Raw genomic sequence first — 106324 nt, 5'->3', positions numbered from 1 at the left:
CTGGAAAAGGTTGGCAACAGAGAGGATATGAAAGCTGATGTTCTCATGATCAATTTCACTGGCGTTCTGGATACATTCAGACTGTTGACTGCCACACACAATCACCACATCTTTAAGAAAGTGCATGTGGGCCAGATCCTCCCAAGACAGTTTGTTGACTGGAGGAAGAATAACAAGGGCATTGCACAGGTTGATATACTGCAACACATTAGGAGTGGGCTTTGCAAGGACTGTTCTCCAACCTGTCTCTTGTGCTGCTGCAGAAAGAACGTGGCACAAAACTGACGCTGGCTCTGCAGTAATAATACCCAATGTTCTGCCATGTTTCCCCTTGGGTAACCTCTGAGTGAAGATTTCCCATGCAATGATGAAGTATGACACACAAGGGACATTCTGGAGGAATGGGAATTTCCTTGCATTGAAACAAGCTGTTCCTGGGATCTGAACTCTGGATGATGCAGCAGTGGGATAACATGAAACCACATGATCTCCCACTTTCACTTTTTTCACATCAGTGCCTATTGCAGTGACTGTGCCACTGAAATCAAGACCTAGAAGCCTGTGTTTGTCTCCTGCCTGTGAGTTCCAATACAGTGTGTTACCAAAGTTGCAGCTAGAAACACTAATGGGAAAATAATCTTCTGAGTGCAGACAAATTTTATCCACTTGAATTTCAACACTCTGTTTGTCAAGCTGAGGAGCAGCACTGGTGCATAAATCCCCAGACAAGTCTTTTGCTGCATATGGATTAGAAGTGTACAAAGTGAATGATTGTGCTTTCTGGAGAGATCGTACAGGTTGGATGTAATCTTCATCTACATAGGGTGTGCGCCTGATTTCGGACACATAAATTCTTCCCTGGCTGATGCAAACTTCTGGATAGTCCCCACCTTTGTATTTGACAAGAACATCTGCTAACACTGAGATGTCCAGGGAAGTGGAGGAGCTGAGGTCAATCAACTGAAATGTGATTTCTGGAACTTCAACAACACAAGTTCTGGTCATGCCATACAATGCAAACCCACAGTTAACATGATCCACATATCTGTCTGTTGTTCTGTAGGTGATCACTCTGACGGAGCAGCGGGATGTCTTCTCTCTCAGTGCCACCACTACCTGGCGATAGGCTTCACAGCACTTTGCCAGCTGATCTACTGCTTTCCCTGGGAAATCTTCATTTAGCTTTTGAATTCCCCACAGGAAGAGGATTTCATCATAATCCTCAACCTCTGCTCTCATTTTACTCTGTGCATCGCCTTCCATGAGGCATTCCCAGCCTTCATACATAACATATCTCGAAGCAGGATGCAAATGTTTTCTGAGCTGCTCAGCTATCCCAAATTTGTCTGCAAACACAAGGACTCTCGGCTTAAACCCCAGATGTCCAGTTGTCTGTGAAAGAGAGACTTCTTTCCATTTGTTTTCAAACAGGAACTCATTGTCTCTGGAAGACGATTCCTTCATGAAAGTGATGGCAACACGCTTGAGCTCAGCCAAAACAGAGCCATGCTTGTCCACAAAGCATCCGCAGACCTCAAGGCAGTTCCCAGTGGATTTGCTCATTCTCATGTATATCATCATTTCCTCCTCCAGCGGGCGGAGCACCACCAGGCTGCCTATCCCTGAAGGAAAGCCTGCTCTGGACTGCAGTGTCCTTGAGCTCAAGACAGCCGTCATCTGCAGAAAACAGTCGAGCAGCACTGGGTGGATGCAGTAGCTGTACATGTGTCTGATGGTCTCCTCATTCACCTTTATGCTTGTTATAGCTTCCTTTAGCTCCTGGCAATAATGAACATCACCGAGCTGCCTGAAAATGGAGCCATACTGAAAGCCAACCTGAGAGAGTGCTTCATAAACCTCCTCTCTGCTAATCACTGACTTGCATCTTCGATAGATTGCTTGGAAGGAGATGCTGCTTTCTTCCACCACACCTTCAAGCCCCTTTGCCACTTGGCCAGCAGCATAAACTGCATTGGAGGAAGAGAGAACCTCAAAGGTTGTCATGGTTTTTTGTGGACTCAGCTTGATACTCAGCACTTGGGAACTCTGTGTGAGAACACACGGCGCAGAAAAGCTGATACTCAGCTGGCAAGTGCTCAGAGGCACTTTAGGTCTTGAGCTGCTCATCACACAGGCCAGACCAAGCTCCACATAGAAAGCACCAGGGACTAAAGCCACCCCATTGTTCTGGTGCTCATATAGGTATGGTGTTGTGTCCTGGGACACCAGGCAGCCAAACTCCACATTGTCACTGTTTATGCCATAAATCAAAGGATGACTGGCGTTGACACCTCTTTGGTTTGCTTGTTGATGGATATGCAGACAGCTCATGAGTTTTTGGCGATCAAACTGATATCGTGGAATGGCCACAGGAACACTTTGGTACCCGTTATAAAAGTGCTGCCAGTTGGGATTAAATCCCAGTTCAAAGAGATTTCCTACCAGGGTGAAGAGTGTCTGATATTCTGCATCTGTTTGCAAAGAGGACAACACCTTTGTGCCTTTTCCTAGTGTTTCTTTTATGCTTCGCTGCAATGCTCGGTGAGGACTTATTTCCACAAACACCACGTTCTCCCTGCCTCTGGCTGCAGTTTGGATGGCTTGTGTGAAAGCAACAGGCTCACGAGTATGCTGCGCCCAGAATTTGCCCTGAACAAAGTCATTTTCAGATGCAGCCACCCCAGTCAGTGTTGAAATCACTTCCATTTCCCCCCTTCTGCTTCCCTAAAGGCTCTATCTGCTCTTCAAGTTCCCTGAGTATCATATCCATGTTGGGGCTGTGGTACGCAAGTGGAATATTTAAAACATGAAGAAAGATGTTTCTCTGTCTGAAAGCTTCAGCTAACTCCCTCTGGACAGCTTCCACAGCGTCTACACTCCCAGACAAGGTGCAGGAAACGGGGCTGTTGAAAGCAGCAATGCACACCTTTCCAGAGTAGGGATGCAGGTGCTCAGCAATCTCTTCAACAGGGATGTTTCCAACAACCAGCATCCTGCCGCTGGCAGTCTTTGCCTGCAGCCTGCTCCGGTGATAAATCACTTTGACTGCATCTGCCAGGGAAAGGTACCCAGCAATATGTGCAGCAGCAACTTCCCCCACTGAGTGGCCAACAACAGCAACGGGCTTAATACCCCAGTGCTTCAGGAGGGAAGCTACAGCAACCTGCAGGGCAAACAGCAGGGGCTGGCAAAGCTCTGGATTCAACAAGTCCTTTGGGCTGTGATTTCTTGCTGGCAGGAGGCTGATGGCAGCATGCTGCTGAAAAAGGTCTTCTATTTCCTTACACTTGTCTCTGAACACGGGCTCTGAGCTCAGCAGTGCCTCGCTGAACTCCTTCAGTGTCACGCCATTGCCACAGAACACAAACACCAGCTGTGGTTCCAATTTGGACATGGCAGGTTCCATGCTCGCTGCCAACTTAAGCTCTTGCTGCAAGTGTCGGAGGGAATTTGTGACAAAGGCTTTTCGGTACCTGTAGTTGGCATGGCTTCTTCTGCAGGCAGATGTGTAGGCCAGGCTTGGGAGAGTTACAGAGTTCCTTGTGCTCAGCTGCTCAGCTGTATCTGCTAGTGTCATCTGAAGGGATTTAGGGGATGCTGCTGACAGCAGAACTAATTCCAGGGGCTTCCTAAAGGCAGGAAGAGGCTCTGGCTGCTTCACCTGCCTGACTACAACATGAGCATTGGTTCCTCCAAATCCAAAGCAGTTGATGCCAGCTACTCTCCCATACTCACTGGATTCTTCCCAGGGCTCTACAGCTGTGGCAACGGCAAGGTTTAATTTTTCTGTATCGATGCTGCTCATCTCCTTTGAGTAATGCAAGGATGGAACAATCTTTCCATGATGCATCATCAGAAGCACTTTGATTAACCCAGCTGCTCCAGCAGCTGATTCAGTGTGTCCAATATTTCCTTTCACTGAACCAATTTTCAGAATGGAAACTTGGGAAGACCTATTTTTGCTAATGACACTACCCAGGCTCTCAGCTTCAGTAGGATCTCCAGCAGGAGTTCCTGTGCCATGGGCTTCAATGTACTGCACGACTGAGGGGTCCACACGACTTCCATAAATGCTGCGCAGTAACTTCTCTTGCTCTATTTGAGACGGTCTGGTGATTGGAGTCATGGATCTGCCATTCTGATTGACTGCACTGACATTTATCACACCCCAGATTTTGCTGTAGTCTTCCTGTGCCTGTTCCATGAAAAGTTAAATTGTCTTTAATGAACTCATGCTTTCTCCGCAAAGAAGACAACAAAACACCACAGCAAGGCTAAGAACAACAAGAACACAATGCTAACTTTTAAATGTGGGAGCCTTTCCCTATGCAAGGGGAAGTGCACCAATTCTTAAGAAATCCTTCATTAATCTTAAACTTGAATTGGAAAAACTTCGCTGGAATAGTCATTATTAGAGCTGATGACACAAAATTCAGGCAAGCAACCAGTCTTATTTCAGGCTACTTCACAGGCAATCTTACCTTTTTCAGTGGTTTGAGGAAAACAACACCGCAGCCTTCTCCTCTTCCATAGCCATCTGCTTTTTTGGAGAAGGGTTTGCTTATGCCCTCTGGAGAGATCATTTTGGCTTTACTGAGAGATACAAAGGTGCGGGGGTCGATGATGCAGTTCACCCCACCACAGATTGCTGCCTCACAGTCTCCTGGAGTCAAACAGAAGCATACTCATGTTGAGATGGCCCAGGTGATAGAAACAGTAGCAATCCTGGTGTCATTGTCCAGCATCTCTTCAGTCCCATTACCTGATTTAATGGCTTGCAAGGCGTAGTGCAGAGCAAAAAGAAAAGATGAACACGCAGTATCGACAGTCAGAGACGGTCCAGTCAGATTAAATGTGAAAGAGACCCTGTTGGCAGCAATGCTCATTGCTGTTCCAGTACCATCATAATGATTTATTTCACTCACTGCTCTGCTGGTTATGATTTCGTAGTCTCGATTCATGAGACCTGGAAAATATCAGATACGTGTCAAGTTAAGCCAAGCCAACAATTGGCATGTACAGCTCAAAACCTGATGGTGTGGTTTGGTTTTCAGTGTTAATACAAAACCACGTGGCATCAGGGCTCCTGTCATGAAGCTTTGCTCCAATACAAGTCAAAGGCAAAGTCACAGCAATTTCCCCTGGACCCAACTTACACAAACATACCAAACATTTGAAAATCCTACCTGCCCAGGAAATGACAGGAAATTCCTACCTGGCCAGGAAATGGCCTTTCCTGATGGCTTAGCTCACTGTATGATGCAGCTAAGATCTCTGTAGTCTGCTTAGACCCCTGTACCTCAGTTTGAGACTGAGATAGTTTTGAGACTCAGGTTGTTTTAGTTTAGCTATGAGAACATTCATCAGTAAGTTACAAGGAGGGAAGTTCAGACATAAACGTACAGGACATTAGCTTCAGTTCCTCAGATGTATATCAACAAACTACATCAAATACTTTGTATTTATCATCAACTTTCACACTTGCAACCAGTAAGAAATAGTAAAAAAGAACATGGCCTGTGAGAGCAGTTGTGTCCTCTTTTTGGGAACACAACGCTTGAAATACTGTGGATCCCCAAATCCATGAGCAGTAGCTCTATTCAGAGAGCAAGGAGTAGTGCCCTCAGTGGAAGAAGAGCATCTCTCAGTCTAAAACATAATCTAAATCATTTCCCCTATAGGTATATCAGCCAAGCTCCCCCAGAAAACTCCTTTTTTAAAGGGGCACAGATTACACAGCAATAATGTGCTGTTATTCTAGTGTTGTCCTTTAAATGTCTTTCAACTGGTATCATCTCCTCCCTAACTTTCCTGGTACTGACAAAGGCAGTTGGACAAGTGCACCGTGGTACCATTCTAATGTCCACAGGAGGATTTCTGCTGCTTTAAAAGGATATTAGCCCCCAGAACACCTTAACCAAAGTAATACTGGAAAACAGAAACAGTATACTGGAGAAAAGGTGTATGCCTGTGTAGAAGCCTGGAAGATAAGGGGCTAATGTGTCCATGTCAAACACTGATGGCTGCATAGCCATGGAGCCAACCAAGGAGTGTCAGCAATAACCAAGAATTGTTGAAAGAACAAGAGGAGGAGGGGGCCATGCAGAGGTACAGTAGCACTTGCTAGTGGCCAGACCAACACTGGAACCAGGACTGGAGATTTCTTCTTCTCTCTTTCTTTCTTTCCCTCTTTATTGTCCCCTTCTTTAATTAATATTTTCCTTTCTCTCTTTTTTTCCATCCTGCCTCTTTATCCACAACCGATTGCCATGTGCTGATGCAGCAAGTCAGGGTCTAAAATTCCAATTTCCATGCCAAGAATGTAATTTGCTATTAAAACTTTGTGATTTTTTGCAGACCCAAGGGTATAGGTGTTCCCTTCCCCTTAAGGGTGGAACATCACAGCCCTGCTTGGCAGTATCTTTCCCAAGAAGGGTTGGGTTGAGGAAGCAGTTTTAACTGTTTCTTGATTCACTTCAGTGCCTGAACACAGGAATTAAAGCACCAAAAAGAGATACAGGAATTGTACCATGAACTTCTAGAGTAGCCTGGTAATTCTTACCAAAAGTAACCAGTAGTGCCATAGCACAGTAGCCCTACATCTCCAGGCAAGATCCAGCCTAGATCCCGTGCCAGATAACATATTGAAAGGTTATGAAGGATTGCTCTAATTTTAATGAGCTTCAAATGCACTTTCTTTGCCATGAAATTTTCATCTTACCAATAAAAACACCTGTTCTGGTGCCACTGACAGATTCTACAGGAACTCCTGCATCCTCCAGGGCTTTGTATGTGCATTCTATCAGTAATTTCTGTTGTGGATCCATGCGTTCTGCTTCCATATTATTAATCCCAAATAGGTGGTTGTCAAATGAATTAAATCTGAAATACACAGACCAGAATAGGATATGACATATGTATAAAAGATGCATTTCCTTCTAGACTCACAGTAAACATTTTTTGCAACTTCATGGAAAGCAGAGCAGTAACTGTGTTTAGGCCACGGCTCCTATTTATGAAATTCAGAAGAAAATATTTATAAGCCAAAGATGTTTCATGTCCCACCACAAAATGTTTTATCACTGAATCTGCATTTGAGAGATAAGAGCACACTCCAATTTATTTTTATTCTCATGGTTATTGCACTACTACTACTACTACTACTATTGCACTACTACTACTACTAATACAACTGTATTCCTAAAACTATGAAATGTGCAGGATGAGACTCCCTCTGCTGTAATGTGATCATAGCCAACAAGTAACAAACAAATATTGATTTCTACATGATTTTTAGCCAATACATACCAATGCTTTACAATTTAAAACCAAAAGGTAGAGGATCAGCTCAGGTGTATTTAACAGATACCCATGTTTCTCTAATAACACATTCATAAATACTCTGTGTGTGTGTGTGTGTGTGTGTGTATGTGTGTGTGTGTTTGTCTTAAAAAGCATCTTCAAAATAGGCCCATGCTTAGAAAAGACCAAGTCCAAGTTTAATCTGTATCCCAAGATCAGATTTATATGGCCTTCTATCATTTCTTGATTCCTGAGCAGGATTCAATATCTAACATGGGACTAAGCACTAAATTAATTCTGGGTCCTATGGTTCAGCCCTGCCAGGTACAAATTTCAGGAGACAACGAGATTTCTTCTGTGCATGTCAACTTCTTCTTTGAATGAAGCTCTCCAGCCTGAGGATCTAAGGTGAATGTGGAATTTCAATGTAAAACACTTAGGTTGACCCTACTGTAATTTGCTGTTCTTCACACTATCACAGTCCCTGAGCAGCAGTACCCATAGTCTAAGTAACTACAAAAATCAGTGGTGCAGCAAGGTAACAGACTCACTCATCAAGAAGAGCAGCTCGTGTTGTGCACATTTTTCCTGGCTTGTTATCACCTCCATCATACCACTCCTTGGCATCAAATCTCTCAGGGGGGATTTCTACGGTGCAGTTTTTGCCTTCTTCCAGGACTTTCCAGAAACTGTCAATTCCATCTCCTGTCATACATAGTTTATAAAACAGATTAAAGGATGAGTTCCACTCCCCATGCAGACTCAGAAATGCACAATCAGCTACAAGGACCTCCTGCATGGAAATCTAGGCTGCTTAAATAGACCTGCCACAGAAGTAAGTGATCCTTCTTTGGTGAGAGGAAAATGAAAAAGCATGACTGATCCCCTCAATGCTTGTCTAAAACCAAAGGACTCCCACAAAATCCTTAACTACCGTCTCTGCCCATTTCCCTTCCCTCTCAATGCATTACTCTAAGTACTGTAATAAAGCAGGAAACTTTATTTTAGATAAACCCAACCTGTTCATATTATAGCCATTGCTGATAACAATGTCCAGCCCTTCATCTGTCTCCTGTCCCTATGGCTGTAGAGTCCTGTAACAATGCACAATCACCCAGACAGTGAACATGCAGAAAGTTCAAATCATCCTACACCCATGCAGCTCATTTGTGAGAGTTTCATGTGCACCTCAATGCCCTGCCCACAGCCAGCACTGCAGTTTCTTTTGTCTGTCTGTCTGTCTGCAAACTAATTCAAGCCAAGTAGTTTCCAGCACAGCACCACCTTTCAGAAAGATCCCACAAGCAGAAAAGCAACAAATTCTACTAAGGGACAAACATGTTGTTTTCCTCCATTCCAACATTAATAAAAGACTCTGCTTTTCAATGTTCACTCACAGCCTGCTTTGCTTTTACCCTAAACTTACCTCCAGGAAAGTTGCATCCTATTCCAACAATAGCAATTTCATCTGCAGTATCAATCTCCATCTCCTGGGCTGAACAAGACAGGAGTAGTGTCAGCCCAGTAAAAAATTATTCATTTACCATTGAAGAAATATTAGGTTAAGAAGTGAACTTCTCACAAAGACACAAACTTGTTCAGAACTTAGTTAATCTGGAATGATCTGCTGTTGGTTGTGATGACAAATGACACTGCCCACAAGTGACCACAGCTGTTCTGTTTTTCCTCTTGTCTGTACTTTTGGAGAAAATTCCCCACTCAATTCCCCAAACTCTCTCATGCACAGGCACTTCCTTTTTACTTTTAACCTCTGCTAACTAAAGGTGAATCTTTTCAACAAATTAGATGACAAAGACAAGGATTCCCTGTGGGGTCATATTAAACACCCCTCAATAGAATTGACAGGTGATTTATTTTTCCTTGCGTCTGAGAAAGGAACTTGTCAGATGAAAATCAGTTCAATTGAACTAATTAGAACTCACTAGGATGCCCAGCTCTAAGATCTTCAGTCCTCCTGGATTTCCTTCAACCCAGAAATAGAAGAAGATTCCTCTAGAAAGGTTTTGTGGAGGATTCTTGGCAGTGGGGAGAGTTTCCCATTGCAGGGATAGCACAGCAGGTCCCAAAGAGCCCTTCTCAGTCACTGACTGACAGTGGTGAAGCAGAGATGAAGCTGTTTCACAACCACATACATCACTCAGTTATCATTTATTACAGGTTTGCTTTGAAAGATGAAATTAGGAATGACTGCTCAGATTCATACTTTGAAAACTTTACTTCTGTGCTCCATTAAGAAAACAAAAAGACAGAAAAAGTTAAAAGGCCACCTAGCAAAAATAAGGAGAGCAGAATCTTGTTTTCTAGGTGTAATTCTATTTTACTAATAATGTATATTTGATATTGACATGAGAATTGTTTCCTTTCAATTATTTCAGAATTATTTATGATTCCTCTGATTCTATTATTTCTTATTTTTATGTAGCTGGCAAACTAAAGCTGCAAAACCCAACAAAATATTTATATCATAAATGTACTTTTAAGCATTTTTCCTAAGTTAGCTCTTAAATAGCAAATAATAGAAAATTAAAGACCTTCCAATCATAGCATAAAACATATCTTTGGCATCTCTAGAGCTATATAACTCTTACCTTTTTCACCCAAATGAGGTGGAATAATAGCCTGAATCTGTGGAAGTCTTTTATATAGGATTCTGTGTGGTTTCTCTTTTAAATGGGCATGCTAAATTGTTAACGCCTTTCAAAGGAAAAATGAAAATGAGTCATATGATTAGTCAGTAAACCTGACTAAAGTTCAAAACTAATTCCCTGAAGTAGTAAAATCATGATGTCATAAGTTTTCACACCAAAGTAGTAGTAAAGCCTCTCTTATCTAACTTTTTACAGTTAGCAAAACAGATAATTTGAGATATCTTGCCATGAAATAGCCCATAAAATCTTTTATGATCCTTAGACTATGATTTAAAAGACTGTCTTTAAAATAACAACTCAATTTGGTTTGCTCTTAATATCAATAAATATGAACTGGTGTTAAAACCCAATTTGTTGGAGGCATCATTTGTGAAAATGAAGAACTCTCTATAAACTAAAACCCCAAGTCTTATGTTTGATTCCACAGCTGCTTTCTTTTACCAAGAATGACCATTTAAATGTGCAAGCACAAAAGCCTTCTCAAAAGATAAAAAATCCCAAAGTATTTCTGAGTCTCCCACAATATTAAAGGCAATATTGAGCTTTCCTTCTAAAAACTACCATCTGCTTAAAAGCCATACAACAGTGAAATATGCAGAAATAAACTCTGAAGGGATCAAGCCCAGTAGTCACTGCTAGATTCCTTTTTCAGTCTCCCTCATCTGATTTCACCCCAACCATCCAAATTAATTTTCTCCTCTTCAGACTTTGTAATGGAAACACAGGATTACATTCACTTATGGTTAAAGTTTTCCTTGATGGTGGGACCCAATTCTTTCCACAAAGACAGCAAAAAATCATTGTGCTGAGAATAAACAGTTTATTCTGCCACCAAGTAGCTTCATAACCTGGTCTGAAAACACAGTATGAACAAAATGAACACCAACTAGTGCAGGACTAAGAAAGAGCTGTTCATATCATTGGTTCTAAACATTTTTGTTTACAGTTTAGTTTTGTGTTTGTTGCCTGAGTGCTGATGACTTGTACTAGTCTCATAATAGTTGGAATATATTAATAAACCCAATTGCTTACCCAATCCTTTTGAGCAATGACAGAAGCAGAAATAGGAACTAAGTATGGAACTATATGTAGCAATAATGGATTGAGTCTGTTACTAACGTAGGTAGTCTATTTATAATTTAATTACATGCTGGTTTGTCATCAAGCTACATGTGATTTGTCATGAATTTCATCTAAATTTAAAAATAAAAATTTGGAAGGGAAGACAAAGACCTGTCGTATGGGAAACACTACATTTGTTTTGTCTCCCATGTTACTAGTGTTCACCAAAACCTTTGTTTTCTTCTATCCATACCTATGTCTGATAATTCCAAAAAGCAAAATAAAATACATTTGTATTTCCCCAAACAGTTATATCCAACTGAGACTCAAATATAGAAAAACATCTATTTATTTGTCTTGTCTTCATTATTTCAATCAAGTTTTTACTGTCTTCTGGTGGGAAAATATGCATGAGTGAAGTATCTGTGGGACTACATGTCTTTCAAAGACAAAAGAGACAAAAAATTTTTGAATACTTTTTAATTCCAAGACTAAAATACTTGTGGGTTCCCTGTTTCCATCAGGACACAAGAAGGATTACCACACAAATCACTAGATATTATTTCTTCACTGAAACAGTGCTCTGACAAGATAGGAGGTTGTGACACAAATATGTCATTTTGCATTATCATAAAATCCTAGTACGAAAAGGTACTGACTCTTGGGCAGAGCAATTTCCAATCAGTCAAATCTCAAAAATTATATCTGTAGATAATTATAATTAATAATAATTAATTCATGTGCCATTGATTAAGGGAGTAGTTTTTACCTTTTTCATTCTACAGCTATGAAGTTTTCCAGTACACTTATTATCACTGTTGTTGTTATTGTTATAGAAGTTTTAATAACACCAAGCACAGCAGGGTTCTGCCAGCAGCTGTACTAACCCATAGGGAGAACAAGGACCCCACCACCAAGAGTAATATGTGACAGCCCCTAGTTCTGTTAGCTCTGCACTATGGGACTACTCAGGAATAAAAGGAAGACCAACTTCTGGCCTCTACATTATTTTTCATGGATTTTTTTTTCCACTGTAATAGTCATCTTGTGCATGATTGCAAAAACAAGCTTTTTATATGACAGTAAATGATGCAAAGCTGTCTGCATGCATTTGCTGAAAGCCTGAAACAATATCCAGGCTCTGCCTCTTTCAGACCAACTGTGGACAGTGTGGTGCCATTGCTAATAGTTCAAGCATGGACAGAAGCAACTACTACTCTCCTGATGATCAACAAGTAGAAGAGAAGACATGACATCATAGTATAAAGATGTTTGCAAATTTTTCCAAAAACTTGAATGGTAAGGAAAGGATGGAGCACAAGATGATTTCTTTTAACTTCCTAGAGGTGGAATCTGAAAGCTGCATGCTTTGTGTAAACTCTGAACGTTGCTGGGACATGGATAGGGTTCACATCATTTAACCTGAGCTACACAAGTGTTATGCACAGTCTATGGTAACCATCCATCTTTCTTCTCTGAAGACAACAGAGAAAAACCTGCAATGAGAAAATCAGATCAACATAGTGAGTTAAAGTTACATAAAACCACTTTCACTGGCAAATGCAGTAGTACAATACCTTCCCTGTACCTATTCAATATTCCTTTACATGTATGCAGAGACAACATTAATTCTTTTCTCCATACACTTAATCCGAGATGGGAAGTAAGATTATTATCAAACAGGACTCTCAGTTTCCTTTTCAGAATTGCAGCTTCTCAGAAATACACATCCTGTGAAAGCCCCACTTTCTCTATTTCTGATACAGGGCATTGCATTCAGCTATCTCAAAAAGTTCCCCTGACAATTCCACTATTGAGTAACTGCATCTGTTATCAAGGCTTACATTTAGATGTTTAAGATGTTATTTTTTTTAAAAAAAGATGGAACATAACTGATCATAAATAGGCATACAAAAAAAAAAAAAAAAAAAAAAAAAAAAGTGGAACTACCCTGAGTCTGGTGTAGCCTTTATAGTACTTTATAGTAAATACAAACAAGCATTTTTGTAGTATCATAAAATACCAGGCTGGAAAGGACCTCAAGAATTATCTGATCAGCTGAGTCTTAACAGTGTCAGAGTTGGGGAATTCCACTTCCGTGGTGAGATTACTCCACTGACTGGTTGTCCTTGTTTTAAAAATGTTCATCTTCTGTCCAACTAGAATCTCAGTTGCTATAAAGTAGTTGACCTCTACATATTCTGGTTTTCCTTATCATACAGCATGACTCATTTTCCATTTCATCCCTGCCAGTCTTTACAAGACAGTCTACTGCCATCCATTGTAATTTTTCAGTCATGTGAGTTGTCCCACCATGGTTGTTATTCTTGTGAGATTGTAACTTTCTGACTGATGCATGAAGTTACAGTTCCTCCTGTTTGTTCCCAAACAGTGTGCATTGATCAACCCACACTTCAGGTGTCAGGTGGCTGCCTTCTGTTTCTATCAGACAAGGGAAATAAGGAAAATTCATCACTACTCTGGTGGCCTGACTTATTCCACAGTTGGTTGCAATGGCTAAGAGTTGCCACTTTGGACCTCACCCCCAGAGCCCTCCAGTTTAAAGCCAAGCTCACCAAGCTGTCCAGCCTGCTGCCAAAGATTGCCCTTCTGCTTCTAGAGAAGTGGATTCCATCCCTCCTGAATAGGCTACAGTCATTAAAGAATGTCCTGTTCTCAGGCTAGCAGATGGGTGCCTCAATACCCCTCAGCAGGGCATTACCCACTACAAACATTTGTCATTTCCTTCTGTGGCACCCACTGTGTGCTGCTGGTACAGTCTCCCCTTGCAGACCTTGTTCATGGATGTCTACACCAGTTATAGCTTCATATCTGGTTTTGGTTGCAGTGCTGGAGGGTGGGTAATGAAGCAGAGTCAGGATTTGTGGTCACAAGGGTCAAAGGTGTCACATTCTCTGTGCTGTCTGCTAGGGGTATAAAGTTCTGAAACCACTTATCTATCTCAATCTTAGCCAGTCTAGTACTGCACAGCCTTTTAACTGCTTCCTGCAACTCAGCCAGCTGATGCAACACCCTGTGCACATCTTTTGCAGACATTTACCTTTTCTCTAGGAGAAGAATGTGGTCACTCATTGCAACCTACTGCTTCTGCTGACATGTCCTTTCTTACCAGTCCCATCTCCATGGAAGCCTCAAACATCTCAGAGGCTTTCTCGGTAGAAACACTGGGTTTGATGTCTGAGGCATGTGCCCACTATTATGGCAGAGACCTAAAGCACTTCCCTAGGCTGTGGGCCCACAGGCAGGGTGCACAGCCCTTCTTATGTGCCCTTCATGAGTTTTGCCTGTGCAAACTGCAGTGCTTTCTCAATCCCTGTTTGCCCTCTCAATCCCCATCTGCCCACCCTGGTCACATTGCTCCCCAGGGCCATTTCAGCCTCCCACAGTTGTTCCTGGCAAGGCTTGAATTGCAGAAGCCTCTCTCACGAGAGCTGTTGGCTGCAGGCTGGAGCTCCCTGCCTGCCTTGGGTGTCCCTGGCACCACAAACCCCTTGTATCCTTTAATCCACACTCTGTCATGCACCCTACCATTGCCACCCCTGCATGCCTCACTGACTTCCCTTAATATTCAAGAGCAGATAATTTATACTTTTCTCCAGTATTAAATTATTGAATGATTAAGAATTTTAATGCAAAAGTAAATTATGTGCATTTTAATCTGGCCTGCAACCAAAACAATTATAAGTAAGGCAGAAGCTCTCTATTTAACAGCTGATAAATTGCAGCCTGAGGCCTCGAATAATAGCTCAATCAACTCAAAACTGTTCCTTTAAGAAAAGCTGGTTTTCTTCCTGGTCCCTATAAACCTGTTAGCAGCCCTCAACTTGAGAGCATTTATCAGCCTTTGCAGATTGGCAGGCTGTTACAGGATTACAGACAGCAAACATGTTTTCACAGAAATTGCATCTTCTGGCAATTCACAAGGGTCTTATGCAAGTGGTGAGACAACCATATAACTGTTTAAATAAGCATATTTATTTCTGAAGGGAGCCTCTAGCTGGACAAATGTACAGGTTGCTTTGTCAGTCTTGTAGGCAGCAATAACATATTTAACTATTTTAATAAACTTCACATACATGGACACACAAGACATGCACACCTCCCAAACATATACCAGGTCATGAAGTGCAAATGGCTAATGTTAGCCAAAAGAGAGATAAGAAAAGTCAAAGGAATTAAATAATCCTTGCTAAAAACAAAAAAAATTTTAGAAATTTAGAAATCCTTGCAGGTTCTCAAATATACAAATTACACACATTCATATACTCACAGTGGAAAAAAGCAGTCAACATACACCTGGTCATGCAGATAAGCACTGCACTGTATTCTCTACTCACTATAGAGAATAGGTGGCTATTACTTAAGCAGAAAACATCAGAGTGGGAACCACAATGTCACAGTGGTGTCCCACAAGAGGAAAGCAGAGGGGCAGAATCACTTTTATCAATCTACTGGCCACATAATTTTTGATGCAGCCCAGGATGCAGTTGTCTTTCTGGGCTGCAAATGCATTGCTGAATAGGTCCAGCTGCTCACCCACCAGTGTATTCCCAAGCTGTCTCAGCAGGGCTGCTCTCATTCCCTTCATCCCCCAGCCTGTATTGATACCAGAGATTGTCCCATCTGGGGTAGAGAACCTCGTACTTGGCCTTGCTGACCCTCATGAGGTTCCCATGGGACTACTCCTCAATCTTGTCCAGCTTCCTCTTGATGGCATCCTGTCCTTCAGGGCTGTTAACCACACCACCGAGCTTGGTGTCATCTACAAAATTGAGGATGCACTCAACCCCACTGTCTATGCCATTGATAAAGGTATAAATATTACTGATTCCAATTTGGATGACATCACTGGATTTGCTGACACCACTGATCGCTAATCTCCATTTGAATTCGGCACTAGTTTTTCATTGTGGAAATTTGGCTTTTCCTAAAAATTTGTTTTGGTAGCCCTGTGTCCTTAGAATGAGCTGGAAGAAACTGAAGAGCTGATCTTTTGCTTTACTGACAGAAAAGTTCTTTAGAAGACATTATTCCTCTACACAGACCTCATGGAAATGGCAGACAGGCACGTGAAATACAGATTTATGTACTAATCTGGCACACATAAATTGAAGCCTCTTTACCTAGAACTGCCCACCCACTCTAGATGGTGACAGTATAAGGATCTACTTACATGGGTGATGAGTGTCAAAGTAAGTGCCTTTAACAGTTTTGGAGATCTGGTATGGTAGGAATATTTACCTACCTTCACAGTGGCTAGCATGGGGTTATGTTATGGATTTGTGCTGAGCAGAGTTGATAATACAGAGATGTTTTTGTTATTGCTGAACAGGGCTTACACAGAGCCAAAGCCCTTTCTGCTTTTTGTACTGCCACTCTGGCAAGCAAGTTGGGAGACCATAGGAGGCTGGGAGAAGACACAGGCAGGACGGGTGACCCAAACTGACTGAAGGGATATTCCAAACCATATGATATCATGCTCAGTATATCAAGCTGGGGAGAAAAAGGAGGAAGGTGTGAGAGAGACACAACACATTTGGAGTGATGGCCTTGGTCTTCCCAGGTAATTATTGCACAGGATGGAGCCCTACTCTCCTGGAGACAGCTGAACACACCTATCTGCCAATGGCAAGCAGTGAATTAATTCCCTGGTTTGCTCTGCTTGCTTGCACAGCTTTTGCTTTCCCTATTAAACTGTCTTTCTCTCAGCCCATGAGTTTTCTACCTTTTACCCTTCTAATTCTCTTTCCTAGTCCTGCAGGTGAGGGAGTGAGTGAGCAGCTGCCTGGGGCTTGGCTGCTGAGCAGGGTTAGACCACAACAGTCCTTGTTTTGTGCCCCACATGAAGGGTTTGAGATAATGACAGATCTGATTGGGATGTGCTAGACTGAATTTATATCTGTTAGTGCTGTTTGGCTGGTAATGAGTGGGCACCTATGCTTGCCATGGTGCTTGCTTTCCTGGCTGTGTGTTAGAGCCTAGTGCTATTTAGTGACTGCTTTTTGCTTTTGCTGCTTGCTGTAGTGCTCTGCTACTTCTCCCCTTATTGAATTGTGCCTGGGAACATCTTGATAGCAGTGATGTGCTTGGGCTGGCAGATGGCCAGGGTGCTCCTGCTGTTTTTGTGCTGCTGCACTGGAAAGGCTGGAACATTGGTCTGAACCTGAGCTGAAGTTCAGAGGGAACAAGCAGCTGTGTGGTGCTTGGCTGCTGTCTGGGGTTAAATCACAACATCTGGTCAACTAAGGCAATGGAGCACTGAAGAGAGCTGGCTGTTGGACCAGTGCAAATGGTCACTGTCCTCCCATTCCAAGTGGATGCACTGAACATGAGGAATGGCTGGAAAGGAAGGGAAAAGACTCTTTCAGTTAGAGGATAATTCCTATCAGAGAAAATAAAGGGAAAGGAAGGCAGCCAGCATTACATTTGTGTTTTACAGTTTGTAATCTGAGAGCATTGCTGACTGAACGGGAGTGATTTCCCTGGACCATATTCCAGTAGCTGACCAGTGAGGAAAAAGAAAAAGGTGAAGAAAGATGAAGGAACCAGGGGAACACCAAGGAGGGATCAGGATACACTCTGGTCATTTATGAGAAGTAATATTTAATGTGGCTGTCAATACTCAGGGATCAAAAAGGTTTTTTTCTAAGCATATGAAGACTCCATGTGACAGGTCAGCATTCTAAGAAATACATTCCCAAGCTGACAGGAATTCAAGAAACTGAAATTCTCTATAGTGTTCTGATATATTGTATGTAAAGCAGGTACTGACATCTCTGCAAATATTCTGGCTCACAAAATGAAGTTTAAAACCATATGTTGATAAAAATAAATGGGCACAGATAGAGCTAGACAAGCAGACTTCCATGTTTGCACTAGCAACAGAAGAGGATATGACCCTGGCATGCACACCCATAATAAATAGATAGATAGATCCAGCCTGGAGAGACTGGATTAACCTGACAAGAAGACACCTTCTCTAATATCCTGTTGACACAGAAACACTGTGGAGCAGAAGGGCATTAGTTGTGGGTTTGGCAGAAAATTTCCATGTCAGGGAAGTATAAAATTTCCTTCCAGTAAATGAAATGGGGAGGGATTTGAAAAGTCATTCCCTCCAGAGATAACAGAATAAATGCTCACATTATCCCCTGCAATATCTTTGTTGTGTTTCTGAGCTCTAATAAATCAGAGTTCATGTTCAGTATCAGTATTCTCTGATATATAAATATACAAAATTATAAGGTAGTGTTTAAAATAAAATCTACCAAAAATTTTCAAGCAGACATTGACTGATCAAAGCAGGTGTAAAAGAGAGGCACTGTAGTTTTACTCTGTTTTTGACCAGAATAATGTGCACTCACAGTTCCTGGATGACTGACAATTTTATGAGGAAACTTATAGATGCCAAAAGAAGCAAACAACAAATATAACATACTCCCTAGTAATAACAACTAATCAAACCTTTTGCAGTTCTCATTCAAGTAAGTTGGGATATCATTCATGTACATTAAGGAAAGTGAAATGTTATGGACCCTTGATAAGGATATACAAGCAGAAAAGTTGATTAGCTTCTTCAGTAGAATGTTGTTCATGTTACATCATACTCTCATCTTCCAGGGTTTTATGCACTCTTCTTGGGAAACCTCATGATTATGAAATCGCTGTGGAGACAGGAATTTTTCTTGTAGTCATCTTGGAAAGAAATATTCTCCAGAATTAAAGTAATAAAATCTGGCAGCTCACCTTGCCTTTCTGGTATCCTACGCTGATAAGCTGCAATTCTGTTCACCACGATAATGTTCATTTGAAACAGACAATTTCTATCCACAGTATCACCCAGACAGTTAAAACACTTAGGCACCTTCATTCTTCCCAAAAGCAAAAATGAAAAATCAAATGAACACAGTCTCATCATGCAGCAGAGGAGCCACTCATCCTTGCCAGCTCCCAGCGCGTGGCAATTTCACAGTGTCACTCTGCACTCACAGAGGAAAGGAAAAACAGCTTCTCAACACAAATAAACATCTGTTAGTTCTGGGTCCTGGTGCCAGAATAACTTATGGAGTTTCTTTGGAATCTTATACTCTAGACAGACAAGCCACCTAGAGGAAATCAGGAATTCACCTCCCATTCTGCTGCCCCCATCACCCAGCCACCCCCATCATTCCTTTGTGGGCATTTTCCTGAAGGCCAAGGAAAATGTAATCCTTTATTGCACACTGGCTGGTGAAGGCACAGAGGGCACACATCTACCACTGGCAGCCCCCAACTTGGCAATTAAACTGCTCCCTTTGGACACAGGGCTTTGAGGCACTGCATTTCCCACATGCAGGGAAAGAATAACATAGCATAGCATAGTATAGTACAGCATAGCATATAATTTCTCTGTTAGGTGCTGTGGGGGGCACTGTAAAGATCAAGTCTGTCAAATTTTCTTAAGAAATGGCACTGGCATAATTATGCTGCATCATGGTGGAAGAAATGGGATACAAGACTTCTTGATGTTACTTTGTTTTACTCCAGTGTCCAGTGTGTCTCACATAATTTGCAAAGCACTTTCCAGGGGCAGACTGGATGCATTTGGAAATGCTCCTCTGTCCTGGCATTCCAAAGAGAGGGTCAGAAATAAGCCATCTATGCTCTGACTGAGAACTTGGAATTACAAATGTCCATTCCTGATGCAAGAACACAGCTCTGCGCTTTGAAATTAAAATATACTGTGCTTTCTGAGGCTTGGTTGTGTCACACTTCACCACAGTCTACCACTGAGCTCAAAGACTGTATGAAAATAGACAAGACTAATCCAGTCCTTAGCTTCTTGAGAGCTGCACTGGTGTTCAAAGCTGATTTTACAACTGCAGACTACCTCTATAGTAAGAATCAAAGCAAGACCTTTTTACAGTGAGAATTCTCAGGTACTAGAAGAGGTTTCCCAGACAAGTTGTAGAGGATCCACCACTGAACATGTTCAAAACTGGACTGGACAATGTCCTGAGCAACCTCCTCAGCAGGGCAGGGTGGACTAAATCTCTAGACAGCTCTCCAATAGGAAGCATTCTGTGAAATTTACTTTGATTCAAAATTAATTATGACATTTTGGTTTCTTATTTTTTCATGAAAGCAGACAACTAGGAAATGAAAAGTAGCTAAAGAACAGTATTAATATAACTTGAAATAAAGCATGGAAAAATTGTCATCTCTCCTGTGTAAACTAAACATTCCAAACAATAGAACACACAAGCTAGAATTTCTAATGAAGTTTTCAAGAATTTGGGAAAACTGACATGAAATGCTATCTCATGGCATTTTATTTCAAATAACATGATTGCAGAAGATCTTTGCAGTTATATAAGGAAATTACTTTAGGCTAAAGGGATTTATTGAAGTGACAGAAATCACAAAGATATTTTCTACTTATGAAACACAGAGCAGATAAGGATTTTCATTAATGCATGCTTGGAAATAAATACTCATGGAGCTGAGAAACTGAAAAGCACCAAGTTTGTTGACATCACTTCCTCCTTATTTCATAAGAATTTACACTTCACAGTTTTATTTTAAGACTACATCCACCACCCAGACAACTAAGCACAAGTTAGCAGTGTATGAACATGAGTCAACAACACAACCTTGTGGGGGCGACAGCCAAGTACATGGGAGCAAGAGCATTCCCAGCACTTCAAGGGAAGCAATGATCACCCTCCATGCAGCAGAAGACCTCATCATCACTATGGTGCTCAGGCAAGGCTCCCCAGCACGAGAGAGATATCAGCTCACTGGAGTGAGACCAGTGAGGGCACCATGATGGTGGGGTCCTGGAGCACCCAATGTACCAGAGCACAGGACCTAGACCTAGTCTGGAGATGAGAGGGAGCATCTTCTTGCTGTCTTCAGGCATGTGATGGGAAGGTACAGGGAAGACACAGCCAGGCTGCTCCCAGAGGTATCTTAGGAAAGAATAAGGACCAACTGTCACAAATTGTATCAGAGAGATTTCAGTTTGATATTGTTATGGGCAAAAATGTTTCCTCCTTCAGAGAATTTCCATAAACTCAATTTATTTTCCATTTAACAATCTATTAATTACAGATTCTGGGATCAAGGGAGACTGAAAAAACCAAACACCCTCAGGAAAAATCCTACTTTCCTTCATACACTTCTTTGTCCCCCCCAGAGCTTTTGCTCCTCAGTGCCCTCACCCCAGGCCATGCTCAGCTCCTTTGCTGAGGCAGTGGCCAGTGCAGGAGACTGGGACAGCGTGCATGGGGCTGGTTCCTTCACTGGCAGCAGCTTCTCCAGGCTGCACCTTTCAGCCCCTGCTCTGGCAAAACCTTGGAGCCAGCCCCTGCCCAGGTAGCCTCTTCTCTCTTCCCTCCCTTGTGGACTCCTTTCCTCCTTCTCCTCCCACCCTTGTTTGTCCTTCTGTTTAGTGTTTGCCACCATCACTTTCAGACACTTTAAGACCCAGAGGTGCCACAGACTCCCCTGAGGATGGCCCAGCCATGCCCTAGGCTGGGTCTCCTGGATCCTGCTGGCACTGACCGTGACCGGCTCAGGGCAGGCCTGGTCTCTCCTCACAGAGGCCAACCCTGCAGGCCCTCTACCAAAACCTTGACGTTTATGAGGGGAAACATCATGATGAAGTAGTCAAATACCGAAGCAGGTTGCCCAGAGGCTCTGGAATATGCACCCTTGGAGGTAACTCCAAACTCATCTGAGTGACCTGGCCCAGCACCCACGGCAGCCCTTCTCTGAGCAGGGCAGGTGTGAGAGCAGTGCCAAAGGATCCTTCCAAACCAAGCTACTCCATGATTCTACAAAACACTTGGAATCACTTCCAGCCTCCGTAAATGCTTGGAAGACAAAAATACAGAGACCAAGCAGAAAATGTTTGTCTGCATTACTGGGGACAGCTTTACCCTTCAAAATAAGTAAATATTACCATAGAGCTTGTGAGCAGAGACAACAGGCAGCTGTGGCCAGAACAGGAGACGAGCCCTGTTCCAAGTACAAGGAAATGGAGGCCAAAGGGACAAACTGAAGAAGAGTTTTCAGACAAAAAAGACTGTGAAGTGGGGAGTCTCACCAGCCAGGCACATGTAGGAGCTGGCTCAACCCTGGAGCCATTGTGACAATCAGATCACAACCAAAGTCATGTCTGCATTTGTCAGCCTGCCTGGGCTGTGCCTGAAAGACACCTGGGCTGAATTATTCTTCTTGCTCCTTGCTTCTGGCAGGGTAAAAATGCCCCAGAGACAGACAGACCCTGCTGTGGAAGAGAGAAGGTTCTGTCACTGCAGTTCCAGGGTAGGGTTGAGCCTGGGTCTCCTGATCTCCTGAGAAACAATCTGACCTTGTGTGTTGTACAACTGGGATGCAATTCAGCCACCTGAACAGGATCTTCTTGTTCTATTGCTTTTCAAGTTTTTTTCTGATAGCTGCTCTTGACTGGCTTATGTGAACTTCAAGTGGACAGTGTCAGGCATATTCTGATACTATCTAGAGATGAGGCCATTGGGGGGTATTAGAAATTAATTCATTGTATGGCTGGGTCCCCACAGATCTTGAAAAGAGGCAAATACAACCTGCTGAAATGTGGGGCACCAGCTATCCCTCTCAGCTTTCTTCTTAGGCATGTCAAGTATCTGTCTTGTTTGAACATCCAAATAAAATGTCCCTCCAAAGGAGCTCCCCATCCTTCTTCACATGCACCATCCCCCAGTATGATGATGAACAGCAAAGTCTTTTGTCCTTTTTCTTGTGCTTGCTTCAGTAGGAGCTTTCTCAACAAGGTGAGATTGATTCCAATCAGGCTGTAGATCTTATATATAATTAAATCATAACAATAGATAAGTGCATAATTAAATCATAACACTAGATAAGATATAACAGGAGCTGAATACTAAAATCACATAATGTCAACGAAGTTACACACACAAATATAATGGTGATTACTTGAATCTATCATACGGTTGTCTACAAGTACAAAGTCACAGCAGGTTCTCATACAGGCACATCTATTCCCTCAGGCCCATGCTCTGTTCTCCAGAACAGAGGGTAGGGTGCAGCTCTGTTATGATTTAATTCTGATACAATGATTTGGTATATAGTTTATACCATGGCACTGTGCATTATTAAAACAAAAACTGTGCCTTTACTGCTGGTTGGATTATAAGTGAAATTAACTAGTTAACACCAAGAGTGGAATTCCCTTTTAAATCTACTTGCATTATCTCAGGTTACCTTTTGAATTTCAGTGGGCAAATTGCTTTCATCTCCTTTATAATTTCTGCCACAGTAAATTGCACCCACAACTCAGCAGCATGTGTGGTGCAGAATGTACTAGAGTTGCCATATTGATTAGCACAAATGAAGAAGTGAGGGTGTTGCATTCCAGTGCGGGAAACTGCAAGGAGCTCTTTTAAAAACAGATGGTCAGGAATGAAATGAAGACAAACTAGGCAAACATTGTATCTGAGAACCATGTATGAGGGCAGGAGAGCCAAAAGGCTGGACTCCAAAAGCAAGTTCAGATAGCCCCCAAAGAGTGTCAAAAGGCAAAGGACAGAACAGCCCCCAAAGAGCCCCCAAGACTTCTGGTGCAGTTACTTTTTATACCTCCCAAAGTCCACCTGCTGACAGGAGACCACTGGCCCAGTCCAATGTCCCACTGCAGCCCATTGGTAGAGACCTTTTGCCATCTGACTGCAGAGTGTCTCTGGAGGATACAGCTCCTTCAGTGTTCCCCCTGTATGCCTGTCCCATGTGAAACCTGGCATGGTTGCCAGCCAAAGACTCCCCAGACAAGGCTTTGCTCCAGCTTCTTCTCACTGCCTTCTGCACATGGCTCACATGCACCCCTCCTTCATGTGGACCTCACAACCATTGTTGAGGCATAACAAAACTGAATTGGCTCCTCACAAAGGGTCTCCACCTTCTAGGTCAAGCTTGTTTATATGTGAGCCAAACAGAGTTAATGCTGGCAACGACTGGTTCTGCAAGGATAAACAGTCCTTCGATGGTTAGCTTGATCTTCAGTATGGGTGTATGGCATCATTCCCAGCATCATTCCTGGGAAGAGAAAGCAATATAAGTCCTGGAGGGGTTAGGCAAGTTTTGTCCACTCTGGATATCTCTGTTCTGTCTCTTTAAAATGCACCTGAGTTGAATAGCAAAGATCCCTTTGGTCTGTCAGGGACAGTTTGGCCTTGACATTCCTCTGGTAGAATCTCAACTTTCAATTCATGAAGTGCTTGCCACACTAATGTTGCTGCTTCCTCCACCTTTTTGGTAGATGGCTCCTGCAATTAGTTTCCCTCTGTGAGTTAGATGCTCTCTGAAAATTTAGCACGGCAGCAGTTAAAGGCACAGAATATCAAAACCCAGAAAGTTTTTGTAAAAAACGGATAGTGAGATGTTGGCTCTTGCAAATGTTAAATGTATGTTATAAGGTTGAAAGGAGTTCTGTTAAGATCTGGTGTGTTTTTATCTAAGTTTTGTAATGTTGAAAATCGATCTCCGACCACTGCGAAAGTGGAAGCACGAAGGACTGCCCAGACTCCGAGAGGCGGGACGAAGGAGGAGCTGGGTCAGAAGAGTGGCATCTGCACGAGTGTGGGGAGGTCGATAGCATCTATAAGGATTGTTGCGGGTGTGGACGCTGTGCCTCTGGCTGACGCAGCGCTGCCCCTTTTTCCTTATTCAGTCCCCTGTTGTGTTTCAATAAACCTTTCAAAATTTTAAAAAGTGAGGCGTCGTTTCTTATAGTTTTCAATATGAATTTTAATTACAGAGTAAGAAGCTGACATCCGCTTCTCAATACCTCCTCCTCTTTTCTTTTTCCCGACAGCGTTCCGCAAGCATTTCCTTTCCCGACCCTGCTGAGCTGCGAGCAGCCCCTGTGCCTGCAGCCTCTCGGAGCGCTCCAAGCATCCGCCGGCCGCCTCTTCCTGCTCCGGATGCGCTCAGCAGCGAGCAGCCTTTCACTATCGCACTCGGCAGCAGCCAGCACTTGCTACCAAAGCCTATTCCCTCTCTCATTTAACTGATCCTGCAGTCCTTTCTCCGAACCCTTCAGAAATCCAGTCATTTCTCCCCCTGCCTGTTTGTTGGCATACCTCTCCTTTTGGCAGATAAAACTGCTTTACTTTTCCCTTTCCATACATTCTGTTTGCTTAACAACACAATTATCCATTTAAGCCCTGCCTCGGGGCTATTCGAATTTCCATCTGCACATTCTGTGCCCGGGGGAGTTGGGCACACCTTAGCATCACTACCTGTCTGGAATTCGCAGGTGATATCCCAAACAGACCCCTTTAACCATGGCATCCTGTCTGTGATGCCAAACAGGAATGTCACACCCTTAAAGGGAAGGGAGCAACCAAGATACATAAATGCTTATGGTTGAAAGAAATTACAAAAGTTAGATGGCCTGCAAAATATCACAAAGTTTTATTACACAGTTGGCATGGAAATTGGAGTGTTAGTCCTTCGACCAAGGAAGGAAGGAAGGAAGGAAGGAAGGAAGGAAGGAAGGAAGGAAGGAAAGACCAAACAGTAATTCACTGGAATCTCATTTTGAAACTTCCAGCAAATGCAACAAAAAGAGAGAGATTGTGCCTTCACCCAAAAAAATACCAGAAACCCTGACTTAGTGGAAGCCCTATGACCAGTTCCTGTCCCTGCCCCAAGGAGCATATTTTATCTTATAAGAGCTTAATATAAAGTGCATGAATAGGCCAGGGAACAATGACAAGCACTCAGATTCTGGGAGAAGACTGACATGCACTATCTGCTTGAACACCACTCTGAACTGAGAGTTGGTGGACCCATCTTTCCATCTTTTTCCATCTTTTTCCAACTTTTTCCATCTTTTTCTGCTGAAAGGCAGATTCCCAAGATTCTCAGAGTCAACCTAAAGGCACTGGCCTGTGCCCAGTGGGAACCTGACTGGGTAGCTACTTCCACCTGGCCAGTTCCTGGGTTCCAACAAGTCAGGAGCCACAGGAAATAGCTTCTAAGTACCTGTCTGTCTCAGAACACTTGTGCACAGAAAAGAGAATCACCAGGATCCAACCTGCCCTGGGTGCTGAATGCAGCAGGAGATATATAACTTTGCTCAGAGCCTGGCTGGCTATTTTATACTCGCAGGTGCCAAGCCTGTCTTCCCTAGATGGGAGAGAAGAAATACCTACAACTTTTTCGCAAGTACTGGCAGGAGAGGAGAGAGTTGCTTCTCTCAAAGGCAAAGAGAATTGCCTGCCTGGGACATATTGTCTGGACACCTGTCCAGCACTGTCACATCTGAGCTTAATACTCTTCTCAGCCTGAAACTACTCAAATCGCTAACACCATTGTCAAGAACACCAGGCTGCAGGATAATTTTCGGACTTGGAAAGATCCTTTGTATCATTGCTACTGCTTAAAGCTCTGGCATATGACGCCAGTGATATTCCTGTGACTTGCCAACTGGAATCGCTAACCCTTGTTTCAAAGTCTTTTATTTCTTTCACTGTATACTGATAGAGCAAACACTGCACTGCACATCACCACTGTCTGTGTTTTGCTTTCCGATTGAAGAATAGGTGAAGTAGCTGCAACAGCACCTACAACAGCTTCGGGGAAAACACTAAAAAAGCCGATGACGTCCAGAGGAAGAAATGTAGGGGCGGGGCCGTGCCGGGAAGCGGCAGGGTCATCACGGAGCCAAAGCCGGGGTAGGGGCAGCGGCTCAGCACGGCGGGCGCTGCAAACGCGCGGGACCCCGCGGAGCCAGAGCTAGGGGGGAAACGGAGGGCAGGGGGGACACGAGCCCGGGGGGAAACGGAGGGCAGGGGGAACACGAGCCCGGGCGGGGCGCGGCGGGGGGAGCCTGGTCTGCCCCTCCCGGCCCCCAGTCCCAGGGAGACGGCGTACAACCCTCTGAGTCACGGCGGGGGCGGTTCCGCCCGCTGAAAATCGCGGTCCGAGGTGCTGACGGGCAGAGCGCTGCTCGGAAATCCTGTCACTCTTTCTCTCCTCTCTCTCTCTCCTCTCCTCCGGCGCCGGCACAGACCGCTCCGCGGGTCCCAGTGGGTCGCGCCCGCGGCGAGGAGCCGCCGCCGCAGCCCGTGCTCGCCCATGGCGGGGCCGCGGGACCCCGCGGAGCGCTGCTCCTGCCGCAACACCGACTGCCTGGAGCGGCCGCTGCGCCGGCTCTTCCAAGGGCTGGCGAGCGGCGTGGCCGCCTGCCCCTGGCCCTTCGTGCTGGTGCCGCTGCTGCTGTCGGGCGGGCTGGGTGCCGGCTTCATCTTCCTGCCGCAGCTGCAGGCGAATGACATCGAGGGGCAGTTCACGCCGACGTGGGGCCCCGCCAAGGCCGAGCGCGACTTCGTGCGGCAGCACTTTCCCCCCAACGACTCGGAACGCTTCTCCGCCCCGCGGCTGCCCACCGAGGGCGCCTACGCCGCCCTCATCGCCGTGGCGACCGACGGCACCTCGGTCCTGGAGCCGGCGGCGTGGGCAGAGGTGCTGCGGCTGAACGCGGCCGTGCACGACGCCGAGTACGAGCGGCTCTGCGCCCGCACCGCCGACGGCTGCGCCAGCCCCAACCCGCTGCTGCCGCGGCGGGGCGATGCGGGACCGCCCGCCCCGGGGAGCCTCCGCTTCCCCGTCAATGGCAGCGTCTTCCTGGGCACCGCGCTGGGCGGCGTGCAGACGGACGGCGGGCGGGTGCGCACGGCGCGGGCCCTGAAGCTGCTCTATTACCTGCGGGAGGACGGCCCCGAGGCGCAGGACAGCCGCCAGTGGCTGCGGAGCTTCCTGCGGAACATCTCCTCCAAGCTGGCGGAGTTGCGCCTCCGCTCCATCCAGGTAACGCAGGGACGGGTGCGGCCGAAACGTCCGGGCAGCGCCGTCGCGGAATGGAAAGGAAAGGAGACGGGGATGTGGGAGAAGGCGGGCGGGTTGCGAGGGCCAGGGCAATGCGCGGCTGCCAACGTGATGTTTGGGTTTGCCCGTGCGTGTGTGCAAAGAACAAGAAGAGGAAAAGTGCTTTATGGTTTCTTGTTGTTTAACGGCAGGTGACTTACTTTACCTCGCTGTCCAGACAACAAGAGTTTGAAGGAAATACCAAGAGTGTGATCCCGCTCTTTTCCATAACATATTTCCTGACAATCACCTTTGCAATCGTCTCTTGCCTAAGGTAAAATGTCTCTAAGCTATGGCTCAATGAGCAGTGATCTCTGCTCTTCTTTACTTTCCTCACTTGGTTTCTGCTCTTGCCGAGTGAAGGTGTTCTTGAAGCTGCATTTAATAGTGACATTTAAGAATAGGCAAAATGTATTTCTTTGCTTTTTCTTGTCTATCTATTCATATTTCCTAGCTGCCTAGATGGGGGGGGTTCATGGTAAGTACCACATAAACACCTGAACAAGTGTTCAGTGTAGACATGACCAACTTGGATGCTCACCTCCTAGAAAAATTAATCTTGTCCAGTGCTGACATCTCTCATAACATTCATCAGGTGCTCTTTTCAGACAGGGTATCGTCTGTGAAATATTTGACACATAACTAAGATATTCTGTGAATTATTTTCAGACTGAGCTGTATAAGAAATAATATCTGGCTTGCAAGCTGTGGAGTGCTTTCTTCTGGCTTAGCTGTATTAAGCAGCTTTGGATTGATGCTTTTCTGTGGAGTGCCATTTGTGGTCACTGTAGCAAATGCACCATTCCTGATTCTGGGTAAGTAGAAAAAGTGAGTTGTATTCAGATACAAAGATCAGAGTGAAGTTAAAGAAACCTAATGGTGTCAGTCTTTTATGATGTGAATGTCAGCTAATAAAACATTTTCTCCTGAAGTGAGTGGAGGAGATACACAGAAGTGCAGCCCCCTCAGAGCACCTACAGGCAGGCAAGCCCCTCAGCTCAGCTCAGTGTGCCCACAGCGGCACTGGAGATGGGTTCTGGTGCAAGGGCAGCTTTTCCCAGAAGAGAAGGTCTGATCTAGACCTATTGTTAGAGCAGGAAGATTGTAAATGAGAGAGTGGTAAGGCTAGCACTTCTGGCATTGTTCTAATGTCCCTGGAAATGGAGCCAGGATTATTAATCCTCTGCAATATAACATCTGTGTACTAACCAGTCTCATTCAGCTACACAACTGAAGTGATGCACCATTTGTGCAAGCAGCTTCCCCCAAAAACCCACAGAAGTTGGTATCACTGCATCCTTGTTACACAGACTGCTTAACAGCCAATACTGAACTCTCCAGATACTGTTAGATAATGTTGCTGCAAGCGAATTACTGCTTTTAAAATCCTTACTGGTCTCCTATATGATAAATGCATCTGATGATTTCATGGGCTTGGTTTCATGCTGAGGAAAACACATGGAGCTCCCAGGTTGACATCTTAAACTGTCCAATGCAAATGCTCCTTTGGGCAGGCATTGCTTCTTTCTTTCCTGCATAATTCCAGTGCATTTTTTATTTTCTTTTGTTTGCTCATCAATGGCTGCAGCCTTGACTATCCAAAAGACCCTTTTATATTCATGGGAAAGGGCTTAAGCCAATCTCTTCAGATCTTCAGAAATAACATGCAGACTTTTGTTTTCCTTGTGTTAAAGCAAACAAATTCTCAGTACATCAGATGATTTGCTTTGAAAGCTGCTTGCTTTCCAAAGCATCCAGGCTCACTGCCATCCAGTTGTACCTTTTGACATGCTGCTTAATTCATCTTTGCATGTTGACTGACAATTGCCTGTTCAGGTAGCAAGTAATGATTTCATCTCTTCTTCTATGCTTGGCTAAATCTCACTCCACTATTCACACAGCCTTGCTTTCCCTTTTGTGTGATTAATTTTCAGTGACTAGTAGAGCCCTTGACAACATGTAAAATACTGTGAGGTGATAATCTTGAGAATTAGCAGATGTTAGAGAAGCCCACAGGCACTTCATTTTTGAACTTCAGCTCACTTCCTCTGCCATTATAGCAAAAACCCAAGCCCAGGATCCAGTTTTCCTGGCAGGTTTTCCCAGGGACCTGGCAGGTAATATTTATGAGTGCATCAGTACAAATGTGAACAGAAATGAGTAATAAATTGTGAATAAGTGCTGGAAGATAAACTGGAGTGAAGTGGAGGGAACATATCATAAAAAAATGTGAGTCACTGGAAAACTGGAATCACTCTTCTCCCATGTGATAGAAGCTGCTCTTCCTGCCTTCTGAAGGCAGAACAAGAAATTATTGGTCTAAGTTGCTACAGTGCTGAAGAAGAGATTCCAGAGATAATGGAGGATGCTTCCAGTGATGAGAATAGTTGAGCATCAGAATATGTGATCCTTTGAAATCTGTGTCATCTGCATCCGAGGACACATGGACATCAGCTACAAGACACTTGTCAGAGATGCAGTAGGTGTGCTCAGTCCTTCAGTGGAGTAGGTGAGGGATCAACACCCCATCAGGTCACCAGGAAATGCTGAAAGATGATACATTCAGCTACACTCAAAGGATCTGTTTTCCAAACTCTCTTGTAACTTTCATCAGCGCTTGGGCAGTGTTAGTAGCCCAACTTCCTTTTTCAAAATTTTATGCAGAATGAAATGTGATTGATGTTGTAGTTTTGTTGGGTGTTGGTGGAAGCTGCCACTTGCAGTGCAACGTTAACAGTCTCTCCTCTTGCAGGGGTTGGTGTTGATGACATGTTCATCATGATTGCTTCCTGGGAACAAAGTTCAAGGAAAAAAGATAAATCCAATGTTAAATCTCTGCTGGCTGAGACTTATGCAGAGGCAGCACTTTCTGTGACCATCACCACTCTGACAGATGTTTTGGCCTTCTTCATTGGCACCTGGACTGCTTTTCCATCCGTGAGGTCTTTTTGCCTCTACACAGGCACAGCCTTTGTCTTCTGCTATGTATATACCCTGACCTTCTTTGGGGCAGTTCTGGTATTAAATCACAAAAGGGAGCAAGGGAACCGACACTGGCTGACTTGTATGCGTGTGGATGTAGGTAAAGATCCGGCTGAGAACTCCTGCTTGTACAATGCTTGCTGTATCGGCAGCGGTTCTGGGCAGCCATCTGAGCCAGAAGGCGAGCATCCAATGAGCATATTCTTTAAAAAGTATTATGGCCCTTTTGTTACAAATAGATGGATCAAGCTGCTCATGGTGTTGCTGTATGGAGCGTATTTGGGTGGCAGCATTTACGGGTGTACTCAGATCAGGGAAGGCATTGATCTCCGAAATCTGGCAAATGATGACTCCTACGTTATTCCATACTATGATGATGATGAGAAATACTTCTCCACATATGGACCCAGGGTCATGGTTGTCATTACTGAGAGTGTAGATTACTGGAATGAGTCCGTGCATCGTGGCATTGAGAGTTGTGTACAGAATTTAGAGAACATTTCCTATGTAGATAGGAAAGTCTCAGAGTCATGGCTGAGAGTGTACACAGAACTTGCCAAAGGAGGTTTGATAAATATAAACAATAAGACTGACTTTTTAAACAGATTAACTATATTGTTCAAGATTCTTCCCAGTTTTGAGTGGGACATAAACATGACTCAGGATGGAATAGAAGCTTCACGTTTCTTTATCCAGACGGTGAACGTGACATCAGCCGTGGATGAGAAGAATCTCCTCAATCAGTTAAGAGAGGCAGCCAAGCAGTGCAGCATTCCACTGCAGGTGTATCATCCAGCCTTCATCTACTACGACCAGTACCTGGTAATAGTGCAGAACACGGTTCAGAACATCGTCATTGCTGCCGGGGCGATGCTCGTTGTCTCCCTTCTGCTCATTCCCAACCCGCTGTGCTGCTTGTGGGTGACTTTTGCCATAGCCTCTGTTATAGTTGGCGTTGCTGGTTTCATGACATTCTGGAGCGTCAATCTCGATTCCATATCCATGATCAACCTGGTCATTTGCATTGGGTTTTCAGTAGATTTTTCTGCTCATATTTCCTATGCCTTTGTTACGAGTGGAGCGTCATCAGCCAATAAAAGGGCAACTGAAGCTCTGTCCCTGTTGGGTTACCCAGTACTACAGGGTGCAGTTTCTACGATACTAGGAGTAGTTGTCCTGGCTGCAGCAAATACCTACATCTTCAGGACATTCTTCAAGATCATGTTTCTTGTTATTTTGTTTGGGGCTCTTCATGGACTTGTTTTTATTCCAGTGTTTTTAACATTTTTTGGAAACTTTGGCAGATCACCCAGTACCAGAGCTAAAAAACTTGAGCTTGAGAAATTATAAAGGTTGTTTGTGACTAAGTTTAATGTTTTTTAATTTTTAATTTATAATTTAAATATTTTTTATTTATTATATGAAGATTCAATTGTAATGACTGTCAGGGAGTATAAGACATTAAGAAAATGAAAGAAAAATAATAAACACAACAGGGAAGTAAAGACTTCAGAAAAGCCAGGCAAGAAAAATAACAGAAGAAATTAAAACTTCGAGATTGCATTTTCATTTCTCATTTTTGTGTCAATATCTTAATGTTAAATGTTTGGGGTTTTTTGTGTTTACTGACTGTATTAAAGTTATTATAAACACTGACCACTGCATCAGGTTAATGGACTATGTTACACATTCGTCAGGACATGTTCATACCAGGAAGCGTAACTCCCACTGTATTTCCTCCCTGTAACTCATCCTAACACTGAGCTGAAAGACAATTTTTTGTCCAAGAGGCTCAAATCTGGATGTTTTACAGCAAAATTGCAAGAGGTCTGAAGTGTCTCAGACTGCGATAACTCATAAGCCTTCAGCAGACAAAATGTGCTTAGGTTCCTAAGGCAGCATGAGAAACCACTGGGGAAGACTCAACACAAGCTGACTCCCATTTTCTATTCAAAGCCTTTTCTTGGTGTCCTGTTTTCTAGCTAAGGTTGAACATCTGGTACCCTTAAGAAGTTTGTGTGTAACTTCTGTTGGCTGCAGTTTGCAAAGGGTTGTGCTGCAGGTTATTGAACTTGCATGACCTCCTGAGTAACCACCCTGGGAGATGCTGTGCCATGACATTAAATGGCAAGGATTCTCTAGAGAGAATCACAGCCTGATTTGGAAAAAAGTGAAAAAGAAACCCAGGTTTAAAATAGGTGAGTCCTAAAACGGTAAACTCACAAATACCATTCTGTTTGTCCTGTGATGTGTTCATAGAGCAGAAGAACTTTCCATGAATAAGAGCTAAGAATATACGAAGTGGCCTTCTAAGTTGTAGAGGCAAGACAGTAGGTAAAAGTCAATTAATAATTTGTAGCCAATATCATGAGCGACCCACTGGAAAAAAAGTGAAAGATGGTAACTGATGGAATTCTGGAAACATTGGTGTATGACTTAGTAATGACTTATTAAGCCATTCAGTCCAAATCTGCTACCATGGAGGGTTTCTTCTGACTGAGCAAGTGTGACAGGGTCTGCCTCTGCTTCCTGTGACTTCTGGCCTTTTTCATGAGACCCATTAGACAGAGCAGGATCCTTCTGTTTCCTCCAGGACAGTTCTTGAAAGAGTAGTGAAAGACTGAAAGCTCATATTAACCTTAGAAGAAATTTACTCCTGAACTCAAGATCAAAACTCCGTGCTGAATCTCAGAGTGTGTTTCTAACCACAAAGCTAGATTTGGGAAAAAACAAATGCAGTAAAGTGCACAACCCCATGCACTAGACACACTTCCCCCATTAAAAGTTTCACAGTCCATACTAATGCTCTAATGGCAAATGTTGCAGCCATTTATGCACTGATGATGCTGTGGAAGGAGCAGATGATGCTCTCACATTGGCCAACACCAGAGGAAGGCCTCTTAATAAACAGATGTGAGTCATGGGTTTGGAAAAAGGGAAATCTGCTTCTGAGGAAAGTAGAGAGAACAGCTGTCCTGGGGGGACTTTATGATGCTTAATTGTAAACCCATTCTTCTGTTTAGGCCAGAAATAAGTTTTGCACCTTTAAAACAAGATTTGAGAGTGGAGAGGGCGAGAAGGAGAAGCAGTGGAATGTCTGAGGCAGTTGTATTCAAAAATGCATAGATAAGAGCTCCAGCTTTCCTTCTCATGGACTGTTGTCTGCAGCAGGGACGTGGGAAAGGGCTCTCCCTTGCTTCTAGTTAATTTAGCTAGCAGAGGCAGAGGAGCTCCCTGGACTGTGGCTTTTCTTTTTCGTGGAACTGATCAGCCTTACTCTGGACTGAAAACCCAGAAAAACACCGGGAGCTCACACCTGTGCCCTACTGGGGCCTGGGATGAGGCATTTTGCAGCTCAGGAGGGACTGACAGAGACTGAGTGAGCTGAGCCACACCACATGAAAAGCATCTTCTGAATTTGCCATCTTTTTAGAACAGCAAGAGCTTTTATTGCTTAATATTACTCGTTTTTTATGCTTGTGAGTACTTTGCTTGTTAAATAAACAGGTTTTTTCCACTTATCTCGAAGGAAATCTTTTCCCAAACCAGTATGGTAGAGGGGCCACTCGAATCTGCTTTCTAGAAAGACCCCTTTGAAAGTTTCCTTCGAAATTTGCCCTAAACCAGGAGAGCAGCCTGTTTAAAGTGCTTACTCTCACCTCTCATCATGTTGTTTGGCCAAGTTTTAGAAGCAAAAATAGCTCTCTTTGCTTCTAGCCAAAGTTTCCAAGCAAACCAGTAGAGCAGAAAGTTAGGAATGGCTTGCTCTAATTTCATGGCAAATTTGAAGGATTAAGATTTGGAAAACTCTTCTGACATTTCAGCTGACTCAAGTCATCACAGAGTAGGAAGCAGCCAAAAGGAGCAGGCCACAACTTTCACTGGAAATTTGCATTTTCTTTGTATTAAGCTTGCTGGTAGAATTCTGGCATGCCAGCCTCAGGAATACACAAAATTCAGTATAATGTCCAAGTTTAAATTTCTTATTTTTATGGGCCACCCTCCTTGTGACCACTTTAGAAGTATTTAAAAAGCAAACAGTCCATCTAAGCACTTAGCTCTGCCCCATTTTCAACAGCAGGAGGCTGTTCCTACCTAAAGGAAACTGAGATTATCTCCCCTCTGACTGATTTCTGGAAGCTGCTTTTGTAGTTGTGTTGTGTTGACCGTGGCTGGACACCAAGAGCCCACCAAAGCCACTCTATCACTCCCTTCCTTCTGGCCAGGGAAGAGAAAGCATGACAAAAGGCCTGTGGGTTAAGATGAAGGCAGGGAGAGATCACTCACTACTTAGCGTCATGGGCAAAACAGTTTCAAGCCAGGAAACCTCTTCCCCTACGCCTCTTTCCTGTTTTCAACCTCACTTCCACTTTTCTTTACCTCCTCCCCCGCAAGTGGTAAGAGCAGGGTGGGGGTGGGACAGGAATTGGGGTTGCAGTCAGGTCATCACAGGCTGGCCCTGCTGCTCCTCCCTCCCCAGGGCAGGACTCACTCTAACGCTGCTACATCTCCTTCACTGACCTCCTTGGTGTCTGCAGAGCTGTTTCTCACATACTTCTCTCTCTCTGGCTGCACTTGCTCTTGGGCAGAGCTTCCTCCCCTTCATTAAGTGTGTTGTCCCAGAGGCTTTACTGCCGGGGCTGATGGCTCAGCCTTGCACAGGAGCACGTCCTCCTGGAGCTGTCTGGCAGTGCTCCATTGCACATAGGGAAGCTTCTGCCCTCTTCTCCCAGATGCACCCATGTAGCCTCCTCACTACAAAAGCCCTGCCACACAAACTCAACCCAGTGCTCGCCTGTCTCTGCCCAGTAAATACGAAAGGAGAAATTCCAGCTCCTAGGTGCTTCCAAGAGCACCAGCAATCAAATCCAACGCCTCAACAGACAAGTTACTTGGAAACCCTGCAGCTGTAACAGGCACAAAACCAACCAGGAATGACAGTGAACTCTTCAGTAACACTTGTGCTAAGTTGGCCAGAAAGCAAAGACAGCCTTTACACTTTATGGGTAATCTTGTAATCATCTTTCATGACCCAATCATACATCACTATTTTCCTTTTTGACACCATCCTATGCATATAGCAAGAAACTTTTAAATAAAAAATTAAGTTGGGCTTCAAGGACTTACACCCCCCCAAACAAGATAATTCAATACAGATTTTAGTAACTTGAAACAAGAAAAAGGTTTTTGCTTCTTTTTCTAAATGCAAATTCACATTATTTAGCCAGAAATCATCTCTTTCAAGTCCCACTACTGAAGCAGCAATTGAAAAAAGGTGTGAATGTCTAGGGAGAACATTCCCTAGAAATCTCATTTAGAGAGAGTGCTATTTTGCCATAATTCTTAAATTTATTTACAATTTTAAATGCTTTATACACCTCAATTCACACACTATGGAACTCGGTATTATTACAGTTTATAGCAATGAATACAGTGAATAAGAAGAAAACCAGTGTGCGTAATTAAAATTAACCTTTATTACTCCAAAAACAGATGCCAAATATGCAGTATATTTCTGTTTTTGTTGGCATATTTCTGAAATACATGTACAACTGTAACTAGTCAGCTTAGACATTTCCTTATACTGTTTTATAACATTTGGAAGTTCTCCCACACTGAGTGGGATGCCACTAGAGTAAGCTGACAAAAACAGGCAAAGAGAAAATTGATCTTGTTTTGAAAGGGAAAAAGAAAAGCATGTGCTCTTACTAAAAAAACTAGGTTATAATCAAGCATTACACTCAAAAATTCTAAAATACTATGTTACTTCTAGTTTTAGGTGTAGCTCCCTGTTTCCATTCACATTTATTGGCACCAGCCCATTTTAATGTCAAAGTATGGTAATTCTGAACATAAGATGCTAATACATGCCCTCTCTGCAACAGAAGCTTGTAATCCCACAACGCTACAACTGATTGTACAGAAGGATTATGATCAAGATGTGTTATTCCTAAAAACCAGTTCCATGAGATCAGAGGAATACTGGCATATAATTGCTACCCATCACTTCCACTTGATTGGAAACTGCTCGTTTTCAAAACCTTTTTTTGTATTTTCTTGGAATTTCCCGAGGTTTCTGTAAGGGTTGAAAGAAAAGGTTTTATTTCTCTATTTCTACCATAGAACAGAACTGGGAATGTTATTTGAAACAAAACATGCTTCAAACATTTTCTGAACTACTCTTCAGTGAGCAATGTTGTCCTCTTCAAAGAGATTATCTGTTGGATTATCAAATGCCCGTACAGGGTATTAATAGAAACTGGTTCTGTAGAATCTCCAGCAGTGTAAAATCACTGTCATCAGAACTGTCATCTGTCTACTGCAGTAATAAAAATTTTAAGAAACCTGTCAGCAGCACATCAGAGGTCACAGGTATTTCTCTTATCCCTGCTATGGTTCTACCCAAAGCATGGTCCAAAGAGGCTTAGACACATTTAGCCTGTTGTTTTTGCATTAAAATTTTTCTCCCAGCCATACATGTGTGTATTTTCCCCCAAGAGTAGCAGAAACGTGACCACTAACAGTTTTTGTCTAGCATGGTGCTCCCACAATGTAGCTTGTTCATTCTTTGAGATGTTTTGTGACATTTCTAAATAAGAAGTCTTTAACAGTGGTCTCTAACCTCAAACAGAGTATGAGCAATAGCTACATGACATATCACTGCTTTACACCTCAGTCTGTCACTCTCTGTAATACACCCCAGAGCACATATTGTGGGCTCTCACTTCAAACACACATGTAGCAGCACGGTCCAGGAAGCTGTGCCAACACATACCTGGATTTGCATGTTTTTCTTCTCAGCTTCAACACATTTGATTGAATCAAAATGCTGAATTAAACCCTGAGATTTACCCTTCTGAATAACTTCTTGTGCGAAGAGTATAAGGAGCAGAGGATGAGGAACTTGCTTTATTTTGTGTCTTATTCGGATGAGACACAACAGATAGATGAGTAACAGAAGCTCACAAGAGACAGACTAATATTAAAGTGACACTAAGGCCATACACACGTCAGGAAGAGAAAAAAAGGCTATGCTGCGAAGGACTACTGCATTGCTAGATGTACATTCTTCAAATTATGTATTATGTTATGTATTCCAGAAGTTATCATCTTACTTCTAGTTTTTTCCCCTCTAGAACAATTTGGATTTCTTTGGCATCCAAAGTCTCATATTTCAATAAAGCTTCTGCTAAATTCTTGTGTTCTTTTGCATGAGTCTTCAGGATGTTCTTTGCTCGCTCATAGGAGTCCTAATTTGAAGAACAGGTAGAAGGAGATTTTAAGACTTTACAAAAAAACAAAAAAACAAAAAAACAAAACAAAACAAAAAACCAAAAAAAAACCAACAGCAAGATTCTATTTCAAGAATTGTTTCCAGCTTGAGACAAACATTTAAAGTTGTGCCTTACATTTCTAAACTAGCACAGCTCCTGACTAACAAGGCTTTAAAATATAGCTGGCATAATTCATGAAAAACAACCAAACACTTTATGCCACCTGTGCATTTTGCACAAGTAGGGATAAAAATAAAATCAAACAAAATCCTGAGAACAAACCTTAGTATTGTTACATATGACTTAGAAAAGACTTACTAGATTTGAAACCATCCTGATTTTTCTAACAAATTTTTTTGCACTATGAGCAAAGCTACAGTATTCACAGATTGTTCCCCAAAGACTAGCATTTTTTTAATATTTACAAAACTCAAAGTACTATGTAGTTTTAGAAAGCTGAAAGCTACCAACTACTGAAAGTCACCAATTGCTTCAAGTAGACGCACACTACCAGCATTACCAGCTTCAACTTTTGGTTCTACCCTGGTAGCTCTCACAAGGCCAAGTCAGGTCAAAAACAACTACAGAAAAATATTATTCATTTAAATGTTACAATATAAGTAATACTCCTGGACCTGTAACTACCTATACCAAACTAAGTCAGATTACCAGAACAGTAATCAGTAAGTTCAGTGATTATCAAATGTTACAAATTTCCCTAAGCATCTGATCACCATGAGGAAGAGGATACTGAAGGAAACACTCTTATCTGATACAGCCATTCCTGTGATTTTATACAAAATTACTTATCTTGGGAGTTATGAAATGTAAAAGGAACATAAAACATCCACATCTATACTAAAACAATCTGTAGCCATACTTTTCCTGTGAATTGAACAGGAAAAATACAAATCCTGACCAAATATAAGAGAAGTGTTAAAGACTGTATTAAAGAGACCAAAGCCACCAACTTGATTTACACTACTTGTTCATGACAATCACCACCAAGTTTTGATATGCAGAGATTCAAAGTTGCAGGTACATTAAATACTGAACACTTCCATCCACTTGTGTATTTTCACCAGCATACATTACTTAAATGAATTAAGCAAGCAAGCAGGTGTTCAATTCATCTCAGACATAGGAGTGTGGAGGGGGAATGGCTCTTACCCGTAGGAGTGTCCTCACTTCCTGTTCAATTGCAGACTGGGTTTCAGGGCTGACTTTCCCCGTATCACTGTAGGTCATAACACCAAGCTAAACAACAACAAAAATATCTTTATCTTGCCACTGCTGCAGTCATACACATAAAACTCTCTAACAGTTTCAGCACCTATTGCTTCTGCATGCAAACAAAATCACGAGTCAAATACGTGCTGAAGTGCTTTAAGCAGAAACAAAACAAGAAGCCTATTCATCAACTATATAGTTACTGCAGAATTCTGTTTCAAGAGGTCACAGTAAAGATCCTAATTAGGCACTTAAAAACCAAAATGTCTAGACTACTAATATTTGATGGACAATCAACATGACTGAAGAAGCTTCTAAAGAAAGTCTAGAAAACTCACTGTTGTTACTACCTTTGCCCTCCCAGATGCAGAATTATCCTCAATTCCAAAGTGTCTGGCTTTATTATAACAATTTCTTGAAGATACTAGTAATTTTTAAGGCAATTTTGAAGTGAAAACCCTGTGAGGTATTTTTTTAAACTGTAAATTATACACATTTTCTAGCAGAGCTCTCTATAGCAGACCAGGTCATAAAGCTTACTCTTTGTGAAAACTACTTACCCTAATCTCAGAGATCACTGACAGACAACTAGCTTTAGCTATAGAATATAACTTGATTTTGCTCCATATAAATATTAAAGGATTGATGATACTACCTTCTCACTCATTCCAAATCGAGTCACCATCAGTTTTGCAATTTTAGTAGCATTGTCAAAATCACTGGAAGCACCTAGAGAGCAAACAGATCTAAGTTACATGCCAGCCCACAGCCTTGATCAAAAACTCTTTACCAATCAGCTGACCTGTTGTGATGTGATCACTTCCAAATATGAGCTCTTCTGCTACTCTTCCTCCCATACAGACATCCATCTGTGCGAGCAACTGGGATCTAGTTTCACTCCATCTGTCATTTTCTGGAAGCAAAGATACCTGTAACATACAGAACAGTGGTCAGGTAACAAAAACTGAAGTACTGAAGTAATCTCAAAAATATTCTTGCTTATATCTGAAGCAGATAAAGATTTTATGTAACACTTCACATGCTCTGGCCTGCCTCTAGTATATGCATTTATCAGGATTGCTTGGAGGTGCTCAGTCGAAGCACTGAAACACCCTGAGCACCCCATCAACGTGAGTAACTTATACCTACTGCCAGAAGAAACAGAACAACCCATTCTATCAGTTTCTCCTTATTTCTTACATTTGAACTGAGTACAAATCCCAGAGAATTCAGACCAATGGTTTTCATTAACTGAACACATTAACTTGAAAAAATTGAACAGGAAGAGACATAATAAAAATATTTTTCTGTTCAAATGCTTGGTAGATAAAGGAAAGATAGAAAAACTTATGGATATTTATGCAAAAAAAAAAGACAGGTAACCAATGAAGTTTATAAAAGATAAACCGGACAAAGAACATAGCATATTTGTGTTAAAAGTACAGTTGAGCTTCTACCTTCCAGTCTTTTATATGTTCTTCAAAATTTTGCTATTGGGTGCTATTTCAACAGCAGCAGAACCAAACTTATTTTTATTTCTCTTTCCTTGTACATGTGAGCTGTTATACCAGTGCACAGTAATTTATTACAAAATGACAAAAGAAAGCTTTTTATCACACAGCAAAGATGACCTTGGGTTTTCCAAGGGATTGCTCATAACTGAGTATTTCAACAGACTAAAATATTCATTAACATAATCACAGCAAATACAATTGTTACAAATTCCTATACACCACCAAACCAACATAAAAATAAAACTAAATAAAGAAACATTAATAAACTAAATAACACTTAAAAAATCCTAAAAAAGCTGGATGAAGAAACACTCACATGTCCCAGCATTGTTCCTCGTGTCATGATTGTGGCCTTGTTGATTGGCATTGCATCCTTGGTGTAATAGGCAATGATTGCATGTCCAGACTCATGGTAAGCTGTGATGGTTTTGTTCTTCTCATCAATTTCTACGCTTCTACGCTCAGGTCCTTAAACAGAGGAACATCAAATTAACCTTTTTGTACAGCTGGCCACCACAATCCACACATTACATACACTCAAAAAGAGAACAAAGCAGCTGAGAACAGCACGTGATCTAAGGGAACTAATGCTTAAGTGCAAAATGTTTATGAGTCAGATTTTAATGGCTAAAAGTGAACCCATAAGTGAAAACATATCCTACAGACAAGTGCTTTTAAAGTAATAGATTTAAAATGCAGTCTAAGTATCTGAGAAAATTCCATTTCTTCTCTCAAGCACAAACAGACCAGATTTACAGTGGTTATGTCGAAGATGTTTAAGATTTGTGCTACCACGTGAGAAGTTAAACAGAACTTCCAGGTTTCTGGTCATAGGTAGGGGAAGGATAAGAAATCAAGTCTGTGTCTCTCTCCAGGCTGAAGTATGACATGCAGCATTTTTAACTTTAAAAATGGTATGAAATTTTAAAGAATGTATTCCCCACCAGATTTTACATACTACTTTCTGGTCTGAAAAGGTTCTAATCAGAAAGAGCTAACAGGAAACTTTATTTGTTAAAAAAAAAATCCATACAAACAAACAATAAAAAAACCAACCCAAACTCCACATTAGAAAAAAAAAAATGAAAGAGAAACAAAAAAACAAACCAACAAACAAAACACCACAATGCAACAATCCAAAAAACAACACCATAAAAGCTTCCTCATTTCCATGTAAACATCTTCATCAAACAAGAAAAGCTCTGTATATTTAAGATGCATGTAAGTCTTTTGTATAAAATCCTACCCATCAGAATTTTGTCCTTGGAGAATTCTAGTTCTTTCATGGTTACCATATCTTTTCCATCAACAGCTGCCTTTAAGGCAGCTTGATTTACAAGATTTTCAAGCTCTGCTCCAGAAAATCCTACTGTGCCTCGTGCAATTATTTCTGGATCAACAGCTGCAGGGGAAGAAAAAGAACCACAACAAAACCATTTTGTTGTTAGAGTCCCTATTGCTCCTGAAATTTTAAGCAAGAATAATATTCTATTAAAAAATTCTATTAAACAAATCAAAACAAAAAAAAAACAACAAATAAACAAACAGCTTTAATAGAAATTAAACTTAATTCTCAAGACGCTCTGAACTCTTAGAGAGAAACATTACATATGAAAGAATTTTTGTGTTCTTTATTGACACAGTAAAGCCAAAACTGCCCATGGAATAAAGAACTAACATGAGGGGCTGATCCAGTATAAAAACTGTTACATAACATATACTACAATAAAATATTTACTTACATGGGTCATACTTGATTTTATTAAGGTACCACTTCAGAATTTCCGTGCGACCTCTTACATCAGGCTTGGGAACAGTAACTTGCATATCAAAGCGACCAGGGCGTATTAGAGCACTAAAGGAAATGACAATTTAGTACATTGATTCAAAAATACTGCAATAAACTTACTAGCATATATCCAAGAATAAAAATCCATATACAGATTGTCTCATGCACATATGCAAATAATATGTTTCTCTTATCTGATTGTAAAAAGACAAATGAAAGATATTTACTGGCAACTCATTTTAAAGGGTTTTGTGCATTTGAAAATTTTGCGCTGTGAACAAGGAATGCAGCTTATCAATTTATCTGAAAAACTTCCAGAAATTTGAAATGCTTAGAAACATTAATTATTTCTCTATATTTAACTCTGCTGCCTGTTAAATGCTAAAAACTGGTCAATACACATTCTTTCTAAGCTGGGAAACTCCAGCTATGCCACTGTAATACTTAAAGATTATCACAAACAACTTGGTTTTGTTGGAGGGTTTTTCACTGCATGGTCTGTAAAACAAGCAATGCATTATACTCACTTGTCTAATGCTTCAGGGAAGTTTGTTGCACCAATAATAACAACACCTTCATTTGGTTTAAAGCTGTGTGGAAAACAAGGTGTGAATTACTGTTTTTCTGGACACAGAATTTACCATTTTGCCAGTAACTACTGCTACTGACCTCATTGGCCAGTGAAAAACATGCTTTCACAGTACAACATGTGATCCAAGAATGACCACGTTTAACCCAGCAACTGGTTAAAAACCTGGCCTAATCTGTGTGGAGCTTCTTCCTTTAGATATATAACCAGGTTAAAAACTGAGCAACTCTTTAAAATAAACAGCAGCTATTGTGCAAATACAACTCAAAAGCTTCTATATTCTTCACAATAAGTCTATTAATGCTGCTGTTGGCAGTACTAGAAAAATAACCATAAAAGCATATTAAATATATATATATCCTTAAAAGCATTACAAAACATTACACAAAATTTCAAACCTGTCAAGAAGAAAAACTTCAATCACATATTCAAAATACCAGTCCATCAGGCACCTTCTGTGCCCTCAGAATCCATATATTTACCCATCCATTTCAGCAAGGAGTTGATTAATGGTCTGTCTTGAATAGGGGTGCATCGGAGATTCAATTCTCTTCCCACCAACAGAGTCCAGTTCATCAATGAAAATAACACAAGGTGCATTTGCTTTTGCTTCCCCTGACAAAAGGAAAAGAGCAGAAGGAGCCTTGAACCACACAAAGAAACACACAGTGCATCAGGCAGTTTAGGATTCTACAGTTTCTGTTGTTCTTGCATTATAAAGTGTTCTATTAGGCATCACCAAAACTGTCTTGCTTTTAGCCTAAAAAAAAAGAAATAGATTTTTGAAATGGCAAGATAGAATCTTGATTCTTTTTATCTCCTCATCAGCTTATTCTTACCATGCTACAAGAAATCACTAGTAAAATAAACTACCAAATTGTTGTATTTTGTATGAACATCCTACAAGAGTTTATTTTATAGCCTTGGTAGAGAATATTTGCCTATTAAATAAAAACAATATGAAATGTGATGGGTCTCAACACTAATTTACTTTAATAGAACTTGCTTGTTATGTTACAGTGGAGGGTTCACACTCGAGTTTGCAGGTATTAAAACACAAAATAAAAATGCAGTAATAAATGTGAAGATCATCAATTGGTACATGCATACCAACAAGACACAATTCATCTCACCCCTCCAGACATATCTGTAACATTAATGTACAAGTCAGGCATCTACATTTCTGTTGTCAACAGAAGGAAATGCATTTTAATACTATATGTATTTTATTTTGCATCCCATCCATGTGAAGTTCCATTTTTTCTACCAATGCAAACTACTTTGTACATTGTATATATTTGACCCTATCAATCTTTCATTTAAGAGGGAAGCTGGATTTTCTCCTCCCCAATATTTTCACACTGAAAATAGGAATTCTCTCCTGTGAAAGTTATAAAATTTAACATTAGTTTTGAAAGTTCTGTTATCATGTCCTTTTTATCCTGAGCTTGTTGATGGGTCTGAGAAAGGAAATCTCAGCTTATTTTCATGTCACGATGCCATAAAGCTTTAAATCACAGTAAAAAATATCTAAATATGAGGGCAGTAACTGAGAAGGTTAACACAAGTTTTTTATCATAAATTTACAATTCAAATTTACAACAATTTATGTATGACTAAGTAAGTTACAACATCAAATATTCAACTGAGTTTATAGAACATTACATTTCTAATTAAATTACTACTTCTCCCTGGGACCATTGTAAAATCCAATTATAAGTTTAGCTATAATTTCATGTGATGATTAGGAAGATTCTACAGTTAGTTAACTGATGCTCACAGAATTGTGACATTTACCTACACAATTCAAGCTTTGTTTATTAGCCTCATACACTACTACTTTCCAGTAACCAGAACTGCAACTAATCAAGCCATGTAAACAACACTGAATACTTAACCTTGCAAGTGAAAAGATTTGAGACCCAGGAACACTGAACTTACTGAACAGGCTCCGGATGCGACTGGCTCCCACTCCAACAAACATCTCATCGAACTCTGACCCGGACGCGTAATAAAACGGAACATCCGCTTCGCCAGCCACAGCCCGCGCAAGAAGCGTCTTGCCAGTACCAGGTGGTCCAACTAACAAAATGCCTAAAAGAAACCCCAACAAAACCAACACATCCATACAGTCTTCTTATATGACTAGTTTCTTCCATGCATTAGAAGAAGTAATGTACACTTGGCTCTAAAAAGCTGTTAAGATCCCATTTCAGGTACTGCTCACTACAGCCAGTCTGAAGGATTTTCCTTGCAACAAATCTAGATACAATTTGATCCATATTTAAACAACAACAAAGACTTGTAAGACCATCAAAACAGAAGCCTGAAGTATTCTGCAGATTTACTGCTGAGTTCAGCAGCTGAACCCCTACCAGTGATTGCTTCAAACTGACATTTTCCAGGATGTTTCTATAGAATCTTTTTTTTTAAATTTAACCCTTCCAAGTAACCATCTTTAAACAGTGTAGAGCACTAACACGTAACACATTTCTCCTATCTACACATTTCAGATTCACGTGAATTTCCATTATGATCTTAATCATCCTTTTACATGAAAACACTTGCTTCTGAACTACCTAAAGCAGTGCCACAAGGAAAAAATAAAATCCTTTTAAAAGTTCTGTTAATAAACCCCCCTGCATTACAGGACAAAGTACTATCGTTTATTAGTTCAATAACTGAAGAAGGCACACTAAATTTTGCCTAACCCTAAGACATTCATTTGCATAATACATGAAGAAATAATAAGAAACTAGGCTTTAAAGTAGTCACTCAGGACAGAACATGCCTCACAGCCATGGCTACACAGGTTTTTCACTCCTGCTGAGGAACAATTCTTACCTTTTGGAAGTTTACCTCCTAATACAGTAAATTTGTGAGGGTTTTTCAGAAATTCCACAACTTCTTGCAATTCCTGCTTAGCTTCTTCAACCTGTAAATGAAACCACGCCACAGATATAGCTAAGCATTTATAAATTACTGCACATTTTTTAAAGTTTTGCATTAGAGATTAAGTCCCTAATTGCGCATTGATCAAAAACACAATAAGATTAAAGTGTACCACAGAATTTGTGTGGATATTTAATTCAACCTATCCTAGAACTGTTTGCAGGTCTAAGCAAACGGTAAACTTAGTAACAGTGAAGGAACAACCAAACAGTTCAAGACCAGATCCAACCAAAGAAATAAATACAAAATGAAAACTTCTACATAAAAATATTAGTCTTATTAATTAAAAAGAGATTAATTCTATGTATTTGTCCAAGGGGAAGGAAAGGGGAGGTCCTTATTTTTGCCACTAACAGTCAAAGAATAATTGAACAGAAAAAAATAGAGGTATCCCATCAGCAGTGACACACCCACTTCTTTCTGGGAATCTCTGTATCTCCTGTCCTAAAAACACTATTTGCAAAATATGGTACTAAGGGGAAACAAATCAACTGGCATTATCATCTTGTACCAATTAACTTCTGCAAAAGGTAGGTTAATATTGATATTTATGGCCTGCCATTTGCTATTATAGTCTTTAAAAATGTTATTCAACAAGTGGAGAGTGCACATTTTATAAGATATTAAATGCCACAAAAACAAACTAGAAAAAGAGTGGTTAAAACCTTCCTTCATCTTGGAGTGGCCAATGCTGATAAAGCTTCAGTTCATACAAAGAAATTCTTGAACAGAGTAAGATATTCATGATGATTATTAAACATCAGACTAAAACAAGAACTTGCACACATTTTACTTTTGCTCTTACCCCTTTAACATGTTCGAAGGTGACGTTTTTCAACTGGATTGGATCAACTGCTGCATCAAAGATACTTGATGTTCGAAAGCGTACTAAGAGCAAACAGCAGATGACGAACAACAAATTTATACACAATGTCATTTCATTACAAGACTGAGTGCTGCACCTGACTGCAAGCCAGAAAGACACACTGACCTTACACCTGCCCTTTTAGCAGGGCATGTGTTCATTTACAAGCGTCCAGCAGGAATAAGATTTATGTTTAAAAAAAAATTTTTTAAATATTTGCAATTAATTTAGTGATATGCTTTTCAGTCATGTGTAGTACAGAAAGCTCTTCATCCACAAGCATACACACAAAGCCAGAACTTCTCCCTCAACGTTTCTATACATATCCTAACTTTACTGAGACTCAGTTGCTAACTTAGCATCAAGTTGACTATCTCCAGTTACAGTAGCTCAGCCTTTTGATTGTTCCATTATTTCCAATAGATTTCTTAAGATGGCAGTTTAGCAACAGAAGTCCCTAGTTGCTATAAACTAGTCTGCAATTACAGACTGAAAAGTCAAACCATCTTGCCTACAGCTAAGCTAGATAACACAACATTTAAATTGAAAGACAAATACATAACTGGTGACCTGTCTGACTTCTCTGGTTCCATGTAACTGCTTTACCAAAAGAAATAAAGTAATTATACCGACACAGAACATTTTTGTCTTCATAAATGTTTTGTCACATTGTCATCTGAAAGGCTGTAGCTAGAAGCAGTAAATATCTCTGAGGATAACTTTTCAGTGTACTAATAAAAAACAATCAATGTCAAAACATATTTAATTTATGCTAAACCTGCTGGAAAAAAACAACACAAGTGAAACAGTGTGGTAAAAAAAGTTAACTAACCAGCATCGGAAAAGGAACCTTTTCCAGGTAAAAATGACGAATATATAGCAAGATAAAAACAAAGAACAAAGAGAAAGAAAGAAAGCAAACGTGATCTTCTTAAGGAATCTGTAAAAGAAAATAAAAACATATTTAACACGGGCCTTAAATAAACTACCTTCTGATTGCAAAGACAAGATATGTAAATTAAAACAACTTACCAAGCGTTTTTTGTAGGAATACCTGTGCTTTCAAAAAGCCTTCTGCAAAACCAGTTTTAAAAGCATCCTGGTGTGCCTCTGGGATGTTTTTTGTTTTCATTAGTGTGTCTAAGTTTTCAACATCAATTCGTCGCTTTCTCAGGATAAAACCCTGCAATATTTTTCAAACCAGTGTTAGTATACATCAAGTTTTCATAAATAGTTAACTTACCACTTAGCTAACACAGGTGATAGGAGAAAAATAAAATTACAACAGCATGTAATTCACATGCTATTGGATTAGTTGAAGGGTACAGACCAGTAGCTTGAGTGTGAAATCCCGTGGTTTGAGCACAGGCATTCCCATTTTTGCTGAGCAAATCTGTTTTGGAACCCTCCTGGATTCCAGTTCCAAACTGAAAATGCAGCCTAAGATAGATCTATACATAACCAGCTTTGTTCACTAGATTCAGTGGGAATTATTAGCTTAAGCTTCTTGCTTTATTTCCAATCGCAAAATAACTTTGCAAGTATCGTTCTGATGGATCTTAAGCAAATACATCTCATATGTCCTGTCAAATTTCAGAGCAGCACTGTGTGGAGCTAGCCCTGGTTTATCTTCATCCACAGTACACCTAGCCCACAGATTAAATAAACCACATATGCCTAGAAGAAGGGAAGAGTTCAAAGATAATTTACACACACAGTAAAATAAAAAGCCTTAATTAGCCTGACTTCTGTACAACCAATTAGAAACAAGGAGCACCCAGGTTAAATTGTTTTCCTCAGTGCTTTGGATAATTATCTGCTGACTTGAAAACACACATTCTTGTACGTTAAAATAGCTCTATTTCTACTTAAAGAAATAAATCCTTTGACTTGAAGCTATTTTTAGTTTATATTATGTTTTGGAAACAGAATATAAAGAATTTTATTTCTAGAGTTAAAACCATAGTTATATGCTGATACTGCTCTTCTAAAAATTCAAATAATGTCATTATTGGTGATATATGAAACAAATATATGCATTAAAAAATAAGAAAAAATAAGAAAAAATAATACACTGCCATTAGCTCAAGTTTAAAATTAAGAATTTTTTCATACAAGTGAAAGAAAACACCCTTAGTAAATTTTGAAGGTTTATTCAAGAGAAAGAGATGGTCTGAGTAAGCCCAAAACAACTTCACGTTACTTGTATGTACCTTCAAAATTGAAGAAAGTGAACTTCTGGGTTCTGTTAATTGTTCAGATGTTGACTGCAGACGTCTTGCTCTTGATCTGAGAGTCTTAAAATTCCGTGTCTGTATGTAAACTTTACGTAATAAGAATAAACAAGTTAAAACATAATCATTACTATCATCACAAAAAAAGTCTTAAGAAATTTCAGAAACTATTATATGAAAAAATATGGAATTCCCAATATATCCACTCTACTGTAAATGGATAGTTATGTGATCACAAACCCTATTTGTAGTCTGACCTTGCAAGCAAACTTCCAACTGTTTCACATAAAATTTCATGTTAAAATAATCTGGGTTCATGTTGTAAATGATAGCTAATTGGCCAACTCAGGGAAGAGGAGACATTCAGACGATTAAATCCAGGCAGGCTGACAAACACGAAATATTCAGAAATCCAGAAGGATGGGAATAATGCTTTGTGAGCTCTGCTGATATGGTGCCCTGAGGAGATCTGGAATGGCTTCAGCGTGCTGTTAACTTCAGAAGTGACAAAAGAAATTACACCATTTAATCACAGTGAGCTTACGGCACTCTAAGTCATCTCCTACCACATCAGAAACCTTGTGATGGACATTTTACCACAAGCCAAGAACATTCTTCTTCTTTCACTGCTATGTTTTAAAATAAATACCAATGCCAGTCAATTAGATTGGTTTCACTAATCTTTTTGTTATTTTAGAATAGCACTGGATAAAAATAACTTCCACAGCTGACCCTTGAGCCTTGTTCAAAAAAGGTCTAACATTTGATCAGGTAGCTCTGGACCTTGTCCAGCTCAGTTTTGAAAATCTCCAAGGGTTAAGATAACCAAACTTCTCCAGACAATCTGTTTCAGAACTTAGCCGTTCTCCTTGTGAAAATTTTCAAACAGGTTGTATTTTATTTGCTTTTACTTGGAATTGTTGCCTCTTCTTTGAGGTGTACACGAGAAAGGTGACTGATATTGGATCACTCTTTGCCCTCTATTTGGCTAACTAAAACCTCAGATCCTTCAGCTTTCCCCCATATAAAATGCTTAAAATCTGCACCATTACTGGGCTATCTCCATGTTGTCAAATTTCTCTTTGCCACTTGATACAAACAGATATACCTAGAGGTAGCATCAAAGAACTGAGTTTAGGACAATACCTGAACTTCCTGAACTACTGACTATATTTTCACTAATGCTGCCAGTCACTAAATCCCTCAGAAAATTCAACTGGATGAGTACTGAATTCAACGTATTTATTGATTCAAAAATAGCCAGTTCACCTGTGGTCTTTCAAGAATATGATCCACAAATACTGACAACTTGGAACAACATGGTATTTACTAAATTTTGGAAACACACTACTCAAGTGAACATGATTTAAAGTGTTAATATCGACATAAGTTTCTCCTGGAAGCTTACTGGTATTTCTTGAGTGATGCCTCTACAACAAATGCAAAAATATTTTTCCAGAATAGACAGATAGAGACTAAAACCAGTGTAGTTTAATGCTTTATACCTGGCCAACACCGAACATCTGAACAGAAATTTTGGAGGGGATTAGGATGTTGTCCGTACAAACAAGATGAGCGTAAAGTACTGAAAACATCCACAAAACCTGCAAAAAAGATACAACAAAGTGTAAATACACCCTTTCTTAAATGACAACTCAACATTACTTCTTACACAGTTTTTTAGTTTTTTAAATACAGTACTCCAGGCATCTTTAATTAAACAAATTACCAGAACATCTATCAAAGCTTTGATGCATTTCCAACGATTTGTTTGTTTTCACACAATTGTCATTGACCTACTTTTTTGTATCTCACAACACAATGCAATTTAGTATTTTTTCTCTAATAGCAGCCCTGCAATATTATTCTTAACACTCCTTCTCTCTACTGCAGTACCATATAAGCAGTATCTCAAATGCCAGCTATATACTTATTTTTCTAATATATTCTTAAGCGTCTGCAATGGCTTTCTCCATTTTAGACTAATTCCAACAAAACATCTTCATCTGCAAGAAACTACTCTTGTTTATTTCAGCAATAAAACAATCTACCTGGAGTGTTAACAGATTGCCACCTTGAATTCCTTTCTAATTAATAACTTTGTGTAACATTGCTTCAAGCAACCAAATAAGTAAAATTATAAAAATGTAAACTGGAGATGTCTGTGACATAAGTAGATTAGCAAAATCTAATATCTTGGTAAAACAAAGTGGTGGAGAAATTCACAGGTCAGGTTCATCATTAAGAGAAATGCACTTGTACTATTGCTGGCTTCAGAAAAGTTTAACAGCAACCACCTTGAAATCCAAAGAAACAATTCACTGAATTTTCTAAATTTTCCAAGTTTACAGAGACAAGCCATATACAACAAAAAATGCATTCATACTCTTTTCATTAAATGTGTTTAACTACAAATTATCTACAGCACAAGAGATTAAAGAATAACTGTATTCACCTTTATAATTTAACTCTCATAAACACTTCACTCAAAACATACCATGCTTATTTTCAAAGAAGGACTGAGCAGAGACGTATGACGTGTGCCACTGTGAGGAGACTTTGTTTTCTGTATAGTAGCCAGGAAGTAGCCTGTTCACCAACTCTCTAAACTGGTTAGCTTTCAAATCAGACAATCCCAGATCTCTTAAATTTTTAAATGCAGACTGAAAAATAGAAATAAATGTTCAAAATTCACGTAAGATTACCCTAGGGAAAAGATTTCCCAGTAGCACCAGAAGCAAACACAGACTGAAAAAATCCAAACCAACCAAACCCCACAAGAAACCCAACAATGGAATCACAAAACAGTAGTGAGCAGTACAACCTATGCTAATTGCCATGGTTCTGCAGTTACTGAGAGATTCCATGGTTTTCCTCCCAAAAAAAATGCTTAGCTACAAAACTTGTAATAATGAGTTGAAAGAGAAGTGGCAATATCTAATACTACTTGGCACTGTGTTTAAATTTTCAATGTCAAAAGCAAGAAAACCCAATGATAATGAAAAATATTTTAACAGAAAAATAAAACAGAACATGAAAAAATGCCATTTAATCTCTTAAAAACCTTCAACACATCTGAAGTTACAGTCCCCATTTTCTCACAAGCAATAATGACACAAACTTTGCTAAAAATCAGAATAAAAAGATAATATAGCCTTTATTAACAGAAAACTTACTGCTACTTTGCAGAAAGAACCATTAAACTGGAAATGAAAAGAAATCCTATCTTCATTTGCAAAGAACTACTAAGACAAGTACCAGCTCTTTTTAAAATTAAATATTGTATTTTTGTAGAATCCTTACTGGCAAAACACTGACTGCCAAAAAGATACATTCTACACCGTGGTTTGTTTAGTCACATTACATTATTTTATAGACCAGTCAAATATTACATTCACTTAAAAATGTTATTATTCAGATCTAATATCCGTTAAACCATCACTTTTTCAAAAGGCTTTTTATACCTCACTCTTCTTCAGAGGATCATGCTCTGGGGAGGTGTCCCTCTGGACAGGCTGTATGGATGCTTTGCTGCCAGAAGTTGTGGAGCTCTTTGGTGAATGAAAGGCATTGATAAGGTGACTCAGAGGAACAGTAGCCTGGAAAAAAAATAGATAAAGACTTATAAGGCCTTGCTTAAACTATTTAAACATACTTCTGTTCCAAACTCCAACTTATAACTACATATCTTGTACACTGCCTTGTTTAACTGAAGACTTAATTATAAACCACATGATCTTCAACACCACAGTGTTAGCTGATAATTCATTTTAAAGAGAAAAAAAAAAAGAAAGCTTAAGCATGTATGACAGATTAAAGCTCATATTTTCATCTCTAAAGCAATACTTTTATAATTTGGATTAGCTATACTTTTTCCTGCATTATTATAAGCTATTCCCAAATGTTGCCTTTGTTTTCCTCCTTGGGATCACACTTTCAGCCTAAGGATCAATGAAACCCAGGTGCACCAGCTAGCAGAGCTCCTCCTCTTAAGACATGACTACATCTCTTGTGAACATATGGGACAAATAACCCCAGCAGTTCTGAACCTCCTGGGACTCAGTACACGTCACTAGGAAGGAGCTGGGACACAACCCCAACTGCACTACCTGATTGAAGCATAACTGGGTATGTCTACGAACATAGTCCTACTGCAAGGACTACCATCTTCATGCTGACTAGACAGATCAAAAGAGACAATGCTGTCAGACATGAAAACTGCCTTATAATTAATTGTCCAGAGTTTGTGGTAAAACCAAAAAGCCTCAAGAGGTCAAAGCCAACATCCCAACCACTAACCAAACTTTGCATCTGCATTTCTTACTCCGGTAAAATGACACATTCCTAGAAACATACAAATTCTTCCATTTCTTCAACGAAAGCTTTAAACACATTCTCCATGTGGAAAGAACAATCAAATCCCATTGTGGAATCAGACTATCACACACCAATATAAAACTCAAAAATAAAACCAAAACCACTAGTTCAGATCAAAGTCCGTAAAACACAGCAGTCCCATCAGACTCACTGCCTAATTAACGATGCCTTCCCGATTGCTTTCGGACTGTTCTGTGTGACAAATTAGCGATGGTTTTCCCTCACTAACTCTTCTAAATAGTTTCCTTTTGGCTTTCACAACAACCCGTTAAAATTAACGGCACAGTTTAACAGTATTAACACACGTCACCACACCTTGCTTCTGCTACAAAAACAGATACGAAAAAGCGCCATCTAAGGTTATTTCATCATTTCAGAATGCTTTTATTCGTCACAAGCTCTTACTGTCCCTTCCTCTCTCCTCCATTTGTCTGTATTTTTACTCGATGCGGACCCCGCACGGCCGCAGCCCCCACCCGCTCACCCGCTGCTCTCCCCGCTGCGGCCCCGCTGACGCCCCAAGCCCTGGGAACGTGGCAGGCAGGAACTCGGCTCCTCCCGCCGCAACCCGCGATCCCCGGGCCCTCCGAGCGCCTCCGCCCGGACACAGAGCGAGCCCCGCCGGACAGCGGGCCCGGAGACCGGAGCGCCCCGCCAGCCCCTCACCTGGGGCTGCACGGTGGAGAAGGAGAACATCCTCCCGGCGGGGCCGGCGGCGGCCGCAGGCGCCTCTTCCGCCTCCCAGCCCAGCCGCAGGAGCCCGCCCGCTGTGGCCGCCGGCGGCTGAGGAGGCCCCGCGGCTCCGCTCCGGGAAATGTCCGCCCCGCGGCCGCGCCGACCGGGCCGAGCCGCCCCGGAAGCGGCGGGAGCCCAAAGAGCTTCCGGGCCGCCGCCGCCGCCCCGCGCAGCCGCCGGCTCGAGGCGCAGGCGGAAGAGCGGAGCGGGCGCCGCCGGGGCCGGGGGGGCCCGGGCGGAGGGGCGGGCAGGGCCCCGCGGGGGAGCCGCTCTCAGCCGGCGGTGGTGCAGCTGCCAGAGGCACCTGCCCCTGCTCGGTGTCATCGCCCCCGGGTGTTGTCCGGAACGCGGGCTCGTTAACCGGCGCGCAGCGCCAATTCACATACCCAGGCGAGGTATTTCTAATTTTTTTTTCTAATTTGCACGAAGTAGGGACAGAGGTGGTGACCCACGAAAGGCTGGTTTACCAATCATAAAACTTGACACTATACATTTTAACAACGACATCAACATTCAGTGGTTACTAATTACATATGTCTTTCGTTAATTAGACTTCAACCCGGTATTTGCTAGCTATAGGTCTCGCTTCTCATGGTAATCAGTCTGCAGGTGCAGTTCTTCCTTCCACTTGAGTCTGGGGTCCGTTTTGAGTATGTGGTCAGTGAGTTGGTGGTCAGAGTCTCCCACTGCCAGAATTTCCCCAGTTACTGCTCAGTCCTGACTTTACTCCCATCTGTCGTCCAGACAGCCCATTTGTCTTGCGATTGTCTTTGCTTTTCCTCAAAACAAAAGATTACCCAAGTGTGTGGTATTTCTAAAGCAATGGAGGATAGGGAGGTGATTTGAGACAGCCAGCACAACTTCACTGAGGGAAAATCTTCTCCGACCAACCTAGTGGCTTTCTATGATGGATCAACTATACCAGTGGATAACAGAAAGGCTACAGATGTCGCTTACTGGACTTCCCATAAAGCCGATTTTTGAGGGATTTATAAGCATTTTCTTTCTTTCACCTGACCACTGCTCTTCACTGAAAGTGCTACCCCACACCAGCTTATGGAGCTGGATGAACACAGCCCCACTGCTGCCTCCCGCTGCCTTTGTGTACATCTCTTCTATTTTCCACTAGCACTCTCATGATCAAAGTCATGTAGCTCAGCTTGCTGATTTGGCAGAAACCTCACCTGACAACAGCAAAAAACCCTAAAAGGTCATGAACATTTACCTAGATCCAGTCCATGAAGCAGTTTTCCACGTAGCTGTACAATGGCTCATGGTGCCTTGAGGGAAGGGAGGGAAGGTGTTGCCCTCTCTCCAGTGAGCTCAGGCTGTAATGGAATGCACGTTCCTGATGCACTTTCATTGCTGGCATAACCTGAGGTGTGCTCAGGGTGCCAGCACAAGAAGCACCCTCCCCTTCTCTCAGCTGGATTTTTCCACTGGCATTGCATCCAGTGAGACACACCTAAACTAACGTTGCAGAGTTAAATGACAAACACAGACAAGGATAAATTGTATTTAATACCATTACAAAAAGCTAATTTAGAACATGTTTGCTTATTAAATTGCACATATTGCTGGGATCTGTGGGAGAGCAGCTCTTCACAGGTCTCAAGCAAGGCCTCTCTGAGCAGGGTCAGATTATAAGCGATGTATCTTGGAGCAAAACAAGGGCCTAATGACTACTCTGCAGTGAGAAAGGAGACCCACTGTTGTGCACTGACCTCTACAGCAATAGCTCTTCGCTGATGCACAGACTGCAATACAACAATTATGATCAGCGTGAATGAAACATGAACAGCAATGCATATGTGAAACCACCATAAAAGCAGTGAGGCAAGGGTTAAAAAAGTGACCAAAAACACAGCTGAGAGCAGTAAAACTGGTAAACACTGAGGGCTGTGCAGTGCAAACAGAGCAGAAGGGCTGTGCTCTGGGAACAGAAGGATGGCTTCTGAAGCTAGGTCAGAGTACACTGTAAATGCCATCCCTGCCCCTGCTGTCACAAGAAGGAGGCAGAATGTAGCCATGGAGATACGCAAAATAAGGAAACAAATTGTGGAACAGCCCTGCTTAAGATAAATGTCAGATGAAGTAATCAAGAATTGGTGGGAAGCAACCAATACATTAATCTAACTCCTGATCAGAAGAGATCCACCCAGGGAGCGCTTTGCCAGAGAATGCCAAGAGACAGTGAGGGATGAGCAGCAGTAGTGAGAACTGGACAGGGCATGTTCTCTGGCACACAAACCCTCCTGGCTGTGCCATTTGGACACAGGTCTTGGAGTTATCAAGTATGCAAGTGTGAGAAAATTATAGAACAAATAGAATATCCCTGAGTTGGAAGGGACCTATCAGGACCAGAGTCCAATTCCTGTCCCTGCAAAGGACACCACAACTATCACACCCTGTGCCCCAGGGTGTTATCCAAATGTACCTTGTACTTAGGTGTGAGCGAAACATATGAGAAAATGATAATGTGGGCCCAAAGTCATTATTTCTTTCTAAACAAATATTATTTTCCAGTTCTTTGATGCCTCACACCAAGCTCTGTTTAATTCCTACACCTTCAAGCCTCCCATGGGAATGGGGGGACAGTACTTGATCATAGCAAGTTACAACCTAGAGCCAAGCAGGAAAACCTCGCCTCGAGCAGCGAGCAGCCAGCCCGCAGGTCCGGTGGTTTGTGGCGGGCACGTTCTGAGGGCGGCACAGGACGGGAGCACCGCGACACCCCCCGCTCCGCCATGGCCGCGGCCGCGCGCGGGGTCTCGCGAGAGCTCGCGCTGCCGTTGGTGCCGGCGCGGGCGGGCGGGGCCGCTTTGAACCGCGGCGGGCCCGGGCCGGGCGCGTCATGGCACCCGAGCGGCCCGCGGGGGAGCGGGGCGATGCTGCCGGCCCCGGCGCCGCCTCAGCCGCCGGCCCGACGCGCGTCGAGGTCCCCCGGCCCCCCTCCATCGAGGAGTTCACCATCGTGAAGCCCATCAGCCGCGGCGCCTTCGGGAAGGTGTACCTGGGCCGCAAGGCGGGCCGGCTCTATGCCGTGAAGGTGAGGTGTCGCCGGGGTCGCCAGCGCCGTGCGGGGAAGGGGCGCCCTGAGGAGACGGGCAGGTGTGGCCCCGGTACGAGCCCTAGGCCTCGGGGAGCGCCGCTGCTCCTGCACACCCGGTGTCCTGTCCGCACGGCCGTGCCCCTCTCTCACCCCGCTGAAGTCCTGTGGGGTTTGGTCAGGGGATCTCTGATAACGACAGCTGCTTTTGTAAGTACTTTAAATAAGGGGAAATAAACAAAAACCTTGCCAAGCGCCAGAGCGCTGTTGGCTTCTTGGTTGTAAACAGTTGCCGTAGCTGAGCCCCCTCAGCTGCTGCGTCTGCCGGGGCTAAAGCACCGCCTCTGAGACAAGACGAGAATAAATTATGAAAAACGTTCATGCTGAGTAAGTATTTTTAAAAAAACCCAACAAAAACCTGTTTTTCTATGTTGGTATACAAAGGACTAAAATCTAGGCTTGTCGTTAGTGAGAGCTTTACCAATTGTGCAAACTTTGTGATTAAAAGGATTATAACAAGCTACATAGTGCACGAAGAATAGGAAGCATAAAAACAGTCATGCAAAATAGGCATTGCTCTGCGGAGCTGTTTGTCTCTATGTGGTTTTATTGTGGGCATTTTGAAGTTAAATAATTTGTGTGCTCTGTTTTGTTTTTCAGGTGATGAAAAAAGCAGACATGATCAACAAAAATATGGTTCACCAGGTGCAGGCAGAGAGGGATGCATTGGCTCTCAGTAAAAGTCCTTTCATTGTGCACTTATACTACTCACTTCAGTCAGCAAACAACATCTATTTAGTAAGTAAAAAAATTGGCTTCGGCATTTTGTGATAGTCTTGAAAATTGAGTGTGAACTGTAGTACTATTTTGAAACATTTTTGTGATGATATTCTTTAGTCACTTTTACATCTTTTTCAGAATGGTTGAACAAGTAAAATATTTCTCTTCCTCTGGTGTCTTTGGGCTCTTTCCACCAATGTTCCCCTCTGTTACAAGAGAAACTTTTCTAATAGCTACTCTGTCTTAGAAACATGTAGAAATCTTGGGGAAAACAAGAAATCATTCTATTCAAGCAGAAGTCAAGTGACTAGAGGATACTCCATGGCTCACTTAAAGGAAATATATTTTACTTATTGCCAGTGCTCAAATTTTGTTACCGTTGTTGGCCTACATGACAAGGTGATAACTGAGTGGCAAAACAAAATGCTGATCCTCACAGAGTGCTGTGGGGCACAGCAGGACTTGTGTATGGGTATATATCCTGCCTCCACATAAGGATTCAGACTGTCTGCAGAGGGTCTGGCACAATTTGTGTGGATTTCTGTAAGCACACTTAGGGAACAGCTTGATGAAATTCTGAGACAAGGTTGCTATGCTCTCCTACAATGCATTTTGAGTCTAAACAAAAGCTTCTTTTTCTGGAATCTCTTGAACTGCTGAATGGAGTAGGGGACTTCAGGGTGAAGGATGTGTAAAGAAGATGCTAGAATCATGTCTGTGTGTGTGTATATATGTATATATATATGTGTGTGTGTTTATATATTTGTGGAAGAACACTGTGTATTGGAATGTAAGTACTGGAAGATTTCCTGACCAAAACCTCCTAAATTCATTCTTGATATCAGAGTGTGCTTCAGAAGCCCTGCTGACTTCTGTTTTATTTTGAATATGACATGGACCATCATAATGTGTCTGCAAAATGGTTCACTGGGTGTGTGTATTTTTTCCCCACTCTTTTTCATGTGTCTTAAATTCACAGTAACTCCAACTATTTGCATTTTTCACAATTTTTACTTATTTCACAAAGATCAGGTCTGAATTTAATATTATGTATAAATGATTGCAAAATAAAGTATTGAGATACTTTTGATTTGTATAGAACAGTTTGTCTTTGGCTTCAGGCCTTGAGTTTCACAGGAATGCTTTGCACTTCATTTTCTGTACTATGGACATACACAATATTAAGCTAAATATAGAAATAAAAGTATAAATTAAAATATATAATATTCAATATAGAAATGTATAATATTTATAATATAGAAATTTTTCTGTAGTTAGCTCTCAAAAGCTGTAGGCAGCTTTTTAATTAGCTTCTAAATGTAATCTAAGCAAAGGTCTAGAGTAAGAAAAATGTTTAATGTATGCTGTTATATGAAACTTTAATTATTTTATCCAAGTGAGAAGTATTGTGTGGGAAATGAGGTTTGCACAAAGGTACTTCTATCTGCTTCTGCTCTTTGAAATGTGAAAGTTATTTTGTATTTTGCTTGCAATTTTGAAATGTGTTTTAAGTTTAAAATTTAAATGCTTGAATGACAGGTGATGGAGTACCTTATTGGTGGAGATGTCAAATCTCTTCTCCATATTTATGGATATTTTGATGAAGAAATGGCTGTTAAGTATATTTCTGAAGCAGCATTGGCTCTTGACTATCTTCATAGGCATGGAATAATCCACAGGTGAAATTTCTTTTTTTTACAAATAAGTATTTGGTAGTTTGGGTTTTTTATTTTTTCACTCTAACACATAACCATCACCATTTCATTGTGGCAGCTACCAGTTCATTAGCTGGAGCTCCTGGAAGCTCTTTTTTCATGTGTGCACTGCAGCAATGTCCTGAAACAATGGCTAAAATAGAATCTGTCCATGTGTGCTGAGCACACAAAGCCCCACTGCTTTCCCCTGCCAGCTCTTCCCCAGTCCAGTGCTGTATTAGCAGCTGTGAAGGTTTAGGAACCCTCTGGGTACTGCACACATGAGCCTGTAGGACAAAGGGACACTGGCTACCCTGATGCTCCCCTATAGTGAGAGTCCTTTTTGCATTCAGCAGTTCTACAGAGAGCTACATGAAAACTCCTTCTGGGAGGTTTGCTTGTCACCTCTAGGAGCTGCTCATTACTGAGTGTTGTGATGATGCTACTTGTGTAGGACGCTTGTTGAACCTGCTGAAGTACAAAATATGCAACTCTTGACATGCATGCTCATTTTTACAAAGCCTGAGATGTTTGTGCCATATTTATTGCAAAGTATATTTAATTCTTTTGGTGTGTTCCTCAAATTGGAATCTTCTGCTGGCTGAGAGATGTTACTGTTAAACAACAGTGTTTTGTTTTGAGTGTTTCTGGGCAGTTAGCTTTCTTTGTGTTGTTCAGTGCTCTTTTTGCTGACTTCGCCTGTATTCATATTTTCAGGGATTTGAAGCCAGACAATATGCTCATTTCTAATCAGGGACATATAAAGTTGACAGACTTTGGGCTTTCCAGAGTTACTCTGAATAGAGGTAAGGGTTGTTTCTATCCTTTTGTTCGTATTAAAATGTATTTTTGCATCACATTTCCATATTCTTGAATACTTTGCATCCCTGTAAAGGGCACCTTTCAATTAGATAAGTGCAAATGTTGCAGTAATACCTGATTTCTAATAGGTAAGTACTGATTAGCTATGTGCTAGTAAGAGGTCTGCTCTTTGCATTGCACTTCAGAAGATAAAATACTTATTCTTTGGGACAAGGGTGTATGAAATATAATCTAGACCCCTTTCTTTGGAGGGATATGTTTTCAAAGTTTTCTGAAGTCAGCTAGGAGATTTGAATGGGTGAATGAATATTTCTGGCTTGTTCCTGTTTCTCTGACTACTTCTGCCCTTCAGTTGGTGTCTCTCAGTCCTGTATAAATTAATTTCCAAAAAATTAATTGGGACATTCCAGTCATCAATTTGAGGAATAAGGGGAGGTGCTAAGTCCATAAAAGAAGATTAGATCAGTGCTTTGGCATGTGAATGTTCTCTTTTCATCAGAAAATACAGCTGAATAGTCATGACTGTCTGGCACAGGCTGCAGATCTGAAGGTGAATAGCCAATTTTTGAACTGGTTTGAACCTCCTTAGCCAGATCATCCAAACTCATGCTGCACAGCACCAGTTCAGTTTTTTTGAGACAGCTGCTGGAGGATACATCCTTTTTATATAGTTAAAGGAATGTAGAAATTCAGAGTTGTCTGTGGAATTCGATTCATGGTTTTAAGAATATAAAGGAAAATCTTAGGTATTCTGTATTTTTTATCAGATACTTCTTTAACTGATATTCTAATGGGGCAGGTTATTGTGTATAGTTGAACATTATATGGAAGCTTTAAAGCTACTTACTGCTAGTGAGCAAAGAAAAAGATATCTAAGGTTGAATTTTCACCTAGGAAAAATTCTTGTGTAGCTTTTTTGAGATGTCTTTTGGAGTGATGCAGGTTTGGAATCAAATTTAGTGTCCTATTCCACAAGCCATAAGCTACAACTGCTGCCTAAAAACCAAAGCTGATATCAAATTAGAAAATGTAGTGCTTTTAGCATAGTATACTGGAAAAGAAATTTGACTTCTATAACTTCTGTATCTATAAATGTACAGATATGTAAGAAAAAACACATTGTGTTAAATAAGAATGTACAGGTAAGTCTTCAACTGGTTTTGGTGGCTTCATTTGTATATTTGTTGAGTATGTGCCTAAATTTTTTCTTCTTCATGAAACTTAAGTAAGTGTCTGCAACTTTGCCTTTGTTTAAATATCAAAATGAAAACCTGACCTTGATTTTGGGGTTTTTTCTTCTGTAGAAATAAATATGATAGATATCCTTACTACCCCATCAATGGCAAAGCCAAAACAGGACTACTCACGTACTCCAGGACAATTGTTGTCTCTCATCAGTTCTCTGGGCTTTGTAAGTAATTTTCACTATCTTTGAAGTAATTCATCCTTATAGTTCATTTAGTTATTTAGTTTATTTAGTTGGCATGATAAGGGCTATTCTTGCATCCCTTCTGCCAGCTGGTAGAATGACTTATGATATGTTTAGAGTACTTCAAAATTCTGATGTGATTATCTTGGACTGCATTTTGAATTACTGACTTTTTAATGGGCATGGCCAAGCTCCAATGCAAACATGAAGAGTGGCTGAATTACACTCTCAATCCTGGATTGAGAGTTTTTTGGACTCCATTAACTTTTAACTATGCTTCTTTCTGCTTGTTAGTATACTCCTCCTGTAGGAATGAAAGTGCCAGGGCCCAAATCAAGTCAGTCATCTGACAGTCTGCATGGAGTGGTTTCTCCTGTACCTGTGGCCCAAAAGGAAAATACCCCTCGTTCAACTAAATTATTCAGAACACGTGAGTATACCAGGCCTTGTGCAGAGGAATACCCTGGCTATAAGGTTGTGGTCTCTTATTTTTATATGTGTAGTGTGGACCCACTTCATAAAAGGTGTGATTCTATTGGTGTCTTGCTCTCCACCATTCCTTCAGTGCTTTACATATGACATTTTTCACCTACACTTCTTATGTCGTCTTCTAAAGTGGTTTTGTTTGATTGGGTTTTTTCAAATCGTGACCCCTGAATTCAAAATCACTCTTTAACATTTTATAGTAATAGTGTCAGTTCTTGACATACTTTCACTGAAAATTATTAAATACACCATTGTATGTTTTTATTTAAATTGTCTTATCTTGCTGCTTTCTCATTTCTAACCTGAAACGAGTAAGAAGGCAACTATTCTGCTAATGTACTGCTTTTACATTCTTGGCAAGTTCCCAATTCAAAAAAATGTGTGAATTGACTATGCAGGGAAGGTGACAAGAGAAATTGTTGTCACACCTAGCTTTCCTTAGCTTCTTTTGATGTGAAAGCTTAACATAATATGAGGTCAGTCAGTATATGTTGCCTATTTGTATCAACATTTGAATTTTTTTTTCTCTTAAGATCTGGATAATTCTCAATTAACACCTGTGATGCCAGCGAGGAGTTTAACTCCTACTCTGCTTCAGTCAAGAAACAGGTTTGGTTCCTCCAGTGTCAGTAGTCAGTCTCACACACACATGTCCAGTGTGGAATCAGAAAAGTGGAGCAGCCCCAGGTGGGGGAAAGATGTAGAGGTCAGGACTGTTTCATCTTCCCGCTCTAAATTAAAATTAGTTTGTACTTGTGTGTGCAGTGTTGCAAATGTTTTCTACTTACTTACTTGCCTCAGTTATTTTTAAGTGTTGAGAAACTTTCCTACAGCAGAAGGAGCAGGGGTTGTAATTTGTGTTAAGTAGGATTTTGGATCAAAGAAATACTAGTCCTGTGCAATATAGCAGGAGAAGCAAATGCTATTGAGCCTGCAGCAAAGGAGTGAAAGAGAAGTCTTCACTAACTATCGCTGGTTTAGCCCTCTCCTGCACAAGGTGGGCACTGCTGGGAGCAGTGGCTTTTTGGAAGCCAACCTTATCCCTATAGCTTCATTTGCTCAGCATTGCGAGCAAAAGAATTTCTTTAAAAGACAGAACTTGGGAAGACAATAAAATCCACTTCAAACTTCTACTAGCTGTTAAACTGAAAAGTTTCAAGCTTTTATTACTGAAGAGTTTTATATCAACTAACTGAGCACCAATAATTATAGCTGATAATATTTTATCCTAAAATATTTTCTCCTATTTTAATGTGTTAATGAAATTCTGCACAAACACAAACCTAAAAGAAAATGCTGCTGTGCTATGTAGCTCCTTGTCATGATTCCTCTTCAGAGCATACAGAACATCTTACATTTAAAATAGTTTATTATTCTCTTCTATCTGTTTCTTAGGCCTTGGTTTTAATATTGTGTTATCAAAACATTAGTAAGATCAGATTTTCCTTTTGTCATCTCTGAAGTGCAATATACTACAGGGTACTATGAGTGGGTTCTTTCCTTTGGACTTTCTTGGAAACTAAAAACTTCTGTAGCTTAACTTATTAAAATAAAATCACAAATACAGCTTCCATTGCTCTATTTTGTCATCCTCTGGAATATAAAAATATGGCATTTTCTATTGTATTCTAGCAAGCTTATTTTATGTTCTTAAGTCAAATTATCAAGTTATCATTAATTTAGTAATGATTTTATTTTGTGTTTTGAAGTATGGTTTTTTACTGGTGGTAGTTAGAATGAGTTATAATGCTTGCAAATCTGCATTTTATTATGGAGGTCGTAATAAAGTATTTAAAGTTAAACATTTCTGCAATGCTGTAATCATATTTTTCTTGATAGTCAAAAACTTAATGTGCTTTTTTGCAGCAAAATGAAGATGAACCTCATTCTACAACACGCAAAACCAGTAACAGTGAGTCAGATGTCCTTTCAAATGTTTTGTTGCCAAATAGCAAAGGTATTGAAGTTTTAAAGAGAAAAGAACTTGAGTCTGCCATTTCTCCCATTGCCAGTGATGATTCTGGCAGTAGGCAGAAGATGGGAAGTGAACGTTTGGATATAACAGATACTCCCGTGAGCACTCTGGATGTGAAAGGCATAGTAAGAAAGTGTATTTCTGAAAATAAGATTTGGAAAGAAAAAGTCTTTGTAAATAAAAGAGACACTAGTTATGAAACAGCAGAGACTTCCAGGTTACAACAGTCACTTTCAAGGCAGAATGAGCCTGTCAAAGAGGAAGAAATGTTTGAAAAGCCAGGTGTAAAAAGAAGCTTTGAATCAGTTGACACAAGTCCTTGTCAGGAACTTAATTATGTTAAAAAAAGCAATGCGGAATATAAACGTGGCTGTCAGATCTCAGAATTTCCAGCAAACAAAGGGACAGGTTTGACAACAGAAATTCAATCCTTAATGCTTTGTAATGATGGATGCCTATGTGACAGCTGCAAAAGCAAGGAAGAAATTAAGAGTTTTGTTAGTAACCAGGAAACAGTAGAAAGATCACTTACTCCAACTGTAGCTAAAAATCTTATGTGTGATCTGGATGCAGACTGTGGAAAGGATGATGAAAAGGAGTACATGAGCTCAAGTTTTTTATGCACTGATGATGAAAAACCTTTAGATGTCTTCAGTGCAGATTCTGACATACTTCCTGAAGTGTCTGTTACAGAAAGCCATCTAGAAAAACAGCTTTTAGATTTGGACAGGAGTGTTAAAGACCTCTCCTTTGAGGAAGCAAAACCTGAAGGTGTGCTAATAACATCACCAGAGTCCCGAGATGCCGCACAGGATGGAGAGGAGGCACACACAGTCCAGGACTGCAAGCCATTACATCAGAAAAAGGATAATGACCAGAAGCACATGGATGAAACTTACCTTGACACAGTATCTTCTCCTTCAGAAAAGATGATGGAAGCACTGAGTCTCTTTAAAAAAAATGCTGTTGTTTTTCGGAGTTATAATAGTCCAATTAATGTATCCAATATATCTGAGCCTTGCAGCATGGCTTCCTTAGATATAATGGATCTTTCACCTGCTTGCAGTGGCTCTTACCCAACAGCTATCACTCCATTACAGAAAGGAAGACCATATCACATCTATCAGGTAAGTAAGGAGGCAGATAGAAACTTTGTTCATGCATTGGACCTTAAGGACCTGAAATTATTTCAGTGGTAAATTTAGGAAAAACTCAAGTAGTTTGAGGTAGTCTGTCAAAATTACCTTTGCTGAAAGTGTTTCACCCGCTGCACTTGTGTAAGCCAAAATTATAATTTCTGCAAGAATTTAGCAGTAGTGTTATGTTCACTGGTTTGCCTTTGGCTCAGCATGCATTAACTGTCCATCTCTGAGAAATCTTTGCTGTTACAGTGAATTGATTAAAATAAGCCTGTGCTGTTTTCTCTCGTTCTGCTCCTAGTGCAGTGTCGTATTTTCTGTGAGCAGTTATAGGTTTCCTAATGTAATGGGAAGTATTTGGTTTTTTGCTTTTTTGTTCTGCACTCTTCCCAACAGTCTGTGAATGCTGTTCAGCTGCAGGTAACTGCCATTGTACTTGCTACATTCTTTTTTTTTTTTATCCTGGTAAAAGTGATGGTGTATTGTATTCTGTCAAGTGCCAATTACAGGCCTATTACAAAGATTGGTATAAACGTGATAGCTGCTAGATGTGACACTGGAGGAAGAAAAAGTTTCTCAAAGAGTAGGCATCTTTATGCTTCAAGACTGTTGAGATAAAGCAATGCAGGCACATTTCACACATGCTTTTCAGGGAATGTTCTGTGACTCGTTCTTGACTTGAACTTAAGTATCAATTATTGGATCCATGGCTAAACCTAGAGATAGGAGTTTGTGAGCTGGTTTTGTTTGACATCTGAAATCCTTGTTCCATATTTTCAGACCCCTCTTCGAGGGGATGCAGGCACACCATACAGAACTCCAAAGAGTGTTCGAAGGGGAGCTGCCCCTGTAGAAGGTGAACGCATCCTGGGGACCCCAGACTACCTGGCACCTGAGCTGCTTTTGACACAGCCTCATGGTAAGCCTTCTGTCAGTACTTGAAAGGTGGCATCTTTACATTTCGAAGTGTCTGTTGAACTGTAAACCCTTCAAGCAATAAGATTTGGAATTCTTTAAAAATAGCCAGTGCCACCGTGGATGGCTGTGTTTGCTTCAGGTATTCCTTCCATTCATTTACTGCTTTCTCATAGCCAGAGGTTTTGGTTGTCCATCATAGTCTTGTTCACTGCCAATTAGCATTGGAAGCTGCTTTGGCAGCCTGAGACTTGTATGTGGCTTAGGAATAACAACTTGATCATCCTGAGTGCCCTTAAAGATTCTTTGGGATGGGTGAGGGGGAATTCAGTGAAATTTTAGAGTGAAAGGCTTAAACCTCTGATTATTTTTAGAATGTCTTCTGTGTTTATTGATATTAAAGTTATGTGAAGCCAGACAATTTTATGAAGTTGCCTTAAAATCAGTTATTGAGTTGAATGACCTCATGAAACACTTCAGAAACCTGACAGGATCTTCTGTACAAGGGTGCAGTAATAGCCATCAGATTTTTGGAGGTTGGTTTTTGGGGTTTATTTTTTGTTTGTTTGTTTTCAAAATACTGTACTAAAATAGCATAATTTTGAAGGGCATAAGTTTCTTAGTCTCACTTTCTGAGATCCACTGAGATTAACAAAAAGTCTGAGATAGTTTTCTGCTAACTTGCAAGAAGCATTGACAAAAATGAAATACAATGTATCTATCTTTAACAAAGTTGTAGAGCTGCAAGCCTTGGAAAGATTACATGAGAGACCTTAATTGAGAGGTAGTGATCACTATCCTGTGGAGCAATAAAATTCTGCTAATATAAATTAACTAAAACTCTCTGAAGAGATTTAACAATTTAATGGTAAAAACTGAAAATACTAAACATATGTAATTGCTGTTTTGCACTTCCATTTAGGATTTCTGGTTATCTGGCAGGTGTTAAAACTGGATAATATTTTGGAAGTGTAATCAGTGCTACTTAGACAATGTGAAACTTGGTCACAGGCTGATTTCTCAGTGGTTACTGGGTTTTCAGGACTTCAGTGAAAGCTTGCAGAGTCTGGAGTTTGTCAGGAAATTACAAATCTCCAATTACCTTCAGTGAAGCCAGGGATTTTGGAACTCCAGATTTTCCCTTAATAAATATTTTGCATGTTGAGCTGCTTGTAAACATAGTTTCAATCCTAAATTAATAATGCTACAAAACTATTTTAGTTTTGTTTCTAATTTAGATTTAACATTGCCATCTTTCTTTATTGTGGGATCCTACCTTATAAAAAAAAATAAATCTTCATTCTTATGCCTTCAGAGAATCATACTTGATGATGTTCAGTGTTTGTATTTCTTATGGGGTTTTTTAGCAATAATTGTAATATTTTAACTTCGTTGTCTTTTCATATGCAGGGACTCTGATCTCTGGTGAGTTTTCTATATCCTGTGCAGAACTGAAGTGTTCAGCATAACTGAACAGTCAAAGTATAACCAGATCACAGTTTCTGAGACCATTCTATATAGAAAGGCATGTCCAGTATGCCTTCACATAAAAATATGAGATGCTCACAGGGTCAGGAAACATCATATCAATGTGACTAAGCTATCAAAAATTACACATGTGAACATGTACTTTAGAAGGAAAGTCAGCATTCTTAAATTGTGTAATAGGAGGTAAAGCCAGAGACTTTCTGGCTTTTCTCATTGATGCCTTTCATTTTATTGCAGACAGTCTGATTTACTTTGCCTATGGGTGAAGAAGATTTAAGTGCTCAAAACTTGGTGTTGCTGCTTCTTGCTTCAAATCACAGAAGCGTAGAATATGCTGAGTTGGAAGGGACCCACAAGGATCATTGAGTCCAACTCCTGTCTCTGCCCAGGGCAGCCCCAAGAGTCACACCGTGTGCCTGAGAGCACTGTCAAAACACTTCCTTGAACCCTTGCCAGGCTTGGTGCTGTGACCACTGCCCTGGGGAGCCTGTTCCAGTGCCCAGCCACCCTCTGGGTGAAAAAGCTTTTCTTAATATCCCACCTAAACCTCCCCAGCACAGCTTCATGCTTTCCTTGGCTCCTGTTTAACAGGAATATGGTAGGAGTTAATCTAATTTTAGTTAGACTTTGTGTGGGAAAAATTGCTGCTAAAACCTGGTTATTACATTGTTGAGAGTTGTGATCTTATTAGACTTTGACTGGAGCTGGGAGTATTTTACTGAACATCCAGGTACTCTAACAACAGTGGATGTGAATGCACTGCTTTGATGTGCTTAGCTTGGTGGGGCTACTCTTACTGCTGTTAGGAGGTGCTAAAAGTGTGTTAGGTTACTGGTTAAACACTTTGGTTTTCCGCATTTCTAAACTTAACAGTAGTCTTTGTGAAATGGCTCAGTTTGTTTGCTTGGAGGTGTCTTAGATACTTTTATATGCCAAAAAGCCAAGAATAATTAGATTTATTATCTTTCAATTTTTTTTTTATTTTTTTTTTTAACAGCAGTTGTGGCATCTATTCTTTTAAACAGTAGAGTGGGCATGGCTTGAAGATACAGAAAGCATAAAATGCATGCAGTGGTGTCTGGGATTGCTTTGCCTGCTGGTTTCAATGTAGATTAACAGGAGAGATTGGCAGAAAGCCAAACACCTGGAATGTGGAAAACCAGAACAATTTAATAACAAAACAGAGATGGCTAATAGCTACATATTGCCCCAGTCAATTCAGTGTAATGGAAGGTAATGCCAGCTTCACTGTGTGCTGGCTCATTTCTGCAAGCTGTCTTCATGATGTTCACCATAATTTATACAAACAAAAATTAAGTTCAGTAGTTTGAAACTTCTTAAAGAACCAAGAGAAGGGCAGAGGTGGAACATGGAGCACTCATCCAGGCTGTAATCATGAGACATCTAATTCTAATCACAAAACAAACTCTTGGAGAATTCAGCTCCTGGATTCTCTGTGATGGGAGTTGATAATTAGATTGCTACTAAGAGCCCCCTTGGTTTTATCAGTAAATCCCAGTGTTACCTATAATAAACTAAGGAGCAGAGTGACTTTAACAAGCCTTTTAATATATTTTTAACCTGCATGAATATTACATACAACTTGTCTCTTCATGATTTTCAAGAAACTTGCAGAATTTAAATATCTTCAGTTTTTGCTAATCTTTAAGTCTTTGCAAGTATCATTTGTGTGTAAGTGTAACAATGTGGATTTCTTTTACCAGGTTCTGCTGTAGACTGGTGGGCCCTTGGAGTTTGTCTGTTTGAGTTTCTAACTGGAATTCCACCTTTTAATGATGAAACACCAACGCAAGTCTTCCAAAATATTTTGAAAAGAGGTAATCTGTTTCAGTATGTATTCCCAATATTTGTTTTATAGTTTGAGTTACCAACTCAATTGTATCTTTGTCTGTAGATATTCCCTGGCCTGAGGCTGAAGAAAAGCTGTCTGATAATGCCCAGAATGCAATAGATATTCTTCTAACAATTGACACTACTAAGAGGGCTGGACTGAAGGGTTAGTATTAAAACTGTTCTTTGCAACTAATTGCAGATTTTTAAATGGTGATCTCTTCCTCCTGAAACTTAGAGTAAACGTAGTTTACTTTATAAACTTCGATGCCTCACTAGGTTCCACAGCACTTAACAAGTTGTGGTATTTTCTGCATTTCTTGTGGGGTTTTTCCTTTCTCAACAAGGCAATTCTGGGGCTGGGTTGTTTTGTTAGTTTTTAAGTTTTTAATTGAACTTCTGTTTTGCTTTACTGCTGTTCTGCAATGCATTTTTAGCGTTTGACATGTGATGTACCGAAGTTCCCTCTTATCTAAAGGGGTATTTGAAATTTTTAACCTAAATGTCATTGGGAATCTTGATTAAAAGATGATAGTTTTGGAGAGAAACCTCCTACAACAAACAATTCATTTAGAGACAGCAGGTTTTTCTTAGGAATCATCCTGCCTTTGCTGAATGCATGGGAGAATACTAAGTTGGACAATATATACTGTACAAAGTCTACTTTTTTTCACTTGTAGAAGGGCTTAAACATTTGCTATTGTTAACAGTGACTATGTTCTATTTAAAGGAAGTTGATAATGGAAAGAAATTTAGAGTGAGGTATTTTGAAAACAGAGAAAGAAATCTGATGAGAACTACTCAAGAAATCAGTAGAGAAGGAAATTACTATGGAAAGACTTACACATAAAGAAACTAAATGCTAGAAGCTGGAGTCAAGCCAAATTAAAATAGAGAAGGCACAAGATTATGAATGAATATTCTGTCAGCAGAAAATCCTGTAGCTTTGATAGTTTCCCAGAAAACAATTTTAAGGTGTTTTAGTTAAATACAATTTCTTGTCTTTATTTCTTGATTTTAGAGTGAAATCTAATTGCCTGTCAAAGGCAGAATTTTACAATAAATGACATAATGGTTTCTTCCTGTCTGTGCTTCTTCAAAATCCATTCTTTGTCAAGACTTACAACTCTACCTGGCCTCTTTGTCCAATTTATAGTTCACTGAAGTGAAGTTGGATGGCTAGTTTTCAGGACAACCATTAAGTTTTTCCTGTTGTACCTAAGTTTCCATCACTGTCATCTTCTTTCCCCTCTCCAAAATTTGTGCTCTCCCTTTTATTGCAACAGCATGAAGCCTTTTGTACTGGGAAATCCCAGCTATGCTGTTGTAGTACTGTGCTTCTCTAAATTCAATCTTTCTGGTAAGAGTAGCTTTAAAGCTGCTTTTGGCTCAGTGGAACTGTGTGGAACAGGTTCCATGAATGGGGATGGCAGCTACTTGTCCTGCCAACAGTTTGATTCTACTACAGTTGGGGGCAATCAAAGCCCAATTGAAGTTTGCACTTTTATGGACTTCTAAAAAGGAATACAGAACAAATCTACTGACAGTTATAGATGAGGGAACAAAGTTACTATGGGGTTTGGACATGAGGAAGTTTATAATGCTTATGTGAATTTCTGTTTCAGAACTGAAGCATCATCCCCTCTTTCATGGGGTGGACTGGGATAATCTCCAGAATCAAACTATGCCATTTATACCTCAGCCGGATGATGAGACTGACACCTCTTATTTTGAAGCTAGAAACAATGCTCAGCACCTGACTGTGTCTGGATTTAGTTTGTAGCATCAAGATAAGTGACCATTCTCCATTTGCACACTTAGATGTTCTCTTGTAAACCCTAGTTTGGTCTTGACTGAGTTTCCTTGCTGAATTTAGTGTGTTTCAAGTTGCCAGTCTATTTTTATTATAGCCTCCTTTATTCTAAAGTGAAACTACTGTATGAAACTGGTATCAAGTGCCTTCATGCTACTTTTTATTTCACTGCACCTTACTAAGAGGCCAGAGCATTGTGTTTCTTGGAGCTAGTAACTCTGGGCAGTAAAAAGCTCCATGGCTTTTTAGCAATTAATTATTCCAGTTAGGAAGCGTGGCTTTATTTCCCAGCTAAACATAACAGGGAAAGGATATAAATTGTAATTGTATCTAATTAATAATTTACCTGTTAGTGGTTCAGTGTGGTGGCAAGCTGGTTTGGGAGCAGTCCTTTCTGACCAGTGTGAATATATGTCCACTGTGCAAAATTGGTCATTTCTATTCAAGTTGGAAAATTGAAATCTTAATGCAGCATTGAAATGTCTTGTCTTCTGTTTGTCTTATTCCCAAGAAGGGATGAGAAGATACAGTTGTGTCCCAGGTTAATTTGGCTAGAAGTAGCACGTGAGACTGGCAGGAGTTCCTCTGGTTATTATCCTGTTCTAGAGAAACGGGGCAGGGAGATGATACTTGGGGCAAGTCTGTTAAACAAATGCTCTGCTTGAGTTGTTGTATTGTAGCCATTTGGGATGTAGGAAGCTGGACTGGATATACATTTTATCAGTTACTGGTTTTATATAGAAAATGTCCAGTGTTTGTGTGTGCTCACTTGTGTCAGGTGACAGGTGATTTTTTGTTTTCCAGCAATAGTATTCATACTGAAACTGCCAAATATTGAAGACCATAATATATTGTAGGCTAACAGACTGTTCTGTAAACTCACAGCCAGAGCTTGGGATTTTGACTAGAATATAAGATAGAAGTGTATATTCTGTATAAGCCTGAATTAGGGATAAGTATATTTAAGTTTATCTTTAAATGCAATACAAAACTTGTGGCTGCTAGGTTTTAGAGGCTTATTTGTAGATAATCCTATTTAAATAATTGTCAGTATTTTTCTTACATAGGTGTGTCTAACTTAAAGGAGATTTTCATTTTTCAGGTTAATACATTTTAGATAAAGATCATTTGTCCTACATGGTGTTGCCAGCCAAGGGCCATGTACCAGAAACCAAACATTTTGCCAGAGATTTTTGCCAAGTGCCTTCTGGTTTCATTAACTGACTCTTTGTAGCGGTAGTGAGTTGTCCCTTCCTGGAAGACAAGAATTATTGATGGAATTCTGAGCAAATAGTGTCTGCCAGGCTTCCTGCTGTACCCTCAGGTTGCTGGGAAAGGAATGGGAATGATGAAGAAAAAAGTCTTTTTCCTAGAAAGACTTAAAAAGAGCTGATGCTTAATAGCTCAGAATGACCAATCCCAGCTCTTGGTGTGATAACTCAAATTTGGCAAGTTGCAAAACATGCAGTGAATCTCACTCCCTTTACTAAGGACTGCAGTTTCAGAAAACTTCTAAATTGTTCAGTCTCACTGCAATTGTTACATGACAGAAAAGGTGCAAACAAATTAATGCACTACTGAAGCAGTATGTGGTATGGACACTCTCTGAAAGTGACAAGTTCTTTAGTGATTTTCCTGTGTACAGTTAGAATGATAAACTGGGGTAGGAGGATACCTTAATTACTGGTATTTTATGCAACTTATTCTTCGATTTCTAGTAATCTAGTTTAAGAAAGCAAGTCTTACAAGAATTAACTATGATTATTTGTGGAGGAAATAATATAAAGTGAACACCACGACAGCTCTTTGTCTTCAGTGCTTTACAGTGGTTACACCTGTTCCCTTTTGGCAGTATAACACATTGCCATCAAGGTGGCACTGGTATCATCTTTTCTAACCCCTTGAAATAGTTCTGAATCATCTACAAGGGTCAAGTAAGCTTCTATTAAAAACTTATCCTAAAAGAAAATAATGGAGTTTCTACCAGTTGATTAATAAAATACAAAAACATAGAATCTATAGAACAGTAAATAGGCCAATTGACATATCTGAATGTTTAATATGAAGTTATCACTACACTGCTGTCCAAAATTTGAATTTTGCACAATTAGCCCTGAAAATATTGCAATACCTTGTTCTCTTTATTATCTTGCATTTATTCTATAACAAATATGGAGTTGAATGTCAGGTGTTGACTGAGATTTGTGATGTGGTTTTGTTAGCTGTGAAATGTTTTGGTTGGTGGGGCTTTTATCTTTCCTAAAAAGGTGAATCCTAGCTTTATTGTTCAGCATGAAATTCCTTATCAACTCAATCCCATTGGTTTTGCTCCACTTGTTGCTTGATTTGAAATACTACAGGTAAAAGTTTAAATCTATAATGTAGTAGCTGAAATATATTTAAAGTTTCTTCTCATTAGTAATGAGCTATAAATAATTGTGCAGGGTGGCAAAAGTTTCTGATCCTCAGAAACTGTGGAATACCACTTGGCAAGTACTCCAGCTATTACATGGTGCTCCCTGAAGGCCTAAACTTTATGTGTATAACCTACACAAACTCTGTAGCGTCCTGGTAATCTTGTGAGATAGTTTATCAGCCATTAGCATAGACCATCTGAAAACTACTGGAGAGATCAGCATTGTACTTTGTTACACAGAAGCAGCAGTCTTGGACAGTTATTCCCAGCCCTTACGTGCTGTTGGGCTCACATGCACGTGGGGCAGTGTGCAGGGCCCAAGGTGCTGAAGTGCTGCCATGTGTTGTTCAGCTCAGAGGTTCCAGTTTCAGCATGACTGGGTTTACCCATGGTTACTTTGGCAATAAAATGCACTTTTCCTCTCCATTCTCCAAAAGTTCACTTTGCACTTCAAAATTTACACTTCAAAAATTCACTTTACTTTTGTGTAAATATATAAAATAAAATAGGGCAGTTGTACTGTTGTTTCTGCATATTGTTTTTCTTTCACTGTGTTACTTTTGCCTCTGCCAGAGTGCGGCAGATGCATTTTTACACAAAGAAACCCTGAGTGCTTCCTACTACCTCAGCAAAGGCAGTGACTTTAAGTAAGGAAATACCTAATACTTCCAGTACAGGTGTGTATGTCCTTCAGTTAGTTCAGAACTTGCTAGCCCATGCCTGCAGGCTTTAGTACCAGCTGCATTTGTGCACTGAATGGCAGGAGAGCAAAGTCCTGAGTGGGCTTGTAATCTCCTGCAAGGTGTGAGTCTCCTCTGCATAACTAGAATGAGTCAAGAAAGGGTGGAGGCTCCATCTCCTCAGTTCTTGCTGTGCTGCCACAGCACCAGAACAGAAGAAACAGAGCCCTGAGGATGTAAAAGCTGCACCATGCACACACTTAGACCTGGCTCTGCTGCAGTGCTTCCAGCTGAGCGGCTCCGAGGGGGTGGAATGTCTCATCTCACTTGATACAGAGCAAGCTTCTGCCTTTCAGGTGAAGCTTGATTCACAGCAGGAAACCAGCTTGATGTTTGCTTCACAAGTGTAGTTTGGGGCTGGGTCTGGCCCTTTCCAGTGCTATGTAGAACTGATTTGGCTCCCACTCTCCTGCAGAGAGCCCAGACCGAAGCTATGTAGCCCAGGTCTGAGCTCCAGGCATCTGCTTATGCTGCTGCCTCCACATCAAAGCTGTGTCTCTTTGCACCTGGGCAAATTATAAGAAAACAAAACAACCAGTTTTCCTTACCTTTAAGCTGAAATATCTGCCAACTAGGAATCTGTTCAAATTATGATGAGTTAGAGATAGGCCAGATTCTGAGACACAAGTGAATTTTACTCAAGTGACGTTGTTTTGTATTACAACTTTCTGGTTGTGACTGATTCTTCATGATACAGCCAGCAGGCTCTTGTGTACACTCACAGCATCTGATGTACTCCATTTAGTAAATATTAAGTTCAAGATAAAATACAAAATATTAAGGGATTGATTTATTGAAATATGAATAAATAACAAGGATAGTACAAGCCTACATTTATTTCAGGGGGAGGTTAACAATGAAGTACCTTTGGGAATGTCTATCCCATCTCTAAGAGCTCAACCCCTGCAGGTGACACGGTTCTGAGCTGTGGGAGGCACTCCAGGGTGGTTTGTCCTGGCAGAAGACTGCTGCTTCAGGAGGCTGGGGATTCCATGTGACCTTCAAGCTCAAGTGTCCTTCCTCTATGATTTATATCCCTTATAATAAGAAATCAATCACTTTAGAGATTTTGAGCTGAGGCACAATGGCTTCAGGTCCCAGCAGAACTTCCCTTCCAGGATAAGCTTTGTTCAAACCTGAGTTTTCAGTACGTCTCATGCCAAAGCTCATCTCTGGCACATGAAACCATCTGCTTGTTACAGCAGCCTTCGAAGAGCTTACAGCTATTTTATTTTTTAATTCAGCTTTACAATAATAAAATCAGAAGAGGGAAAAAGTAACTAAAAAAATCTGCATGTAACTAAAAAACAAGATTAAAATTTCTCTGGTAAAACCAACATTAAATTCTGTGATTACATTTTTTACAGTATAGCTTATATGAAAAATGTTTTCCAAACTATAAAAGATTTTCAGGAAGGACCAAAAAAACTTTCCTTAAAAATTATTTGTAGAATGTAGTCCTGGTGGAAAATGAAAGCACATCAATAATGGTGAAATTTCTGAAGAGTCAGAGCTTAACCATGGATTATGTTGTGATCTAATTCTTCATAGCAAACTGTAAGTTTTCCATCAAATCTAATTTTAGTGCATTTGCATTTTCCAGAGATTTACACAGCTTATATATTAATTTATTTTAAAATTAAATGTAAATCATGCTTTTGTCAAGCAAACTTCTTGAGGTTGTACCTCTATCTGTTTATGGATTAATAAATATTCCGTGGGGAAAATATCAGCTCCAAAATTAGCTGAAAAGGTTTTTTCTGAGAGGAAGTAGAAGGATAAGGGAGACATACCAGAATTGATATGTTTCATGATGTGACCTGGGGAAAATCCACAACAAATTAAACCTTACTTTAATTTACCAATAACTGCCAACAGAAAACTTACAGTGCACTGAGCTTTTTAAAAGCCTAGAGCTAGACTAACTGAGCTAGTTTTCTTCTCATTTTAAAGCACCTTGTGCCTATACTATGCATTTCAGTCAAAATAAGCTGTTGTCAACAAGAATACAGTTATGAAAGTTAAAAAGATAAGGTGCAGCCTCTTTACTGGATCCCTTGTACCACACACTGTTTCCAAACTTGTATTTGACAGTCCCCCTGTTATTAATGGCTCTAAATTTCAGGATATATACAAATTCCCAAATCTTCTTTACAATTTTACAGAATAAGTGAAGAATTCAACTTCATTTCTGACCAATTTATATGGAAATTGCCCCACACTAGTTTAGCAGCAAAAATAACAAGTTTAATTCCTCAGAGCTATATTGTATTTTTCCAACAGTTTAAAATGTATTGAATTTATACTTTTTTAGAGATTTCACCTGGTATTACGTAATGCTGTGGAAAAACAGGCAGTAATCTTGAGATAGTAAAATTATTTCAATGTTAAAGTGACAGTTTTACAGATTTTTCACTTATTCTTTTACAGAGATGTTATTCTCTTCAGCAACCGACATCAGCAAGGTCAGTAATTACTGAAGGCCCATCCACAAGCACATTCCAAAATCATTATTGTTCATGTGGTTTTGGGGGTGGAATTATTAAATTTATTTGTACCCTAGGAGCTGTGAATCATTCAAGTTTCAATAATATTAGTCCTTAAACATTTAGCTCAAAGGTAGTACAAAATATTACTGTAACATAAGGAAGATCATCCCAAAATCTGAGATTCTTTGAGAATTCAGACTTCCTTTGCTTTCCAGGGCCATCTTCTCCTAGAAGTCCTTACGCATAGTTGTGAATTCTCAGTTCAGTTTTCTAGAAGAGGGAACAAATAAATTAGTTTAATGTACCTTCACATATGAGATGGTTTTTCATTTGTCTAAACAGACAAATCAATTACATGTGAAAGGTTTCCACTCCAGTAAAACACAACAGGGCTTCAAGATACCTGAAAATTTGCCCTCTTACACCAAGGAGTAGAAAATTCATTAAGAATTTGGAACTGCAGGTGGAATTCCTCAGAAAAATCCCTGATCCCATGTCAGTGGTGTGCTGGCTCAGCAAAGCAGCACTTAAGGGCTGCTTTCCCCATGACTCCATAAAACTTAAAATTAGAAGGTTCTAAAATCATGAGCTAAATCTAGACAACTTTTAATATTATGAAAATATATTTCTATCTGGGTTTAGGGGCCTTAAAATTCTGGTTTTTAAGCCTTCTTGGTAAAGACTTCAGTACAAGTACCCAGATTTTCAACATTAAGTTCCCTATAAAGGAACAGGGGACAGGTTAGGAAGTGCTGGGATGGAGCTGAGCTACCCCTGCCCAAGGACAAAAGCTAAACATAAAGTTATCTCTTGGTTACAAAAGGCTGTCCCTCCACCAGTTACATGGAATTTGCTACAGTGTGCAGAAGAGTTTAGAAGTCATGGCTCCACAGCTGCAGCATGAGAGAACTGTGCATGGCAGCAGAGACTCGTGGTTTCTGCTGCAGGGACAGTTGATGTAATTTAAAGCTGAAAGTACACAGACAGGGTCAATGCAGGCACTGTGAACAGGTATTGCCTAAGAGCTCACACACCTTAACAGAGCACAAGCTGAAACTGGCCATGGGACAGGAGAGAAGGACTTGTTTTGCAATTCCGTTTTCTCACTGAGTGTACTTGATCTGCTTCCTACACATTGTTAAAGGAGATAGAACTCCAGATAGAGTTGTGCTGCAGAAGCACATAGTCCTTAAATTCTGCCTATGAGTAGACTTCTTCAGAAACAGAGAGAAAAGCTCAAGAACACAGAAAATTCTTTAGTTGTTCCTGTTATTGAAGTGCATCTCAAAACAATACATGAATGAGTAAACTAAATATGGGCCTATGCTATCCATGTTTCACACTGACACTGATATTATCACTGGTACAAATCCCGGTGTCCAAAACAACAATCATTCTAAGACTGGAAAACAATTTAAAAATAAGATTTCAATTGCTCCACCTGTTTTATTTAAGCAAGAGATTATGAAGATGACCTGGTGATAGTAAAAAAGTAACCACAGGAAACACATCACAGGCTCTTTGTCAACTGCATAAAGATACAGGAAAATCCAATGGATGCAAACTGAAGCCAGACAAATCCAAATTAAAATTAATGTACCATGTGTTTATTCATCAAAGCACTGAATCACTAGGACAATATATTAGAAAAATTGTTGGAAAGGGTGTTTTTCTAGAAACTGATTTCTGTCTGAACCTGTGGCTGGATTGAGATTGCTACAGAGGTCAAATAGATGATCAAAAAAGATTTTCAAGAACAGCACACTGTTCAGAGAGAGGAAGAGAACACAGCCATGCAGGAGCAATTAGCAGAATGCTGAAGTTCATAGAAGCTTCAAGTAGAATACTAAAAAAAAGTTTTCATTTAAAACACCCCAACTTTGTCCTTGCTGACAAGGGGAAATTTCCATCTGCTAGTACAAAGAAGGAGCGAAATGTACATAACTGCCTGAAAGCCTCAGTAGTGCAATCTCTGGTTTCATCAGACAGTGCAGCAACACCAATGTTGCTGCTGACAGCTCTGAGCCAGGGGAGCTCCCTGGCAGATTTGCAGCCTTTGTGGGTGCTGGATTGTTTACAAAGCCGTGGGCTGGGCCCGAAGAGTGATGATCAGTGACAGGACTGTAGTTGGAGGCCAGTAATTAGTGGTGAATGCCAGGGGTCCCTATTGGGGCCAATCCTGTTTAACACCTTTAGCAATGGCCTGGATGATGGGGCAGAATGCACCCTCGGCAAAGCTGCAGATTACACAAAACTGGGAGTGGTTGATGTGCCAGAGGGTGGTGCTGCCATCCACAGGGACTACAGCTGGCTGGAAAAATGGGCTGACAGGAACCTTATGAAATACAACAAGGGGAAGTGCTTAGTCTGGTACTGTTTGGAGAAACGACTCCAGGCATCACTGTGTGCCAGCTGGGAGGCAGCATGGCAGAAAGGGGTCTGGGCATCCTCATGGACACCACGCTGAACATGAGCCAGACCACGCCCTTGCAACAAAGGCCAGTGGTGTTACAGGCTTTCCTTCCAACATTAATCCCAACAGGGTGAGCAAGCTGATCCTTCCTCTCTATTCAGCACTGGAGAGGCTACACCTGGAGTGCTCTGTTCACTTCTGGCTACATGAGAGACATGGACAAATTGGAGAGAATCCAACTAAGGGCCACAAAGGTGATTAAAGGACGAGCATTTCTGAGGAGAGAGAAACACTGGTACAGGTTGCCCAGGGAGGTGGTGGAGTTTCTCTCCTTGAAGACAATCAAAAGCTGCCTGAACAGAGTCCTGGGCACCTGGCTTCTGAGTGTCCCTGGCTGAGCAAGGATGTTAGACCAGATGACCTCCAGAGCCTTCCTTCAACCTCAACCACTCTGCGTCTGTGATTTACCACAGGAGAGAAAACTATACCATGAAAACTAGCAAACATTAAAAAGCTAGAGCAAATTCAGCTAATTCTCCTAAGATATACACACACGCAAACTCTTTGCAGTCTGACAGAGGAAAAAGAAGTAAAAGCCAAGTATAAGCTAACAAAATCAGGTGTGAGGCTGAGGTAAGTAGACAGTAACTAGAGAACAGTCACTTGATCTTCTGATGCTTAGAGAGCTGAGAAAAGGCAAGATCAGAGTACAACTGTCCTTCAACTGATGGAAGTAAAGGTAGATGGTACAAAAATACCATAATAAGGTGCTAGTAGATATTAAGTTATAGTTGACAGATGGCACTCTGCAAGGGATGCGATAGGGAAAAAAATTCCCATGGTACAACAGGACTAGGAAGTTAGAAGCACTGAAAAATACTCAAGAGAATATGAGGAATGAGAGGATCCAAGAATGTTATGGAGACAGTTCCAAGCTATCCAGCCTCACACAACTGTGTATGCTTGAAATTATTTATTCTTCATCACATTTCACAGATTTATCATAAATTGCCACATTTAAAGCATACTACATATAAAGTCAAATTAACCAATACTTTCTCATACTGACAAACTTTCAAGGCAGAGAATTTTCTGTCCTGTCTAAATAAAATGGTAATATTACCTATTGGTTTAAACAGGTGGCACACAGTGTATGTGTTCTATTGAATGCACATCTTTACCTTCGCTTTCTTTGGTGATACACATGTACCAACCACTGGGCAATGAACGGCCAAACAACAGCAAAAGCCAAAATACCAGGAGAAATTTCAAAGGGCCACCATGATGGTTTCTAAGGAAAACAGAAAAAAATTCCAGTCAGTAATCTGTGTGCACATATTGAATACCACCTGTATACTTCTCATCACTTCAAATGCTACAGTACCAAAGAAAATAATAGTAAGATCAGAAGAAAAGATTCATCTATCAAGTAATTTCCTCAGACAGATTGTTTTTTATCTCCTAGTCAAGAAAGAGACAATAGAAAAAGCACATACCAAGAGCAAGAGATAAAATATTCAATTTCATCTTTTTTCACAGTTCACACTTTTTACACATCATAAAAACAGTATTTTACCTTGACAGAGGAGGCGGGCTGGTAATTTGACTGCAGTGTTGCAGATTTTGCCTTTAAATACAAACAAAGGCTGGTAAGTATAAAAAAAGGAAACTGCAATTAAAATTTTTCTTCTTCACAAAACAAGAATATGAGGTTTTTCATCTTGTGATGGCTTTCCAATCTGCATATATCACAGTTCAATACACAGAACCACCCCCATGTGGCCCTGCATAGCTGCCAACTTGCCTCTCATGTTTCCACTACTCTTTATAGTAATTTTATCACTTCTCTGTGTCTTAGAAAATGAACCTGTGTCACTTACTGGACCTCTTTACAGTTTTTGAAGGCTCCCCTGCTCAACTTGTCATTGCAACTTTCTCAACTCTGGTCTAGTTCCAGTTCCAACCCAGAGCAGAAATCACAGCAGCTTCATTTGCCTGCCTGCATGTCTCAACACCAGTCTATACTAAGGTCAAAAATGCTGTTTTAGTTTGCCCTGAGCTACAGCTACAGGCATGTCTAACACCATAAAAGAAAGAGAATACTCTGTTCCATGTCTTCCAGACAATCCTGAAAATTGAAGTACCAAAATCTTTTCAAGACTATTCCCATATACTATTGTGGTGCTTCCACAAAAGCAAGACAGCTGGTTTTCTAGGTCTTTCTTAATTTATGTAAGCATGAAACAATATTCTGTTTCTCCTTAGATGAGGACAGCAAGCATAGCATGAACTGCTGGGGAAGAATCCTTTACTACTTCTTCTTATATTGCTCAGGCAAAGATAGAAAATCCATCTTATTTAACCAAACATTAGATTCTTAAATATCTGTGATGCAGCAGAATGATGGTTTTAATAAATCCTCTTCTATGGCTGCCTTAGATCTGGAGTATGTGCATCCCATAGGATACTGCTTGTACAGCTTGCTCATTCTCATGCAGATCAAAATATATCAGCAAGTCAAACAAAAGCAAACATTTTCAGGTTGCTGGTTCAACTATATTCACATGCTCTACTGAAACAGAAGGGAAAAAAAAACCACCGTATCAAACAATATCTACATTTCCTTAAGAGTTCTGTTGGCTGGATGAGGACCTGAGGTACAATTCCAATAAAGCTGGGTTACTTCACGAAGAAAGAAAGTTATGAACAATCAAATCTTTTGCTATCTGAAAAATGAAATCTGAAGTTCTGCCTGTGAACATTTACCATCTGAAAGATTAAGATAATTTCTCATTTTCCTTGAAAATGGTTTCAATTCTCCAGGATCATGCACTACTAACATTAACTGTGGGTCTCCATATAAAGCCAGTGTCATGTCTATCAATAACTATGGCTAAGACCAGTCTGATCAGAAGTCAGTGCAACAACATATGGTTAAGTTCTAGGTCAAAAATGCATGGTTTTGCTTACATGTACGAATTGTACTCCTGAGAGTAGGTACTAATAGGAAATTTTAAACTGGACTCAACTACAGAATGTAACTGAAATGTCTTTACTGTTTAAGAAAATACTGTATGAAACTTTAATCTGAAAAAGTACAAAAATATCTAAGGACATTTAATAAAAGGTGATCAAATAACTCCAAAGAATAGTACCTGGGATGCTGCAACAGCCTCCAGCATATGCAGCCTCTGCAGGACATTCTGCATGTCCTCCTGCAGCCGCATCAGCACCACTGCAATCTGCTCATTGAGGCTTCCCTGGGGGCCTCTGTCGGAGCCCCAGCGCTCGCCATCCCCTCCACTGCCCATCTGGCTCCCCTGGGAACCGTCTCCTAAAGGCTGAAGTCTGTGCCCTGTTGTGAGGGAGGAAAAACAGAAACACAAAACACACAATGGGCAACAGCTCTACTGAAAGTATTCAACTGTTCTCCTTTTCACCCACGAGTGCGGTACTCCTTGTCACAGGCTATATTCAGACAGTTCAGCAGCACGGGGACATCACTGAAATGTCATCTAAGATGCTTCCCTACAGCCTTAGTGTGACAGTATCATTCAAATTCCTAGAACTGCAAGAACATTTAGAAAAAGCTATTAATACACAACCAGTCAAGTTCAGCAGTAAATTCTGCCCTAGCAAAAAGTAAGGTCTTCTTAGTATGTGTTTAAGTTTGGCAGTCTCCAGCTGGAAACAAAGATCACTGGAATACAGTGATGAGAAAAGATAATGATTTGAAATCTACAGTACTCCCTTAAACTAGACACAACTACCACTAGCCTGTCATGTTTCTGCCTGTAAATAACAAACTTCAATAAAACAAGAGAGAGAGAGAGGAGACAGTTAACTATAGCATGATCTTTGTAACAGTTTTCAACATAATGTTTTATTTGGATTTTTAAATTTTTTTTCCCATTGATTACTTATAGGTGTTATACAAAAAGGCATGCTATATATAGATAAAATACTTTCTGTCTTCTTTTTTTTTTGTACAAGAAAAACTGATTTTATCCTTGACTTTATAGATCATACCACTGGAATATGGTGCTGCTTGTAGGTGACAGTATTAGGCGTATTATGGAATTAAAAAGTGCTGAGGTCCAACATAAACTGAACATCTGGGCTATTAGGTGATTAAGAATCATTAAGTTTTAAGAATCATAATAGATAGTATCAGAATTACTCTAAGGTGTGGCTAACACTCAGATTATATACAAAACAATATGTCACTGATATCATTCTGTGGCATTCCATGGTTTCAAATAAACTACCACAGAGATATGAATGCATATGTATTTAACAATAAGTATGTAACTTCTAAAACTCCTGTCAGGCAGAGACTGGTTTTGAGGATTACATTTCTAAAAACCCACGTGCCATAAGCAGCAGCTGGAGTAAAAGTTACCCACTGTAATAGGCATTTTGTTATCTATTTTTATTGTGAAGAGCAGAAGCACTATACACATGACTGTCCCACTGGACAGTGCTGACAGATGCCTCTCAGACACCAGTACTTTACAGCAGTGAGGAGAGTGGGGAACACAAGTGCAGGGTCACAGTACCTCTCCCTCTTCTGACACTGTAGAAATCTGCTTTTTCTCCACTTTTTTTCTCCTTGTGAGGACCCCCATTACTGGCTTTGCCATCTTCTCCTCCACATTTGACTTCACCTTGTTCTTCAGCTACTCCCTCTCCAGTATTTCCAGATTGGAGATTCCCATAAGTGCGCCTTGGAAAATCCGTATTTTCTAACAGAAGACTGTGATCTACATCCAAGAAATGGGATGAATGCTTTAAAGATCCTTTAGCTGATGAGATGATCTCCAAGGGCTACAAATTAACATTAGCAAGTAATTAAATTCTGTAAAATACAACAGTTAAACATTATAAAGGAAAAAATATCATGTTTACTTTCGCATTAAGAAAATACTTTGCCCAGAATTAAGACTTTTCTTTTAAGAGGAGCAGTTGTTTTCTGTAGAATATACTTACTATTGTCTAAATGTAATTTGCAGTTTGAGAAGGTATGTCAGGCAAATCTCACAACAGTGATACCACAGGAATTTCTTCAGAGATTTCCAACATACACCAATACTCAATAATTACTAAAATAGAACATTAAGGTCTAAAACCATCCTTCTTTCCCCTGTAAAACTGGCTTTGCTTCCTAGACAGTGAAATGACCTCTTCCCTTGAATTTGGGAGCCACAGTCAGAAGGCCCATGCTGTCAGCAACCTTGAGTAGGCAGCTTGAGTTTGCACTCACAGCAAAGAGAGCACACAGCTCATCATCAGCCTGCTCCAAACAGCTTGGCTGCACCTGTGCCTCACACCAAACAAAGGAAAGCCAGAGTATTCTACCAAATTCTCACTCAAAACTGGTGGTACTGCAGGAAGACAGTAAAAAAGGATGGCACAGGTGCTGTTCAGGTTCTGCACAGGGACTGTCTTGGTGGGTGGCTCAAGCAGCCCTTGGCATATGGCAAGGACATGCCCTTGCACAATGATATGCTGAAGCAGACTGGGACCTCAGTTACCTGAAAAAGAACTTAATGGAGAAGCCAAAATAACCCAAAGGAGGGGCAGAGAAATGGAAACTGCTACTCAAATTTGTAAAATAGCAGTTCTGGATCATGGGAACTAAAGGACAGAGTGCTGGCTGCATCTATTCCATGTATTTATTTAAGTGAAACTCTTCTATTTTGAACTGATTCACCTGTAGTTCTACTTGTGTATTTCTTTACATATACCTAAACATTCATTATTTTGTGCAAAACTAGAAATTTCCTCATGCAGGTTGGGAAACTGACAAATTATCCACCCACTTCAATTAAAGAATCTCAAACAAGCTTGAACGATACAAAAGATTGGGAAATCAACTAGATAAGACAGCTTGCAGCACTTCTATCAAATTACATTTCCCAACATGCTTCGTTACTGGGCAGAATTTTGATTTGTTCAAATTAATTCCCTCCATAGTCAGGGAAGAGCAAGACAAGAGAATGACGCAATATTCAAGTGCTTACTGGCCTTTCTGATCCCAGGCACTATTTCACACATTTCTCTCCAGAATCAGGAAACGAGGTGTCTGAGTACAAACTAGAAAGCCCACACTTAACCTGGGCCTCTGAAGAAGGTCTAGGCCAGAAAGCCAACAAAGACTACAGCTATGAGTAGTAATCAGCAGGAGCACAAATCCAGTCAAAACTATGGCAGCACAGTTGGTGCTCACCTTTTACAGAGAAGTCAGAGGTGTACATTATGACTGAAGAGAATGGAAGAGAATACAGAAATCCTTGTAATCCCTCACTTCTTTAGACTTAGGCCACTTGCAGGCACTGGCCTACAGGCCACCTGCTAACACTTATTCTTTATTTATACTAAGGAACAAATGCAGAAATCATGAGGCCAGGAAAAAAAAAAAAAAAAGCAAAAATAGCTGGATTCTGGTCTCTTCTTGTTAAAAGATCCTACATTTATTTGTGGACACAGACCTTAGTTTCTTTATACTGTTTTTCCTTTTTTGACACTTGTTTCTTTGTGCTGTTGTTTTTGAAGCCTTCTCCTTACACAAATTCTCTGAGGGCTTCAAGGCTTTTATATCAGCAGTAACCAAGTTGTAAAATGCTGACAATGAAAGGAACAAATCCTTATAGTTCAAACAGAAGGACAGCATGCATGAGCCACATCATTCATCTCTGCATGTCCATCTTCACCTGACTGAGAAGAACCTATTAAAAAGCAAGCAGCATACCAGCTTCAAAATAGACCCAGGAATGCTAAACTCCTACCTCTTCTAGTCCAAGCTGCTCCATAGAGTCACAATAAACTTCACTGTCTGAATCACTGGTTAAGTGCTGAGCTGCTGAGATCTCTTCAGTATTCTCTTCACTTGCACCTGCAGGGAAAGACAGACAGCACACTTTGTAAATGTGAGCCACTTGAGCCAACCCTGGCAAAGACTAGAGCAATGAGTTAAAATGTGTAGGAGAGCATTGATTCATGACCCTCCATCTATAACTGTCATCCTAAACTTAAGATTCTGAATAAATATGTTATATTAATTTAGGAATTATAGAAAACCTTTACTAGTGGGAAAACTATACTTCATATCGACACTTCTGCACTATAAATTTTAATTTTGCCTTTTTTATTACCCTGTCCTTCCTAAACTCAGTTTAAAGCAGTTTTGCCTGAAGTTATGTTAGTATTAAAAATATATATTCAGATCCCAGTTTCCACAAATTGGCATTTATAAATGTTCAGCTATACAGAATGGAAAACCAGATAGAAGTGATTTTTGTTTTACTACAAATTCACTTTCAAAGGCAAATAGTATTTTCATAGGTAACATAATGATATTACAAGAAAACACTTCTATTTCTGTGGGTTTAGGCCTCTCTGAATTCATCTCTCTTTCTCTAGGAGATACTAAGAGAAAGCCTTTTTTTTAACTGGAATTAATTAATTTGTTTTAGTATTCTGTCTTCAGATTTCTGCAACTGAAAGACACCATCGTTAGTCTCTGAATCCCAGGATTAGGCTTTCAAGAAAAGAATATTTTTTTGATGAAAAACATGTGCAAATGAAAACATGGTCTTGGAAGGACAATACCTTGGTGAGCAGCGTTATGAGCTACTTCTAGGCTTGGGTCCATTTTATTTGTTTCTTCATCTGGGTTCAAGCCATTCAAGGCAGATTTGGTCTGGATGCCATTCTGCATATCTGGGATTAAGCTGTCCTTGTAACAGCCATTACTAACAATACCTTCCAAATCCTTAGCAGCTCCTGATTCAGGTTTCACATTCTTATAATCTGTACAAGAAAAGAAAATTTAGGAAAGAGAAAGCTCTATACCTAATAGCTCCAACTATATTTCTTCAAGCAGCTAGCTTGCTAATGGACTGTAGGTATAATGTATCTGCAGAACAAAACATGTAAATGCTCCTATATTCTCATTTGTGTGGATTGTTCTGTTCTTGTAAAAAGCATAAAGAGAAGATACTTAAAACATAAGTAAGCAAATCTGAAGTAGGTGTCTCTTCTAAACTAATAATAGTCCTAATGTCCTTGGAGGACATTTATGTAGAACTCTAAATATATAATTTCATTTGGTTTTTACTGGATGCTGTTATTTCAGCATCCAGTTCTTTATGGACTCTCTAAATGAATCTCACTGAAAGTTTTATTTTCTCTGAAGAAAAAAAAGTAATTTTCAATCCCTCTCTTACAGGCCATGTAGCCATTCATAGCTCTTACAAAAAAGCACTGGGAACAAAAGTCAAAACAATGCAGGGTATAGATATATAGATAACCTTTTGACAGAACTTGCTAAGCAAGTCAAGAATCATATGGCATAGCTTGCAAATTTGTACTAGTTTTAATTCTTACAGCCTAGGTTGAAACAAAGATATCTTTCACATATGCATTCACATGTATTTGCATCTAATTCCCTTGAAAAAACACAGCGTTCATGATACTTTGGTATTTTCTGCCACTTAGCTGGCTAAGAACAACCGAGAGACAATGGTCCAGGAAAATTACCCTTTCCATTTATCTGCAGTTCTTTTTCTTCTTCTTCACGAAGCCCTTCTTCTTCTGATTCTGCTCCACTATCACTGCTTTCAGCTTTTCCATTGACAGCTTTTATATTTGGAGTGGAATTCATAACATTACTAAGGTCTAAGAAAAAAGCAAAGAAAAAAAGATGTATTTTAAAGGAAACAAACACACATCATCACTACCACCCCCAAAACTATCAGTCACAGTTCTACAAAAGTACGTCCATATTAGAATATGCACCAAATAACAATAGCTTATTTCTGTAAGGTCTTTATTAATTGATTTAATGTTTCTCTTTTGTGGCCCATCACTGAGTGCCTGACTGCTACTGCACATATTCTGAATGACTCTGAGGCAGCCCTCAGGGAAAAGACTGCAGCCACTTTCAGAAGGAGTCTCAGACCAAGCCTATTACTGTATTTAGGTTACAGCTGCAGCTACAGCTGGGACTGATGTGGCCATGTTCTTTTAAACTGTTTGAACAGAATTTCCCTTTTGGGCTGAAATGCTTCAAACCTGCTTACAATACAAAGGCAAATCTTGAAATATTATATTCAATTATGTGAACAACAGAATTCTGAATAAAGTAAATACAATATTCCACACGTTATCTGCTGTAATTTAGGCAGATGCAAAATATGATAAGAAGACTCATATTTATACAGATCTTTACCTAACAAATGACACATGGGAATAAATTCTCTGATTTCAGTGAAAAAGTTGATGAAATTAATATATACACTTAGCATTTTTTTCATAAATATTTTTTTAAAAATATTGAAATAGACAAAGTAACTACCAAATCCTTGTTTTCCACATCTTTGATCACTCCAAGGATCACAATTTACTATAACTTTACAAAAAATAGAAAGATAAAGATTCTTTAAAAATATGAAGTACATAAAGGACAATTCTACCACCTCCTGTAAAAAAAAGTTATGGTCAAATACATCCTGATGATCATTTAAGCCTCTTATGTTAGGACAGAGTACAAAGTATAAAGAGGTCTCACAGTTTCTGTGAGACACTTGCACAGTTTACATGTTGGCTCCAAGGCTGAAATCTGACTGTTTTAATTCTCACCACAGGATTTCATTTGCATAATTTCTACGTTCCCTTGTCAGAATCCTGAAAGATTTACTCTCACATTTAGGCTTAACATTAAGAAGCAAAATAATATCCAATTACACTGGAGCTGCCAAACCAGCTTCACTACTTTCTCTACTGCATGGTAATTTAAAGCTAAGACTTTTTTCTACTTTAACCTTCCAATGAAGAGCCTTCCCACATTTCTCTAGTTTCCAAGCTTATCCACAGCACTTTAAAAAAAAATGGAAGAAAAGGTAAAATAACTTATTGTATAGTAACAATGAATATGTTAAATATTAATTTCACCTTCGTTTTATTGCAAGGTAATGTTTCTGTGGGCACCCTGCATCACTGCTTTGGATTGCTTTAATCCCTTACCTGAAGATAAAAAATCCCCTACTTTATTGTTAAATGAGAATTGGAAAAGCAATTGTCTCTCTTGTACACTACAAGAATATAAGCACCTGCTCATTTTCTCCTCGTAGAAGGGCACTATTTATTTGCACAGAAATTTGCTTCACAGAAGAGAAATCCCAACACAGTCCCATTTTTTTCTCACAAGTGTGTTTCATGAATTGCGAATCCCAGTTCTCAAGATGTTTTTCTGGGAAGCAGCATAAGAAGGATGAGGCAGCAGCTATGTCCTCACAACATGAGCATTAGCCACAGACACAGCCCCCTTGGCACCGTAAGGCACACATCACCCTTCCCTTTAACAACAAGGGGGTGGGGACACAACCATCCATGTGTCCTATCTAGCGTGGGAGTAAACAGGAAAGACAAGACCAGGAGGAATATTGAGCTGTGAAGGAGAATTAAAACTGTAAAGCTCTCACCCTACCAAAGATCCTGCAAAAAACCCCAGCTACTACATAAGGGTTTTCCTAAGATTTACTTTTCTCTTTGAAAGGAATGGTTTTGAACATTCAAGCATGTTCTTTCTTCACTTACTTGCAGTAAGGAGATTATTCATTTGTGGAAAATTCTAAGTGATATGTTGCATACATTTAAATTAAGAGGAGGAAATGAGAGAATGTATTAACAGTTACAGATTTATGGTATCATAGGACACCTGAAATCCATCAGGAGTGTATTTCTTCCACAGAGTCATTCTTAGCAACAATGCTCCCAAAGACCATTGCTTTGATGCAGTCTCTAAGAACACAACCCTGTACTGTGTGTCAGTCTCACCACCTCAAATGCCCGACCTAATTGTGTGCTTCTCCTCAGAACCCTTACACTGCTATCCTCTTCAGGTCCATCCCCAACTGCTTTTACTACATGGTAAATCCATGGGTGGCTGCCATTCTCATTGCTCTGAGTATTTGCTAAGGAACCAGACATGATAGCCAATCATCAATTTAATCCTGGGCGTGGCAGGTTTAAAGACTAAACAGAGCCAACTAGTAGTGACTTCTGCATTCCCTGCTAGGAGGTTAATGGCTGTTCCCTAAGGAATGTATATTCTCAATTAATAACTCAAGCAAACCTTACTTGGTTTGTGCTAATGCCACTCAGCCACCCCTCACCCTTTATTTCATTTACTCATTTCAACTGCATGCAAAATGTAGTAGCTTTTTCTGTTGCCCTACTTTAGATACTACAGAATTCCTCTTGGCTTATTATTTTCATCTCACTATATACAACATCAAACTGTGAGATTTGTGGCAATTTTTTAAATCAAAGTTGTACTGCTTTTTATCCATAGAAAGAGTTCTATTCTGTAAAAGCCTGAGGTGTGGGTTTGGGGTTTTTAGTGCTAGATAGTAGGAATTGTACAACAGTAACAACTTGAAATAGAAAGAAGGAAGATTTGACCAAAAAAAAAAAAGGCAAGATGGAAAGGATGTGAAGAACAGACATGCAGCTTCTCTCCAAGTTTCCACTAGATGTTTCCTTTCTAGTGTCAGGTGCATTAAGGGATTTCCTACAGGCCATTCTAAATATATTTCCTTAAAGGCAGCACTACAATTCTCCTCAATGATCTGTATAATGGGGCTAACTTTCTCAAAAGTATGTGATTTTTAACTCTCCACAAAGTTCAAGGCCGTTTTTGTTACCCAGATGGGAGTTCAGAGCTTAAATGCCTCTGTAGATTTGCCTCAGCTTGACAGCCATTTTACAAAGAGAACCTTGCCTAGCAGGTTTTTCTCAAATGCCTTGTATTATTGTTTTATGAACCGGCACATAACTCTCATACAAATTTAACATGCACTGCTGGAGCTGTACTGATGGTTAGCCCAGTACACCACAGTATCATCCTTACACAAGTTCTACAGCCTCTCACATGCTTTGAAAATACCAGTGATCAGGAGCCAGTCTACAACAGCACATGAAAGATGTGACAGAACATTTCGCTAGCTGTGTACACCCTCACTGTTTAATAAAAAATGTGTGTTTTCATAAAATAACAAACTTTATTATCTGCTCAATAGCAACAAAATCTTAACCACTAGATTATTTCCATGACCTACACTTGTATCCACCTTGTATAGGGATCTCCCTGCATGCCTCTTTATGTTAAATCTCAAGGAATCTATATGCTGTATAAAATTGTTTTCATCATCAGGTAACTGTAATTATTTTCTAGCCATCAGCCCTTGACGTTTCATGCTTGTTACTGATCCAAGTAGGGTCCCTGATTCAATTCCAAGTTCATGCAACCATGTTCTGCTGTTTCCAATACACTTGGTTACACAAATCCCCACCTCATTTTGAAACTGATGTACTGCAAGGAGTGACTGCATGAGACACGAGGGGAACATGCAAGCATGTGGGAGCAATAAGCTCTTCAGCTAGAACAAGAGTGTCTATTACCTCATTTCCTTGCATTCTTTTTAATATAGGACATTACAAAGAAACTTTCCAAGAGCCAAGCCTGCTCTATAACATCTGTTCTACACTACTCAAACAAGCAGCCATCACAAATAATAAGAGATTTTAGAAAAGTCTCAGAAATACAGACTGAAAAAATCTAAAAATCATTACTTTAACTACCATGGTTTTATTTCTTCTAAATTTAAGTGCATTAGGTGCAAGTAGTCTGAAAAATGTACACTCTAAGCACACATACTGGGGAAGCCACATCTTCCTCTATATTATATAGTTTTCCTTTTCTTTTTGTAGTTTAGTCTTCCCAAATTTTACTATAACACAAAAAGCCTCTCCTCATTTTTATTTTTCTTTTCATATTCTCCAAAAGACTACAGCCTTGTTTTGTCAGCATTCCTCTCTCTGCTAATGTGCTTTTCAAGCTGTTACACTCTAAGAGATGCCTCTGTATTTAATAAAACAATTTAATCAATAATTCTCACACCTTTATTTACCATTAATAAACATTAAAACAACACTCTGTGGATAAGAATAAACACAGAAAACAGCAACTTCTCAAACATTAATATTAACTTGCAAGTACAGAATTTAGGATTAATGACTAGTCATCCCAGACCTTTACAGTATCCTTACAGATACCTTTTCAGTATCTAAGGAGTTTCTCATCTCCATCCATATTGCCAGTATCTTTTCCCAAAGATTTTCAGAATATGTGCCATATAAATAAGGATATCAAGTTCTGGGGTTGACTTGGATACATTTCCCTCCTTCCTGATGCTCCTCAGCCTTCTGCAGCACAGACAACATGCCTGGGATTTCCTGGCAGAGAGAATCTGAGGCAGAACAGCAGCTGCTCCACAGGCATTCCCAGCACTGGCAGGTAGTTCCACAAAGGCCCCTGGATGTCCAGGCCACCAAGCACACACAGCTCAGTTACATGGTGTGTGTGCAGCAAGACCAATGGACCCAGGCTCTGCCAGCTTTCTGTCAGCACCTCAGCCAATATGTGAGAATGAACATGAAGAACAGCTGCTTCTTAGATGTTGTAACTTGAAAGCATAGTAACATCATTCCAGGATCCAGGATGTCCCCGAGCTTGGTACTACTTCCCTGTGGGAGGAGCAAAACTTGCTAAGCTTTTTTCTGTGCAGAAGAGATAAAGTCATCATTTGGAACTTTCACTTTGCATGGCAATGAGGAAGGAGCATTATTACACTCTTGAGTTTAGTCCCAGAAAATTCAAAAGGCAAGCACAGTGAACTCAGAACCCCATGAACAAAACTGAATTATGCTTGAAAACAACACAAGGCCACATAGCTGAGCTGCACATTGTAGCCTGAATCAAAAATTGTTTTTTGTACAGAAAAAACTGTTTCTGTATGAGAGAAAAAACAAAAATGAAATAACATTAAGACCCTATTCTCCTGCCATCTGCTCCAAACCTAGATCTGAACTGCCTTTTACAAAGCCCATATCAAACATAGCGTCAGAAGTAAAGCAAATGGCTTTTCCATGTGTTTTAAAGGCTATGATTATTTTTGCTATACAGAGTTAAACATGAGACACCAGTCCATGTCCACTGTGCACTTTTCTGACAGCAATTAAGATATGACTACCTACATCTATCCTTCCCCAGCCTCCCACACCTCTATCCACTGCTTCTTTGTAGCTTGTCTTTGTAGAACAGAACTCTGAGAAATACAAATTCCATTTCTTTCATCACAAGATCTTAACTACAATAAGACAGCTAAAGTATAAGCCACCAGAATTTTATAGCAAGTGGGTACATCTTCTAAATTGTGAAACCTGAAGAGCTTTTGATATTTACTTTCCCTTTTGCAGGGAAATCTTGTCTGGTTAGAAGGAAAAAAATCCAAGTTCAACAACCAATTATGCACCAAAACTGTTATGCTGACTCAACCAGGCATGAATCACAATACAGACAAGCTTTTCTTTCCATGGAAGAAATCTTCTCATAGCTCCCTCCACTTAGAAAGACACAATTTTTAATCTTACATTTTCACATTTAGATACTTTACTGCTCACCCTGTGGCAATCTATTTTCTGATCACTGTATATGAGAGGGGAGTTGTTGAAATACTCAGGCTTAGAGCTACATTAATGCTCTGCCCTGATTGCCAGCACTGTTAGACAGCACTGACATAAAGCCATCGGCTTGAAGTTGAGTCACAAAGGAGGCTGAGATTTGGTGTGTAAAGCCTGAAGCAGGTATAGATTGCAACAGGACAAGCCATGGCTTGTTAAGACACTGATTCCATATCTCACTGAGAGACCACTGAATAGCACGTGCTGGTCCAGCCCTTAATCTTCTATAACAATCCCAACCTGCAGCAAATGCTGGAGAGAATGTTCTAGACACTTCTGAAGGATAAACTACTGAGATTTTAACAAAAAATATTTCTTTAGTAAGTTTCACATTAGCCTTTCTGAATATAATTTGAAACCTTGATTATAGCTGTTAATTTATAATTGAAACTAGAAGGAGAGAAAAGTTTAAAGGATAGCATTTTAAAAACCTCATTCATCTATATACCCAGCAGCTCCTCCTGCCTCAATGCACTCCTCATTGTGGTGCAGCCACTTTTTTGTTCTAAAAGCACACAGACCTCAGTGAGTATTGTCTTTTAAATCTAGCTCCCGTATGGAATGCAAGAAGACACCAAGCAAACTGTTAAACAGCTGTGTCTGCCTGTGAGCTGGGCCAGCTTCTGCCATTCACACAAGCAGGGCACGGTTCCTCCTTAACAGCTCGTGCTGCCATCAGCACTGCCCCAAACCAGCATATGCAGCACAGCACAGCACCTTGCTTCAACACATCTTCATCTGGTGCAACTGCAACTCAGCTGGGAGAAATGCTTTTGGGAGAGAAACGCTCCTTAGGAAGCCAAGGTTTAAGAGTATTATAATGCTGAAACTTGCAACAGCCTCTGCAGTATCAAATTTCTTGCTACTGGAGGCAACATTTGGTTTTCCAAAAGGTTTACTAATACCACTACTACTCAGCATGCAGGCAAAGGGTCATCTTTATTTGGTAGGATTTTAGAACAGATTAAATGCCTTATCACAAAGCAGAAAGATAATACACAAAAATTCTACTAAACAACTTGTAAACAATTTCCAGATATTTTGCTTAGTTGTTCAGATACCTTAACTTAGGGTGGGAGCCTGTCAGAGATTTCCTAGCCCCCCTTTGGATTTACTCTCATTCTGAAAAAAGCAAACATCCACAAACATTCTCGGATAAACATTATGAAGGATGAATTGGTTCTGAAACTCTCAATATTTTCCATCCTGTATCAGATCACTAGAGTGCCAATCCTAGCACACCTTTGGCTTCTAGAGCTGTTACACAAGAAAGCTTGAACACCCATTCCAAAAAATTCACATTTACTGAGCAATGGTGAAGCTTCTTTGCCTTTTAAACACTGACTTAGACATCAGATTTCTTGTGCATTTACTAGCAAGTGCAATAAAGTGCTACTCTTCTAAAGCACCCATCCATCCACCTTATGTGTCCCTCTACTCTCCCAGCAGCTACAAACAAGCGTCTTTCTATAGCGCTTCAAGAGTTACCTCATCCCTTCTGCAGGGCTAAGAGCCCACTTTCTTCTTTGATGTCAAGTATTTCATGTACCCAAAAATAATTTGTCAATGACTTTGTCTGTAAAGAAGCATTTCATACTTGTCAGAAAGAGACTACTGACACAGCTTTCCAGAGAAGTCAAGCTTCTCACACAGCTGCAGGGTGACCTTTCCAGGTTACATGCTTTCAAAATAACTCTTAGATTTGCTCAGACTATTGGAGTCAATTCTCTGTTTTTCCTTCTTTACCAACATATTCAAGTCTGGATATTTGTAACCCATGGATCCAGTAAGTTTGTCCTTTTTTTCTAGTAGATGTTACAAGTCATTTATTTCAATGCTGGCATGTCAGACTTCTGTGTTCTTTATAAATGAGCCACAGGCTCTATTGATTCAGAAAGGCAATATTTTCAATGGTTTGTATTTAACATTTTCAAAGAAACCACAAAGACTAGAAATGCAATTATAAAAAGCTATACTTTTCTGTTGAGGCCAATCTGCTAGAGACAATACATAAGCCATAACTGATGTACACTGAGCTTACAGACAATTCTCTCCCACTAATTCAAGAAACTGTTGATTTTGAGGCAGTGGCATACAATTCTCAAACAATTAGATAATGATCTGCATACAGATTAAAGTTTGATGGAAGAATGGAAGGCAAACTCAAAATGGACCAGAAGATGGGGATACAATATGAAACAAGGTAGTCATGAGAAGGGTCCTAGTTTTCAGAACATCCCAGCTGCCTGCCCCTGAAAAACATACTTTCCACAATAAAATTTACAGACTGTTGGGATTTGGGGGTGAGGAAAGAAACAAGAGTGGATAAACTCACACAATCAAAACATAACCATGTGTCAATTTTTAACAGTATTGTCACCAGTGTCTACATCATCTCAGACACAGATATAGGCACATTAGTTCTATTCTTTAGTGTGTACCTGAAAGACTGAAGGTAATCATACTTCTATACTTCTGTGAAATATTTTGATATCTGTGCTGTAAACAACAATAATTATTTCCAGCTTCACTTTTAATCAGGGAAGTGGTAAGAGCACCAAAGAAAAAGCTTCAAAACCTTAAATGCAATAGCAAAGTTGTAACACACACGGACTTCATGAAAATTCTTTCCTAATTTATTGTGGCATAATTAGATGTTGCACCTGTAAGCAGTAAGAATGATGACAGATCACCAGAATTACTGCAACAATGACAGAACACGGTAAAGCTGAAATCTGCTATTCTGTTTAACTAACACTGCCTTATGTTTAAACTGCTTCTTTAAAAAAGAGTATGCTACATTTTTTATGGAAATAGGTACAGTTTAACTTCCATGATTCTCTGTGTATCCACACAAGTCTTTTTTTAAAGAAGTGGCTTCTGGCACTGTGCCACAGACACCAAGCCTAAGTAAATCCTTATTACACAGATCACTGACCTGAATCTACTGATACTCTTACCTGCCCATCAATCCAGCTGTCAGGCAAACTTATGGCATCCCACACATGATGTATACACAACTTCAGTTGAGAAAAAAGGCACACCCACTTTCAAAATGGCCATGTAAAAACTTCTACCACTACTTTTCCCCAAAAACAATGAAAAATTATTTCTGCTTCTCTGAGGCTTGATAATAAAACCATGTTCCTTTAAGGTAGGGGGAAAAACACCATTTACAAAAGGCAACTTAACCAGTTGACTCATGCCTCTTAAAGACATTAACCAGTTTATTTGTGCAATGGATTTAGTTTTTAAAAACAGTTTCAAGTTTTGCCCTGTTGCATTTCAGGTTTTAAATGTCATTTTAAGCCAGATGTAAACAACTGCAAGACACATACAACAGCCTTATTAACACATTACCTGTAACATAATAACTGGTATGATCAAAACATTCTCACAATGGTATTGCTAAATAAAAATCAGCACATTGATTTTTATGCAGCTGTGAAACCACTAGGTTTGCCACCTGTCAGTCATTTAAAATGTTTAAATAGTCCCTTTATGAACTTGAGCCTCAGAAAACTTGCATGTATTAGAGAAGACATAATTTTAAAAGCATGAGGTTTTATTGCTAATTTTTAAGAAATTTTAGATTAGATGACAGAGCTGGATTACCAGAACTGTATTCAGTTTGACAATCCACATGTACATGAGAATATATCAGTACACATTCATTGTTCATTTTCTTAATGGAAAGGCACAAACCAGATTTGGTTGGGAGAACTGTTTTGTTTCAAATACTCTCTTTTCTTCAGGCTTTCTTCAGCAGCTCAAAAAGCCCGTCGACAAGGAATAAACGTGCAGCTTCCTGGACCTAATCACCTCAAAAATAAAATAAAATAAAGCCCAACCGAATGAGGTGGCAAGCCCAGAAGTCACAAGTGTTAGCAGGAAGTTCCTATAGCACTGAAACAATGGAAATGATGGATTTACACATAATTTATTATTCCTACCTTCCAAATACTTAGAGACTTTCTCCATTCGAACTGCCATATGGTAAAGAGAATGAACAGAGAGATGCAACATTTAGCTTTTAAATCACTTACAGAAAACAAACCCCCAAAAACACAGAGTTATGATTATTAATAGTACAAAAAAAGTTATTTGTCCGAACCTGATGTTAGGTCAGATCCTCTGTTCTTTTTATCTTCTACTATTTCATAGAATGGGCCTATTACTTGTAGTAACTCTTCAACTTTGTCCGTCATTGGCATACTCTCAAGAATCTGCACAAGTCAAAAACATGAATCATCTTATGAAACAGCACTTCAATGATTCATTCATTCATTTCAACTGATTTTAGAAACTGCTGGTCATTGTAAAACTCAGTAACATTTCACTAAGTCACTAAACTTGCTGTTCTGATTGTTTAACTTATTTTTACTTACAGGGAAACAACATAAAACTAAGTTATTGAACAAGAATCTTATATTATTTTTTTTCAGGTGAAGATGGGATGAGACAGCTAATGCATTTACCAACACTAAAACACAGCCTTGACACAGTATTTATTAGTAGACCTTAAAATCCATAGTTTAGTTCAAAATTGCAGAAATAATCTCAAAGTTTAAAAGGCTGCTGTTAGCCAATTATTTTATAGACAAATCTTTCCACAGAGAAAATAAAATGGAAATACTTTTTTAGTCTTAGAGGATTCTTCATACTCTCAAACCTTGCCACCTTCAATGGAAGGCAAGGAGCAGATCAAACGTGCTCTAATAGGTACTGCTAAGCCCAAACAAACACAATATAACAAAACTGAGACAGCACAAAGACCCACTTAAAAGAACAAACTAGAACCAAGTTCTGCTCTTGGAGTAATTTGGAGCATTTCCTCATTTTAAGTTACAAAACCAGTACCTTTGATCATATAACAGGAATGCAAAATCTTAAATCTAAAATAAATTAAACAGAAGAGATTCAATAGCTGGATACTGTTTTAAAAGCACATGGTATTATTGTCCCATTCTAGTTTAAGTCCTTTCAAACAAGGTTTTTGCCAATAGCTTTGTTCCTCTTTCATCCTCTACTTTTTTAGTTACCATATTTTACAAGTTGCAGTAGTTATATGTAAAAACACAGGCTGAAGCAAACTAACAGCTCCAGTACACCTCCTCCTCCTGAAGGGCACCAAGAAGGCAACAGATGAAGGTGCAGGCTGCCACAGAACCTGCTGCACAAACACACCAAGCACGCCAGCAGGCAGCAGGAGCAAAAGCTGCAGCTTGCTGCAGAGAGCAGGAGCTCCAGGCAGGCTAACACCTAGCAAGTCAACACTTGTAAACCAGTCAAGGATACCAAGAGATAACAATTCTATCGACCTGCAGTTTCACTGCCTGATCACTTCACTTCTCTGATCTGTTCAGTGTATGTAATTCATTCTGTCTTTGTTAGGGAGAAATACTCAGACACACAGAGCTGGATATGAAACAGAGATTGAACAGTTTTGTGACTGCTGATTTTTTTACTTCAGTAACATTGAGAGAAACAAGAAGCCTACTCCAGAATAAGGCTTCTGTTTATTATGTATTTATTTCTGTAGTCAGCTCTGTAAATTGTTTCATACATGCATTTCTATCAGGTATTCATATTACTGCTCTTCATGTATTCTAGACAGACCTCAATATATTCTGTTCTACTTATAGGAATTCTTAGAATTTTTCTAACTAGTTTTAGGTGAGCACAAAAAGAGAAAATATTCCATCAGCAAAACTAACTGCTTGCTTATTACAGCCACTCAGCTTAATATGTAATTCCAAAATATGAAAGTCAAAAATAAGTTATTATGTATCCTGATTTACTGTTTTCCTTGGATGTCACACAATTCATATATACTCATGTTTTAAATTAGAAACACCACATAGTGTTAACACTTCATGCTAAGACATCGTTTATTTGTAATACATAACAAAACAATATATCTGAAATGTAAACAAATTCATTTAAACAGCATTGCACAATAAATTTCAGAAATTCTACCTGAAACAAACTAACCTTGAATCTGAGCTCAAGTGCATTTTGTTTATTTTAACTAAAAATAAGACATTTGGTCATCTCTCACCAGCATATCAAAACCTCACCCAGACACATTCCTCAAGCATGATTTTCAAGGCTACCATGTTAAGGAAGGGGGAAAAAAACCCCAAAACAAATACAGAATTTTGTGACAGGGTCATCTCATGCGTGCATAGCCCCAACACAATGTGCAAATGCCAGGGAATGCTCCAGGGCTGGGGAAATATGGCAGTTTTATACACTCTTAAACACAGTCCTGGGATATCAGCATACCAGTGGGTTTTTGCCCCCTCAGACATGGATACCTATGCAGCAACAGCAGACTGCCAACAGTAAGTCCATGAGGATTAGTGCAGTATGTGCTGATCCATTTGAAATGCACTTCCATTGACATTGCAAGTAGAATCAATTGGAATGGAAAAGCTGAAGCTAGTATTCCAAATGTGAGAGCTGAAACAGCACCAAAGCAGGGTAAACAGATTCCCCAGTTTCAAAGCTGAGCAAGGCAGAAAGTCATTTGCTCTCCAATCCCTACATGTAATCCGCAAAGAAGCGGAATATTTGTGTTCATTAGGGTCAAGGAAGCAGACTTCTTCACAGGAGGCTTACTAGAACTTTTTTAGATCAACATTGTAGTTTCACTTGGTTTTAGTGTCCTGACCAAATCAGTTACTGCACTGAAAAAAACCATAAAGTAATCAACTGAAATATCAACAGATATTAAATCCAGGATTTGAAATGAAACACTAAACCTTGTGGCACACATTCATAGGAATTATTAAAATTTAGTGGGATTTTTAATCAAACAAACAGTATTTAGCTTTCTGTGTTTTCTAGAGCTGCTTATTTTTCATTTTAGAGCAAATACAGTCATAGCAGCAGGAACTAAATTACCAAAGCTACAGACAGGAAAAAAAAAAAACCCAGTAAATCAGACTCCAGCTCCTTGCCTAGTAAAAATTTTTGTTGTATCACCCATTAAACAGATTCAGAGTTTGATGTTAAGATAGGAAAAGAGCAAGTGTATTTGGAGTAGAACTTTTTCCCCTTGACTCAAACCTCATTATAATAACAGATTACAAATATACTTCTATTCAGATTGACAGCAAATAATCTTTAAACTGGAAAAGTAATCTCTAAAAGTTTCAGTGACAAGACTGCAGTGAAAAGGTTAGGTAACATAAGACATGAAACTTTCAACTTTGTTTACTTTAGTTAATGCTGCAATTCCTGCTTAATATGGTAACTGTGACTGTTTACAAATTACACATCTATTTGAAAACGGAGCAGATTACTCAATGCTAATAGTTTCACTGTAACTATAGTATTCATAGAATATATTCATAACCGTACAGAAAATTCAGGTTGCCAAGTTCTTCCTGAAAAATCAGAAATTATTAAGTTTACATATTTCATTATATTCATGTCTCCAGCCATGAGAGTAAGACCTTTTCTCCTAAAGTCCTTCTAGAAAGTTGTTTTAGTCTCTTTTCCAGGATAACTTACCTCTCTCAGCTCTAAGAACTGAGGAAGTGTGTGGTACAGTTTATTTTCCTTAAAGCCCCCTTTACCACGATTCCAATATTTCACTTTCTTTAGCTCTGTCATTTAAGCATCATATCAGACAGAGCTCTCATGGCTCTCTGAAAACAACACAAATTCTGTAGCTTTTGAAGGAACTTGGTAATTTTCTTCTTCCCACAGGCTAAACAGCACAGTACTGAAATGTAACAGTTCCCACAGTTCACAACTCATTTGGAGCTTCAGCAGGAGTATTCAGCAAGAGCCCCTCATATTCCTGTTTCTGGAACATTTGTTCTAGAAAATCCCTTCATTAGTAAACATACCTTTTTCATTTCATCAACATAGGCTATCATGGCTTCTTCTTTGGACATGTTTCCCAAGGCACTCCAAGCATCCCTAGGAAAAAAAGTCACACACACCTTCAGTATATTCAGGGCGTACTGGATTTTTTTCAACTTGGCCTTAAGTAGGTCAGTTATGTAATGTCCAAAGTTTCTCTGATACAAGTAAAATGTAAGAATGATTCACATTATTTTTTAAGTACAAATATATAATTTGCCAGGATAATCACACAGTGGAAGAAGAAGCAACAAACTGAACAGACTGGGACTGAAGAGTTCCTCACTGACTACCTATTATTTTGTACCCAGTAGGTTGTAAATAAGCCCAGATATGAGACACACACATTATCCTTTTGACTAAGTTGAGTTTAAGATCCTCTGCTGTATAAAATAGGCCCAGACACTTCAGCCAGCACTTACAAACAGCTGTCACTGAGGTAGAACAAGCTACAGGAAAAATCTGTCCTTTTTGAATTTAGTAACTGGGGAAAGACACATCAGTCTAGTAGGAAAATAGTTACCACAGCAGCTACTTATGACCTAAATAAAATCTTCCCTTCTCCCACTCTGCAAGACAGAAAACTAACCAAATTTATCAGTATTGCACAAGGAATCTATCAAACACAGACTGCAATAAAACATTTCCTCACTCTTGCACATGATTTGACATTTCAGAGTATTTGTCCCACTCACAGAAAACAACCAAGGTTGGTGGCTCACATTCCAGCTACAACCAACCAGGTGGATGAAATCTCACTGTCCTAGTCACCTGAACTCTGGTTTGGGGAGGCTGAGGAGGAAAGAAGGAGTAAAAAAAAAAAAAAAGTCCTAAAAGTTCCACAGATTTCCAAGACCACCATGACAGCAATAATATTTTTTCTTCAGGACAAATCATCATTAAAATATTATATGCAAAACATTCATATTGGCTTTTCAAAGATAACTTAGCAATTTGGTGAATCAGAAGTCCTCCCAGGCCAAGGCAAACACAGATAGTGGGAAGCCCTGCCACTGAGCAGACAAACCAGAAAGACATAAACCCAACCTCCCCACCAAGAGCTCAAACCTGTATTAGTGGTTGCCATGAGCACTTATTTACTTCAGGCTCACATCACACAAGAAAACTCAAGAAGGAAGAACTCCAGACACTCATCTACATCACTCACTTCGGAGCACCTAAGACTTCATTTTACAACATGGGATAAACACTGCAGAGCTACCATGATGGTGGCTGCCCAAGAAAAACCTGCCCACCTGCATAATCCAGGGAAATGTATCCACCTGCAAGTCTCAGAATTATCTGAGTTAAAAAAGCTGGAATACAACAGAAAACTAATTCAAGCATCAAAGGTTGTAGATGTTCTTTTTATATTAAAAAAAAAAGTTTAGCGTTTCTTCCTCCAAGTGCTACTTTTCTAAACATCTCCAGACCAAGCATTAAAAATGCCAAAAACAACAAATCATGAAAAGTTACCATTTGTATCTACCAATTGGATCCCAAAATCCAGGTCGAGGAATGTTACAAGGTCCTTGGGTTGCTTGCTTATAAAAGCTATAGAACTTGAGCATCATTTCATTCGTTGGCTGGAATGAACCTAGTGAAAACATTTAAAAATACAATTAAATTGTCATCAAGAATATCAGTGAGTATTTTACAAGCTTAGTGGTTCTCTGAGAAAACAGCCTGCAGCCTGTTACAGCCTGATTCACAGCAGTACAATGTAAGTCAACAGAGAACATCTTCACCTCACCTATGGAGAGCCAGCAGCACTGAAAATATTTACTGTACAAACAGCAAGTTTCAGATGGAGTTTAAAGGACTATAACCTTTACTACTGCTAAGGTCAAACTCCACAATTAGAATAAAAAAAGGTAATAAGTAACATAAAACTGATGTCCTTTCACTCAGTTTAAAGGGATAGGTTTAGCTCTCAGTAAACAAAGCACCTTGCAAGTCACTTTACTGTTAACAAATGATAACTTAACCAAGAGTCTCCAGAACTCAAAAAAATAACCAAACCAAACAAACACAATTAACCCAAAACACAGCCTTCTGCAGTGTTTTTGTTTACTTTAGGTATCTGACAACACTTTCCATAACATTTTCACCATACCTCCCGATTTGCTTTTCTCTTCTTCCTTTGTGGAACACACTTTTGTAGAGGTAAAAGATGTAAATATAAAACTCTTAACAGCTGGCAGGGAAGATTCATAACTAATCCATTAAATTAAGTAGCTTGAGGTTGGATTCTAATCATTAGAAGTTTACAGTGACCTTTAGCTCAGAACCTCCAAAACATCCGATTTTACTTTACACCAGAATTAATGATGTATGTAATAAACAATTTTTTTTAAAAAATTATTCCCATAAACCTTATCAAAAAGATAAAAACTGAGGTTTTTTTTTCTTTTCCGTTTTGTTAACTCTTTCAGCAGCGGGGAAATCACGGTGACAGCTGTGTTGAAGCAACTTCAGGATTTCAGGGAGGCTGAAATCGCGGGGACTGACAGATTCCCCGCTCCAGGCTCCCGACCGAGGAGCTCCCGGCAGGGCTCGGAAGGCCCCGAGGCGGCGCTTCCCCCGCCAGGCACTAAAGCCGAGCTTTGCAGCGCTGCTCCAGCCGCTGCCCCGATCCCCCGCGGCCGCGGCCTCGCCCCGCCGGGCCTGCCCGCTACCGGTGCCCGCCGCTCCCGATGGCGCCCCCGCCGCACTCACCATTTTTGGGCAGGCTCTGGATCACCTTCACGGCCGCCTCGAACCTGGTGGCGTGCAGAGAGCCGGTCTCGGCCATGGCCCCGGCCCCTCACCGCCTGCTGCTCGGCTGCGGGGCCGCGTCCGGAGCGGCGGGCTCGGCACAGCTCAGCGCCCCGCCGCAGCCGCCTGCACGGGAGCGGTGCCGGGAGGTGCCGGGCCGTACCCAGCCCCAGCCCGGCCCTGTTCCGGGCTCGGCCCCCGCCGCCGCGCCTCCCCTCCAGCGGGGCCGGGTCAGCCCGCCCAGCGCCCCGGAGCGGCCTCGCCCTCACCCTGCCCGGCCCCGCGCTCAGCCCACCCGACCCCCGCCCGGCCTCAGGCGCCCATGTTACGTCTCCCACAGCGGCTCCCTGCCCTTCCCTCCGCCCGCACCGCCCCGAGGCCGCGGGGGCACGCCGGGAAACGTAGTTTCTTTCGCTCTCCTTCCTCTTCCTCTTCCTACCCTCTCTCTCCCCTGCTTGTATTGCTGCAATACAGGAAAAGTGAAAATTTCAAAACGTGCCATAACCCACCCGTTTTACGGACCTCAGTTATCTTCAAGCCATCTAGCGCCTGGCAGTCTGCTGTGCTGCTGCCTCCCCTCCTCAGCCATCCTCACACCCGCATCTAGTCCCACAAATTCACCTAAATTAGACACATTTTTTGAAATAGTTTTAATGACTGGTATTTACATTAAAATTTTAGGCATGCCTAGAACAGGGAGCAACTATTTCCATGGTATCCAGAGATGTGGGTGAATACCAGCACAGTACTACCAGTTAGCTCAGTAGCTAAATAAATGAATGGCCTTATTCAAAAGCGCTGCGCATCCAGCGCTCTGCAAAGTCAAACAAAAGTATGCTAAACCAACTGCTTTTGTAGCAAATGGAATAATTTACCCAGTGAGCAAGTGGCTGAATTAACAACCCCATTGAATGGAATTGAGTACAAAAACTTGGCATTCAAGTCAGTTCATTTATCTAGTACACAATATATATTTTAAATTCCTCTGAAGGCAGTAGTGTGCTCACAGTGTATGCCCTCTGGTGGGAAAGAAAAGCTCCAGAGAGAGGGAATTAGAGCAGATCAGCCCCAGCTCTGCTGAGCTAGTACATTCTACAA

At 40.3% G+C, this 106324-nt stretch overlaps 5 protein-coding genes across 7 annotated transcripts in view; 2 read left to right on the top strand and 3 right to left on the bottom strand.

Moving 5' to 3' along the window:
* Positions 1-8822, bottom strand: part of LOC130249428 (phthioceranic/hydroxyphthioceranic acid synthase-like) — a 10839-nt gene extending 2017 nt beyond the window's left edge. Inside the window, 7 exon segments of the mRNA XM_056484202.1 lie at positions 1-2712; positions 2714-4195; positions 4482-4663; positions 4763-4966; positions 6722-6882; positions 7854-8007; positions 8729-8822. The exon segment at positions 1-2712 is cut by the window's left edge and continues 2017 nt beyond it. Of these exon segments, the coding sequence (XP_056340177.1) occupies positions 1-2712; positions 2714-4195; positions 4482-4663; positions 4763-4966; positions 6722-6882; positions 7854-8007; positions 8729-8789 (4956 nt within the window). The 5' untranslated portion in view covers positions 8790-8822.
* Positions 8823-25916: 17094 nt separating this feature from the next.
* On the top strand, positions 25917-32603 carry LOC130250160 (patched domain-containing protein 3-like). Its single transcript, XM_056485577.1, has 4 exons — positions 25917-27908; positions 28118-28239; positions 28635-28780; positions 30718-32603. The coding sequence occupies exons 1-4, from the start codon at positions 27177-27179 to the stop codon at positions 32295-32297; spliced, it is 2580 nt and encodes an 859-aa protein (XP_056341552.1). The 5' UTR covers positions 25917-27176; the 3' UTR covers positions 32298-32603.
* Positions 32604-36402: 3799 nt separating this feature from the next.
* YME1L1 (YME1 like 1 ATPase) lies at positions 36403-54639 on the bottom strand. Its single transcript, XM_056485721.1, has 19 exons — positions 54438-54639; positions 52859-52993; positions 51892-52057; positions 50900-50998; positions 49374-49483; positions 48193-48343; positions 47993-48100; positions 47101-47183; positions 46188-46278; positions 45285-45437; positions 43826-43958; positions 43282-43344; positions 42708-42820; positions 42212-42367; positions 41282-41433; positions 40254-40380; positions 40107-40180; positions 39392-39478; positions 36403-38197 (listed from the first exon to the last, which is right to left on the bottom strand). Exons 1-19 carry the CDS (start codon positions 54465-54467, stop codon positions 38054-38056), a joined length of 2175 nt encoding a protein of 724 aa, XP_056341696.1. The 5' UTR covers positions 54468-54639; the 3' UTR covers positions 36403-38053.
* Positions 54640-54820: 181 nt separating this feature from the next.
* Positions 54821-74896, top strand: MASTL (microtubule associated serine/threonine kinase like). Of its 3 annotated transcripts, XM_056485720.1 has the most exons (13): positions 56066-57555; positions 58216-58353; positions 59875-60014; positions 60747-60835; positions 62156-62262; positions 62575-62710; positions 63300-63472; positions 64633-64678; positions 65534-65868; positions 66661-66799; positions 70008-70121; positions 70199-70300; positions 71760-74896. In XM_056485720.1, the coding sequence occupies exons 1-13, from the start codon at positions 57361-57363 to the stop codon at positions 71915-71917; spliced, it is 1872 nt and encodes a 623-aa protein (XP_056341695.1). In that variant the 5' UTR covers positions 56066-57360; the 3' UTR covers positions 71918-74896. The 3 variants fall into 3 exon arrangements, with proteins under 3 accessions (XP_056341694.1, XP_056341695.1, XP_056341693.1); XM_056485719.1 differs by lacking the exon at positions 56066-57555 and adding an exon at positions 54821-54901 and having other exon boundaries at positions 64633-65868; XM_056485718.1 differs by having other exon boundaries at positions 56067-57555; positions 64633-65868.
* Positions 74897-75878: 982 nt separating this feature from the next.
* Positions 75879-105464, bottom strand: ACBD5 (acyl-CoA binding domain containing 5). Its single transcript, XM_056485722.1, has 12 exons — positions 105188-105464; positions 103946-104066; positions 102454-102526; positions 98706-98817; positions 88547-88684; positions 87617-87817; positions 86794-86900; positions 84565-84832; positions 83161-83360; positions 81582-81632; positions 81187-81296; positions 75879-77862 (listed from the first exon to the last, which is right to left on the bottom strand). Exons 1-12 carry the CDS (start codon positions 105261-105263, stop codon positions 77850-77852), a joined length of 1470 nt encoding a protein of 489 aa, XP_056341697.1. The 5' UTR covers positions 105264-105464; the 3' UTR covers positions 75879-77849.
* Between the last annotated feature and the right edge of the window lie 860 nt (positions 105465-106324).

Source organism: Oenanthe melanoleuca, chromosome 2 (assembly GCF_029582105.1).
Source record: "Oenanthe melanoleuca isolate GR-GAL-2019-014 chromosome 2, OMel1.0, whole genome shotgun sequence".
Lineage (NCBI taxonomy): Eukaryota > Metazoa > Chordata > Aves > Passeriformes > Muscicapidae > Oenanthe > Oenanthe melanoleuca.
Note: the sequence above shows the minus strand (reverse complement) of the source record. Positions and strands in the feature narration are given on the sequence as shown.

Coding starts and splice junctions, on each gene's coding strand:
- YME1L1 (XM_056485721.1), bottom strand. CDS start 54,467: ATGTTCTCCTTCTCCACCGTGCAGCCCCAG. Junction 48,344..49,373: donor CACTTTCTTCAATTTTGAAG/GTACATACAAGT, acceptor AAAATATTGCAG/GGTTTTATCCTGAGAAAGCG. Junction 43,345..43,825: donor CTCCTTGCTGAAATGGATGG/GTAAATATATGG, acceptor TTTTCCACACAG/CTTTAAACCAAATGAAGGTG.
- LOC130250160 (XM_056485577.1), top strand. CDS start 27,177: ATGGCGGGGCCGCGGGACCCCGCGGAGCGCTGCTCCTGCCGCAACACC. Junction 27,909..28,117: donor TGCGCCTCCGCTCCATCCAG/GTAACGCAGGGA, acceptor GTTTAACGGCAG/GTGACTTACTTTACCTCGCT. Junction 28,240..28,634: donor GCAATCGTCTCTTGCCTAAG/GTAAAATGTCTC, acceptor AATTATTTTCAG/ACTGAGCTGTATAAGAAATA.
- ACBD5 (XM_056485722.1), bottom strand. CDS start 105,263: ATGGCCGAGACCGGCTCTCTGCACGCCACCAGGTTCGAGGCGGCCGTG. Junction 81,633..83,160: donor AGGCTGTTGCAGCATCCCAG/GTACTATTCTTT, acceptor TTGTATTTAAAG/GCAAAATCTGCAACACTGCA. Junction 81,297..81,581: donor AGCCCGCCTCCTCTGTCAAG/GTAAAATACTGT, acceptor TGTTTTCCTTAG/AAACCATCATGGTGGCCCTT.
- MASTL (XM_056485718.1), top strand. CDS start 57,361: ATGGCACCCGAGCGGCCCGCGGGGGAGCGGGGCGATGCTGCCGGCCCC. Junction 57,556..58,215: donor GCCGGCTCTATGCCGTGAAG/GTGAGGTGTCGC, acceptor TTTGTTTTTCAG/GTGATGAAAAAAGCAGACAT. Junction 70,301..71,759: donor TAAGAGGGCTGGACTGAAGG/GTTAGTATTAAA, acceptor TTTCTGTTTCAG/AACTGAAGCATCATCCCCTC.